The sequence below is a fragment of the Cololabis saira genome, chromosome 18, assembly GCF_033807715.1.
Source record: "Cololabis saira isolate AMF1-May2022 chromosome 18, fColSai1.1, whole genome shotgun sequence".
Taxonomy (NCBI): domain Eukaryota; kingdom Metazoa; phylum Chordata; class Actinopteri; order Beloniformes; family Belonidae; genus Cololabis; species Cololabis saira.
In genome coordinates, this window is record NC_084604.1 from 28861876 (window position 1) to 28995438 (window position 133563).

The 133563-nt window shown below is 40.1% G+C and overlaps 7 protein-coding genes across 16 annotated transcripts; 3 read left to right on the forward strand and 4 right to left on the reverse strand.

Moving 5' to 3' along the window:
• The first annotated feature begins 16256 nt into the window (after positions 1-16256).
• LOC133464512 (elongation of very long chain fatty acids protein 4-like) lies at positions 16257-24540 on the forward strand. Its single transcript, XM_061746537.1, has 7 exons — positions 16257-16541; positions 18439-18541; positions 19405-19592; positions 20156-20236; positions 21134-21305; positions 21433-21560; positions 23185-24540. The coding sequence occupies exons 2-7, from the start codon at positions 18475-18477 to the stop codon at positions 23461-23463; spliced, it is 915 nt and encodes a 304-aa protein (XP_061602521.1). The 5' UTR covers positions 16257-16541; positions 18439-18474; the 3' UTR covers positions 23464-24540.
• A 3863-nt stretch (positions 24541-28403) lies between these two features.
• Positions 28404-44964, forward strand: LOC133464749 (protein SOGA3-like). Of its 5 annotated transcripts, none has more exons than XM_061746909.1 (9): positions 28404-29065; positions 29692-29916; positions 30871-31029; positions 31205-31273; positions 31651-31920; positions 32008-32388; positions 32825-33487; positions 33825-33939; positions 40613-40740. In XM_061746909.1, exons 1-8 carry the CDS (start codon positions 28925-28927, stop codon positions 33933-33935), a joined length of 2019 nt encoding a protein of 672 aa, XP_061602893.1. In that variant the 5' UTR covers positions 28404-28924; the 3' UTR covers positions 33936-33939; positions 40613-40740. The 5 variants fall into 5 exon arrangements, with proteins under 5 accessions (XP_061602893.1, XP_061602892.1, XP_061602891.1 ...); XM_061746908.1 differs by having other exon boundaries at positions 40604-40733; XM_061746907.1 differs by having other exon boundaries at positions 33621-33939; positions 40604-40723.
• A 12142-nt stretch (positions 44965-57106) lies between these two features.
• Positions 57107-63777, reverse strand: LOC133418458 (E3 ubiquitin-protein ligase rnf146-like). Its single transcript, XM_061707149.1, has 2 exons — positions 63596-63777; positions 57107-59993 (listed from the first exon to the last, which is right to left on the reverse strand). The coding sequence occupies exon 2, from the start codon at positions 59990-59992 to the stop codon at positions 58940-58942; it is 1053 nt and encodes a 350-aa protein (XP_061563133.1). The 5' UTR covers position 59993; positions 63596-63777; the 3' UTR covers positions 57107-58939.
• Positions 63778-65467: 1690 nt separating this feature from the next.
• LOC133418499 (R-spondin-3-like) lies at positions 65468-70345 on the reverse strand. The gene is made up of 5 exons (XM_061707218.1): positions 70129-70345; positions 69548-69739; positions 66586-66726; positions 66359-66499; positions 65468-66280 (listed from the first exon to the last, which is right to left on the reverse strand). The coding sequence occupies exons 1-5, from the start codon at positions 70211-70213 to the stop codon at positions 66087-66089; spliced, it is 753 nt and encodes a 250-aa protein (XP_061563202.1). The 5' UTR covers positions 70214-70345; the 3' UTR covers positions 65468-66086.
• Positions 70346-74270: 3925 nt separating this feature from the next.
• Positions 74271-79141, reverse strand: cenpw (centromere protein W). The gene is made up of 3 exons (XM_061746822.1): positions 78985-79141; positions 78755-78868; positions 74271-74828 (listed from the first exon to the last, which is right to left on the reverse strand). Exons 1-3 carry the CDS (start codon positions 79069-79071, stop codon positions 74802-74804), a joined length of 228 nt encoding a protein of 75 aa, XP_061602806.1. The 5' UTR covers positions 79072-79141; the 3' UTR covers positions 74271-74801.
• Positions 79142-79388: 247 nt separating this feature from the next.
• Positions 79389-82958, forward strand: hddc2 (HD domain containing 2). The gene is made up of 6 exons (XM_061707306.1): positions 79389-79497; positions 80175-80296; positions 80394-80496; positions 81004-81072; positions 81178-81316; positions 81455-82958. The coding sequence occupies exons 1-6, from the start codon at positions 79420-79422 to the stop codon at positions 81637-81639; spliced, it is 696 nt and encodes a 231-aa protein (XP_061563290.1). The 5' UTR covers positions 79389-79419; the 3' UTR covers positions 81640-82958.
• tpd52l1 (tpd52 like 1) lies at positions 82864-106562 on the reverse strand. 6 transcript variants are annotated; one of them, XM_061707301.1, is made up of 10 exons: positions 106429-106561; positions 101372-101581; positions 97316-97336; positions 95472-95590; positions 94536-94684; positions 93278-93379; positions 87920-87934; positions 87319-87357; positions 86821-86881; positions 82864-84988 (listed from the first exon to the last, which is right to left on the reverse strand). In XM_061707301.1, exons 1-10 carry the CDS (start codon positions 106445-106447, stop codon positions 84866-84868), a joined length of 858 nt encoding a protein of 285 aa, XP_061563285.1. In that variant the 5' UTR covers positions 106448-106561; the 3' UTR covers positions 82864-84865. The 6 variants fall into 6 exon arrangements, with proteins under 6 accessions (XP_061563285.1, XP_061563283.1, XP_061563287.1 ...); XM_061707299.1 differs by lacking the exon at positions 106429-106561 and adding an exon at positions 104260-104388; XM_061707303.1 differs by lacking the exon at positions 101372-101581 and having other exon boundaries at positions 106429-106543.
• Between the last annotated feature and the right edge of the window lie 27001 nt (positions 106563-133563).

Here is a 133563-nt window from a genome sequence, read left to right on the forward strand (position 1 = left end):
CTGTCATGGTCTGAGGGGTCTGTATCGCCTTCACTGGCACTATGTAACTTTGAGGAGCATGGTAGGAACCCTGCCACACTAAAAAACTACAAATTTTTACGGCTTTGACTGCTTTGCGGCATACGGCACTTCCCCCTCCTTCCCGATTCGTAGTCGAAACAAAAATGGGCGGGGCGTGGAGCGCAGAGCTCAGGAGAAGCTGGTAACCCGTTGCTGTGTTGTGGCTGCAGCAGCTCCACACACAACAGACGTGGGGGAAAAAAGATTGCTAATGGTTTAACTTTTCACCGCTTTCCTGCTCGGAGGAAGAATCACGGAGACCGAGTATCTGAGATAACAGAGTAAAAGAGTAAAAGAGTCGTCGGTTCGGTTGGATCGCGGCTGTAACGACCAAACATAACCTTCCACACAGTATCACAAACAAACACGCACACAGACCGGGGTCGGATCAAAACACGGGTTTATTAAACCACAAACAAACAAACACACAGACCGGGGTCGGATCAGCTAAATGCAGTTGCTGGCCAGCTCTCTGCGGTGCGATTAACCCCAATCTTCAGATAAAACTAGTTTGTTGAGGAAAAGATATTAACTCTATTTGTAGCTGCAGAGGAAAAAAATAATCTCACGAGGAAAACAAAAATATTGCTCACGCCTGGGAGCCTCTTCAGCATAATATAGCAGTCAAAAAAAAAAAGAAAAGAGAAGTAAGAGTGATGGCTCTCGGCTGGCCTGGGAACGCCTCGGACTCCCCCCGGAAGAGCTGGAGGAAGTGTCTGGGGTGAGGGAAGTCTGGGCATCCCTGCTGAGGCTGCTGCCCCCGCGACCCGGTAACGGATAAAGCGGGAGAAGATGAGTGAGTGAGTGAATGAAGTAAGAGTGATACAAAACATGTACTGTATGTTGTACTATTATACAAATTTATTGAAACACATGGCGAGTCAAACATTTACCAAAGCAGCTGCCAAACACTCCTAAACAAGGTAGCCTAAGACGTGGGTTGTGCAGAACTGCGGCAGTAAATCCTCATCGGAGCTCCACTCTTTGATAGGGATTTCATATGAACCCAAACCGTTAATAATCATTATTTTCTCCATATACCGCTCCCTGGCTCCCTTGTTTAAGGTATCCCGGTAAATTCCAGTTCCTTTCCAGCAGTTTAACATCTTTTTTTTGCGTTCCGTCTGTTCACTTGGTGAAACAGAAAAGTAGTTTTGAAAGTCTGTCCCGTCTTCATTCGCTATCAAAACAAATGCACGCGACGGGCACAGTAGTACGCGCTGGTGCTCCTGGGAAACGTAGTGTTCTTTCTGGTAAAGCACTACCGCTTTTGTCCAAAGGAGCCGCCAAACTCAACAGCTGAAAGTTACATTGTGCTGCTTTAACATTTGAGTTACCTGCTGAAATATGGTTTAGCCTTCTCCGTGTTCAACTGTTTCAAGTTTTTTTTTATTTTTGCCCTTGAGAACAATATACCACATTCCTACAAAACAGTTATTAAATATTGTAATTTGCCTGCACATTCACTCGCTCTGCTTTGATTGCACTAAAATATTCCGTTCTACTAAACTAAAATAGGAAGATCTCTTCCGCTTACCATGCGTTGCCATGGTTAGTCACAGTATCAGGGCTTCACTAATTATGGCCTTTTCTAGTCGCAGTAACTCCGAGTTGGCAGAACCAACTCTGAATCCCTTTCCTGAGACCGAAAACTCTTTCGTTTGGTGAACCTCCTTTGTGAAACAGGCCCCCGCTTTATTCGTTGATAAATAAATAATTGAGCCCTTGCAACAGTGCCATGCATGTGTTTAGAAATAAATCACCCCCCTTTTTTCCTTTTTTTTTTTAAAGCACTATTCAAATAAATTGCAATACTCTCACAATGGCCATCATTCTACTGTGACGGCTGAAAAGAACTATTTGAGCCAAATGCATCTTCACTGTCCAGCTACTATAATTAAACAACTCACAACAGCAGTTCTTTGTCCAATAGTAGGTCCCTCTCAACATCACAGAAACTAAAAGTTTTGCTGCACGCAGTGAACATGTTACAAGGGTGTGATGGATGAGGATCCAGAGAAGAGGACACAGCGAGGTACAATCCAGCAGGGAGCATTCATTTAAAAGCAGATGTCAAGCAGAGGCAAACAATGGCATAAACAAACAGCAGACAGAAAATTCATTACCAGTCCAAAAACACTAGAAACAAAACAACATTGGAAGGAATAATTCAAGTGTGCAAGCCAAGAAGAGGCATGAAGTTGAAGAGGGGGAAAACACAAGCAGGATTATGTGGGAGCCAAAAGCTTGAGACAACAATCCAACGGCAATTTGGTAAACGAGAACTGAAAAGTGGGACATAAATATCAGATGATTAATGACAATCAGGTGTGTGCACTAAGAACCGAGCAGGGGGTAATCAATTCAACCCAAAACAGGTGGAAAGCAGGCGTGGGAACCAAGAATTACAAAAATGCAAGGACAAGGATTCACTAAATAAATAATTACACTAATTAACTTTAATTATGGCCTTTTCTTAATCCAAACTGAGAGTTTTTGCTTCTTGACTGAAAACGACAGCAGGTCTAGAGAATAGTAAGGAATTACATCTATCCATCCGTGCATCCATCCACCAGGGTCAGGGTCTGCTAGAGTGTATCCCAGCTCTCTTCAGGGAAAAGGCACCGCGGTCAGGTCGCCAGTCCAATACGAGGCCACGAATTAAATTAATAAATAAAATGAAATCAAAATATGAAAGCCAGCTGGGACTGAAAATTCATTTAAGTTCTCTGGCTCTCTTAATGCACACTATCAGCAAAGAGAGAGCACGCTGAATGTTATACAATAATAGAAAGCAGGCCAGAAAACAATGTAGTCATGTCACAATTCATTGATACAAGTAACTTTTGCGCTCTGTACGTAGCCATAACACATTTTGCTTTGAGAGTGGGTTGCCATTAATTCTGTCTCCACTGTGGTCTTATTGGCAGAGCTGGTCCTGGACCAGCTGTAAATACAATTAGTGATCACACTGTGCTGGAAGCGCCTCGCTTTTACTCCCGCTTTCCAGAGCAGATTTTCAGACCAACTTTCCACCAACTGTACTTCTTGTAACACTGTGCCTGCTTTAATGACTCTGGCTTGGTGTGGCAAAACTTGTTTTTATGGATTTACATCACACCATCCCCCGTGCCGTCTGCCACACTTCTGCTCCATGCAGTCAAAACACGGCTGCTCGCGGTGCCAGCGAGGAAAGGTCTTGGGAATCAGATTTCCTGTCCTCCTGCCAAGTCAATGAACGAAGTGTAAGTGCTTCCACCTAGTCTTAGGAAAAAATATTTTCTCTCAAAATATTGTCATACTCTCTCAGATGAGAGAACCGCTCATATCATGAGAGCTCATTCATGAAGTGTTATTAATATAAAGGCACATAAACTGAGTAACACAAACCTTTGTGAACATTTACGCATCAACTGTATCAGACGTTTTTACAGCAACAGACAGAACTGATCAAACCATTAACTTCTACTTCAGTTATTTTGGCCAAAGATTTTAAGAGCCCGGTTTTCATTGCGTGCATGAAGGAAAAGCTTTTTAGGATCACTGCATAAGTTAAAGTGTCATGTCATTCCCTATTAGCAGCGGCTGTGGCTTAGAGCCAAGACTCATATTTCAACAGAGGAGAACAAATAAAAGAGCTTAATGCAGCCCAGCCCAGGAGCCCCGTCCGCCCTGAGACCTCCTGTTGTATTAAGTATGTGGTTTCTCAATCAACACTGACTGACAGGTTGTTCTAGAGATAAAGAAAATATTATAGCAGACCATAGTGTGTTTTTACGGTCCTGTCTACAGTAGTTATGTTGCGACATGTCGGAGCTCATTTTGGTTACCGAGTATTCGTTCAGTTTAGAGGGTTTTGACTCCCAAATGTGCTGTATTTTTATATAGACAACATACATGCACATCGTTTTATTCAGAACTACAGTAATCCCTTTAGATCTCCACTTGGACAAGATCTGCAAATTTTTCTACGCAGCTTATTTAACCTCAGGATGATCCTTGTTTTCATGCAGCTGAGTGTTTTTTGCTGCCTTTTCCAAGAGCTGAAACATTTTTTCAATTTCTCCCAGCAACATTTCTATGGAGCCAAATCAGGGCCAAAAGTTTTGCTAATTTGAAAATAAAATTTGAACCTGATTTTTTTTTTTTACAGTTTCAGTTTTATTTTTTTCAGTATCAGATCTTTTTTCAGTTTCAAATCTTTTTATTTCAGTTTCAAATCTTTTTTTCAGTTTCAAATCTTTTTTTTTCAGTTTCACGTCTTTTTTTTTCAGTTTCACATCTTTTTTTTTCAGTTTCACTTCTTTTTTTTCTTTTTTTTTTTTTTTTTTTTTTTTTTTTTTTTTTTTTTTTTTTTTTTTTTTACCTTGTCTGCACACATATTATTGATTGATACCATGACGGTAGAAACCAAAAGTGTATATATGTGCATTATTACTATATGTAATATATACATATATATACGCACACATATGCGTACACATACATAAACATACACATACAAACCCAGTGTTTTTTTTTTTTGTTTTTTTTTTTTTTTTTGTTTTTTTTTTTTTTTTTTTTTTTTGGGGGGGGGAGGGGGTGGGGGGGGGTGGTGACGACATCCACTGCCAATCCAGGAAGCAGGAACACACGGAGACACACGTCAAGCACTGGAAATCTGCAACAAAAAAAACACAAACAAAGCACGAAACCGGCACGGAGCCATCCAAAACACGAACAGCAATCGACCTAAATCTTGAGATCTGATCGCAGTCTGAGCTAAGCTATCGCTACCGCTACCTAAACCCAAAAACTAGAGAGCCAGCATGCAGGTGAACAAGCCAGTGTGTATGTCTATGCGTGTGTGTGTGTATGTATATGATCATGCATGTGTGTGTGTGTGTGTGTGTGTGTGTATGCGTGTGACTAAATTACTATGTGTGTGTGTGTGTGTGTGTGTGTGTGTGTGTGTGTGTGTGTGTGTGTGTGTGTGTGTGTGTGTGTGTGTGTGTGTGTGTGTGTGTGTGTGTGTGTGTGTGTGTGTGTGTGTATGTGTGTATGTGTGTAATAAACCAAACAAAGCTCCACCTGAAGTGTATCTATAGTGGGGGAGGGGGGGGAGCAACCCCGCCACCCGTGAGACCAGAGGCCGACAAGGAAGAGCCCGGAACCCAGGCCACCGGCAACCCCACAGAGGGGAGAAGTAGGAGGGAGGCAACCCACCGCCTGCGAGGCCCCCCCCCCCACCCGGCGGCGGCCGAGGGGGCCCGCGGGCGGGGCCCCCACGGCGCGGAAAGAAGCAGCCAGGGATCCCGCGGCGGCGGACCGCGACCCAGGCAATCCCCGGCCACCCGGTCCGGGCCGGACACGCGGCCAGGAGGCCCTCACCCTTCAGGCCAGCGACCCCCACCCGGCAGGGGGCCAGCCCGCCCGGAGAGACAGAGCCGCCCCGGCCGCCGACGCGGGCAGGCGCACCCGTCCCCCACGAAAGTGGCCCTCCAAGACCAGAGGGGCGCCCCGCCGTAGAGGCAGCGGGGGGGACCGGAGACGGGCCCGGAGAGAGGGAACCCCCCAACAAGGCGACACACGCGCAGGCCCGACAACGGAGGGCCCCAGACCCAGGCATCCCATTCATTCATCCATTCACCTATCCGATACCTATACTAATAATAATATAATATACTATACATAATAATAATAATACTAATAATAATACTAATAATAATACTAATAATAATACTAATAATAATAACCATCTTTGTATCACTTCTTTTTTTTCAGTTACAAATTTTTTTTTCAGGTTCAGACTTTTGGCCCGGATCTGGCGTGGGGGGCGTGGCATCAACTGAGAGGGGCGTGGCATCATGAGTGACAGCAGAACAGAGAAGGCGGGGGACGTTCCTCACTCATGTTGCCTTCAGGAAACGTAGGTTTCAAAAAGATTTGAAACTGAAAAAAAGATTTGAAACTGAAATAAAAAGATTTGAAACTGAAAAAAAGATCTGATACTGAAAAAAATAAAACTGAAACTGTAAAAAAAAAATTTCAGGTTCAAATTTTATTTTCAAATTAGCAAAACTTTTGGCCCTGATTTGGCTCCATACATTTCAGTGTTTAGTATAAAACCCTGTGTTTGGTTCACCAAAATTCAAATGTGTAATGTAATGTAACAATGGGAATTTCTGGAGTAAACCATCCTTCCATAAAAATGTCACTGCCATAGGTAATTAAAGTCCTCACCCTTTTAAATGATATGGTTAGTTGGCCCCAAGGGGCCACACCAGGCTTGCTGGTCCAATTCACATCAGGAAGTGACAATAATGGCAATTCTTCTTTTGACCACTGGGGGCTAATTCCAAACTGGAGTCCATCTCCACTGGCTGCTTGTTAAATTGCCCAACTTTGCAGCAGAAATAAACAGTTTACTATATACTTCAAGAAGTAAAAGAAATGATATAACGCCACAAATGTCATGGTAACTCTCAAAGGCATGAAGCAAGCCAACTGGGCTTTCTTTTATTTTCTTCTTCAACACATTTCACCTTCCATCCAGAAAGAGTTTATAAGCTGTTAAACTCATTTTCAAATCATCGACCCTCCTTCCACTTCTGAGCATGGGCTTCTGCTCACTGTTGATGTTTTTGTTGACAATGGTTGTGAAACCTACAACGGAGTATTAGGGCCAAACTAAGACAAAAAAAAAAATGGAAATTACGAAAATAAAGTCATAATATAATGAGAATAAAGTCGTAAAATTACCAGAATAAAGTCATAATGTTGTGAGAATAAAGTCGTAATATTACGAGAATAAAGTCGTAATATTTTGAGAATAAAGTCGTATATTACGAGAATAAAGTCGTAATATTAAATATATTATAAATATATAAATATAACTTCACAAGATGCTCAATATTCCTCATTTTAACACAGGGAGAAGAAGCTCTTCCTGTCAGAGTTCTCATAAATTAACACTTTATTCTCGTAATGTTACGACTTTATTCTCGTAATGTTACAACTTTATTCTCGTAATGTTACGACTTTATTCTCGTAATGTTACGACTTTTTTCTCGTAATATTACGACTTTATTCTATTACGACTTTATTCTCGCACCATTATGACTTTATTCTCGTAATTTTACGACTTTATTCTCATTATATTATGACTTTATTCTCGTAATTTCCAATTTTCTTCTGTCTTAGTTTGGCCCTAATACTCCGTTGTAGAAACCACCTGGGGAGGAGATCCAAGGCAACGTTGCAGGTGTTTGATAAGTGAAATCTGAGTCCTCTTCCTGTGTTTAATGTTGTTTTTTTGACTCTTATGTAAATAATCAAACACCTCCAGCGTCTGATGTTGGGTTTTTTCTTTCGACACAGAAGTCAAACTGTAAAAACCAACATAAACACAGGCGGAGGACTCAGATTTCACTTCTGATAATGTCCCTTGAGGTTTGTCTAGTCCTTTTACGCAGTCTGTGGGCTGAATTAGACCTGCAGCAATTACAAGTATTTTATGTTATTATTTATTTTTAAGGCTCTTCTTCTGAAAGAATATGGATTATATGAGACTAACAAAAAAGAGAATCATTGGGTAATTTTTACTTCTCTGGAATTATTACCACGTAGTACCCTGGTAAACCTCTCTGTAACTCCTTTCTCTTGTATTTTTGTATGAGATAGTTGTATACATACTGTACGGACTAAAAATCAAGTAAACGGCTTGTGAACTATTCAAAAAATATGATGATTAGAAAAAACTATTGAGAGTTAAGAAAAAGGAATGTTACCATGGCAGCGTGTACGAGTGACCGAAGAAAAGAGAACTATAACAGGAAAACTAGTCCATCATTATTAGTGTTTATGTACTTTCTGTCTGTCGGCTCTGGGCATTTGTGGCCACACAGCAACAGGGGAAGGGTTCCTTTTTAGTCAGAGGCCAATCAAGGGCAAGTCGCTGTGTGTGTGTGTGTGTGTGTGTGCGTTTGTGTGCATGCGTGCACATCAAAAGTGCGTCAGTGTGTGCAGCCCAGTTCCTGTTTTTATGGGAAGCAGTAAAAAAGACCAGTTATCCAGAAAATGGCACAAGCTGTGACCTAATGCCACATCTAGTGAGCAACCATTAGACAGAGCGCTACTGAATGATGCATGAGCAGTTTAAATTAAAACCATACGAAAGGACGGCGCAGGAGCAGACGCTGTCCAAACTACACAGAAACTGCGAAAGAAACCAACTCAGGGCAATTAAATGCAACTTGAGAAACTGTAATAAAAATAAAAGAGCTTATTAAAGGGGCATGAAATTAGTTGTTAATAAGTTCTTGTTGGGGTTTTTTTTCAGCACTACTTCATGCTGCAGAATAATATTATCAACTTTTCCAACGTGAAATGTTAATATTGACCTCTCTTAAAAGGCAATCCTGTGTTTACTTAAAGATGTGCGTGCATTGTTTAATACAGAAATATGACATAATGTGCAGTTACATAAGCATTATTTAAGTTTTGTGGTTTTTTTCTCCATGTGCAAATGCATGTAAATACCCCCTTCATGTTACAATATTTTGAGCTCCTGTTTCATTACAGAAGTACCAGGTTAAAGAAATAATCCTCTTATATTGAGAATGTTTTGGGAAAGTGGTATTTCCTAAAAGCTTTCTCTTTTTTTCTCTTCCCTCAAAGCTATATGCTCCTCCGGAGGTATGTGGAAAAGGGTTTTATCCCAGGTTGCTGGCTGTGAATTTACCCTGCAGTAGGAAATTTCCTTTACAGATTGTTTTGGTGGTTTGTGCTCTGTGTGTCCCAGCATATCTGGACTAATAAATCTCTGATGAATGACTTGGGGGCTATTTTTTTTTTTTTTTTTTTTGTAAAGGAGAGACAGAGATGGCTGTGCTCTGGCATTTGCTGGTTGGAAATTTTGAAATGTTTGTCTTTTTTGAAAATGGCACTGCCAGATGTTGTATGAAATATGACATTCCATTAAGAGTGATAAAGTGTATGAGATTAACAGATGTGAACTTTATCAGCTCTGGAATTACAGCTGGCTCGGGGTGAAAAGAAAACATGACAAGAATGAAAAATAAGACCTTGGAAACAACAACTTCAGTCATCTCATCATATCTAAATCACACTATATGGAGTGATTCTAATGTACATGTAAGAGGATACATTGTAACTTAAGCGGTAAAAGACACATTAGATTTCCTGAACTAAACATGCTGTGTGCAAAATTGCCAGTTTGAATCTAATTGATTTCAATAAAATGTACAAAGTCAGGACCTTAGAGAGGGCTCAGCTCGTCTCCCTCTTTCTAGTAATTTTATGTTGCCGCCAACTGGCTGCATATACAGTCTGTCGAATTGCAGAACAAAAAGACTTCAAGATTCACTTGTACGAACTGCCATTGGTTTTTGAAGTGACTCTGTGTGATAAGTGTGATATTAACTTGGTATAATAGTTCTATAAATTCTATGTTTCTGTTGGCTGCTCAAAAGCAACAAATTGCCCATCACAGATAAGAGAAAGACCATTTAACCTTGTTTTCACTTAAATCTGAAAATATATTTAATTGTTGCCAGTCTGCATCCATCTATCCATCCATCCATTCATTCATCCATGCATGTATCCATTCCTGCATCTATCCATGCATCCATGCATGCATGCATCCATGCATGCATGCGTCCATGCATTAACCATCCATTCATCAATCAATCCATCCATCCATCCATCCATCCATCCATCCATCCATCCATCCATCCATCCATCCATCCATCCATCCATCCATCCATCCATCCATCCATCCATCCATCCATCCATCCATCCATCCCAGCTGTCTTTGGAATAAAGGCAGGGACATACACAACATCACCTGTATATTCATTCAGTGATAGATAGATATGATTTATACATTACACATATTGGGCCCGATTTACTAAGATCCTAAATAAAGAGTACTAAATTGCGTGTGCACTGAAAAAGTTTGCGCGTGCTGTTGTTGTGTGTTTTGCGGGTGATCAACTAAGATTGCGTGCGCAATTGATAACAGGTGCAAACAGCAGTATTTAAATGAGGTGTTGCGCGTCTTACGGTTTGCGGCGCAAACTTTGCGTCATGGAGAGTGGATGGAAAGCAGGATATAGTCGCAAGCGCAAAATGAAATTTGACGAGTTGGAGTTAGAGATATTAGTGGAAGAGGCAAATTGTTGTGCCGTATTCAGCACCCCTGCCGTGAAAAGCACCCCCTCGTATATTCAATGATAAGTAGACCAAGAAAAAAAACAACACACTGACACTTCAATATATTTATATATACACACTCACACAAACACATACTTAGGAGTTTATATTATATATATTTACAAATATTATGGAAGACAACACAGTAAGCAGGCTATTAATTAATGACATCAATAACCATTTACCCGATTTTTTTTTTTTTTACCCGAATCCATGAGCGCATTTAAACATGAATCATTAACACAAAACTGGACGCTAAACAGAACATGGACAACAGAACATGAACAGAACACGGAATGAGAATATCATTTTTGTCAGACGAGGGGGTGCTTTTCACGGCAGGGGTGCTGAATACGGCACAACACCGGGGTATGACTGCAGAACAAGTATAGGCGCACAATGAGAAACACTTTTTTTCTCCATGAAAACACGTGATTTATTTATTATCACAAATAAAAAAATGAATGTGCCTCCTGTGGCAACCTTTTGCTGAATAATACTCGATTTAACATTCAAATAAAATATTTCTCCTTTTGCATGTGGAGATTAGCACCTTCCTTTCGAACGTATTAAATACAGACGCAATCACAATCCACGCAAAAACTTTCAGGCTTGGTAAATCTCATTGCGCGTGGTAAATGGACCAATTTGCATCTTTCCCTCCCAGTATTTAGGATTTCTAGCGGGTACGCCCCATATTGATTATTCATCAGGGCAAAAGTACTAAATGGATTGCGTGTGCTATTTTGTTCATTTGAGAGACGCAGTCCTCTTTGCACGCTGTTAGTAGATCAGCTGGCACTTTGGTTTGCGGGTGCTGTCAAGTTTGCACACGTTTTTACACACGCAAACCTTTAGTAAATCAGGCCCAAAGTGTATAATGTGGAAAGTCTATAATTTCACTGTGAAGGTCAAGGTTTTAATCAAAATAGGATTAAATGAATGATTCCAGCATACGTATGGAGCTTTGGTTTTATATTTTTACTTTCTGTTGACTTTCAATATGAGTAGTACTTTAATTTTGGCAATATTAAAGTACAGTAAATCCAAGATTTAATTCAAATTTTCAAATACCACCAAGCTAAACAACTACAGTACATCTTAACACACTACCACAAGTTATTTTGCTTTCCACAGATGCTGCCTTCCATATGCCAGCCAAAAGTTGCTGAGAGGTTCTGAGCTGTTCTAATATTAAATGTTTTTCATGCAGCCCACAGTCTGCGGCCGACTCAGCCTCCCAGGCTGCCCTGATGTGGCTGATGACTCTAAGGACCTGCAGTCATGACATTGCTGATTACAGACAGCCGATGTTCCTCTTTCACATTCAGCCTCTGCCACTTCATGAATGACACATGCAGACTACAGTGGTACCTGAACATGTCTGCAAGCATGACTGCGTGTGCTCAGAAGAGAGATCAATCCACAGTTAGGAGTCATACAGATGATTCTGACCAAAACGCTTCACGTGGATCTTCTTTTTCACTTCCCATGAATATTATTTCTCACAAACTCACTTTCTTAAAGCAAGCTTCCTCTTGTCTTCACAGGCGATCCGTTCAACTGCTAAAAGGACGTGTAGCAACAGATGTGTAGTGTAATAACGGCCAGTAGCGTGATACCTGCCAGTAACATCCTGATTTTGGGCACGTAAATAATGTGCATCAGTATTTACACTGGTGTAGTCTAAGCAACAAGGCCATATTCTGCAATCACCATCAGGAACACAAATAATCAAATATAATCTGAGTCTCATGTGAAGAGAGTAACATTTCCAGACATCTCCAGTCCAACAAATGCTGCTTATTTACAAATCCTGGTTATGGTAAGCAAATAGTTAACAAACTTTTCAATAAAGTGGGTCTGTTTTGCTTTATAATCAAGAAATGCGTGCGTGCGTGCGTGCGTGCGTGCGTGCGTGCGTGCGTGCGTGCGTGCGTGCGTGCGTGCGTGCGTGCGTGTGTGCGTACAGCACACATGAGGCAATACTGAAGGAAAGAAATGTCTCACTTATCTGATGGTGAGTATGCTTAGAGGACATTCAAAAATATATAAATGACATGCTTTGTGTTGGCTGAGCTAATAACTGAAAGTACCATAATTACATAATTACAGGCATGAAATAACCCATCAAGGCAAATGAGGAATGAAATGTTCCTGAAGAAACCACTCGTTTTGTGCATATATATATACACACAGAGAGCAAACAGAACTTTCCTTTGTATTTATGTGTTGTATGCTGTCATTGACTTTAAGCGGAGAATACATGTTAAATTATTATACTGTGTATAGTGAGTATAGATTTCCTCCAGCCCTATTTTGCTTAGATTCTATTGAAAATTTGAATTCATAGGCCAAGAGGGGGTCTTTATTTTACAACATATATGAAAGCATAACCCCACTACGACAAGTGGGATACCTCATATCTACACTGCCTTGATTGTTTGTTCCCATGAAACTTGCTCCATCCGCTCCAAAAAATACACACGTGCACATTTCACATGGAAGTGAGCAAGCCCAGCTCGCCCATTTCCTTCACTGGTGTGAAGTTAGAACAGTCCAACTGGATCCGTCCTTGTTCTTTCTGGAAAAGCATAGTAATGGAGCAAATCCATAAATGACAGAACCACACAGCCTTTTCTAAATGAAGCTGGCTTTTAAAACACCGCAGACTGACACATTTAGATTTGTTAGTTCCCTCACGGGTCACGGTCCGGATAGCACTTATGGCAAAGATAATCAAATGTGACACTGAAATTATGAATTGAGAGTATTGTGCTTTATTCTTGTGTTTTTAGTAGAATGAAGCTCAAAGGAAACTTTACTGATGACTGACTGTGAAAGAACAGGGCAGATCAACTTCTTGTGCACAATTTAAGCTTGACAGCACCATCTAGTGGTATTCTTGTTATTTTTATCCAAATATCCATCTTGCAGAGTCAATCCATATGGATGTAGACAGTTGGGCTTAGTGTGTGGCAGCACATGTGTAACCTCTCCTGAGTTATTGAATTTGCCCATCCAGCACAGGCCCAGGGGCCCGAGAACCCATCAGACTTCTGATCTTACCCCAAGAATAATGAATATAAACAAAACTGAGACACAAAACAACCACAGCAAAACTTAAAATATGACAGCAAATGAACAAGGATGCAAAACATCCAAAGCTGGACCACATAAAGACAAACAGATACCAAATGAACCATTTTACAACCAAATTAGACAGTAAATGACCAGGAAGACATGCAAATTTACGGAAAAAGTAACCATACTGCAACCAAAAACACCAAAAAAAAAACAAACAAATTTGTTGGAAAATGATCAATGTGAGACAAAAATGAGCAAGAAGATGGAACCGCAGTAGGCTTCAAACGGGACTTGAAGGGGTTAGCTATGCAAAAATTACACTAAGCCCCGCTGACTTAGAACCAAATGAAACACAGAAACTGTGAACATTTAAGAATAAACTTATAAAATAAGTATAAATCACTTGTAGTACTTTGCCACATTTTGTTTATTGACCAAGTAAGTAATAATGCAGTAATTTACAAGTTTAATCGAAACAAGCACAGTTTGTTGCCTCTTGCAGCTGAGTTATATGTCTATATGTAAAAATGTATAACAGGGGAAGATTATGATCCGTTATGATGAACAAGGAATTATTTGACCACACTGCACCGGTAATGATGCTGAAGCCTGTTCAGGCTGTCTCTGTGTCACAGCTATAAGTTCATGTCACGGTTTTGAGTTTTTCACAGTTTTGGTTAGTTATGTTTTATTTGGAAATCCCATGTCCTTGTGTTTAAGTTATGTCTTGGCTTCCTTTCCCATCTGCCCTGATCGTATCAAGCCTTTTGTGTATATCCTTGCTCCTTGCTGGTCCATACTGTTCCTATCTGCCATGTGTCATGTCATGTTTTTTTCTTTTTTTTTCATGATCAAGCTGTTGTTTTTTGTAGATCCTGTTCAGCAGTGCTTTTGCTGTTTTTTTAAGTTAATAAATCATTGCAACTCAACAATTTTTTGCAACTCCTGCCTCCTCGTCTCCCCTGCATCTCAGTCACTCTGAGCAAAAGTCAGCGTGTGCCCTGTACAGATTAATTTCTTCTTTTTCAACTTTCATGTAGCTTTTAAGGGTTATGCTGAACAAGTATCTGCCACTTCTTAGTGTTGCGAAATAAAATGGTACTTGATAACAGTAAAGAAGGTGTTGCGCAAATGCACAAATGATACTCGGTAATACCTGCTTTATTTTCATTACCAACAGTAAAACTTATTAAGTTCAATGATTAATGACTGATGATTTGCATTTGCTGACAAAAACATGTGTTGGATTCACAGTTTGCAGACAGAAATGTGTGGCTCTTTCTGTATTTTGTGCTATTAAAGCAGCACTATATCTTTTCAATTAGAGTGGATATCGGATAACTAATTGTGTTCGAGTTTTACAGATGAATATTATTGACGAAAAAACATTTTTAAGCCCTGGTCTAATATGCACCTATATATGCCAAGTGGAGTTCAACCTTTCCCTGCAGCTAACTGGGTCCCCCCAGTTTGATCACGCGTGTAATTCTCCTCAGTGTGGATTCTGGCTCTGGTGAAAAACAACACTCATTTACACAACTGAGCAAGAGTAAAATCCAAATATGATTGACTTGGATTTGAGGGATTTTACCCAGGAGGGAGTTAGGTTACACATTTGTCTTTTTCACCTATCCCTGGTCAATGTTGGGATGGGACATGTGACTTGCATGACTCAGTTTTGCACAAGATTTTTCAAAAGTGTTCTGTCCTAACTCTATTAACTCTTTTTTGCAAGAACCTGCATCCTGCTCTTGAGAAGACCCTCAATCAAATAGCTTGATTGAGGGCGCAATGCAGAAAGCTGTTTGAAGGATGGGGTCAGGAAGATTAAGTGATTGAAAATGTGTATGATCTTCTGAGATTGTCCATAACTAAGAGAAGTCTTTGCAGAAAAAAAAACATAGCAAGATGCATTTTCCTGAGTTTCAAATATTTGTATTAATAGTTGCTTAACAAAAGAAGGGAGGATGCTATAAATTTGTATTCCTTTTTATGTATGTGTTTTTTTTAATGTATTTCTATTGCTTTACTGGGACCCTACTAACTCTTTAATCTGCATTACCTGTTTAAACGTTATGACCTGACCTTTTCAATGCTGAAAGATGTTTTGCTGTTCCAGCAAAAGCTGCGACTGAGAAGACGACCTCGAACCGTCCTTTATCTCTTACTTTTCTCTCAAAAGCATTCTTTGTTCTCATGTTGTCATATTCATCCAGATGGCCCATACTGTCTATAATGCTTGAACTTTTACCCAAAATATATATATTTTTTTTTAAAGATACACATTTACATCCACTGTCGACACTTTGCATTGACACTTTATACTTTATATTTTTACTTACACCACTACAGTCACTCTGCTGTAGATTTTTTTTTGACATTCGTATATTTATATATTTTTTTGTACATAAGGAGACATGCCCTGTTCATTTTTATTCTATTTTATTTCTTGTTCTATTTGAGATTTTCAACATCTTGCTGCTCAGTTGTCCTGCAATTGCCCCTCGGGGATGAATAAAGTTTTCTGAATCTGAATCTGAATCTGAAAGTTCTTATATGGCTTTTATTTCACTCTCACTTTTTAATATATTTGGTAGAATTTCCACAATGACTCACCTAAAAATGTATTACTCCAATATTTCCTGTGATACATCTTAATCCATCCACATATTCATTTGGAAATAAATAAATGTATAGTGATTTTATTATGTCAGTTGGACAGCTATGGTATTGGGTTCATGTGTTTTAAATCTTCTGTATAAATAATCAAAGCTGCAAATAGATGTTAACAGGTGAAAGTAGATTAATGATCAGCAGCAGCACGCGCTCTAGCGCCTCCTCGGCCAACCCGGTGACGCGGGCGCTCAAACCACACTGTCAGTCCACGCATGCGCACAGCCACCTGGCTCCTCAGTGTGCAGGAGGAGATTGTGGGAAGATGAAGCGACTGAGCGGCAGGCGTGGACCTCATGAATAACTGGCCAATCTTAGCCATTTAATTTTCACTTGCCTTGTTTGTTTAATTTTTTTTTTAAATTTGTTTTGCCAAAATTGCTGTTCAATGTAGAACTGAAGAAACAAGAGCACTGTAGAAAAAGAAGAAGAGGGGCAGTAACTGTACGAGGCTGTGGGCATCACATTACACCGGATGTCATTATACGCTCTTAAATATCGAGGACGTAAGTAACCGCTTTTTATTGTTACTCTTTCAAAGGCTTTTTGTAAATTGGTTTAGCCTCTAAATAATATGTATTTCGTTTTTATTCCACAACAGATGGTCAGTTTAAGGGTTATTATGGGAGTTAATTGAGTCACTCCCCGTGCTATGAAACGGAGTCGCTCTTTGCCCACGAGGATTCCCGTTTTTTTTTCTAGGTGGGTTTTATAATTCATATTATTGTTATTATTATATCTTTCCGTATTATTTAATTTCCTCCCATCACCTTTCAAGTCTGAGCAAAAAAACCCACATGTCTGTCAACCAGACTAAAAACTCCGACATGAAACAGGTGTAAATTATTTTATCTACTGTTATACCGTGACGCACATTTTCCCTTTTTGTTACCACTGCAAAATCATTATAAGTATAGTATATATAAGTATATATAATATAATAGCAACTGACAGGTTTTATTCCCATATGTACTCTTTCTTTTTTTCCCCCAAGTGTGCACTAGGACACGCAAGCAGACAGCCATCAAACAGGCTTGCGGCTCGTTGGGCATTTGTACTTAGGCCTACATGTAAGCTCGTTGATCAATTGAATTTAAGCCTCTTGAGCGGTCCAAGCGAAACCTGCTGACACATGCGCCCCAGTCTTTTTGTTAGCGCACAAACCTGGTTAACCCTTTCTCATCTGGTCTCCCCCAGTAACGAACCGAAAATCCTGCACAGATATGTGTTATCATATGAAATCCTGCCGGTTGTCCAGTCTGCAGATCATTTAATCCTCGCACCCACGAGCAACACTGGGCTAAGTGTTCAGCTATTTTTCTCCATCACTGCCAATGCTTGACAGTTGTTAGTGTGCACTAGTCGTTTAATTATTTAAAGGACAGCTGATCTGACGCATGGGATTAATAATAGATTACTATAAAGACATCTCTGCCGTGGATAAGAGTTGTGTGTTATGTAATGCTGCCTAATTAGTGTCAGTGAGGTCTTTAACTTGGTGACAGAGAAGCTGTTCTCGCTCTCCATATATCTGAGGGCCAAAGAACTAAGGGCACCTTTTGGATGAAGAGTGCAACACTTTATCAATTCCTCTCCTTTGAACTAATAGTTTTGGTAAAAATGTGCTAAATAAGTTCCAGGAAACAAATAAATCTTTGAATATATGCAAACATCTGCTGCAGTTTCAATTACATTTCAGTAGACACAACAATGAAAAGACTAGATGTCTCACTTGCGTATGTGTTTGCACGTCACTACGTACCTGCCCTCTTGTCAGTCTGGTGAACTTCCACCACTAAAAGTTACGTCAAAGTTGAGAAATTCCTACCTCTAATATGCTCATATGACCTTTCATAAGGGCACACTGTTATTGTTTCAGCCATCTGGTAGACAAAACCTTTCATTTTGTCAGGAACTGTGCAAGGACACTTTTTTCTTTTGTCTTTCTCTTTCACAAATAAACCTTTGGAGTTATATTTCTTCTTGGTTATCTGCAGCTTGCTGTACGGCTCGACTGTCAGACCTCTTTGCATGTATGCGTGCCAAACATGCAAAGTTAGCATCGGTCAGTTTTGCTTAGATATATAAAACGGTATGTACAGATATTTAGATCTGTTATAATATCTTTTATTAGAAGGACTTTTTTATTGGACCAAAAACAGCTTCTGTCTTTGTACATTAGGCTTTTGACTGAGAATGTTAACAATGATAGATAATTCTATGTTATTAAATGCAGTGGCAATATAAAAGTTTACTTTCGTGCAATCCCTTCATGCAACATTTGCAAGCTGGAAGGGTATGGCACCATCCAGTTAGTCTGACGGGGTTTGCATGGCCAGTAATTCCACCTGGGGGTCTCTAACTGACTTTGGCTTCTTGTTTCTCTGCCACTCCTCTCTACAGTATAATCAAGACCAAAGGCGTGGAGGTATTACAACCATGGAGGTTGTAACACATTTTGTAAATGACACTGTAGACTTTTACAAATGGAGCCTTACTATAGCAGGTAAGCTGTGTTCACTTGTTTCTAAGCCACTTCATGATCACACTTGCTAGGAAGAGATATTTCTCTGTAGACAGTTCCGGTTTCCTGATTGTCAGGGAATGACTAAGACAGATACATATCAATGTTTCTCATTGCTTTAGAAAGTATAGTATGTTTACATATAGATTGAAGTCACCGTCTGAGAGATAATGATGTGCCTTGTTTTACAATATCTTTTTCTGCCAATAACTAATCTCTGGTAGATGTAATAATTTTAGCTTCAAGTATGTTTTCACCTCCACATACAAGCTTGGAGATTTGGCTTAAAAAAAAAAAAAGGTGTGTCCTCGTAGTTAACTTGGGGTGGTTCATCTTATTGAATGTTGTGTTGAAAGCAGATTAACTTATTGATTAGCCATTTATTATGATACCACCGTATGATTTTTATGGTTTAGTTAAAATAGAAAAGTATCTGAGAAAAGGCTGTGACTTTAAAGTAGTGAACCAACAGTGGAAACTAAGCTGATCAATAGATATTTTAGATATTTCTTCTGTTCTATCATTTTTAAAATTTGTTTTGACAATGTCAAGTCTGTTGTATGAAATAATACACAGAAATTCTAGTGATTTTGAATTTTTGAAGTATTTCTTGGATCATTAAACAAAACCCAAATGTATTTTTTTGCTAACCATTTCTTATTTATTTTATTTTAGTTTTGTGTGTGTGTGTGTGTGTGTGTGTGTGTGTGTGTGTGTGTGTGTGCGTGCATGCGTGCGTGCGTGCGTGCGTGCATGCGTGTGGTTCAGTAGGTCTGAGAAATTCATGAATCATATAATATACATTTTTGTTTTAAGGATTTAACATGAACACTTTTTACCCCCAGACAAGAGGGTGGAGAACTGGCCGATGATGTCCTCTCCCCTCTCCACCCTGGCCATCAGCTGCCTGTACTTGATCTTCCTGTGGGCGGGGCCCAGATACATGCAGGACCGCCAGCCCTGCACACTCAGGAAGACCCTCATAGTCTACAACTTCAGCATGGTAGTCCTCAACTTCTACATCGCCAAAGAGGTCAGTGCAGGCATGGACTCATGCAGGGGAGGACGTGTACCTCATAACATACAGACGCATATCAGTGCAACATTGAGAGGTAGCCACTTAATTAGATTTGGTCAGATTGACTTAATACCTGTCTTGGCTGCTTTTGAAATCACAGTCCGACACAGGTATAAAAGGCCGAGGTGCTATCAGCAAACTGGGCTTCAAACTAAAGTTTTAAAAACACTTTGAAAAAATTACAAGACTGACACATTTATGTTTTATTGCAAATTAGAGTCAGAAGGTGTTTTTTTTTTTTGTCTCTTGTCATGCTCTCAGGTTACACATTTGTCACATTCACTTTTCACAAGCCTGCCACTTATGATAAACACAGCTTAAACTTTATTTGGGTTTTTTGTAACCAAACATCAAGTCAATTCAAAATCAAAATAAAGAATAAATCAATTTAAACATGGAAAAACGTGTTCAGTGGTGGTTTCATGTTGCGAACATGCGTAAATGTGTTTTTCCTGGCTCATTTGGGGTGGGACCGTTCCTCTTTCAGCCTTGATCTAACTTCATTGTTTTGTCACCAGCTCCTGTTAGCGTCGAGAGCAGCCGGGTACAGCTACCTCTGTCAGCCTGTTAACTACTCCACTGATGTCAATGAAGTCAGGGTAAGTTCCCTCCCACACTCATGACCAAGCTGATCCATGCACTTCCAGTCTTCCATTGAACAAATTAAAACACGTTTCTTTATCTCTTACACCTTGAAACAGTTGTATTGACTTAAGAATAGATGACTAAACCTTCTCCGATAGCATGTTCGGCTGCAGGGCTTTCCATTGTCTACCAGGTGGAGCGATGCTGTAATCTTGTTGCTGCTAAGACGATAACTAATTCGGTTTTGTAACAGAGTAGAGAAGGAAAAGAACGACAGTGACAGCTCATCCCACTGATTTAAGATGCTTTGAACCTGATTTTTGCTCTGTCTCAGTTGTCTTATTCAGAGATGAAGGATGCCACAGTATGATGTAGAGAGGAACTTTGTGGACTAATTAGATCTATCAGACAGGCAGGAATATACAACATTTAAATGGGAGAAGATATAGGCATTTATATCAGCGTAGTGGAACTATTTCTAGTGAAGACTAGAAGTAGTACCACAAGTAGTAGACTTCAATATTTGAGAACATAATATCAGCTAATCAATTCCCTTAATGGGTCTTATTATATAGAAGGATACAGGATAGATCTAGATTATTGTACATTCATCAAACTAACTTGTCTTCTCTGGTGGGTCAATGAACTATAATCTTTTCTTCATGCTGTCACCAAAATTGTTTTCTCTATTAGATAAGCTTATTAGCTATATTTCTGAAAGAAAAAGAAAAACTGTCTGGAAATAGTTAAACAACATTTAAATATGATGTCAACTAACATGCAATAGTATCTTCTCCATTTTTTTGAACATCACGTTGAAAAATGTATCCACAGATTTCAAATAAGTAGTATTCATCTAAGAGTCACTTCCATGACATGCTGTAATTCTTTGTGTCCATTAATGTTTTCAGATAGCTTCTGCTCTCTGGTGGTACTACATTTCCAAAGGAGTGGAGTTCTTGGACACAGTCTTTTTCATACTGAGGAAGAAATTCAATCAAGTCAGCTTCCTCCACGTCTACCATCACTGCACCATGTTCATCCTCTGGTGGATCGGCATCAAATGGGTCCCCGGAGGACAGTGTGAGTTACAGGATCTTTATTGGTTGTATCATGCTGCAGCTGAAATCTAACTGAGTTTTCTTGTTTACTTATTAGTCGGTCACAGATTAAACAACCACATCTAATAGAGGTTTGACTTTCTTCACAGCATTTTTTGGTGCGACCATCAACTCTTCCATCCACGTCCTCATGTACGGTTACTATGGCCTGGCAGCCTTGGGTCCACACATGCAGAAGTACCTCTGGTGGAAGAAATACCTCACTATCATTCAAATGGTGGGTATTATATTTAGCGAATAATATATAGAAAGCCTAATGAATGCGCTTTCATTCATTAATTCCTTTTACAGGCGATGGCCTTTTCTTAAACGTGGTTGTACTTGGGTATTTTTGCCTTTAAGTCATTTTCTCTTCTGTTCCTGTTATACACACAGAGTAAACGGAGCTCAGCCGCACTTTTGGTACTTAAGATACAGACAGAGAAATGCAGAGCTTAATATATTGATACAACTTGTAAAATTACTGCAAACGTGCCAAACACTATACATGAAACAGTTGAGTCTAAATATAAAAATGTATCAGATAATCAATCAGTTTTTTTTTATATATTTTTATCCTGATTTTTTTTCCCATTTTATCACCCAGTGCTCCTACCTAAGTCAGTCCTGGGCATTGCTCCCCTCTACCAACCCCGGGAGGAACCTGCACTGAGCTCAGGTCTCCTCCTTACTTGAGGAGTGAGCAGGCCGCTTCTTTTCACCAGACAGGGTGGGGTTTCTCTGGCCGGACGTAGCGCGTGGAAGGATCACGTTATTCCGGCCAGATCCTCCCCACCCCATCTGGCGCCCCGGCGGGCCAGGGGGGGCATGTATAGCCCAGGACTGTTGCATGTATTTGTGAGGGTAGCTCACATTAGCTACCCAAGGAACACGGGGAGAACATGCAAACTCCACACAGAAACCCCACCCTGAAGTCATGGGGGAACGTCACACGCACTTCAGCGCCCAAAGCGTCCCCGGCAGGAATTTAACCCAGAACCTTCTTGCTGTGAGACGGCTGCACTACCAGCTGCACCACCGTGCCCCTCTTCTCCACTTTTTTACCTTCTATAAGTCTATTTAGATCAGAGGAACAGAGGAGGAAGGGGAGAAGACGACGATTACACAAAACTAGTTTAGTTTCTCAAATGTGTCTCAAAAAGCATGTTCCTAAATCAGTACTAAAATTTGAAACTTTACCCAAGTAATACCTTCCAGAGTAGATCGATAAGTTTGAATGGCTCTTGCAGGCTTTTTATGGTTAACAATGGGTGGGTGGGTATCTGGGTAGGTAGGAAGGTAAATTACTATAACATTGATAACGCTTCATAAATATTGGTGATGTATAATATAAAATAAGAGCCATATTTTCTCCTTGACATCGTCACAACAAACGTTTCTGAAATTCCCCATTTCTTAATGCACAGATGTGTGTATCAGTGATGGTCTAAGAGCAGACAGGAAATCTTGCTAAAAAGAAAGAAAAACTTGAGAATAGCTAAGAAAGTTGACATAATATGGTCCTTTAGAAGAAAGCAGGAATGCAGTTACATCTCTGAAACAGCAGGAAGTACTCAGAAGGCAAATGAGATCATGTTGCAGTCTGTCATTAAACAGCTGTATGTATGTGAGAATTATCCATTTAATACTGATTTCTGTTCATTTCCATCATCATTTATGTATGAAAAGTAGTTTTTTTTACAGACAGTACATCACAAGGAATGCAACAGCTTTTTTAGTGAAGGAAACTTATTTAATACATTTATGTACATATTTAAAAGGTAACTTTGTGCTTGTCTTGGGCGTCAGCGTATTATTTTTTCTTAATTATTTTAATATTTGTGTGCATTTTGAACAAACAGATCCAGTTCCATGTAACCATCGGTCACGCCGGCTACTCTCTCTACACTGGCTGTCCGTTCCCCTGCTGGATGCAGTGGGCTCTGATTGGCTACGCTGTCACCTTCATCATCCTCTTCGCCAACTTCTACTACCACGCTTACAGACGCAAACCTTCCTCGCAGAAAGGAGGCAAGCCTGTTGAAAACGGCACTTCCGCTTTGACCAACGGTCACAGCAAAGTGGAGGAAGTGGAGGAAAATGGCAAGAGGCTAAAGAAGGGCAGAGTGAAGAAGGAGTGAGGAGATAAAAGGGATTTACTTGGTGAAAATACAGAGAAGAAGGGAAGGGAGGGGGGAGGGGAAAAACAGTTCAAACCAGATCAACATCACTGCAAACAATGTAGATGGATGTGATTTGGGACCAACTTGAGAAAGCGAATGGGTAGCAGTTTGTATTTGTGGGTGTGTATGTAAAAGGTTGTGCTTTTGTGGGAAAGAGAAGGATGTTAATCTTGCAGCAGTTTTAATTTTTAAATAAAAAAAAAAAGAAAAGTAAAACGCTGATCACGTAGTCTCAGTGCTCCTCTGTCCAGACTTGTGTTGGACTCCAGTAGGACTGAATTATTTAAGAACCTGCATCCTGCTCAGCATCTACAACCAAAACACACCTCCATCTTTTTTATTCTGGGTTCCAAAAATATTTTATCTGACAGCTTAAATAGTATTTAATATGCTTATTTACATACTAGTGTGCTTAAAGAATTTTAATTTGACTGCTATGGAAAACCAGAGAAAACATTTAAACGGGTTTTCTTGCTTTGTTTTTGTTTTTTTTTTTCGTTTTGTTTTAGGGGTTGGGGTTGTTTTTACAAAAATCTAGTTCTGTTGCACACCATATAAAATGCTCACATTTGCCATCTGCTGTATTTAACCTGTTTGCAGACATCTGCAGCATCTACGAATCCAACTCAGCATTGCTGCGTTTACAGTCACATGCAATCTTCATTTTTGTTCATTGTGAACTTTACAATCTTGATTTAAAACACTTTGGACAAAACTGTAGAGTTGTTTTGGTTTGTTTCTTTTTCTTTTTTTTTTTTTAATATACCGGTATGCAAATTTGTGATTATCTTTGTGAAAATACATATTTTTGTGGGTCTTCACAATTGATTCCTTTTTGCTGTGATGTAGCCGAAGTGCAAGAATAAGACATTGAAGTTCAGGTCAATATTGTCTCACTGCCATGTAGGACTGAAGGCGAAGGCATCCTGAAGAAAGAGCTTTTTTTTTAAACGAAAATTTATGGTCATTTCATTGTCTTATTGAAACAATGTGACACAGCTTTCCAGCTGCACATATAACTGAAATAAAGACTGTCAGTACTTCATAAATATACTTGTGTGTCTTTCTTAAGATTTCTGAAGATTTAAAAAAAATAATCTTACTTTTGCATCCTCATTCCTCCGTTTCTGTCTCTATCTCTTGCTTCTAAGATCTCTTCTATGTCCACTTGTAGGATATTTTACAGAGACGGAAACATTTCTTACAGGAGTGTGTGAGAGAGGCAGAGGAAGACTGTCTTCGGGGCCTCTTCAGACAGATCTGCCCTAATCTTTGAAGACAAATTGGCTTTAGCTCCAAAAGAGCTTATTTCCTCTTCAATCCAGGAAAGCAGGTCACTGCAAGAGGAGCCTCCAGTAATCTGTTTGCAGTTGTGACTAAAAGTTCATGGATTCTAACAATAGAGGCAAAAGTGACATTGGGACCGTGGATTTAACGTCATGTTTCTTTTCCAGGCTGATTTATCCGGATTTTTCAAACACCAGAGCCCTCTGGCACTTCATAAATGTTGATTGGTTTATACATTTTTTTTTCCCAAACTCTCTGCTTGTATTCACACTGTTGGAACCTTATTGTTCGAAGTTACAGAATCAAGAACATTTTCACATTTCTGCACCCTGTACAGTTGCCCAAGTACTACACTTTTCTCCCCCAACTTGAACCATTATATCTCCTACAAGTATTTCTTTCCACTGATTCTTATCCCAGTGCACCACTGCCTACATCTCTCACATAATCAGAATGGAGGTATACGGAGGCCTACAGGTATAGATGTGAATGAAGGGCTGGATAAGATGAGTGATAGAGGGTGCATTTGTCCTCCTCAGGGACACAGAGAGATCTAAGCTGTGGACTAAGAGGATTTTAGAAGGGCCAAGGCTTTGAGCACAGGTCACAATAACCTGCATCCCCCCACTGCTGCAGGAATGAGCAAAAGCACACAGATTTGTGAAGCAGTTTTAAAAACAGCACAGTGATTTGTATAAATACTCCACATCGACTACTTTTTCCTAAAAATCTGAATATTCCACATGTCATTATTTCTTTGTCTTTAACAATGTGACAGAGGTTTATCGAGGTCTTCGGTTCTATTTTTTCTCTGACAGTCCCCAATATGAACAGGGTGAAGGGTCAGTTTGAAAGGGTTAAATCCATCCAAACTCGACCTGGGCCTCACTCAGCTCATTAGCAATTAAATGACTAAGAGAGACTAACAGAGTGGAAACGGTCAGCGTTTTAATGGCTCTCTGTCTGTGGAACAGATTACCCTGAGAGCCTGTGCTGGGGTATTTCTGTGCATGAAGGCTGCCCTCTGCTGGACCGGAATGGATGGATGGATGGATGGATGGATGGATGGATGGATGGATGGATGGATGGATGGATGGATGGATGGATGGATGGATGGATGGATGGATGGATGGATGGATGGATGAAAAAGCATGATCCTTCCACTGTTTGTAGCTTGACCTTAAAAGTTCTCAGACATGTTGGCTGGATTACCACGTTGGCCTGTTATATCAGGCTTTAATATCACCCAGATAAAGAACAGGGATCAAAGACAAGTTGACAACAAGAATTTCAATCTCAAAAACAAATTCTAACTGTAACTGGAATCAAATGACTGAAGAATAGGAGTGTTGTGTTCATGCGTGAAGGCAGCAGCATTTTGTACAAACTGAATGCTCTTAATGGACTAGTATCTTACAATAATCCAACCTTGAACTAGTAAAGGTGTGAAATACAATCTCCTGATCACACCTGTTAAGGAAGGGCATGACTTTAGCTAGACAACAAAGGTGTAAAAAGCTTTTCTTTTCAACGCTGCTCATCTGCTTACTAAACTTTCAGGCTACTGTCAAAGATTAACTCCAGGTTTCTGATTAAAATCTATCCTTGAGATCATATTTTTCTTAATTTTATTCTTGGAAAACAACTGAGTCAGTTTTCCCCTATAGGAAGACTTCTGTACACTTTTTAGTGCAGCATAAATTAATGCAACTTAAAGATTTTTGCAGTGCATCGGTAGCTTCTCTGAAGTCGAACATTGTGATGGCGGTATCGTTCTATGGAGATGCTTTCCACATTGCTCAGATTCTCAGACTTAAAATGTGACCTCAAACATAGTTTGAAGCGGAGTTTGGACCTAAACTCAGTATAATATCCCTGGAGAGACAAGAATGTTACTGGATGATTCTCAAAGGGCTTCAGGCTGCCATTTCTGATCATTCAGATCAATAGTTAAAATAAGCTCTAGTTATAATCTCTTTTTGAATGTAAATTCTACCTAGAGCCACTCTACATAAAGATTAATTAATTTGCTGATAATATTTCTATTGTTTTACTCTGAGAACAGAATTTTCAATTGTAATTAAGCAAACTTATCTCCTCATGAGTATTGCTACTTTCACACAAGTGAAGAGCAAATGAATACATGACTTCCATGCATAAAGGCCTATCCTCCAATGAATTCCCTGAGAGGAATTAGGTAGTCAAAAGATCAGAGGTCAGTTTTGATACAGGATCCACTTGAAGGCATTACATCCTTTGTCAAGTAAATAGTTGAGAAAAATAGGACCAACCAAAGACAATCATTTTAGTCTTGCTTCCACAAAATTGTTTTTTTGAATAACCTACTTTTAAATTGCTGTGAATGTTTAGCCTAAATTGTGTCAGAGAAATTAGATTAGAGACGGTCGGGCAGCTGTGGTACCTTGTGTCCGCATCTCCTAATTGGACTGCAGTAGGACTATGTTGAAGTCCAAATTAAAACAAAAGCCATCTGTTTCAACTTATTTTAAATAATTTTGTTGGACAGCTTTTCTTTGTCTGTGTTGTCTGTGGGCCGTAGATAATGCTCATAATAATAACTGTACATACATATATATATATATGTATGTATATATATATATATATATATATATATATATATATATATATATATATATATATATATATATATATATATATATATATATATATATATACAGTACTCGAGTTGAGGGGGGATGAGGGGGATAGCATCCCCCCTGAAATAAAAATGGTCAAAATCATCCCCCCGTAAAACTGCCATCCCCCCTTTCCATCCCTTATGTCATTTCATGAATGAATGTGGTTTTACTGCTATTTCAACATTTAGAGTCATCACCAGAAAAATAACTTATTTGACAATTTTCAGTCAGTCAGATTTTTCTACTTATTTTAAGTGAAAATCTACTTGAAACAGGTGAAAATTATAATTTTTTCCAGTGATGAGTCTTGTTTTAAGTGTAATGAGATTTTTTTTTACTAAAATGAGACATTTTAACTAGAAATAAAACAAATATTCTTGTTAAGAATTTGAGTTTTTGCAGTGATCCATTTTACTTATCCTGTGAAGGACAGAGTCATATTGATAAGTTCAGAAAACTGTTTTTTATTGTTGTGTTTTGATGTATTTGATGTAAGCCCAGTGGATATTTAAAGCTTACAGAAGGCTGCATTTAACTGCTGCTATGTCATTCTTGCAGTATTTCTGCAGGTGTTTTGGTCAGTGCTATTATTTGTAATATATTATATTATTTGTAATCAGCACAAATTATCTGTCCCCATATGATAAAACCCACCATCCCCCCTGATTTTTTTTTAGCGCAGCGCGAAATAGCGACCCCTAGTGACTCTCTGACAGAAGCGTCTTCCTATATACTTAAAGCTCTTACTTTGAATATTTTAACCTAACAATCTGCTTTTAAATGTAGTTCAACGTTTAAACACGGGAATTAATTCTGGACTTTTTCTGCCATTTAATTTGTGCTAAAGATAAACAAATCTAAAGTAGCGAAATGATGTGAGTTTACTTGGAAATGAAGGGAATGAACCAGCCGCGAGTGGCGCTGCAGATCCACCGTCGTCGTCAACATAAACAACAGACAGGAGTTCAGGGAGGGGGAAGAGCTCCAGAGTGTTAGAAGAAGCAGCCGCCTGAAGCCTGAAGCAGGCCGACACAACCCTGCTGCTGCTGCAAAAAGACGCCGAAGCGTCCGCAGCCGAGCACCGGCGGAGGGGAGAGGAGCACCGGCCGGGCCGGCAGAGCCGCCACCCCGCAGCAGCAGCTGTTCTCCAGCTGGTGCTGAAGCTGCGCTCGGCGGAGCAGACAGGGCGGATCTGTCTCGGGGGAAACCCACCAATCCATCACTTTCGTCGCTCCACTTTACGCATACCCTGCTTTAAAGGACTCTCCAGCCGGCGTTTGCTTTCGGCAGAGCTTGGTTTCTGAGGGAGACAGAGGAGGGAGAAGGAGAAGGAGGAGAAGGAGGAGGAGGGTGGGACCGCGTCCTTGGGCTGCGGAGCGGGCCTCGGCCTGGGCTCGTGGAGAGGAGGATGCTGACAGGCTGAGCTCATCCACTTCCATCTGCACACGAGAGCGAAGACGAGCGGAGAGAAGATGCAAACCAAATCTGAGGACATGGCCATGGAGGTGGCCGAGCCCGCTGGAGAGGCCACTGAGGCGGGGTCGGTGACACAGCAGGACCAGGCCCTGGAAGATGAGATGGAGAGGCTGCTAGAGGAAAACGAGGACCTCAAGGTGTGTTCCTCCGGGGGAAATAAATAATAATAATAATAATAATAATAATAATAAAGCAATCTCTACTTTTCTGTTATCAGCTAGGACTTATGCAGAAGACATTGAATGGATTAGGCCTATACTTCCCCCTGAAAAGGAGTCAAAATCTCCCATATTACCATATTAAGATGGCAGAAAATGATTATTTTTGTTTAAAACCTGTTGTCCTATTTACTCTTCGCTGTTTTTGTACATTTGCTGTGTCATTATTGAGAAATAGGGAAGTAAACATCAGTCGATTTGTCTGTTGAACATCCTGCTTGCTTCCAGAGCTAAGGCCTATAAACTGAAACTGGCTACAGATGAGTAGTTGATTATTGATCATGCTGGCATTGAGCCCCAAGGATCAATTATATTGCGTGTTTCAAAAGGACAATAAGCAGAGTCTGGCCTTTTTTTTTTTAAAGTAATCATTATTAGTTAATGTCTGCAGAACAGGCCTATGTGTGGGAGCTAAAATTGTGTATTGTAATTTGCATTTATTCTTCATCTGGAGTGACCGGTCAAATTCTGAACAACAGTACTGGCGTTCATCTTGTAAAGCAGACACTTGCCTATGTGCATCTTTGCTTTGTACACTCCAATAGTGTGAAATTGAAGAGATGAGGACCGAGATGGAGGAGATGCGTGACACTTTCTACGAAGAAGACACTTGTCAGCTGCAGGAGATGAGGCGTGAGTTGGAGAGAGCCAATAAAAACTGCCGGATCCTGCAGTACAGACTGCGCAAGGCTGAGAGGAAGAGGCTGCGCTACGCCCAGACGGGAGAGATCGATGAAGAGCTGCTCAGGAGTCTGGAGCAGGACCTGAAGGTAGGGAGGAAGGGTGAGGAGAGGCTGCTGGAGGGGGTCTGTGATCATATTTACCTTTTTTTTGAACTCCTATATATATATATATATATATATATATATATATATATATATATATGAATATGATATTTTACCGTTCACGATAAACTGCCAAAAAAATTCCTCACGATAAGAATTTGTCATCTCACGCTAGAAACGATAAATTCGCGTTGATGACGTTTTTGTGTAAAGCTTATTTATGGTTCTGTGTTAAATCCACGCACAACGTACGTGAAGGAAGGAAGGAAGGAAGGAAGGAAGGAAGGAAGGAAGGAAGGAAGGAAGGAAGGAAGGAAGGAAGGAAGGAAGGAAGGAAGGAAGGAAGGAAGGAAGGAGGGAGGGAGGGAGGGAGGGAGGGAGGGAGGGAGGAAGGAAGGAAGAAGGGAAGGAAGGAAGGAAGGAAGGAAGGAACGAAGGAAGGAACGAAGGAACGAAGTGAGAAGAAATGCATCTGAAAGAAAGAAAGAAATGAGCCAGAAAGAAAGAAAGAAAGAAAGAAACGCATCAGAAAGAAAGAAAGAAAGAAAGAAAGAAAGAAAGAAAGAAAGAAAGAAAGAAAGAAAGAAAGAAAGAAAGAAAGAAAGAAAGAAAGAAAGAAAGAAAGAAATGAGCCAGAAAGAAAGAAAGAAGATAGATTTATAGTTAAAAAGGTGTAGTTGAATTGGTATTTTTTTATCGGGGTAAATGCCAGAAATTATCGTGATACATTTTTTAGTCCATACCGCCCATCCCTAACATATATATATATGTATATATATATATATATATATATATATATATATATGAATAAAGCCATAGATGAAAATCATGCAAACATTTTACAAATTAAAACAAACTCTGATAGTAAACTGACTAAAATGAGATGGAATGACACAACTGGTTGCAAGTTGCATCCTCACATAGCGTGTAACATTACAGGTGGCGAAGGATGTGTCAGTCAGGCTACACCACGAGCTGGAAAAAGTGGAGGAGAAACGTACCAAGACAGAAGAGGAGAATGAAAAACTTAGACAAAGACTCATAGAGGTGGAAGTGACTAAACAAGCTCTGCAGAATGAACTAGATAAAACCAAAGAGGTAAGTACATTTTCTTCTCCAAACACATCCATCTGCATCGCATCACTACCATGACAAGAAGGTAATAGATTTGATGTTCAGTTTAGGTTTCATGCCTGATAAGGTCAACATGAAAATATTAAAATGTAGCTCAGATTTAGCATTTCGAATAAAAAAAGTGTCCATCTTCTGTCAGTCTCAAAAGAGGAGGGGAAGCAAGGACATCCTGAAGACTGACAAGAAACCAGCACAGACTCCTACTGAGGTGAGGAGTCACAAATAAAAGCAACACTTCATGTAATTGTATTGTATTGTATTCTTTAAAGCGGTTTTGTTACCTACAATGATGTTAAAGATCCTGCACAGAGTAGTATGTTCTTTTCTGTTATATTTTCAGTAGTGTGACACTGTTTCACATTAAAGCATATCGGAAAAAAATATCTTAGTCTTTTGCTGACATCCTTTTGCTGAGATTTGATATTGAGTAAGACTTAGCAAATGGCAGATATCCTACTGGTCCAGTGAAAGACAGACCGTTGTACATAATCTTTACTTTAATCCCAAGTCGTTCTGGCTCTATAGCCAGAAATTGGCTTTTATAATGACCGGAATACACTTTAAGAGTCACTTTTTGTGTTCCAGGAGGACAACGATGACCTGAGATGCCAGCTAGCTTTTATTAAAGAGGAAGCCGTGCTCATGAGGAAGAAGACGGCCAAGATTGACAAGGAGAAGGATCGTCTGGAACAAGAGCTGCAGAAGTATCGCTCCTTCTATGGAGAATTGGACAGGACTCATCCCAAAGGTGAGGCAGGGGGGCCGCCCACCACCCGCGAGTCAGAGCTGAAGCTGCGGCTTCGTCTGGTGGAAGAGGAGGCCAACATCCTGGGGAGGAAGATTGTCGAGTTGGAGGTGAGAGCAGAAAACGACATCATTCGACACATTTCCATTGGAAAGTTAATGAGATGTTTGAGTCTACTTCCATTTTTTTCCAAACAGGTGGAGAATCGCGGCCTGAGGGCCGAGCTTGACGACCTCCGCGGCGAGGGACAGGGTGGTGGGAGCTCCGGCTGTGGAGCCATGGGTGGCCAGAGCGGTGGAAGAGGCTTGGGGGAGGATCTGACGGAGCTACGACAGCAGCTGCAGTTGGTGGAGGATGAGGCCGAGCTTCTGAGGAGAAATCTGGCTGATGCTGAGGACCAGAACAAGAGGGTGACTACTGAGTTGAACAAAATGCGCTTCAAGGCGGGAACCCACGAGGGCGGTGGCAGGCACGGAGGAGGAGGTGCGGGAGGTGCAGGACTCGATGGAGTGAAAGTAGAAGCTCTGCAGGAGGAGCTGAAGGCTGCAAGGCTGCAGATTAATGATCTAAGTGGCAAGGTATTTAAGAATAAATCATGAATAGCAGTGATTATCAGCTTCCTACAGGACTGTCTCAGAAAATTAGAATATTGTGATAAAGTCCTTTATATTCTGTAATGCAAAAATGTCATACATTCTGGATTCATTACAAATCAACTGAAATATTGCAAGCCTTTTATTATTTTAATATTGCTGATTATGGCTTACAGCTTATCTAAAAAAATTAGAATATTCTGGGAATCTTAATCTTAAACTTTAAGCCATAATCAGCAATATTAAAATAATAAAAGGCTTGCAATATTTCAGTTGATTTGTAATGAATCCAGAATGTATGACATTTTTGTTTTTTTAATTGCATTAAACAAAATAAAGGACTTTATCACAATATTCTAATTTTCTGAGACAGTCCTGTATATGGCACCCCTTTGCTCTTACTGCGTCTCTTTCCAATCAGGTGATGCAGCTGCAGTACGAGAACCGCGTGCTCCTTTCCAACATGCAGCGCTACGATTTGGCCTCCCATCTCTCCCTGCGAGCCAGCCCTCGGGACAGCGACGCGGACAGCGATGCTGGAGGTGGCGCGAGTGGCCGCCGTGAGAGCGACGAGGACTCCACCTCCTCCCGCATGCTCCCGCCTCACCGCAAACGTGAGGGTCCCGTAGGCGGGGAGAGTGACTCAGACGAGGTCAGAAACAATAACGGCAGCGGCCAATGCATGACGCCCACGCGGGGCCTGTACACCCCCAGCGGGCCGGAGGGCGCCGCCTCCGCCGCCTTGGCCCGCCTCCTGCCCGGCGGCCGCTGCAGCCTCCGCGAGAGGCAGCAGATGATCGACATCCGCGTGGAAGCCGAGAGGCTCGTCCGCACGATCGACAGGCTCATCACCGACACGGCCACCATCATCTCCGAGGCGAGGGTCTACGTTTCCAACGGTGACTTAATGCTCGGGAGGGTGGGCGAGGAAGGTGGAGAGGAGGAAGGGGGCCGAATTAGGGAACATGAACTACTTTATCGCATCAACGCTCAGATGAAGGCCTTCCGAAAGGAACTGCAAGCTTTCATTGACAGGCTGGAGGTGCCACGGCTGGATGACAGGGACACGGAGGAGCCGTTATCGGTGAGAGTACGACTAAAGCACTCATGGTGGCATTCAGAAAGTCCCAAAAGAATCCGTCTTTATTCTGATTTCTCCGTCTCTAACTTATTTCTCATCTGTGATGTTTTTTTCACTCCTGCCTTCCTTCGCCCAGATGTTCCAGCCCATCATTTTGCTCATCCTCATACTCGTGTTATTCTCATCCCTCTCTTATGCCACCATCTTTAAACTAGTTTTCCTTTTCACTCTCTTTTTTGTTATGTGATTAAGCCTCCCTTAGTTCACGTCATCCCTCGTTTTGTCTTTGCTCTGTTGATTTTTTATTTTTTCTTCCATCCTTGCATTATTTGTTGCCAAGGTAATCCCATGCACAGAAAAAGCTCAGCACTTCTCAAGGCCGCACTCAAATTGGCATCAACACTGGAGTCCACATTATCGCCAAACATCATCATCTGCAGCCCCTGCCTGAGAAGGTGAGTCAGCGTGACGTTTTCGTGCACAACAGAATATAATTTTAATTTAAAATGAATGAATGAAATGAATTGAAATGCACATTCTTTCAACTGGTAAGACAACTGTATGGTAAAAATTAGTGATGCACCGAAATTAAAATTTGTGGCCGAAACCGAAACCGAAAATAATAATAAACACTTGGCCGAATACCGAACATGGTTCTTCAGCAGTTTTTCATTTATTTTGCCAATTTTTTCACCATTGCATAAATCAAATAAATTTGATTTAGGCATGCTTTTCAAAGAAAAAAATCTTTTACAAAATTACAAGGTAGAAAATATTTATTGAACATAAAAAAATGAAATCTTTTTAATTTCCCAGCATTATGTTGTTTTGGTTCCACCTCCTGGTGAATGTTAGGTAAAATTCTTATGGGGTTAGTTTTTGGTTGGCCAACGATTTATGTAGTGCGCAACGTTACGGGACGGAGCGGCCAGTCTATTTCCTTATTTTACAACGCCATTATTAATTGTTCGGTTTTTTCCCCCACTTATTCCACCGAACACCGAAAGTGTTTTTTGCCATTTTCGGCCGAACAATTTCGGTTACCGAACAATCAGTGCATCACTAGTAAAAATGAAGGTTGAACCAGTATGTGATTAAATAAACGGGATGAAGTAAGGCAGTTAGCTTTACACTGGTCAGTCTTTTAGCGCTCTATATATCAAAATGTGCTTCTAGCCAACCTAAAGGCAAAAATCTTGTGCATCTTTAGTGATGTGTGTCTTGTGTGTTTGTGTGTAATTATTAGTGTGATATTAGTTGGTCTTAGGCAAATACTACCTCACACGTACAACAACATGTAGATGTACTGGTGTTATCCATCTTTTTAAGTAAGATAGATAAATGATTGATTATGCAGTTTTATACTCTGCCGAGACAAGACCAAATGGAGCAAGTTACCCCTAGGAAGAGCACTGCTCCTAAACCGCCTTAAAGGCCTTGTTGGCAGTGCGGGCTCTTTTTCCCTGACTTGATAAAAGTCCCCATCAAAAGTATTTGCATAATGCCTACCCTGTAGCTACTTTGGCACCCACTCAAATGAATATTGAACATCGATTGGCCAATCGGAGTAGACTGGGCTCTTAGTGTTGGGCATTGAGGAAGCAGGAGCTGAAACAGCATTTTAGGCAGAAGAAGTAGGCTACTTCTCCGTGGCCAGTAATACAGAAGAAATGTGCAGTTTTAGTAAAACAAAACGTCTTTCTGTTGCAAGTTCTTCAACATCATTTCATGTTAATTTAAACACCCGTAATAGGAACTTTTAAAATGTGTAAATAAACAAAAAATACCCAACCACACATTAGAAAGATAGAAGATAAAGTTTACTATTGTCATGGAAACCTTGGTAATGTCCCCTGCTTTCTTTGTGTCTCAGTTTAAGTCTCTTTGATAGGTTATGTCAAAAAGGTTTTTTGCTGTACTGTACTAAAAGATTATCTATCTTAGTAGTAAGTAGTAGAACAATGGTTTCCGTTCATTCAAGTATTAAGCTCTGTGATCCACAAAAAAGTTATTTAAAGGTATAGTCCTTGATTTTGGAGAGCTAGCAAGATTTGAAAGTTGCACCTCCTCTAAGCCCCGCCCCTCCTCCCCCTCCCGTCAGCGCTGCGTCCAAAACCACGCCCCCACAAACTTTGGGGAATACGCATTTGCAGGAGTCGAGTTTTCCAGGACATTTTGGACAGCACATTTTCAACAAAACTACCCCATGTCTCATTCACCTGTAAGCGAGGCCGGTTTTAGGGGGAGGCAGGGGTGGGCTGTGCCCACCCAAACGTGCGTCCTGCCCACCCAATCAAAGTTATGGGGATCCTTTATTTTTTTTATAATTTTATTTTTTTATAAATATAAAAGAATATCACAGAATATGTGTACCATTTCTGATTGGGTGGGCACTACGCATCATTGACAACAATGAACGCATACCGCAAAAGTTGTGTCTCGGCAGAGGGACCTGACGTCCCAGCAAAATGAGCACAACACAGAAGTGTTCAGAACAGCACACAGAGCACACACTGAAGGCTCATTTATGGTTCTGCGTTACACCAACGCAGAATGGTGCGCGTCGCCGCGTACCCTACGCCGTAGGCTACGGCGTAGCGTAGCCGTGGAAACAGAGCCTGCACGGCAGCGCAGCGCCAGCCGCACCGGCGCTCTCCGCCCTCACCGGGATGGAGACGCCTCCATCCCCCCAGTATGGGGGTCTGTGGCAGACCAATCCGTGCCATTCAGACCACAAAAAACAGATTGGTCAGAGTTTTTACAGGATTAAAGCTGTCAGAGAGGTCGGATTTTTTTCTTTCCTTTTTCTGAACACATTATTCACTGGCTACTCTCAGGATGGAAGGACCATTTCACCCTGTATAACAATAAATGTTTTTGAATACGATCACAGACTATACCTTTAAAACACATTTTCTGTATAATTATACCACCTAACCTCCTAGCTAATGTCAGAATCAGATTGAGAGTGTTATAAAAACTAAGACGGCATGAAAAACAGTATATGATCGGAAGATTAAAAAAAAGTAGAAGAAGAATATATTTTCTCAGTTAATTTATATTAATTAAAACCAGAAGGACTGCAGTTTTATAACAAATAAACAATCTAACAATGAACACAACTGAACCTCATTTACAGTTTATTGTCCATCCTCATGAAGCATTCGGTTACTGCGCCGTATGTTTTAGATGTTTCCCTACATCAAGACACCTGGTTTGGCTGAATGAGTCATTAACAGATCTGAGCAGACCAAACATCTCACTTCCACGTTGAGCCCCATGCAGATCTAAGGTTAGCTGCAGTTCCTCGACTGGCTGTTAGCGGCTGGCTGCAAAAGCGAGTCCGTCTCCTTTGACCTGGTTGTTAAAAATCCAACTTTACAGCAGAAATTAACATATTAATGTCTGGTTCAAAAAAACGTTTTGGTCAAAATAATTTGATGTCACATCTATGACAACTCTGAGGGAGAAGTTTTTGTACCTCGCCAGGAGAATTTAGATAGAGCATTACATTTATTTCTAATATGATTGATTGACAGTTGACTCAGCCAATGGCTAGCCATTATCACTTTCATATACTCCTCATGCTACCAGGCTTAGCAGAGTAATCATCTGTTTGTATCAACCCAGCATCGGCTAAATGCCATTGTCACTTTTGATTTCAGCCTCGAGTCAACGAGTAAACAGTGTTTTCCGCTGTAAACGCCTGTCGGTAGCTTTATAAGTATTTCAGCGGGGATCTACTGAAGGACCTGGGAGCCAAAGCTAACTTTGAATTAGGAGGACCTAGATTGAGGACCCTTGTCTTAAAGCTACCTTCAAACTAACTACAACAATATGTGTATTTAAAAAAAAAAATGCATAAAAGGGACTGTTTGTAACGAGCCTCTCCATCCAGTCGCTGCCACCTTGACACAAAACCGAACAACTCGCTTCGAAATTACACTTCTGTTAGTAGACTCAAGCAGAGGAGAGTTCGTGGGCTCCAACACTTGTCTATTTTGTCCTAACTATGTACTCAAAGTACCAATCCACTTCTATAGAAGCAGAGCCCATCAACTCTCATTCTTTTGAGTCTGTTGAGTGACTTGTAAAGACTTCTTGTACATGATAAGATGGCAGAGACCAGACAGAAGTTTGCCTGTCCAAACAGTCCTTTTTATAAATGTTTTGGACACACAAAGACTTATCATTACCACGGCTTGTCTGGAGGAACCCTACCCACACCATCACAGAAGTGGAATGACATTTTTGAGTCTTGTCAGACGCTTAAAATAGCAGTTTAATTTTATATAGTTCTGTCATTTATTGCCATTTTGCAATCACATATTTCATTCTCACTCAAAACACCTTCAATTTGTGTTATTTTGGTTCTCAACAAAGGTTTACACTGCTTACCATTTGAGTAGTTTGAGTCAAATTCAATAAAGCTATAAAATTGTAGACAATGCACAGCAGTAAATGATATCATAATTATACTAAGTGACTTTATTTCACTTTTTCCATCTCAAGCCACAAAATAAAAATCTATTTGCACTCAGCACTTTTGCACAAAACATTGTGTGACAACACTGTCACAGAAAGTCATATTAATTACTATATCGTCCTAGAAAGCAGAGCTAATACTTACTGTGCAAAAGTTAATACACTCTATTTAAAGCGTGTGCATATTTGTGTGTCTTAAAAGTAACACAGTTCCTACACCAGTGAAAACAAAAATCAGCCACCAGCGTAAATCCGCAACATACTGCCCTAAAAACCAAGAATGCATCCAGTACAGTGGGCTACAGTTCCAGTTGTGGAGCTGGTCTTTGCTGCAGCCTATCATCCCGCTGTTGTTACCCCGAGGTAAAGGCAGTTTGTTTGTACACTCCCCCTAAACTCCTGACCCATTCATCAGGGAGCTCAACAGGTGAAGCGATGATGATCTCCAGAATGTCAAAGTGATGATGTCAACTAGGATATGTAAGATCTTGTTGTCTTTGGGGCTCTGAAATTACCAGCAGAGTCCCGTATTAGATGAACACTGGCAACTGGATTCAGACGTCAATGCAGTTGGAGGGAAGACTTCAAGTTCGAGCTGCTTCGGGACAATTTACTCAATTTGAAGCATAACGTTTGTGATGCTCGTCTTCCTTGACGTAATACTGGTATTTATCACTCTATTATTTTAAATATTCAAGCCTGAGATCATGACAATATTAATCATAAATCATAATGACGGAGAAAAAATGTAAATAAAAACACTTAAAATGTTGCCAGACATACTGGGCACCTGCCTAACAAGTCTCCTTGGCGTGACTGCCTTTAATAAAAATATATTATTGACTGTGACACATTATTACTCACTGTGTCACCCACACCCATTTGGCATCCCTTGGAATGAGTGATTTGCAACTTGACATGGTCACAAGATCAAATCTGCCCGAGCATCCCAAAGCAGAGTGGCAACAGAGAAGCCCATTGGCTGGGAGACGTGGCCAGCTGAAATAGCTCTGTAAACACTTTCCCTCTCTTCGTGTGCCCCGGTAATTATAGCCAGGATGCTGGTGACGACAGGCGACGAGACTTCAAATGCTGGAATAAATTTGACATTGTGCTATTTGACCCCGGCCGTGACGGCGGGACCACGCAAACAGTCGGGGGTTGGGTATAAAGAGCTGAGAGGGAGGGGTGGGGGGGAGACCCCGGCTGGAACAGAAGATGTTTACCCTTTAACTCAACGTTTCGGACCTCAGCCCGTCTCTGTCAGAAGGAGGAGGAGGAGGAGAGCCTTTAAATCCAGTCGGCAGCGCTTTATGTAACACAGAGGAGGAAGCAACGTGCGGAGAGGACGCTTGGCAGTTTGGGAACGTGGGGAGTGAATTTACAGTTTATCACGGAGAGAGAAGAGCAGGCAGAGGATTTATACACGAGGGCTGGGAGCGCTTCTGCATACAGCCAGGTAAAACTATACTGCCTTGTATGGGGGTCACGTCATTTCAACTTAAAACTATGAGGTCTCAAAATGTATAAAATGAAAGATTTCTTAAAAATTGGGCGTTTTGACTCATTTTAGTCCTTTTTCTTTGGCTCTGACATGTCGTCAGTGCGTGCGCCCCTCTGCCCTACCGCTCACTTTATGACGCATAGTTACAAGATTATTAATATCTCTAGTCTTGCATCACAGGTGGGAGGGAAGTGGCTGGTACATTCGGGCACTTTCCACAAGGATACTTGTAATTCTGAATGTTGGCAACAACAACAACAACACTGCCTCTCTTCATATACTTGAGTTTATCTGCATTTGTGCCATTCTAGCAATTAGTACTCAGACTGGCACGCGTTAGTGGATTTGATTGACAGACAGACTTCAGTGCAAAGGAGATGTAATGCAGGAGAATGTTTTAAAAGGAACATTTTGATGTTGGAATGAAAATATTCATTTAATTGAAGGACAATTTATATATTTTTTTTTCTCCTTGTGTAATTAAAAAAGTAAAATATTTAGCATTTATATATATATATATATATATATATAAATGTGTATATATATATATATATATATATATATATATATATATATATATATATATATATATATATAACCTCCACATTTATGAGGAATTTATTGGTAAATTGTGTTCGAAATGGTGACGATGCTGTGCGTTCAGCCATATGCAACTGACTCCCGGTGTTCACATCTGATCAGCTTCCAAGCACATGGCCAGCTCACTGCATGCTGGAGATGTATGTTTACCTTCTTATCCAAGAGTATGATTGTGTAACAGAGGCAGTAAAGAGCCTCAAAGTAACCAAGAGTCCAAATGTTTGCTGAGGGGCTGTCATACAATACCCATGCTCGTGTTTTGTACCAGAACTTGAGACTGACGAGCCTGGGAATGTTGGAGAAGAATGCCGAAGCAAAGGGCTGTAAATATCTGACCTCTGTGAGAATGGAAAGCATAAAAACATATAAAGGGATTTAAAAAGGTTAACCGCCATCAGGTCAAAAATGTAGACATCAAAACTGCATTTAAGGGTAAAGAAAGATGACAGAATATATCGTTTTTTTATTTGTCCTTTTGATGTGTGCCTTTAACAAGTGTGTTTTTTTTTTCATGTGTTTGACCTTTTTAGTGTTTCCAGGCGATCAATCCATCTGTCAATCCCTGCTGGCAGCCCAACAGTAACCCCTGACTGGAAAGTGAAACGGGATAAAGGGGAAACTTCCATTTCAAAAAGGCCTCCGGGTATTGAGCGGCTTGCGTCATGGCAGCCATCGATCTGGAGCACGGTGGCCGGCGGTGGGGGCAGGAGAGGCCAGATCTGATGGACAACTTTGACTCAGAGATGCAGGAGTGGGAGGATCAGCTGCAGGACATCCAGAAGAAAATCGAAGAGGTGAGATTTTCTGTTCGAATACAGGGATGTATTTGACTGCAGCACCGTCGATATACAATCTCAGTGAGTCTTTGTTCCATGAAGTCATTGCACACGTTGGAATTTGGCTCATAAGATTTTTTTCTGTCCAAAAAGGGAAGGAATTCAGTCAGAAAACTGTATTTGGTTTAAAAATGCCCTTCAAACCTAAGTCACATATGTGGCACATGCTATCTGTCTCTAGGTAAGAGTTTCTGTGCCCCCGAGTGAATGTTAATCGGTGTAAAGTGTGTGTCCTCCGTTATAAACTGCTGCCAGCATGCAGACTGACTCTTAGCCTCTTGGCCTTGTTGGAGCAACGGTACAGACGAATGTTAACAAGCTTATTAAACTGGGATGTGCTGACAGTTGTGCTGGGGACACAAGTTTCTCTACCACACACATAGTGTGAAAGTGGATACTGATGGAATTATGAAAGGTCACAAAGGGACAACAGATGGTGGTGCAAAGTGGGCTAAAGTGCTGATCAAAAATAATAATATATGATATTTTTATGCATAAGTGTCATACTTATTCTTTTTTTTTTTTAAACATGTTTCTTTATTGGGTAATCCATGTAAATGATATTACACAATACACATTTCTTTTAAAGGGTTCGACAGAATACCCCGTTTTATATTTTACCATACATACACAAAAAAAATAAAAAATTAAATTAAATTAAAAATAAATAAATAAATAAAATAAATAAGGGCACAAAACTTAACATAACAAACACCCCAAAACACACACACTGCAAAATACGTAATTATAAACAGGTCCCAAAGTAAGTACCGATTACCAATCAAATCTGACTGAAGACAATAATAATAGGAAAAATAACGTAATAAACTAAAATACAGGACACGCAAAACAGCAGCAACAAAAAAATTAAAAAATTAAAATGAATTAAAAAAACAAAATAAGATAAATAAATAAAAATTAAAATAAACTGACATAAGAGGAACCCTAAAAAAAATGAGACATGGTTAGCAATATCATACTTCCCTGTAATTAAGTTAAATCAGATTAAATTAATCTTCCAAGGATGCCAAAGAATTAACAAAAGAAAGAATAGGTTCCCAAATGTAAGAAAACTTATCAGAGCAACCCCATATACCGTATTTAATTTTCTCTAAATATAAAAATGACATCAGGTCTTTCAACCAAGAATTGGGAGATGGAGGTTTTTGGTCCTTCCATTGAAGTAGTATACGTCTATGAGCTACAAGAGAGGAAAAAGCAATTATATTAATCTCCTTCATAGTAAAACTATTAAAATCTTCAGGTACACCAAAAATAGAAATTAAAGGGCTAGAATCCACCGGTTTATTAAGGGCTTTTGAGAGAGTATTATAGAAAGGTTATAGAAAGATGACCAAAACTTATAAGCAAACTTATACTTATTCTTTTGTTTTTGTTTGTTTGCTTTGTTTTCCAGCTGTACAATGAAGTTCAGACCAGAAGAGGAGCAAGTGACATCCCTGCTGACAACCAGAAAAATTGCGGCCCGTTGGAATATGGGCTCGGGCAACGTGGCAACAGACTTATTCCGGCTGGCCAACATAGTGAAAGTCACCCTGGAGATGCAACCATGTCGCATCACCAGTATGGCAACAGCTGTAACTACGGCACCAGTGGGTACAGTCATCCCGGCAGTCATCAGAATGGCTACAGCTACTGCCACTCCAATGTGGCCCCAGAGATCGGAGACTTACTGCAGGATTATTTGGGGAAAGGACAACAAATGGGTCGGAAGAACAACGGAGCGCGCCGCGTGGTAAGTAGAGATTTTGCCCCTTCCTTGTGCCTGAGTCACATGGCATTTGCTCATCCGAAGAAACAGGATAGCTGGACTCGAGTCAAAGCTGTGGTTCTGGCAGGAACATATTGATTACAGTTCCTCTCCAGTGTACTTGAGCAGGTTACCAGATAGGAGTTAGTTTCACACCGAAGCCCAACTCTTGCACTTTCGTAACATGGAACACTTGAGAAGGAAGCCAGGATATTAAAGTCAGTCCTGATCCAGTTGTGCTGTATTAAGTGTTGATCAGGCAGTTTGGTGTTGATACCGCCAATCCAGAGACACCAATGATCCTGAAGAGATTTAAAAATATATATTTCAATCTTTCAGCACTTCAGTGATACAATCAAGGTGAGCCCGGACATGGCTGCACAGCAGGATGACAGCAGGAAGCGATATGGGAGCCATAGGTAAGAGGTGGCATACATCAGTTGTAAAATAAAGAGAATCAAGCTTTGGTGTTTTACTTTTCCTGAATGGTTCTGATTTACTTTCTCTGTCAAACCAGGCTTGAGCAGGAGCAGCTTCCGAACATATTTGAGGAAACTGAAAACAGGAAGAACCGAGGTTCCCACATGAAGAGCTCCCTGCACAGAGATAGTTCACCCATCAAGGAGAACACAGGCACCAAGCCCCCTCTCGGGCAACGAGATGCTCCCGGTTTTCAAGCACGGTCGCAGCTCCCAGTTACAGCAACCGAGTCTCCCTCTCTAGACAGGAGGTCCCTGGCTCCAGGGATCCTGGGAGACAGGAAGGGCGGCAGCCCCTCTGTTCTCAGGAAGTTCGGAGCCATGCTTCAGGAGAACGAGGGGAAAATGCTCACAGAATCAGGAGTCGTGACCAATCAGGGACCGGCTGCGGAGGGAAAGTGTCCCACTCCCGTCTGTCAGCGCAGAGCTTTGGGAGCAACTGCAGTCGGCGGCAGGGTGCCCGTGCGTGTGCCTAACCAGAAATGCCAAGCAGATTCCAACATGCTGACAGCGGAGGTAGAGCCCGGCCAAGAATGGGATTTAGTACTAAACTCTTGTTGCCAGAACTCCAAGGATCAGAGAGGAAGCTACAGCAGTTGTAAAGCGTCACAGCCGTGTCCCCAACAGGCCCAGAGTCGATCGCTGGTTCCAGGGAGCCCAAAGATCAGACCCCGGGCTAACAGTGGTGCGGAACGAGATAGAGGGTTTGCTCAAATTGAGAAAGCGAGGAAGCCTGCCCTCCATCACGTTGAGCCCAAAGTGGACTACAAAAGCCCAGGCGGATCCCCTGGGCCTCAGAGGATCCAGAGGGGACAAGAGTTGCCAGATGGTTGCCACTTGAGAGACGAAGGATTTATTGAGCTGCTGGACATGCTGGAGATCCAGCACGAGTACAGCTCCAGTCCCAGAACAGGATATACATCTTACAGACAAGAACCCCAGCAGGTACGATGGTTCTTGCTCTTTCATTTAAAGTCTGTGACTTTGGAATCTGTCACACACTAACATATGACTTTCTATCCAGGTAAATCCCGCTGAGTTGTCCCCAGCCAGACCCAAGAAGAACTTCTCTCGCCCCGCACGGCCAGCCAACCAACGACCTCCTTCCAGATGGGCCAGTCGCACTCCCACTGCCAGAATCACTGCCCCATCAGGCCCAATGTACAGCACTCCAAGCCCCATGACTCGTCCCCCGAGTCCAATGGTTAAAACCCCGAGCCCCGCGCTGAAGCACCGGCCTCTCGTTTTCAATTCTCGTCGGACTGAGACCGTCATTATGTGATAGCTTCCATCTGAATGAAGCATTTCCGTCCTCTCAGAAAAACCCTGTCTTTGTAAATAGTGCAGATCTTTACGTTGAGCAAATTACTTTTAAGAGTGCTGCAAAATGTTTTCTTGTTGCCATAATTAAATAGCAATTTAAAGCAAATCCACAACATTCTCCAGTGTTGCTGTGGCTTTAAAGTTCCTCTGTGCCTGACCTTTGTCAAAACTTAAGCATTATGTTTTGTTATATAATCCATATTCCTCTTTTTTTTGTATTGAATGAAGATGTTTTGTCTTTTTTTTTCCTTTAAAGTGATTTAGCATACAGCCTTTTTTTGAGGATGCATGCTCCAAAGTCCAGTCATTGTAGTCTCCTCCTTAAATAGTATTCATCCTGGTCACCAACAGTTGACAAGCATCGTTGACTGGATCCTTATGTCAAAATGTATCCAAGGTGTTCAGATAACCGTTGTGATAAATGATTCTATTATGCCTTTAATGTACTTTTTTTCTTGGTAATAAATATGACAATGCTTTGATGTGTTTTGCAGCATCCCATTGTCTTGTCACTCTGATGACACCTCTTATTTCACAATCTTGAAGATTTTTTTTTTTACATTTTAAAGCAGCACAATGTAACTTTCAGCTTTTGTTGAGTTTAGCGGTTCCTTTGGACAAAAGCGGTAGTGCTTTACCAGTAGTGTGGCAGGGTTCCTACCATCCACCTCAAAGTTACATAGTGCCAGTGAAGGCGATACAGACCCCTCAGACCATGACAGAGGTTCATTAAACCTGTTGTAAGTTGATGTACCATCACAATGACTCTGGAAATATTATATTACGGTGGAAAAGTTACATAGTGCTGCTTTAAATCTTTGATTATCTGATATCATCAGATCCATACATGCCGATGCAGTGGAAGATCAATTATTGTAGTGTTAGTTGTCTCTCCTATGTTCTCCTATGTTGTGTTCTTTGATGCTCGTGTGACAGAGCTCTGATTAGTATGATTTAATCAAATTTATAAAAGAATTTGTCACAATGGTTATACTTTTAACACTGTAGAGCGTTCATTCACGAGCTGTTACGTTGCGGTCGTTATCAGGATATCCAGTGTACCGTACAGACCGGGATCACTTTCCAAGTGCTGTATTTTTTTCACCCAGTCTGGCTGCATCAACAGCCTCTGGCTCCACTGAACCCTCCCACTCTGTGCAGGGTGCGTGAACACATTTTCACACGCTCTCAATTTCACAGATCCGTGCACAGAGAGAACCGAATGTTCATTATTCACTAATATACACATCGAGTTGCCACTTTTGCACATGCGTACACATGTGCCTGGCATGTCACACTATCAATAACCTGGCAGAGGTAGTCAGAGTGTAAAATGTCATGTAAAGGCTGGTTTGGTGGATGTTTCGGAAGTCCCTTTGGCCTTGTGATCGCTGAGGCCTGTCACCCAACCTCTTGGTGCTATGTGGCACCTCAGACAGAAATAGGAAGCGTGACGTGTGTTTTGGTGCCAGAAATCTTAGCCTGCTGTCTATGGGGGTATAAATAAAGGGGGGGTATCAGCTCCTCTGTGTCTTCTTAGCTGTCGTTCTTTTCTCACTTTTTTCCACTTTCATTTATAATAATCAATATTTAATTCCAAACAAATATTTTAAACTTGAGGATTTCTTCCTGATTTTTCAAGATATAGCTTTTTTATCATTTCTTTTTATAAACGCCTTGCACCTTTGTTTTAGACACAGACTTTCTTCTCTGAATGATATCCAGATTTTTTCTTCTTCTATAGTTCAGCTTTTGCTCATCTATTTATTTTCCCCGTCATCTACTTCCAGGTTCAGCATAAATGATGGCCTATAGGTTGGCACCTCCATGGCCTGTGGTATTTTGATGAGATATCAGTAAACACTCACTACACTCATCTGACTCCCCGCCAAGTCGACCCCCTGCCGTCACAGACTAACTGTGAAACAGAGGATCCTCTTCTTAATGTCTTGAAAAGGGCGTATGCTTTTGCTCGCCCTTCTCGAGCCTCGCTTCAGCCTAGTGCACCCTCCCCCCACCGCTTCCCCCGATACGCCGATCTGACTGACACAGCATGGCAGAGCTTGGCACAGCATGTCCTCCACTCTGACACCAGAGACAGCCAGATGAGAGAGAAAGAGTACAACAATAGCAGACAGCTGAACTGTAGTCATGGATACCTTGACGTCAGTAGGCCCTGTAACACATCCAGTCTGACCCCTAGAGGAGCCGTGACACCCGTAAAAAGAACAGTTTGCATCGCAGCAATGAAGACTTCTGAACTTCTGAACTTCATTGCACAACTTGTTAAATATCTCCATGTGTACTTGTGGTACAAATGTATATGCCTCATTAACAATTACACCACCTTGCCCCGTGTGAATGTGTTTGAATGTGTATGAATGTTTGGTGGTGGTCGGAGGGGCCGTTTGGCGCGATATGGAAGCCACGCTTCCGTCAGTCTGCCCCAGGGCAGCTGTGGCTACAAACGTAGCTACCCCCCCCTTTCATCTGATTGGTCCATATTTGATAGTTTCCCAAAAGTCACCAAATTTTGCACTCAAGCCAGGCCTGGCGATAAATTTGATATTTCATGGTTTGCATTAATGGGCGTGGCCTAACGGCTCAACAGCGCCCCCTAGAAAACTTTTCTCTGCCATAACTTTTGAACGGGTTGTGATAAAGACGGACGTGGTGTCATCGGACTCGGTATTGAGTACTTGACCTTCATTGGCCTGAATTAGACCCGCCCCTTCTTCTGATTGGTCCATATTGATAGTTCCTACTTTCTGCCATAAATTTTGAATGCTTTGACATAGAGAGTCGTGGGTGGTGTCATCTGACATGGTTTTGAGTCCTTGACCATAATTGGTGCAAATTAGCCCCGTCCCGTCTTCTGATTGGTCGATATTTTATAGTTCCTATTTTCTGCCATAACTTTTGAATTATTTGACATAGGAAGTCGTGGATGGTGTCATTTCTGATATGCTTATGGGGGGCGGTGGCCATGAGTGCGAGGGCCCGTTCATCGCTGCTTGCAGCTTTAATTATTATTATTATTATTAATTGATATCAGCACATGTGCATATCCTTTGGGACATCTCACTGGTGAAATGCTAATAAAACAAAATGCTCTTTCATTTTCTTTTTTGGTGGCATTGACTGTATTTATAAACACATGGATAAAATTGTTGGTACTGTTCGATTAAACAAAGAAGAACCAACAATAGTCATTGAAATAACTTGAAAATGATTAAATAAATTATGAATGATAATTTACTAAACATTAACTAATGAAAATCAGGCATTGTTTTTTATTGATGGTTCAATAAAAATGGCCTTGACAAATGTGATGGCACTCTTTTGTTGCACAGCCTTTCGAGGCAATCGCTAAAATCAAGCAATTTCTCTAATTCTCAGTGAGACTTCTGCTGGGGACTCCCTTGTTCTGCTTGGGGACTTCAGTGCTAACGTTGCCATGACAGCGAGACCTGGAAGGGAGTGATTGGGAGGAACAGTCCCTCCGTGTGGTGGTAGTGGTGGTGTTATGTTATAGGACTTTAGCCTTCATCACGGATTTTCCAATACACACCATTCAACCATAAAGGTGTCCACATTGGCACTTGGCACCAGGACGCCCTCAGTCGCAGATCAATGATCGACTTAGTATTTGTGACATTGGACTTGCAGTCACATGTCTTAGACACTCGGGTAAAGAGAGGATTTTTGAACGCATCATTAAACGTTTTGAACAGTGTATTTTGGATAGATGAATTTCAAATGGATTTAGACACAGTAATAACTTGGCTTGAACTGAAGATGACATTTCAACAAGAGAACCTAATATCAGCTTTGAAGCATCTGGTTTGTAAATGTCGCTACTACTAACGCCACACCAAGTATCACAGAATTGACTCAAATCTTCATTCTATCTGATTGTGTTTGATGTGTGACTATTTGAATCTAAGGCCAAAGTGGACTACAGAACATGAAATTGACCCTAAAAAATTCCAGTAAATCCACCTCAAAGCAAAAATGGGGGGTTGCAGAAGGTCCCAGTCAAAGGCTGGATCTTCATCCTATCGATATGCTGGGTGGGGTGTTGGGAGTAGCTAAAAATAAAGATTGCTTGTAAAACATCACTGACAGGATCATTTAGGGTACGTGGAGATTTGTCCTGAGTGCATATCTGTCTAGCTGACGATGTTTTCTTAGATGTCCCTTACACGTGGGAAACTCATATTCACCTGCCCCGTGTCCTCCATTTCTGTCAAGACAGGAATGGGTTAGGAGGGCTGTCTACAACAAAATCCTCAGCATGTGTCAGTTGCCCAAAATAGATAGTGTCTCTAGTATGCATGTGCGTGTGTGCGTGTGTGTGTGTGTGTGTGTGTGTGTGTGTGTGTGTGTGTGTGTGTGTGTGTGTGTGTGTGTGTGTGTGTGTGTGTGTGTGTGTGTGTGTGTGTGTGTGTGTGTGTGTGTGTGTGTGTGTGTGTGTGTGCAAAATGCAAAGAGAGACGTGACAGGACCACCCTGCTCTGGAGGTTAAAGATGAACGGAATCGGATCACATGGAGCTCAACTACTTTACTGGTCCTTTTACACGTCTCTCTTGGCATTATATTACATGTTTTCTCTTGTTCAAACTTTGCAGTCAAGAGATCTTTGCTTGAGAACAACATGCATTGAAATGTCTTTGATGCTGCTCTCTTTGCACATCTGTGTTCCCATATTGGCATCCACCTGCACCACGTGTGAGCGTATGGTTTAATTAAGCAAGTTGAGAAGATGGACATCTGTCTTTTATAGCCTTGTCATGATTATTGGTAATGGCTGCTCCTTTACAGGTGTTTGAAAGGGCCTTGATGGCCTTTTCTTTACTCAATATACAACAAGCACTACTTATTAACTATATCCTTTAAATTTCTGAAAGAATTAACTTATGAGGTGAATCAGGATTGTTCTCTCTCTGTCTCCTTGTCGATGTGTGTGGAGAAAAGTATCAAAAGACTGCTCACTTTTAAACTAAAAGTTTTATTACAATAAAAGAAGCATGGAAGCACATTGTTGGCTATAAGTTGGACTCGTTTCCCATGGGGGTAGGACGCTGCCAGGGCTTCCCGTTGTCCCCGATTCTGTTCATTATTTTTATGGACAGAATTGATTAAGGCAGTCAAGGAGTGGAGGGATCCGGTTTGGTGACCTCAGAATTGTGTTTCTGCTTTTTGCAGATGATGTGGTTCTGCTGGTTCCATCAGGCCAAGACCTCCAACTCTTGCTGGAGGAATTTGCAGCTGAGTGTGAAGTGGCTGGGATGAGAATCAGAAGACAGACTGCAGAATCTGGGATCTTTCTGAGCCAATTGTCAAAAGAAATCAACGAGTATGCTCTCAACTCAAGTTTTTAAAGAGGACAGATGAAAGAAAACCTGCATGTTATCGATCAAACATCCCAACAGTTTTATATTCAGTGAAACTCATGACTGAGAGAAGCACAGATCAAAGGTCAAGGAACATCTTCCTCAACAAGGAGAGACCAGAACGGCCCAAATTCCTTATAAAAAAGTGTTATCAGATGAGATCACAAAACCAGATGCTTCATATGACCCCCTCCGAGACTTTATAGAGTCTCAAAAAAATCAAAGAAATAAGACATGCATGGTTATAAAATGTGACAAAAATACATATCCTCCCAAAACACACATTTTGTGGAGTGTGGGAGCAAAATCCTGATAGTAGAACCACCTTTTAATATAACCATCAAGACAGGAAAGACTCCCACAGTGTCCTCTGGCAGAGATCATCACTGTACAGCACTCCAAGACCAAAGGAAATCAGGAAAATACATACATATAAAGATGCATGGTGAGAAAATACAAAGTGGGACCTCAGGAAATTATAAAGGTGCCCAAAGCAGACTAGCTATCCCATCATTTCAGGATATGAAAACCTATCAAAGAAAAATTACTTTCACTTACTATCATACAAAATATTTACTGAGTCAACATTCTTGAAACTACTTTATAAATATGCACACGGATCTCTAAACTGTTGCTGATTTCCCAGTGGCATTGACAGCTTAAATCAGGAATTTAAAGGTGAAGCCTGTAAGAACAAAGGTCTCAATCCCACCACTCTTCACTCCTCTCTTTCGCCCACTTTTCAATATGGAACAAAATCTCTCATCAGATTGACTGAATTAGTGTCACAATCTGGTTCACTTCATCTTCGTCCACCTGTCCAAACTGTCAGTATGTGCCTGCATCCGTCCATCTCAAATGCTGCATGATGAGTGTAGCGGTGCAGGAGGTGGAGCCATTTAGGACAGCTAGGAGGAGGCAGAAAGCACTGAAAATACCACACCCCCTTATTAAAATAGAATGGGGCCGAAATATCTCGGCTTTGAGATGTGATCCACGAGGGTCGCCTTTCAAAACAAGAGCGTTGCGCTCTCGTGGGATGAGCTGGTGTTGCTCGGCAGAGGTGACTCTAGGGGTCTATTTATTGTGTGACAATTGACAAATTTTCATTTGGTTTTAGTTGAGTGGTCTAGTGGGAACGACTGTATATACACACACACTCACACGCACATCCGTTCAAAGCCATTCACAAGATCCCAATGCGGCCATCAAGTACAAGATCTGCTCACACTCCAAATGTGTTAAAAACTTTCAGGATTTGAAAATGTAAATGAGCCTGAAGCTGCTATTTTCACTTCCGTTTGAAGGCCGCTGGCAAGCTGCTACCTGTTGCTGCCTTCAAGTTGGCTAACCAGATCACTAGCCAGCAATATCATATGACATATAAAAAACCATGTCAATATTCATTTAACAATAACTAGCAAAAATACAGAAGCAGCGTGTATGAAAAGAAAAATATACCCCATTAGTCAATAGTGTGTCACCTGTATTGAGAATAACTTAAATACTCCTGTTTGACTTTATCATTTTTTCAGATTGATGTGGAGATATGTTGTCCTACCGCTGTTCACATTATGGTTAATGTTTGTGAAGCTCTGTTAAACATCAGAAAAATCATCATCAAGCAGAAAACAGAGTACTTGGCTCAGAATAGAGGAAATGTTTTGCAGACAAGGGTCACATATTCCGAGAGAGGATCCTCACAATACCCTCGTTCTACCCTAACTAAACAATAATGTAGTCAGAAGGCATAAAAGCTGAGATGTGTCACACTTTTAGGGATTCTGTCTGTGCTAAAATAGACTTGACGCATAACTTCAGTGGAGCAGAGTAGCTCCACTAGCAGAGCTCAGCAGTTTCACAGCACTTCTGCCCCTGCGTCCCAGGGGTTATTTCTTGAGCATTTTTTCATTTTTTCGCTGTGCATTGCATGATCTAACTCTGGAGTGAACTTGCTAGGACATCCACTCCTTGGATGACTGGCGCCCACCCAGTTTGTTTGGAGATGGCCTCATAACTCTTTGCAGATTGGGCAGCAATCACTCATCTAAGATCATTGCTGATGTCTTTCTTCCTTGGCATTTTATTAACACACAACTGTGTGCCCCACACAAGCAAACTGCCAAAATGTCTGCTCTTATAAAAGGTCTCAAGACCTGTTGATAACTCAATCTGGTGCGTTTAACCGGCAGCGCCTGGCTGTTACATAGCCTCTTAAATCCAGTGTAACTATATTAGCAAGACTTAGGCTGCGTGTCCACTATACCACATGCAAGTTTGCATGCAGATGCATCACTTTCCCTTTCCCATTGTCACGTAGAGGCATACACTGAAGGCGTGTGCTTCAAAATTTTGGGTTACAGCCACAGCTGGGATTTATTTAAACTTTTCTATTTTGTTGTCATGCACAAATATAAACAACAAATTTAACATGATAAACCTAACAAACAAAAGTACCTCTGCTCTCAACCTCTGCCACCTTCCTCCAAATCTTGGTACATATTTTTATAACAGGCAGACTGCGAGGAAAAAAACTGCCATGCTGATTTTTTTCTCCATGGGTTTTAAAGGGGAACAAAGTTTTTTGCATAACCTGATCTGATATTACCACTAAAAAAAACACATACGGAGTACGTTCCTGTTGAACGCACTCAGGTAAAGAATGTATAGTGGACACCAACCACTACATTATTACACACTAAACTTGTATTTTGACTGAGTTTTCATACATTGAGTAATGAAAAAATGTAATATGCCATTTATTGTTGGTCATCTTAGGTTGTATTTACCCAATTTTAGGACCTAATGAAAATAAAAAAAAACATTTTGTCCAATGATATATAAAACTGAAAGAGGTTATAATTTCTTTATCCATGACTCTTAAAGGAGCATGAGGCAGGATTTATGAAAAAAAATACGTATACGTTTTAAGTTTTCTAGTAATAATGTCAGATGAAGCGTTCCAAACCAAAAAGAATGAGCCCTCTAGTGTATCTCTCCGTTGCCTTGAACAGGCTGTGTGCTGCAAAATGCGCTGCAATTCTGGGCCCGAATTTCCCGCGATGTCCTACGGATGTGACGTCACATGACGCTGCATGCGTGTTCTCGACGGCGCTCGGCTTGGATACAGGAAGAAGACGAGCGCGGTGGATCCAAACTTCTGTTTTGGGTAGACATGGATTCTTCCACAGCCGGCAAACGACCCAAGTGCTACCAAGAAGAAAACGAAGCCTTTATAAACAACTCAGTCACATCACCTGCAGTGCTGTGAGGAGTCCGTGCGCGCTCCCGTGCCGGCTTCGCTGTTGGCTGCAGTAACCCCGCCGGTCGTTGTGGCGCTAATGAGTCTCATTTCTTATTCTTGCCTCATGGTCCTTTAAGTGCATTGCACATCAGTTACAGAAGTCAAGTTCGCTAATATAGCAATAGAAGGAATATTAGGATATTGGGCTGTCTCCATAGTAACAGCAAGCTCATAGATGCCAAAATTCTCAGGTAGCACGAGTCATGTGAGAAATCTCATTCCTGAGCACTAAACTAATCCCACATCAGTATTTTATGACAACACAGAATGACAAGTTATAACAGTCATTGAGATGGCATTTGTCTTGTTGTGCTAGATGTGTTAAGGTATTTACAAGCCTCATCCATTCATGGCCACTATTTTAATTTAAATATGAGCAACCTTATTAAACACGACCTTATAGTAAGGAGTTTAATATTTCAAAGCTGACATATGGCACTAAATTTGGTAGAGGATGATATACGCTGCATGAATCTGACACTCAGAAATGTCAAACTTGCAGGTGATTAGATTACTGCTGAATGGTTCTGCTCATGCAAAGAACAAAAAAAATTTAATTTATGTTGTTTTCCTTTCCCACATTTTGCCTTTCAAGGTCTTCATTCAACAGTACATAGAAAGCAAAACAAAATTAAACTGTATACTGTATTTAGTAACTGAGCACACCCTGTACTTTATGATTTTAGGTGTCATCATAGTAATAACATCATCCATTGGTGATATAAATGGTTCAGTAGCACCAGGCTTAGGGAGGCATGTCATTTGATAGGGTCTAATGGTGTTAGGTCGATGAGAGTTACAGTAGGAGTGAGGTCATCCCTGGCACCTTCGGCAGTGATGCACCCTGTCTGTGAATCTCTAACAGATGACCTACTGCGTGTAAATGCATAGACTCTGCAAGACAGAGTTAGAGTTGCAGTTACTGCTTGCTGAATGTGTGAACAATAAATCATGCATATCATTTATATAAAAGCATTTACAAGACCATGTGCCCTTAATTGTCACTCTTCTGCGCTCAGCAAAAATTGGGGTCGTAAATAGTCCGCACATCAACAATGCTCGACTGTGGGTTTCAAGGTGGCGATGGATGCAAGTGTGACAGGGGTATTTGTGGAAGTATTGGAGACAGGCTTGTGTTACCTGTGGTGTAAAGAAGTAGGCTACAGGAAGCATTAAGAAGGATATGGTGCAAATATTTCAAGGGCAGCTATGTGTCTGAAAACACACAGTGGCGTTGTCTCCCGTCTGACTGACTCTCAGGCTGAGAAACTATGTTTGGCCGTGCCATATACAGCAACGTCCAGACCAGAGGTAGTCTGGCCTCTTTTAATGCACGCAGGGAGACGCGCGGCGAGGATCTCTGCTCACTTCAACAGTTTCTTTGTCGCCATCCTTGGCCTTCATGTTGTCACATGTCTCGAGTCTCTATGTGTCACCCCCCCAACTGCTCCTCCGTGCATGTTCTATATAAATAAAGTCTCTGTTTCCACGCCATGTTAATCCGTCGGTTTGTCGCAGCACGCAGGCTGGAAGATGCAGAACAACAGACAATATAAAAGCTTATAAATGCACCCTTACAAAGCACAAATCAATGATGAGTGTAACAGCAGAAAAAAAAGCGTGTGCACGATGTTTGCTGCACAAAAAGAACTATTTTCTTACGATTACACAGCAATGGAAAACAAATCACTTTAGATCACTTTGGATAGCTTTGAGGTATCTCAGGTTATATGCCCCCAGTCTGCCTGTCAATAAAGTAAAGAAGGCGCCAAGTGGACTGGTTCGTGACTTTCGTCGACTGAGGTTCTTTTAAATGTGCTACAGAAATAAACTCGACTTAACTGACCATGCGGCTGCATTTAGCTTTAAAGAGCAATCCGGAGCGTTTCCAGAGCTACGTAGTCATTTTTGGTCAAAACTGCCAGCAAATAATAAAATCCAGCTGCTTATTCACTTGCTCCAAGTTAAATATTTAAATATTTGTCACATGTTCTTTACATCTTAAGTCTGGACTTTACTCGGCCATGTTGGAAGGTCACCAAACTCTGAGGTCATTTCTCCAAGAACCTGTCTGAGTGGATTCATCTTTCCCTTCGCTTTCATCAGTCTTGCTGACGCTGCTGCTGAGACGAACCCCCTGTCATGATGCTGCCACCACTGTGCTTTTATTGTAGAAAATATTTTGCCAGATTTTGGGCTGTACCTCCTCTTCAGGCAATACCTACAACTAGACCCATAGTTGTTTTGGGGTTTTTTCACATTTAATGCATTTTTGTTTAATGCAAAGCGGCTGTCATTTGACCCTGCAGAGGGCCTCTTGAGCTTTACTCAACTTTTGTTTTCCCTGGCTTCATTATAACTCTTTTTATGTAGCCCCCCGGACAAGTTCAGCTGGTCCTCAGCCTCTTTTTCAAAATTGCTGAAGTCACTGTGCTCCTGGGGACTGTCAAACCTTTAGATAAGGTGTGATATGCTTTCTGTCATAGATGGCTCCCAACATTTTATAAGATATCTCCATGGCTTTGTTTTTGTCCTGAAATGCAGTGTGTGAACCATGTGAACCATGTAAATACATGCTTTACCAAACTATGCTCCATTATTTTGTCTGCCTGCAGAAAAATGGATGCCGTATACTTAAAGGAGCTTGAGGCCAGATTGAGGCAGGATTTATGAAAAAAATTCGTATACGTTTTAAGTTTTCTAGTAATAATGTCAGATGAAGCGTTCCAAACCCAAAAGAATGAGCCCTCTAGTGTATCTCTCCGTTGCCTTGAACAGGCTGTGTGCTGCAAAATGTGCTGCAATTCGGGGCCCGAATTTCCCGCGCTGGGCTGCGGATGTGACGTCGCATGCACGTTCTCCCCGTTCTCCCGTGCCGGCTTCACTGTTGGCTGCAGTACCCCCAACGGGCGTCGTGGCGAAGGGTGGCGCTAGAGAGTCTCATTTCTTAAAAGGAGCCTCATGCTCCTTTAAAAATGAAATTAAAGTATCACATTATAAATTTGGTCTCCACAGCCATGACGTAATGCAGAATTTAATTTGTGATTTAGATTGTGACACTTATGGAATATCATTTTTACAGCCAGCAGATTTACAGTAAATGACTAATATGATCCAAAAGCAGAAAAAGCACAGTATCTGGCAATCATTATCACTGAATATGCACCATACAATATGTAGCTCTTTCGGCAACTCTCAGGAGACGCTAACCAAAGTGCTGTCCATTAAGCCATAATTCTAATTCAAGTCACAGTCGAGCTGCACTCCCAGAGCCTGCAGTCACTTTGCCAAATGCTGGAGTTCAGGAGCTTTAGGAGTGACTCATTTAAATGCATAACTTCAATTACCATGATTAAAAAGATGTTTTTTATTTTTGTTTTACTTTTGATGATTGCTCAGCATTTCAACTATTTCCTCTGCAAAGAAAATCACATTTTCACTGATCATATTTCTTTTCTCACACTTTAAGAGCAAAGAAAAGGAAACTGTTGCACAGTGCAGGGATTATTAAAAAAAAAATTAAAAAGAAAGAAAAAGGCCTGAAACACGCATGTTTGATGGATCTTGACACTCAAGTTTAGTCAGATCTGTTACTTGGAGTGACAGCCAGAAATAAAGCAAAACTTACACCTCAGGTTGAAACATGACCTAAAGATTTAGATTCTCTGTGTGCATTAAGCTTCTTCTCCTCCTGGCAGTGGCAGCTTTTCCACCAACTAGGTCGTGAGGACTTTTTCAAAAGGTTCTCAGACTCGACTGACTAAACTTATGAAACAGCTACACCATGTGGACCAGTGAGGCACACTACACTTTGACTAAAATCACAACTACCTCCTTTTCCTCTCGTAATAGTAAAAGTATTTTAATCATCTTTCCCTTTAATTAAAAACAATGAAAAGAAGATATGTGATTTTAAATCTTGTATAAACACTTTTATTGTCGTAACATATTACAACAAAGAGAAACACCACACAGACAGAAATGTGTTTCAGGTTATTACATTGTAGGAGACAAGACAGCAAAAAGATGAGAGTAAAGCAACAGGAGCCGGAGCAGAAGGAGAAGGGAAAGTGCGAGAACAGTCTGAGGACAGTCTAAGGACAGCCTGAGCTCATCCAAGTGTGTGTCCATGCCAGCGCTCTGATAATGGCCCTGCTGAGAATACCGTGACAAGAAATAGAAATCCAAATGTGTCTCTCTACATATATAAACTAATACTTTCCAGTGGATCTGCCAGTAGCTTTTCAGCACTTTGTCCTGTTCACAATGACACAAACGTATGTCATTACTAAAATAACACTTTAACGCTAAAACAGAGGGAGTGCAGTCTCCCTATGCCATCTCACATAAATGCACATTAAGTCCAGTTTAAATAGTTAGAGATATTGCATAATGATTTAAGTCAACAGCAAAAAAGGAAAGAAAAAGGAAAGAACATTTTTTACCATCTGCATGTGGTACATAAATAAAGCTCAACTTTTACTTCATCATTTCGGAGAGAGAGGAATGATTACTAAAGCATCACCCAAATAAAATAACTCAAAGGGGAAAACAAAGCATACATTTAATTTCAAAGATGTTGTATTGCACTGATGCAGATGATGTGAATGACAGATGATGGGTTGTGGGCATATAATGCTTCATAATGATGCATTCTCACATTGTTCCATGACTACAGCCACAGACCGGTGCATCTTGGGTCATACTTCTGCAGACATGGCTGTGATCACTGGCTCAGGGGGTTTTGTGATCAAGTATTATTCTCCACCAGTGAATGAGGTTAATAAAAGGTCAGCAGACCCAAAAAGCGCACAAGCAGGGAGGATGATCAACGGGGACGCCAAGCTTCGTACAGTTTCAGTGGGATCAGCACCAAGACATATTTGAGCTACCTTTCATGTGAATAAAAAGTTTAAGGTGTATTGACAATGTTTCTACTTTGCATTATTCGCATAAGTTGAATAAAGATCTGCTGGCTAACCCACTCAGTATGCAATCAGACACTTCTGCTTTTGTCTGAAAACAAGCCTGTTGTTTTTGCTGCACAACTGCCATTATCACATACAGTACAGACCAAAAGTTTGGACACACTTCCCCATTTGTTTGAATGAGAAGGTGTCCAAACTTTTGGTCTGTACCGCATATTTCCATTTCAAACTTTGACAAAAAAAACATATTTAAAGTGGCTTCAAACTTAGCCTCTATTGTTTAATCTAGTTCTGATTGCAACACAGGTAAAGGACTGCAAAAGATGAATGAGTTTACCTCAGATATTCTAGGATGTATAGTATAGCCGTCTGAAAAAGAAAAACACTCTTTATAATTCAGATTTTACACATCACGACACGCAAGTCTGAGGTTCATCTACCAAATTTGAAGACCAGATAATGTTTCATCGTGTGCTCACAGGTAAAGCTGTAAAACTGATAGAGGGGGTTTTTCTTTTTTTTTTTTTTTATATGATTGCAATTATGTCAACAGGATAAACTCAAAAACATCTGTGACCTGATTCCTTTTAATTGTCTCTGAAGTTGTGTAGCCTTGATTGGCAGGCATTTATTGAGCTGCCCACAAAACGACAACTACATTAAGATGGACCAAGATCTTTGACTGCCCCACAATGACTGGGATGTAAAAACAAGTAGAAACCAGATTAAGACGAACATCATTTTCGGCATGTAAACATTTTAAGATGCCTATTAGTTTTCAAACTTTTTTGCTGAACTGATAAGAGCTTAGGTTTCATCTGTAGGCAGTCACACTTCTGTTACACTGCATTGTCCATCCGGACTGCGAGAGCGGACATTGATGGCAGAGCTGGAGCCTCTAGGAGGAATTCTGGTTGGCTGACTCTCCCTCAGTGGTCTTTGCGCCTGTCTTCCCTGGGGTGTGGATTCTGCTCCGTTGGGCTCCTTCTCCTCCTCTTCACTCTCACTACTTCCAGATGCAAACTCATATGCCTGGAGCCCGTCGTCTCCATCCACCTCTTCATCCTCTGGCTGACTGATTAGGAGCCGAGAGAAAGTTTGTTCCAGGGGTGACAGTGACGGAGACAGGGGACTGGTAAGATGGCGTCCCAGGAGAGTTTGGGGTCTAACAGGAGGAACGGACAGCATGATTCCAGATGATGAAGACTGCGATTGGTTTTCGGAGTCTGATCCATCAGCTGAGCTGACACGTTCTGATGTTGCTGAGGCAACAGCTGGAAGAGTAGGGGCAGGGACAGGTTCAGGCTCCAACCTCAGTCCTGCCACCCCCTTCTTGGGGATATCTACAACGTCCCTCTTTATTTTGCGTCTTCGGCCATGCTCATTCCTGCGATATTGCACCATATTTTCCAGATCAGCTACATAAAGAAACCCTGCAATAAGCATCTCCGTGCTCTTGGTGCCCTTCGTGAAAGCCTCCTCCAACTCTGCGCTCGTCCTCTCGTCATACTGCCACCATCCGTTGCGTCCCTCGTAGTACCATGCATAGTCGCCTCGGGACCCACTGCCACTTTGGCTCAGCCCTGAAGCTGCTGCCTTCAGCTCTTCAGGAGAGAGGAGAACCGGCCGCTCCAGGAAGTCCTCGGGGATTTCATGTCGACAAAGAGCACAGCGCTTGCTGTGCCAGGACGCACCTTTCACACACAGGAAACAGAAGACATGGCAGCATGGGAGACGTACAGGATGGATGCACCTCTGCAGACAGATGGCACACTCCTGGGTGGTGGTGGTTGTGGAAGAAGTGTCCTTTCCTGTGTTCTCTATCAGCTTGGGGGGAACCTGGGGATTGACAGAAATGTCCACTTCTTTGCGGTCTGCCATGCTGCAAAGAGAAAGCAAGCGTTTACATCAGTTCTGGTGAAATGTGCACGCCACAACATAGTCATGCACTTGTGTACTAAATGAGTTGGATGACTCAGTGACAACACAGGAATGCAATTTGGTGCATTAATCTAGTATATATATATATATATATATATATATATATATATATATATATAGGGTATAGCTGAACCCTTCTTCCCTGTACACCAGGCAGTTACAGCGGATAGCCACGACCATTTTAAATGATAGTTTACACCCTTTGCACAGTGAATTTCAGTTTCTCCCCTCTGGACGGAGGTTGTCAGTCCCATTTTGTAAAACAAAACGTTATAAAAACAGCTTTGTTCCAGCTGCAGTAACACTGGTGAACAAGCTGTAGTTTGCACAAAAGTTGCACAAGTCACTTTTCGGAGCACAATGTATTTTACAATGTTTTTATCTTATTGCTCTTATCCATTCCTAACTTGGAGGAAATTTTGCTCTTGGTGTTTTAATTCTTTTTTAGCCTCATGTCTTTTATTTCTTATATTTATTTCATGAACTGCAGCACTTATATACATATATATACATTATATACATATATATAAAATTGCACTGGACTTTTTTACCAAATACCTCCTCGCACTACTGTAAATACTTCCACACTGGGAATGCTGCAATCACCCATGTACATACTCTAACTTGTAAATCATGTAATCACATCTCATCTGTTTATAATCTGTTTATAATATATATTATCACTCATTCATGTCTGACCTGCACCTCATAACAACAGTATTTATTAATCTGCACTGTGTACATACATACTTTATTTGCTTATAGAGGAAAAGTAGGCAAAGTAAAAATCAAACAATGCTGAGTGGGAGAAAGCGAGTGGGTTAAGAGACCTCAGGTTGAAAATATGCAGTCAATGTGCAGATTTTGTAAGTGAAATTCGTGTTCATCATGCAGATATTCTTGAACAAATATTATTAGAGAGACTTTTCATGCTCTCTTTTTTTTGAAATTTCACAGTTTCCCTAGGTCTTAATTAAAGATTCATTATCTCCTTTAGTAAAAAGGTAGGCTACAAAAACACCTTATTTAACCATGTCTTTCCAGGTCTGTTTACAGCAGCTAGTCTATGGGAATAGACTATGGTTGTGCGTTTTTGAAATCATTGTTCTACAGTAATTATAGACCACACAGTCCTGAGCCAGTGCTAATGCAACATGACCTAAACTGGGGCTTAAATAAAAATAAGGAAGTTGTGTAATTCTACTCTGATCTGGGTCTGTGATGTCATAGTAACCTGAAATTTTCAATGGCTCACTGATGCAGCCAGAAACAGTGACAGGGTTATTCAATGTTAGAGTTGTTGATACATTCAAATATATACGCTAAAAAAAGACATCCTCTTTAACTGATATGTTTTTTGTTTATCCTAAATAAACATAATTACTTAGCACATTTTTATGTTACCACTTTACTTACATTTTCAATGATTTATTTATTATAACTCATGATCTGATTGCCAGCATGGTTTGCTTTTTCAACATAAATATAAAACTAATCATTGAAGTGATTTTTAAAATGGTTGCCTTTAAAATGTAAAATACATTCATACCGCCAGTATTTACAAATGTTCTTAAGGAGAACTGCATAAATCCCACTTCTTTATTATTATAGTATTAGGTTTCATTTAAAGCATATATTTTAATGTAAAATGATGGTTTTGTCCTGTTCACAATGACACAAACGTATGTCATTACTAAAACAACCCTTTAACGCTAAAACAGAGGGAGTACAGTCTCCCTATGCCATCTCACATAAATGCACATTAAGTCCAGTTTACATAGTTAGAGATATTGCATAATGATTTAAAGCAACAACAAAAAATTACATATTGTAAATTTCTGTCTATATTGTTCATTTCTGTTTATACATTTTATCTGTCATCTTACGTCACTTTTTGTAAAGATTCACATCCGGCACTTTTTAATCCTCATAATGTACATTTCTGTTTATTTCTGTTTATACATTTTACTATATTCTATCTCTTATTTTATCTCCATATACTTGTTTGCTTTTATATTTTTATTTTTACTGTATTGCACCAATCACCACAACAAATTCCTTGTGTGTGTTAACAAACTTGGCAATAAATCCCCTTTCTGATTTCTGATTTCTGAAAAAGAAAAGAAAAAGGAAAGAACGTTTTTTTACCATCTGCATGTGGTACATAAAATTCAAGCTTTATGCTTGACTTTTACTTCATCATTTCGGAGAGGGAGGGATAAAATAATCCAAATAAAATAACTCAAAAGGGAAAACAAAGCATACATTTAATTTCAAAGAGGTTGTATCCAGTACTCGAGTTGTAAAAGGAAATCAGGGGGGTGGTGGATTTTATCATATGGGGACAGATAATTTGTGCTGATTACAAATAATATAATATATTACAAATAATAGCACTGACCAAAACACCTGCATAAATACTGCAGGAATGACATAGCAGCAGTTAAATGCAGCCTTCTGTAAGCTTTAAATATCCACTGGGCTTACATCAAATACATCAAAACACAACAATAAAAAACAGTTTTCTGAACTTATCAATATGCCTCTGTCCTTCACAGGATAAGTAAAATGGATCACTACAAAAACTCAAAATCTTAACAAGAATATTTGTCTTATTTCTAGTTAAAATGTCCTATTTTAGTAAAAAAAACTGTCATTACACTTAAAACAAGACTCATCACTGGAAAAAACAACAATTTTCACTTGTTTCAAGTAGATTTTCACTGAAATAAGTAGAACAATCTGCCAGTGGAACAAGATTTTTTTGCTTGTAATAAGAAGATAAATCTTGTCCCACTGGCAGATTTTTCTACTTATTTCAAGTGAAAATTTACTTGAAACAGGTGAAAATTGTCAAATAAGTTATTTTTCTAGTGTTATTTTTCTGGTGAAGACTCTAAATGTTGAAATAGCAGTAAAACCACATTCATTGATGAAATGACATAAGGGATGGAAAGGGGGGATGTCAGTTTTACAGGGGGGATGATTTGGACCGTTTTTATTTCAGGGGGGGATGCCATCCCCCCTCATCCCCCCTCAACTCCAGTACTGGTTGTATCGCACTGATGTATCGCAGATGATGCAGATAAAATGATCACCAAGTGCCTAATTGCTTGTCTTTGTAACGAGATCTGGCAACCCGGCCATGGGTTGCCAGACACTTCAGGAAACGCCCTCGTACAAACAATGCATTTACTTTCCCATTATGGTCTGTCGACTTATATGGATATTATTTGTCATCTGCCACCTAGTATATCCTATTGTCTTTCTCATTGCTCTTTGATAAATTGAACAGTAGAGGCTCGTTTATGTCAGACAGTTGTAGCACCAGAACCTGCGTAGCTTATTGCTAAGCTAAAACTGGCCAAAATGCACGTTTCTAAATTGAATTAAATCTGGTATATCTTGCAATGAGCCTTTATATTTGTCTTTGTGTTAAGAAGTATTCCCCTAACCTGATGAATGGTTAGCTGAGGTCGAACAGCTCCAATTGCATATTGTTAACCTGCTATCTATCTTTAGTCAATCTTTGAAAATACTCACATGAACACTACGGCGTCTCTGGACAACCTCCTCAGCTGAAGCACGGATGGATATATTTATACAGCTGCATTCATATATGGTTGTTAAGTAATATATAGCGAGCGGTAACTTGGTTGCTGCGTTATTTGAGCCAGTCTGTGAACTGGTTTCACTTCGCCTGGTTTGACCTGACACACATACCACAACACTTCTGACGCGCATGCGCACTGCAACGAAACACGCCAGGACACCGGTGTTCTGCCAATCCTTGCTCCCTGCCGAGAAATGCTACTTTGTGGTTCCGCGCATGCGCACAGTCGATTTTCAAAGTTTGATTGCCACGGCCCACGTCCATCATTTCTTGCACGATGTAAAATTGATAATATGGGATGTTGAGTATTTGATCCTTCAAAATACACTACCCATGATATGAATTGCATTACACTTTGTCAGAGGTGGACAGAGTACTCGACCCCAGTACTTGAGTAAGAGTACAAATACTACTGGTCAAAATTTACTCCGTTACAAGTAAAAGTAGCTCAGTCAAAATATTACTCGAGTAAGAGTAGAAAAGTACTTGCTTTTAAAGGTACTTAAGTATCCAAAAGTAAATGCTTTTAAATTTACTTTAAGTAAAAGTAAGAGTAAGAGTAAGAGTAAATTTCTTATTTTCCACATCAGTAAATTACTATATTTTTTCTAAATTAATTGTTGCGGCTCTGTCTTGACAAACGCAGGCTACTTTGGCGGTATCGTTTTGAGGAGGTTTGACGTATTTCCGCTTTACGTACATCCCAGTGGAGAGCGTGCACTGTGATAGGTCTCCTCCTTTGACAAAAACAGCTTGTGTCCAATAGGATTTTAGGGAAGAAGAAAAAAGAGCAGACCTGAAAGTAACGAGTACTTTTCAGCCTTCCTAGAAATTTACTTGAGTAAAAGTAAAAATATTTGTCTTGGAAATGTATTCAAGTAAGAGTAATAAGTACCAAAGAAATCTAATACTCAAATAAAGAACAAATCCTCTGGATATGTACTTAAGTACAGTTAGGGTTGCCACCTTTCAGAAATAGAAATAAGGGACGCTCCGATTTCAGCAACGCAGACCCCAAAAAAAGGGACATCCCCAAAACTTCTAAACTGCATAGAAATGTATTTATTTTATATGAAAAAACTAAATGCTTTGATTTAAAGTTTAAAGTGCTTTAATAGCATTTAACTTGCATGACTGTACAGACATCCAACCATACTAGCAACTGAAATATCCTCCCATGACGTCCATCAGCCCAGATGTAGACTATAACCTACAGGTGAAGGTCGGAAGATTAGAATATGGTGTAAAAATTCATTTATTTCAATAATTCAACTTAAAAGGTGAAACTAATATATTACATAGTGTCATTACATGCAAAGCAAGATATGTTAAACCTTTATTTGTTATTATTTTGATGATTGAATTGTTTATTGATTTCATAATATAGATTTTTTCATTAGGGGTTTTCATAAACTGAGCCATAATCACCAAAATTATAACAAATAAAGGCTTGAAATATCTCACTTTGAATGTAGTGGGAAATACTATATTTATTTCACCTTTAGTTGAATTTACTAAGAATTAAGTTTTGCAATATATTCACATTTTCCGAGCTTCACCTGTATATTATTACATCAATAAATAAGAGCATAATATGTGTCCGTATTGGTTCAATACGGAATGCAACTTTTAATTCCCAATTACGGAACAATTCCGTATTTTAAGGGACGGGTGGCAAGCCTAAGTACAGTACTCAAGTAAATTTACTCCGTTACTGTCCACCACTGCACTTTGTGAACATTATATGATAAAGAGAAGAAAACAACCACAATTCTATGGCTTTTATTTGATATTCATTCAGTCATTGGCCTTTATTTAACCAGGCAGGTCATTAAGAACACATTCTTATTTACAATGACGGCCTGGCAAGAGACAAGAACCACTTGGGGGGAAAGGACGTGGTTTAGGGAGTAAAACAGTAAAATTGTAGCTCTGCAAAGGTAGAAAACAATTAGGTAGCATTTTTTGGCAAAGCAGCAGAAATTGGCAGAACACCGGTCAAAAACAAAGATATTTCTTCTTGCATTTATACGTTTGACATTTTTATTCTCATTGTAGTATTAAAAAAAAAAAATCTGAATATTGACTCAATGAGCTTCATAATATTTACATAATTTAATATTGCACGTAGACCTTCACTTTGAACCTGCAAATACTAAATAGTACTAGAGAAAGGTTCACTTCCAGGACAAAGTAATGTAAAATGTAGGTGTGCACACAAAAGCGTTTACATTCGGAACGATTACGATTACATCTTTAAACAATCTTTTGAGTATCAGAATAAACTCTAGCCGTGTGTTTTGTTTGCAATTATACATAAACGTATTTTGAAAATTAATGAATGGACAGCTGCTGGAGTCTAGCGGAACCTTTGATTCAGGATGAAGAACACAGGTTCCATCCTGGGCCCTTTTCAACACATTACAACCGACTCCTGTCTTTCTTTTTGATGACACATCTCCTGATGTCTGACACATGTGGGCAGGGGTCACCATAGTTACTCGGCGGGCGCAGGACTTGTCGGCTTCGTGTCTCTTCTCCCCTCCTGTAGACTCTGTTGCCCCGTTTCAGGGAACACTGTCCCCAACTTGTCCATTCTCCAACCTCACAGTGAACTTCAAGAGAGCAAATGATCAGAAAAATGCTCACTGGGGTAAAGGGATAAAGAATCAGAGACAGGGAGTATCTCTCACTTTGGGGGATGCACAGCTGCATGTCAGGCTCAAATCCTCTGGGACAGGTGTGGTGGCACTGGCCTTGGAGATGGTGCATATCTGCTCTGCACCTCGTGCATATGTTTCTCTTCACACACAGCTCACAACCAGGAGGGCACTCTAACACAGATAGACACAAATTACATTGTTGTGCATACATTTCTATGATACATGCACTTGCCAGATGCTACTGAGTATTGTATTACCTGTGCATTCATGTAGTACTGTGTTTGCAGTCAGCCCCTTTGGACAACTTTTTTCACATTTGCCTCGGAACAGGAAGTGGCCTGGATGGCAACGTGTGCAGAAATTTTCACTGAAGCAGGACGCACAATCTGCCTTGCACTCTGCAGGCCAATGGGAATGAACCTTGGTCAGTGCAGAGTGATCACAGTGTCAGGACTGCAAAGATAGTTTCTGTTTGGTTTTTCAGAAATACATTTCAATTCGTTTTTTAAATCACCATTTAAATCACCATTTTTCCCCATTCAATTTGGGGAATTTTCTAAAATCAAGAGGTCACATACCCTCTCTAACATTTTGAGCCATCGAGGCATGGACCTGCTATTAACTGGAAGCTGCTGAAACTAAAGTGTCACTGTCCACAGACAAAAATACTTTAACATCGGCACGGACTGAAAGGAAAGAAGGGCCAGGTTCAAAAATGATTTCCAGACCAAAGTAACGGGAACTGAAACAGTTTTGAGTAAGATTGGAATACATGCTTGCAGCAAAATGGCTAATAATGTCAACACTTGGGGTCATACATTTAAGTCAAAAATAAATTGCTTGCTTTGCAATTAGCTAATATTTGGACAATATTTAGCAATTCAAGACAATGCTCCAAAACACACATGAAAGCTGATTGTGGGGTGAATAAATTAGTCTGTAATAGGAAACATGTACCGGTACATTTAATTGAATACTACCATTCTGTCAAAATTAAGAAAAAAAACAAGAATAAAGGGTCTGAATATCCAACTGGACTCCTGCCAAAGCTTAGTGATGGGCTATCTGGTCAGTGTGCTTCCTTCAAAGGAACATTCAACCAAATACACTCACCAGCCACTTTATTAGGTACACCTGTCCAACTCCTCGTTAACGCAAATTTCTAATCTGCCAATCACATCGCAGAAACTCAATGCATTTAGGTATGTAGACATGGTGAAGACGATCTGCTGCAGTTCAAACTGAGCATCAGAATGGGGAAGAAAGGTGGTTTATTTGACTTTGAATGTGGCATGGTTGTTGGTGCCAGAAGGCCTGGTCTGAGTATTTCAGAAAACTGCTGATCTACTGGGATTTTCACACACAACCATCTCTAGGGTTTACAGAATGTGGTCCAAAAGAGAGAAAATATCCAGTGATCAACAGTTCTGTGGGCGCAGATGCCTTGTTGATGCCAGAGGTCAGAGGAGAATGGCCACTGGTTCGAGCTGATAGAAAGGCAACAGTAACTCAAATAACCACCTCCATCAATCTCTGAATGCACAAGACCACACTGGGTGCCACTCCTGTCAGCTAAAAACAGGAAACTGAGGCTACAATTAGCACAGGCTCACCAAAATTGGATAATAGAAGAAGGAAAAATGTTGCCTGGTCTGATGAGTCTTGCTTTCTGCTGCGACATTCAGATGGTAGGGTCAGAATTTGGCTTCAACAACATGAAAGCATGGATCTATCCTGCCTTGTATCAACAGTTTAGGCTGGTGGTGGTGGTGAAATGGTGTGGGGGATATTTTGCTGGCACACTTTGGGCCCATTAGCACCAATTGAGCATCGTGTCAACACCACAGCCTACCTGAGTTTTGTTGCTGACCATGTCCATCCCTTTATGACCACAGTACCATCTTCTGATGGCTACTTCCAGCAAGATAACACGCCATGTCATAAAGCGCGAATCATCTCAGACTGGTTTCTTGAACATGACAATGAGTTCACTACTCAAATGGCATCCACAGTCAACACATCTCAGTCCAATAGAGAACCTTTGGGATGTGGTGAAACGAGAGATTTGCATCATGGATGTGCAGCCAACAAATCTGCAGCAACTGCGTGATGCTATCATGTCAATATGGACCGAACTCTCTGAGGAATGTTTCCAGTATCTTGTTGAATCTATGCCACGGAGGATTAAGGCAGTTCTGAAGGCAGAACGGGGGTCCACCCGGAACTAGCAAGGTGTACCTAATAAAGTGGCCGATGAGTGTATAGGCATATTCCATGTATAATTTGACTATTTTTTTTTTTTTTTTTACCTTTTTTTACTATGAGGAAACCCTCAATAAATAGATTCCTTCTCAGATCTTTTGAAATTTCACTTTGGGGATTAATACATTTTTATTGAACTGAATTTAACCTATGGTGAACTAGTGACCTGTCCAGGGTGTACTCCCGCTTTTTGCCCAAAGACAGCTGGGATAAGCTTCAGCAGATCCCTGTGACCCTTGACAGGAATATGCAGGAATAGATATGCAGGATAGATAATGGATATGAATGCAAGGATTAAAATTGAATTAAACATGCACCAAATTCATATGAATTTTCTATTAAATGAAATTATTGTTTGGATATTCATGTTCATCATATTTGTATATGCACTTATGATTATTACTTATGATCTCTTTTTCCATTTTTATTTATTATAAGTATCTCATAGCCATCATTTTTGTCCATCGTACCTGTAGTTTCTTGTACTGGCCCCCTTTTTTCTCTTTTGTGCATGTTTACAGGCCAGAGCTTCAGGAGCTGCGTGCTGGCCTGCGGTCCCCCGCCCCCGGGTATCCCGCTGGTGCTTCCACATGCCTGTGTGGATGTCTGCTGTGTGCTCCCTGACCACCCCAGTCTGCTCTCCGGTAGGAGGGTCCCCCCTTATGAGCCTGGTCCTGCTCAAGGTTTCTTCCCTCCTAAAGGGGAGTTTTTCCTTGCCACTGTTTGGCTTAAGGCTTTTCTCCCACTAGGGGAGTTTTTACCTGCCATTGTTTATGTAATAATTGCTCGGGGGTCATGTTCTGGGTCTCTGGCGCCTAGAGACAACTTTTGTTGTATTAGACGCTATATAAATAAAACTGAATTGAATTGAATTGATTTAATTTGGTACCAAAACATATATTCAGTTCTCAAAATAGATTGTCATTCCACCGCTTATGTGAGTTCACTGATACCTACTGTTGCAGGTGCTGATATGCGGAGAGCGCATTCCATAGTGACCTCTGGGACAGGAGAACAGACATGTCCCAATCTGCCGAAACCCATCCAGCTCCAGGTGAAAGAAGAGCCGCGGTTTACAGGACAGACAGCCGTTCAGAGTTGAGCAGGTCGCACATCCTGCTGGACAAACGTTGCCCTCTGAAGAAATACCTGCAAACAGTTTCGAAGCAAATTAAGGTATGAATCTTATACATGTGTGCATGTGATAGAAAGAGGCTTGGGAAGTTCTGGCTTCTTGAGTATAACTGTGAAACCAACTTGTCTTTTGTCCAAATAAAATATTCAGCTCATTACCCTAAGCCCCATGTACAGTATGCAAATGTTGCAGACAACATATTTTTGTAAGCTCTGATCCCAGTTTTGAAATTCATAGTGTCTTAGTGGGCAAAAATACCGGAAATCTATGACTACATTGTTCCTTGAAAACTCACAGAACACTATTATTGTCTCCATATGTGTCAGTCTGCTCTTTGCAAGAAAAACAAGACAGACAATCACAAGAGTTAAGATTGACTGTTGCATTCAAAATACATACTTACGTTTGGATTGCTGAGTAGTCTTGCTGCTTCGGCCATGTGAAAGATTCATCAAGTGCAAAAAACAAATTAACGACGATATCTGCATTTTCCCTTTACCTTCAGTTCAGCATTTAGCCAGTCAGCAGGGCAGCCTCACTTCACACCCCTAATCCCATGGTATACAAGTCAGAAAAGGTGCAGTTTTCCACAAGGGTCGTTCAAATGACCACACGTAGAGGCTCCAGCCCGGTGAACACAGCAGCTGAGAACAATGATGCCACGCAGAATGCAAACAGAAAAAAAAACATTGTATGATAGTCACAGCCTCGATGAAAATAAGTTTGGGTAAGTTGCTGGGAGCTTCTTTTTTTTCCTGCACCCTCCTCTTCCTTCTTCTCAACCCTCCTCCTGATCCATTATCACATCTACTTGTGCCTTACTCAAAGCCACCACACAGAATGTGACTAACAACTCTGCTTTTTTGCCAAATGGTGAATCAGTTCATTGGGAATATTCATCTTCCCTGTCACAAACCCTGTATTTTATTAATTATCTAACATTTCCCTCTTCTCACATTAAAATCCTGATATCTGTTAAACAAATGCTGATGTTTCACACATTCATCCAGGGAAAGGACCTCTGTGATCGGCTTACTTTTGGTGTCTAAGATGAGCAGACACGAGCGGGATTTTGTCACATCAGCGGATTTCATTTTCGGTCACTTGCAAAGCATGAAGCCCGACACCTGCGGTGCACATGAAGTGCTTTCACACATTCACTAGAGCCTGGAAATGTTCTAGGCATCAGCCAGGAGAGCTTTGTATTTGTTTACGACCAGCATGGGACTCTTTGTCAGCAGCCTTTGGCCTCAGGCTGAAATACATTTGGAAACCCTTTATTTGTTCTTGTTGTGTGCTTTTTTTTTTTTCCAACATGCAAAACTTACAATAAAAACAAACTGTATTTTCACTAAAATCAAGCATTTCAGGTGCCTAAAACTTGCCAAAGAAAGTAAAAAAAGTAAGCAGAAGCTTGTGAAAGATTCAGATGTCCTTTGCAGGGAAAACGAATAACAGACAGAACTTATTGGAATTCTTGAAAAACATTTTTTGTGTGATATTTAAACTTGTCTGTACTTATTAACCACACAAGCATGTTGGTTTTCAAATCCCTGCCAGATACCAGAAAGTTGAGACCGTGAAAACAAAATATCTCCTCAGTTGGTTTCATTTAAATTGCAAATGAATGACTCTTACATTTGTGCAGCATCAAACACATCAATGCTTCATAAGATTTTCTTGCATCAACCCAGTGAAGTTTCGCAAAGAAGCAACAAATCCAAACTTAATGTGTTCATGTTTGACATAAACCATGAGTTGGAACGATGCATTTTCCATTAAGACACGATTCCAGGAGATGAGAACCAAAACTACAGGATGATTTGACTATTTCCCAACAAGAAAACAAAATGAGAGAACTGGAGGTGTCAGAGAAGACCTTCGGCTCCCACAAAAAAATGCTGGAAGGCATTGAAACTCTCAGTCCTCTGGGAGTTCTGTTTGGGAATTCAGTCTGTACTATCAGCTGTTTTGGAAACTCTGTTTCTCCAAAACATGACCTCTCTTTTCATACGCAACACGCCTGGGAATTACTTTTCTGATTTTATTCACTTTTGCACTTTGGTTCTTAGTCTTTTCAATACTTATTGCTTCATCTTTGTGCAAACTGGGCAAATGCAGTAATAAGTCATTGTAAGATTGTCTTTTTTAATTTAATATCTTCACAAAACTTTGCGGGACAGACACCAAAAGACACAGGAGCTCACATGAAGCCCTTGAAAGCATGTGTTCCTCATTAAGAATCTGAGAGAAAGTTTGAACTCCTTAGCTTCCCTGAAAAAAAAAAAAAAACCTCACTGAGGAAACATCAGTGGGAATTTACACTTGAGCTGATTTATCTGGAAAGAGATTTAGGAAGATGCAGCCAGATAGATGAGCTTGACAGGGGCTCATGGGTCAGCTTCAGTTATAAACTAGAAAAAAGAAACACAATCGCAGAACTGGGAGACTCGATAGAACAGCAGGTGTGTCTCAAACTTGCTCAATGACTCCAAACCTTGAACAGATAAAAGCGAAGCGTCATCTCAGAGGAATGTTTGGATGTGCTGTAGAGCAATGAATGTCATTTCATCAATTTCTGGAAAAAAAAAAGACATATTTTTTCTGTAAAGCACATATCTTGAACAGGAATGTGTGGAAAACGTTAATGCCATCAATGCTGACTGATTATTGAACAGCAAGTCCCGGGAGACAAAGACGACGATGATTTCATCCGCGTTATCAGATCTAAGGAGGCTCTATTGCAAAACTGTGAACTTGACCATGTGGGCTCCATCTGAATTAAAATTGGGCTGTCTGGGGACATATGGACTTGGGCTTGAAAACGAAACAGCGTGAATTATTTTAAATATCATAACTCCAGCCAATTTTAAAAAGAAAACTCCCGCTCACCTTCTTCTCACCGTACTCGTGTTTATTGGGCCAACGTTTCGCGTCATAGACCTTTTTCAAGGCATCCTATGACCGAAACGTTGGCCCAATAAACTCGAGTACGGTGAGAAGAAGGTGTGTGGGAGTTTTCTTTTTAAAATTGGCTGCAGCTTTCCTCCTCCGACGCACCTTTCTGCATATGCGGTGTGCTAAAAGTTTTCTACTTCAAATATAACTCCCAAATAGGAGGCCAAATACATGAAGCTGATGAGGGATACGAGTGGGATAAATGGGCATAGGATTATAAGGGGAGGAGTTGTATGGGTAACTTGTAGTTAGTTGTCAGTAAACTCTGATCCAAGCTAAAAAAAACAAACAGGAGGAGATCCCACTCGGTCCACGTGGGAATACGGAAGTATGGCCACCAAGGAACCTCCAGACAAACCCACTTCTAACAGGAATGAAGTAGAATTGTAGGTCTTAAGACCGGTCTTGGTCTTGTTATGGCCTCGACAGTATTTGGTCTCGTTCTTGTCTCGGGTCTCGCCATGTCTCGGACTCGGATAATTGAAACAGAATCTTGTGATCAGCAGTTCTTCCTCTGGTTAATGTACAGTTTTGTAAACTATTTGTATTTTGCATTTGATTTAATGTTTTGGTTTATCTGCATATGTGTCTCTATTAAATTACAGTATTGTGTTTATAATGGCCTTGTTTGAATAAATATATGGCTGCTATACAGAGTAATTGGCTACTATAATGATAAATGATGCAAGTTCATCTCGATAATTGTGTGTATCTTTAATATTTAAAATTCACGTTTCATCTACAAATTGGTCTTGACTTGGTCTGTCTTGTTCTTGGTTTCTTGACTACAAGTCTAGAGTGAAGTTTCAAAGGCTCTATATGAACCCACTGACACCTGTTCAAACGAGAGGGAACACGCCCGTCAAGGCCGTGCTCGCCGGGGTGCCAGATCAGATTCTTGAAGATGACCACGAGAGGCCGAGGGATGTCTTAACTGCCAAACTGAGTCAAATATTGAGTGCAAGCTGGGGACCAATATAAAACATGTGGATACATATTTTATTATCTTTTACATGAGGCCATCGCCTTTCAGATAGAAACACTTAGATGTACGTTTGTGTTCTCGTCTTCTTTTGCTACATTTACACACATCCCTCATCACTTTCTTCATCTTGGAAAGATATTAAATAGATCAATAAAAATGTGTTTCAAACTAGAAATGTAGTAAGGATTACAATCTGCCACTTTTGATCCGCCTGCACACATAGTTAAAATACATCAAACAAATTTAACAACATAAATGAATGCGTTTTCAAAGATGTCAGGCTGTGAAGAACCCCGTGGAGATAAGACGTGAGCAGATCATCTCGAGTGAAGATGATCCACGTGGCGTGGAGAGGATGTGAAGATGGCAGCTGAGGAGAGTTGGTGAGAGGCTGAGGGGATGCCAAAGCAATCATGGATTGTGAATCTTACATCAGATTTTGCAAAACATTTTTTTTCCCCACCCTAATTTTGAAATGAGGTTTCAATGACTGACCCTTCATGTTTTTATTAGGTATAAAAGAAAAATGATTTGTCCGTGCGTGTTGAAAATCTTGATGTAATGTGTGTTTAGGGTTTGTGAACTAAAAAGAACAAGTCACATGAGGTCACACTGGGCTTTTACTAAATCAATGACAACTTAAATTTGCAGACCCCAGGGATGGGGCAAGACATTCCAAGAAAAAGGCATAAAAAGTCAAAAACGCGTGAGGAAAAAGATCGTATATCCTCAGAGATTAAAGTTATAGATGAAGGAAAAACAAAGTCGTAACAAAATCATATAAAGAAAACTGGACACTATTAAGTCATAAATTTTGAGGGAAACATTTTTTTTCTTCATTAAGGACTGAATGTAAGGTTGAACCAACCACCATGGATAACAAAAATATCACTTCAGTTCAAAATCTATTTATTATTGAAAGCATTTGTGGGTTTCAGCAGTTTAAAATAAAAACCAGAACGAGAGTCACGAGAATTTATTGAACTTAACAAAACCCCATTGTTGTGACAGAACAATACACAGAAAGTGTTTTCTTGGGAAAACAGCATAAAAACAACAAAAACATTAAACATTTAAAATAGTGCGATAATCTCTCACAATGTTCGTAAAAATGCTCATGGTGGTCTTCATCTTCATCCTCTTGCCTTTTTCAGCATTTTCTATAAAAGAAAAAAAAGAAGCCTGTATGCCCGTCTCATGTGCAAACAAAAATAGTAATTATAAAATTTAAGCAAATTGCATATTTCAGTCCTGTAATTCCATGGTTGCATCTAAATTCATTTAAGCCCATGTATTTATGGAACAATTCTTCATAATTGAAAGAGACATATTGTCGGCAGTTTTCTAAATTTGACAATTTTCTGAGGTCTGACGGAAATGTCTGTTATGCATTTTGGTCAAAATGCCACAACAACGCTTTTCAACTACATCTTCACAGCTCTGTTCATAGCAGCTGGATTTGAAATCTAAATTAAAAAGTAAACTTTTAAAAGAAGTTCTGGTTTAAATAAAGAAACCCTGAATGAAAACAAATTTGTGCCAATGTTTGAAGGAGCGGAGCTCTGAGCGTTTGTTTTATGATGCGGTAAAAAGGATCTAAATTAATACTATTTATAAAGTGGCTGAAGATGTAGCCCCAAGGAATTTGGCTACGGATCTGGCCGATGATAAGGAGGTGCTGGTGACTGATCAACCAGTGGCTGGTTTGTCCAAAAAGATGCTGCAGTCCCATCCAGCGGACCGACTAATGACCAGTTCAGGTAGTGGTCGATGCATTGCGGTTAAAGGAAATACACAAATCAACAGTCACCAGCACTGCCGGTCACTTGCCAGATTAGTCGTCTTCCATTTTTCCCATTTTACCGCAGCATAATCTTTGTGTATTGCTGTAGCTCACTTAGAAACCTTGATCAACAGAACTAAAAAAAATCCCCAACCAAATAACAAAAAAAGAAACGTCGTAATTCGTTTCCATTTCCCATCTTACAGTTTGACAGAGGGCTAAAGCGCTGTTACACTGCATTTTAGAGAACTGAGGCCCCCTTAAAAGGTCCAGTTTAAAAACAATACTTAGTCATTTGTGAACCTTAAATTGTTTTTTTAGATGGTAAAGAATACATAAAACACAGTTTTAGATTTGAGACACCTTAATTCCATTTGTGAAATGCAAAAAGGTGCCAATTTTCTTCTCTTTTGATAGTTATCCTACTTAAAAGCACATCAAGTCTAAAATAAAATCACACTTAGACTTCTCAAACCTCGACTGAATTATTGCTTAGATGGCAAAAAATACAGAGAATGAGAATGTGATGTCACATATCTGGGGCCGCCATCTTTAGAGGTTCCAGCTGAGCAAGGCATTCATTATTACTATTGTTGTCAGGTTGCTGTCGAGCTCAGTTAATTTTGTTTTTCACAACTTTTTGATGCCAGAATGATACTGATGTGTGAAGATCTGCCGTAGATGATCACACAACAGTTACTGGAAAAAACTTAATGACATACATTATTTTTCTTCTTCCGACATAAAAAAAAGGCATTAAGGAAATGCTGCCATGAAGTCACAAAGTTCATCTGTGGTTGTTTAGGGCTAGAAATCACATCAGCTTCTCAACTAACCTGTACAGAAGAACATGGAAGTGGACTTTAAGAAGTACATGGTTGGTAAAACTATGTACTTCTTAAAGAGAACCGGGGACACTAAGGTTGTTGTTTTATATTAGACTAACTGATGTTGTGTTTACGACATCTGCTTAAGTTTGTTAGTGAAATGTATGTTGTATGAACACACATTAACCAGAGTATGACTCAGGTGTATAATGTCCATCCAGGAGGTCAGCGTACCTGGAAAAAACCCACATACAAACTCCACATTGCCAGGAGTTGAACCAGGAACTTAGAATAACTGAAAGCATAAATGTGGAGGAATGCAACCCTAATTTAGCAAGTAACCCATGATTGAGTTCTTGCAGTTTTATGGATTTGAAAGTCTGGCCCCCACCACCAGCAAATTGTTCACAAGCTTCCAATGACTCACAATACGGCTGGGCAATTATTGAACACTAATCATGAACCGACATTAAAAGCCTATAACCGAAGTAATCTTGCCCACGTTGGTTATTTAGTTTTCTCTCTCCTGTTATTATCACGTCAACTGTGTGTGTGTGCGTGTTCACGTGCTGCTCTAAAAATACTGCCGGCCCTGACACATGCGTCACATGACTCCACCCTGTCCAGTCTGCAATTTGGAAGCAAAGTGGAATCTGCAAGCCCTCGTTTTTGGGTGCATTGTTTGTCACAGGCACAGACGTGAGAGAATAATGTTATGGTTGACGATGAGTTTGTCCTCTGGTGTGTTTTCAAAAGGACCCACTTTCACGTTTGACCTTGTACTATTTCTTTGTTTTAAATGTTTGTTTACAAGAGAATGACTCACAATAGGGCTGGGCAATTAGAAAACTGTTTAAGATTAGCAGAACTTCAATTGAGTTTGTAAAAATACAACATTTGGTTACAGACCAACTTAGACGAAACAAGCAAAACAACGAATTTCTAAAACCTAGATCTTTAGTGTCGCAGTGAAGCTACTGTAAAAGCCACATTAAACAAACAATGTGTGACTCGTGAAATCCAAACGATGTATATTTTAATGAGTATAAACAGTACTCGAGTTGTAAAAAAAAAAAAATCAGGGGGGATGGTGGATTTTATCATATGGGGACAGATAATTTCTGCTGATTACAAATAATATAATATATTACAAATAATAGCACTGACTGTTTACATCCACTGTCGTCACTTTGCATTGACACTTTATATTATACCACTACAGTCACTCTGCTGTAGATTTTTCTGACATTTGCATATTTATATATATATATATATATATTTTTTTTTTTTTTTTTGTGTACATAAGGAGACATGCCCTGTTCACTTTTATTCTACTTTATTCTTGTTCTATTTGAGATTTTCAACGTCTTGCTGCTCAGTTGTCCTGCAATTGCCCCTCGGGGATGAATAAAGTTTTCTGAATCTGAATCAAAACACCAGCAGAAATACTGCAGGAATGACATAGCAGCAGTTAAATGCAGCCTTCTGTAAGCTTTAAATATCCACTGGGCTTACATCAAATACATCAAAACACAACAGTAAAAAACTGTTTTCTGAACTTATCAATATGCCTCTGTCCTTCACAGGATAAGTAAAATGGATCACTGCAAAAACTCAAAATTTTAACAAGAATATTTGTCTTATTTCTAGTTAAAATGTCTAATTTTAGTTAAAAAAAATCTCATTACACTTAAAACCAGACTCATCACTGGAAAAAACAACAATTTTCACCTGTTTCAAGTAGATTTTCACTTAAAATTATATATATGTATGTGTGTGTATGTATGTGTATATACATATATATATATATATATATATATATATATATATATATATATGTATGAATATATATATTTATTTATTTTCTCTATTTCTATTTAGTTTCGTTTTTTTCAAATATTGCACTGTAGTGGTCATATTATGTTAAAAGGGTAGACAAAATAAGCTTTGGCTTCTGTCTACACCTTTTGGTCCTTGATCTACATGAAAAAACTTTGTATCGACAAATAAGTTTAACAACGTCACCAAATAAATATATCAATCAATCAATCAAAATTAGCAGACAAATCTGCCAGTGGAACAAGATTTTTTTGCTTGTAATAAGAAGATAAATCTTGTCCCACTGGCAGATTTTCCTACTTATTTCAAGTGAAAATTTACCTGAAACAGGTGAAAATTGTCAAATAAGTTATTTTTCTGGTGATGACTCTAAATGTTGAAATAACAGTAAAACCACATTCATTGATGAAATGACATAAGGGATGGAAAGGGGGGATGATTTGGACAGTTTTTATTTCAGGGGGGGATGCCATCCCCCCTCATCCCCCCTCAACTCCAGTACTGGTTATAGTATATATATATATATATATATATATATATATATATATATATATATATATATATATATATATATATATATATATATATACATACACACACACAGTATAATAAACGTTTGAATGAAGGTGTAACTCACCTTGGTTACAGCTCTGACATGGTGAGCTTTGATCGCCGCAGACTTTTCCTCAAACGCCTGAGCTTTTGCCTCTTCAGCCAGGCTGTTCAAGAACAGTAATGTGGCCAGTTCAATCTGAAAACACGTAAACAAACACAAAAAAAAACTGATTTAGATGTAAATTTAAGCAACAGTAACAGTTATCGGGCTAATACTAAAGACTAACGAATACGCGTCGTTTATCTGCCTACCATGGCCTCTGACGCCGGCCTGACATTTACATTACTCTTTGCGTTCGCTCGTATTGTCTTTTTTAATTTGGGAGCCTTGTTCAGCATTTTTAAAAGTATTTCATACAAGACTGAAGCTTGTTTATGTTTTCCAAACTCCCGCTTCCTCGACTTCCGGTGCGCGTTCTTCTTCGTGTGTTTTCTACACTTTCGTTCAATGTAGGATTTTTTTTTTTTTTTTTTACCAAATATGGTGCAATATAAGGAGAAAAAAATATTATAAAGTGTTTTATATGACGACTTATCCGGCAACACGTAAACGAATATAAGAAGAAAGCTCCATATTTAGAATCCCTAAACATCTTTGCACTTTTTTTGCGTTGATTATGCTGCCCCCCAGCGGCTGCTTGGAGTTATGACATGAACAACAAAAAAAAGCATCCGGGTCAGAGAGGGATGATGGCAGCCACCATGGAGAAAGCAGCCGGCATGAGTAGTATGCTGGAATTTATGAAACTAATCGGACAGCTCAAAGTAAGAGCTTTGTTTTTAGTAGATTTAACTTTGCAATGATTTGACTGAAAGAACTGAGGGGAGTCTGCAGATGGTGCTCTTTAAAAGTGTAATTTTGAACTAAAGTGGAGAACAAATGTCAACCAGCACATTGTCTGCTGTGAAACCTGAGGAAAATACAGTCTGATGTGCTTGTCATGGGAGAAACTTTAGGAATAAACAAGGACTTAAAATGATCATCAAAGGATCATTTCTTACACGGTCAAAGAAATCTTGTCTGGCAAAAGGATTTACATAGTTTGTATTGTATCTACATTTGGATTGTAGATGGAAGAACAATCACATCAGTGTGGTATGTATAACTGACAACCACAAGTTCCTTAAGACTACTGTTTAATATGTAAATGTATTGCTTTGTACAATCAAGAGATTGAAACAAAATTAATTCATATTATTATGACGAAAGACAAATACAATCAGGAAAACATTCAAATTTCAATTTCTGGACACCTTGATTAAGTTGCTTGAAACTGTCTTGAAAATGTAATTAATTGTCATGTTTAAGAAAAACATTATGAAGTCGATTTAGACTGTATTCAATGAAGTACAAATTTTAAGAGCATTGTTTATGTACAGTATATGGCACAGGGAGGTCAACATGCTGGTGGGACATATGGTGTATTTTATGTTACCTGCAGAGGGTGCCTCGGACCGGCTGGGTGTACAGAAAGGTGAAGAAACCTGAGAGCGTGTCGGACCACATGTACCGCATGGCCATGATGTCTCTGACCATCACGGACCCTGCTATAGACAGAGACAGGTGGGTCAGAATGAAACGCAGCACAGTTCCAGCTTGCAAAGGAGGCGTGCGCAAAAAAATGACCTTTCTGTCCGACTGTTTTTCCAACTGTCTCCAGGTGCATAAAGATGGCTCTTGTCCACGACATGGCAGAGTGCATTGTGGGAGATATCGCTCCATCTGACAATGTCAGTAAAGCGGAGAAATACAGGAGAGAGGAGGTGAGTGACCAGCAGCATGATGCTTTCTAAGCGAACAAGTAACAGTTCGTCTCAAACATTACTTCAGTGTAGATATGCTCCTGTAGGCCTACGCTGCACCAACATGATCCAGTAAGCGGTGCCCATCACCCCTCCTTCTTTTTCTTTTCTCAGTTATTAATTACAAGTATCTAATAACCATCATTGCTCTCCATTGCGCTTGTAGTTTGTTGTGCTGGTCTGCCCCTCCGTTTCTCTTCTGTGCATGTTTGCGGGCCAGAGCTTCAGGAGCTGCTTAAGGTTTTTCTTCCACTAGGGGACTTTTTACCTGCCATTGTTTATTTTTATATTTATGTAATAATTTCTTCGGGGTCATGTTTGGGTCTCTGGAAAGCTGGAGAGCTCTGGAGAGACAACTTCTGTTGTAATAGATGCTATATAAATAAAATTGAATTGAAAGTAAGCAGGAAAAAACAATCATGGAGGTGGTTTTAACAAATAAAAACGGACTTTTGTGACCTCTCTCAGGAAGCAATGAAACATCTGACAAGCCTTCTGCAGGAGGGACTTAAACAGGAGCTTTTTGCACTGTGGGAGGTGTGTATCAGTAGTGTACTTATGTCGTAACAAACCTGTAAAGTTCTTGGATGCTGGTCAGGTTTGAAAAATTAAATAGAAATGAATGTGTAACTTTTCTTGCAGGAATATGAATCTCAGAGCAGTCCAGAGGCTCGGCTGGTGAAACAGTTTGACCTCCTGGAGATGATCCTGCAGGCTCATGAGTACGAGGAACTGGAGGGAGAACCTGGGAGACTGCAGGAGTTCTTTGACTCCACCAAAGGTTCGTCTCAGGCCATTTTCTAACACAGTTCAAGCTTTTCCAGTCAATAAATGTGTTGTTTTTTTGCTCTACAAATGTGTCAGATCTCTATAGTTAACTGATGCTCTAATAGCATTTTGTTTTTATTACCTTTTCTAGGTCGGTTCCACCATCCAGATGTGCTCCAGCTGCTCAACTCTTTGAATATAGAAAGAGGTAGTCGCATGACTAATACTGAGCCCACAAAGACATCTGAGGAAACAAGGACTGATGTTCACACACATCCTGACAGCGTGCAAAAAAACCCTCCAGTGGATGGACAGAGATCAAAGGATGAAACATAAAATGATTGTGGAACCACACACTGAGATACCATATGACACTGAGAGGCCACATGTTTTAAACGGCAGGATACAACGACCAAATCCTCTGCTCGTTCCAAGTTATTAAGATCTGTAGACGGCAAAATACACTCTGTTTTGAATTTTGCGGTTGTGATGCTTTGTTCAGTTTCGCAACTTTGCATATTCAACACATTGCAGAGTTAATTTAGGAAACTCTTCCATAAAACAGCAGCAGACTTTAATCATTTCAAAAACAGCAGAGACTGTAATAATAGAAGTTGTCAAATCAAATATTTGATTAAAATGACCCAGATAGTGCTTGTATAGTATTATAATGAACAGAAATAATTCCCTGTTACACTCAAAGTAATAACCAGGAAACATCTGAATCCTATTTCCTGTAGTTTATTACTGTTACTTATAAGGTATTATATTATACTGTATGAAGTGGCTGTTTATCGGTTATGATGTCAAGCATGTCAGTTAAATTAAATGTTGTTCATATCAACAGCTTTATTGTCCAGTTAGGTTTAGAGGTATTTTTATGAGTATGTGTCAATACAGCACCATAATGGCTTTGAAATAAAGCAGTCAAGGTCAAAGTGTGAACTTCACACTTAAATCTGAGTGTCTTTATTCATCCGTCCAACCGGTTCTGCAGCATCTGTCTGAAGGTGAGCGGAGTACGGTCCTGCACAGCTCAGGATCCAACCTCCCAGTAAACACCAGTGAGGTTGTTATATTGGCAGACGTACATGAACACATAATACTCATTTCCCCCATAGCTGTAGTTTTCAGTTTTTATAAAAAACAGTCTTTCCAAATTTGGTTGAACAATCTTTAATATTCACACATAAGCCATAAAAATGTTTGTTTAAATAAACGAATATGGGTGAACGTGTTCAGCGTTGCATTGGTTCGGGTTAACATTGCAGTTGTGTCTTTGCGTGTAGAGAAATAGATGAAATGGAACATTTTCGGCCATCTGCATTTGTGAAATAATAAACCTGTGTATCGTTTCCCAGAGACAGAGCACCTGTAACCTCAGTTATTATTTTATAAACCTAAATGTTGACATGGCTTTTTAATAAACACATTTTAGACAGCGGTGTATTTCTCCCTGATAAGAAACATGGAAACTTATACAAGAGTTGGTTTGATGGTCATGTGAGGAAAAGGCCACACAGAGCAGACTTTAAAAGTTGAAAAGGAAAACACAAACTGTATAATGGAGATTTTAATCTTTTCATCGTTGAACAAAAGTTATTCCGTGCAGTTTATGTAGCATTAAAGAAAATGAAACAAAAAAAGAGTCAGTAATTGTTTTCTAGATGATAAATGTTAATATAAGATGTTTTCACGTTTCCTGTAGCGCAGCTCGTCGTACGTTGGGGCAAACTATGAGCGCGACTCAGCAGCAGGAAACGTCAAGTAAAATAAACTGATTTCAAAATACTAGTTTGACATTTACAAACAGAAGATCTGTACATGCTTCACCCATGTGTGTGGGTAAACCGCATCTGCTCTCTACAACTTTAAGAGTTAAAAACTAAACTGAAAATTGAATTTTTCAATCAGACACGTCTCATATTGAAGTTTATTACAGTTTTGGTATAAAAAGTAACGGTGTCGATACCTTCAGACTGATCCGATGTTGAACGTCAACCGAGTTCAATGTTTCCACCTGAACTTGAATTTTCTAAAAGTTAGGACACTGTGAAATGTAAATTAATTCAGAATGTAATGATTTGCATCTCTCATAAACCAGTATTTTATTCAGAGCAGAGCACAGAAAAACATATTTTCAAAATGATTGGCAGAAGAACATCTCAGAAAAGTTGTGGTGATGAGAAACAAAAGGCTGGAAAAGTTAGGAGAAAAACCCGGAAGAGGATCTTTCAAAAAAAGCATCTCAGAATCAAAGATGAGCTGAGCTTCACCGATTTATGGAGAACTGTGTTTAAAAATTCTTAAACAGTTAGAATAATGTAATTTCTGCATTGCAAAGACCAAATATCTTAAAATCATCAAAAGATTCAGAGAATCTGGAGAAATCTCTTGTGTGCAGGGATGAGACCATAAATCAGTATTGATGGTGATCTTTGACTTAGATGGCCATCGTAAATCTGTAACACTTCTGGAAAACATCTTCTTTTAGCCTATTAGCTCATTTAAAATGGGCCGTAAGAAAGTGGTCGAATTGAAATTTGTTCTGGAAACGATGGATGCAGCTTCCTCTGGACTAACGAGGAGAGGAACCATCTGGCTGTTAATCAGCGTTCAGTTTTGGTACGAGGAAGCGTGGCTTCGATGCCGAGGAGTTTGTTGCATCAAGGAACAAACAATGCAGAAGAACCAGCCTTTTGGAGCAACTTGATCCATATATCAGACAAAGATGGGACTAAGTTCCTCTCCTCAGTTCCCAGATGTACAGTATATACACTAATGGTGAAAGAAAGAAAAAAGTAAACACTTATCTGAGCTCGATTTCTACCATCAAATTCAATATGACTTTTTCTGAAGCTGGTACATTTCCTCAGTTTAAATATTTGTGAATGTTTCCTACGTTCTATGGGTTTTTGAGATGATTCACATTCTGTTTTATCCATATTACAAAGTGACCCAACTTTTTTGTTACTGGTTCTACATAGCAAAAACGGGTTTCTTTTTTTTTTTTCCACTTTTTTTGAGGAATCCAGCTGTGATGGAGGTTTTTCTCTCCTGATGACACAAGCCCAAACACACAAAAATACAGCCCACATATGCAGGGTTTAAGTTGTCTGTCTGCCTGCTCAATATCCTTCTTTTGGGTCAATAAAGACTTAGCTGCTGGCTGCACCTCTTCAATTGGTTTTATAATGTAGTTTAGAAACCTCTGGAACAGAGATGGCATTTGTGTTTGTGGGTGAAGAATCTACTAAGAGCCTCAAAACACTTGATATAGAAAAACATGAGATGTTCTCTGCATTTATTAGTCGTCTTTGGAGATCCCAGGAAGCCCTGTGTGCTTTTGACATCAGCGGTCTTGAGCTTTCAAAATAAAAGCGGAACAAACAAATTGTTTTGCTCTAATTTTGTGATATTGGAGAGAATTTCACCAGTCATGTAACTTAAGATATTTACCGTCTAGACCTGTCAAATGAAAGTGTTGTGTGCCATTTGAGTCAGAGCTTTTGAGGAGATGCAAAGAAAAGTGCTCCGATCTGGCAGATATAGAGTTTCTGCTTCAACACGGCCTCTCAGAGTTGTCCATCATGTTGTTGGGGAGTGTATCCTCAGAGCTGGCGTTTGCTGTAGATGAGAGGACTTCCTCAAAGCTGCCTCCGCTACCCGGACCACCAACCTTGGTCTGGCGTTGGGAACAAATGCAGAAAAAAAATAAATGTGAGACACGCAGTCCTCTGTGCTGCAACACCGCTGTTGTTCTGCAGAGCAGCCTCAAGGTGGCACACTTCCACAAACAGTACCGCCCTCAAGCACGTGGGTGTGGATCAGAGCACAAGAACAACCCTGTCCTCTGATCCACCCCCTTTAGAGCTGGACCTAACTATTTGTTTCAGACAAACAGTAGGCCCATTATTTTAGATTTACTCATCACATTTGAGAGGGTTTTAGAAACTCATGCTGTTTCGTCAGTCGGGTGAAATCCTGTGGATGATGGTAAAAATAACACTCATGGGTGGGAATAGTAAAAAGTAAGCAGCTGTGGTGTTTTTTCACCACAGAGTATATCCGTGTAGAAGCATTTTTGACCAAAGCTGGCCAGAGTTCAGGCACAAAACTAAACTTTGTTTCGCTTTGACCATAAATAACCAGTGTCATGAGTGTATGATAGCAATTACACACAGATCATAGGTTCCTGCTTCTCTTTGGCTGTCACTTTAGAACATTCGGAGGCAACAACCAGAGCAATTCTTCAATTTGCAACCATGTTTCTCTATTTAAAAAAAAAAAATGTTTTGCCTTTATTACAGTCGAAAGTATCGGTAGTATCAGGAAATGCAGCAAACGAATTGCTGATGTAGGATCATTCAAATGTGCCGTGTGTCCCAACTACTGCTTAGTTCTGTTTCATTTAGTCAAAGAAATAGACCTAGCACAGTCAAGAGCGCACACATGTTACTCTGGATATGCAGCCTCCACCCCCTCGGACAAGGATAGACAGATGGAAGTGCTTCATCCATCCATCCATCCATCTATCCATCCACTTTCTATACCCATTTAATCCTATGCAGGGTCACGGGGCTCTGCCGGAGCCTAGCAAGTGCTTCATTTGCTGCATAAACATGAAATCAGTCAAAGCTTCAAGTCTTTGGTTACAGTTTGCAAAAAGCAAAACCATTAGCAACATTTAACGTGCCTCCTGTGTTTTCCCCCAACAGTCATGTGATTATATCCAATAACCTGTTTTCAAGTTGACTTTTCAGATAATTGCTACAATCTTTATAATGTCTCTCTATCTTAAAGCTGTGCATCAGTGACACATCTGTGCCCTTAAATGAGCACCGACTCAAAACGCGATCAAATGAAGATTTTCCATTCAAAACCTTTTACCACAAATTCAAAAAAGGTTGGTGGTCATGTTTAGTTATTTAACATTTAAAAAAAAAAAAAGAAGCATTAAATCCAGCAATATTATGAGCTTGCAGTAATTGGATGTCTCATTGATATGGTCACACATTTTAATAATGATGTAGCTCATTGATATTTTTTCAAACAAATAATACTTAACTCTGAACAAGTAAGAGACTCACTGAACTATGTGTGCTCTCTTGACCAGGACTCCCTGGAAGAAGATATCTTGTATCTCAATGGGACATTTCCTGGATAAATAAAGGCTAAATAAAATAAACAAATAAAATAAAAATAGTTCCCAGCGCTGATTCAGGCTGTAAACTATCCCTAAATAAACGGGCATATGCATTTTGACAGGAATGCTGTTTGTCTGGAAAAACCCACGATTGGCTCCTATCACAAGGTCGACTTTCTTAGGCCTGAAACTGGAGGCAACAGGAAGAGCAGCAGTCCTGCTTCCTAGAACATTAATCCAATTACAACAAGATAAAATGTTGGGATGGAATTTTTGCTTGTTGATGCCAAAATAACATAATGGCTTAACCTTGTTATAATTACGCAAGCTTATGCTTATTCTGTAACACGCATGCACACAACTCATTTTACCTTGATAGTAGAAACTGTAGTCTCAACTTTCTCCTCAAAAGATTTGAAGCTGGGAGAGTTTCTGTGAAAGAAAAACACATTTAGATTACAAACACAAAGTTATCTGATACTTCTGAAACAATATGATCAATGTGACTAATGTATGGGAGCAACTCTGTAAGATAAACTATCTACTAACAGAATTGGAAGCTTTAATCGTAGTGAAGCAAAGACAGTAACTGATAACACAAGGTGGGGGGGGGGGGCAGGTGAAAACATTCCAGGTATTCTAGTTTTTCCAGGTTTACCAGAATGACCTTATCAGTCTTTTTTTTTTTTTTTTTTTTTAATCACAAGCTGAAATAACACTCCACAAAGCGCTCAGCAGCTTGTTTACTGGAATCTAATTTCGTTAGACGTGAATGAGAATGACAGATTGATGAAATGAAAACCATGAGAATAAAACAAGTCACTCAGACACAGAAGCAAACATGCAAACAGACGTTACAGGGGCGTTACCTCATGGTGGGCATGCTCATAGAGTGTCTGACAGAGTAACTGTTCCCGGAGAGCGTGGTGAGAGAAGAGTCAATGATTAGCACAAGGTACACACAAGTTAAGAGACAAGCTTTTCTTCTGGCGTTAGTCTCAGGGTTTCTGCTGAAGAGGAGGCTGCATTTCAAAGACACCGTTTGTACCAGCAGGGGCCAGATGTTTTCACAGGGAAGCGGTTTGTTTGAGAAATGACACGGCTCCATCCTCCACACGGATAAAAGGCTGTGAAATCTACAGTTTCACGGATCAATTGAGGAATTTCAACTCTTAACATATACATCCATCAGGTTCAAACAGTTTGCTGCTGGGCTAAATGAACCCTGAAGAAGAAGTACATGACATCTCTTTCACATGACTCGATGAGGGAATTTATTTTTCTCTTTATGGGACCAAAATCAGTTTGGGCTGACTCTGAGCTCCGGCGAGCACCTGACCGAGTCCTTCTATCCAACATGTCAGCGGCAGTCTGTAACTAGTTTGTGTTGCCAGCTGATCCGACTCAGCTCTACTCCGTTAAGTCAGTAAACAACATCTGATGAGATCTAATGAGCGGTGCGAGCCTTACCCTATGGAGTTGGATCTTGGGAAGCATGCAGGGAGACGGAGAACATTTTAGATACTTTTACACTTTTTTAAAGTCATCTTTGCTCAAACATTTACTTTACTAGTAATACAAAAGTATTTAAGAAAGGCTATTTCTATTTAGAAAGGAAACTGAAAGAAAGGGAACAATGTTAAGTTGAGCAGTTTAAGGATTTTTCCTTTGAATCACATTTTGCATCCAAATACAGTGGAAATAATGTATTAAAAGAAGCAATTTGAACACACAAAAACACAAGTACACACACTCCACACACACTGGATATTTAGCAAAAAACTGAATATTTTTCACTCAGTAATTTTCAAATCCTCTGGCATTTTTACAACAAATGCAGATTAGGGTAAAGGTAGTAAATCTTAGGACAGTAAGACTAATATACCGTACATGCAGTATAACAAGCAAATGGTAGATGTTTTCTTGGCAGAAAAACATTAAAGAATGTGTGTCCCAAAGGTGTAAAATGTGTGAGAGCATTTGAGGAGTCGCATGCAAACGAAGCATCCAGAACTAAAATGTTCAAACATGCTTATTAAAACCACACTGAACCAAACTGTGTGAACATACCTCCGAGGAAACAGTAACTCTAGACCAGCCATACTGGAATATAGCAGCGTTGAAATAAATAGTGGTTTTTTTTATGTCTGAGTGCACTATTCCACAACCTTTTACTGTTTCCTATAACATATGCATTAGTCTCCACTAGGGATGGGCGGTATGGACAAAAAAATGTATCACGATAATTTCTGGCATTTATCCCAATAACGATAAAAAAAATACCAATACAAAAAGTGTCATGAACGGGAATATTTCTTTCTTTCTTTCTTTCTTTCTTTCTTTCTTTCTTTCTTTCTTCTTCAGGCTCATTTCTTTTTTTCTTTCTTTCTTTCAGGCTCATTTCTTTCTTTCTTTTTTTCTTTCTTTCAGGCTCATTTCTTTCTTTCTTTCTTTCTTTCTTTCTTTCTTTCTTTCTTTCTTTCTTTCTTTCAGGCTCATTTCTTTCTTTCTTTCTTTCTTTCTTTCTTTCTTTCTTTCTTTCTTTCTTTCTTTCTTTCAGGCTCATTTCTTTCTTTCTTTCTTTCTTTCTTTCAGGCTCATTTCTTTCTTTCTTTCTTTCTTTCTTTCTTTCAGGCTCATTTCTTTCTTTCTTTCTTTCTTTCTTTCAGACTCATTTCTTTCTTTCTTTCTTTCTTTCAGGCTCATTTCTTTCTTTCTTTCTTTCTTTCTTTCTTTCTTTCTTTCTTTCTTTCTTTCTTTCTTTCTTTCTTTCTTTCAGGCTCATTTCTTTCTTTCTTTCTTTCTTTCAGGCTCATTTCTTTCTTTCTTTCTTTCTTTCTTTCTTTCAGGCTCATTTCTTTCTTTCTTTCTTTCTTTCTTTCTTTCTTTCTTTCTTTCTTTCAGGCTCATTTCTTTCTTTCTTTCTTTCTTTCAGGCTCATTTCTTTCTTTCTTTCTTTCTTTCTTTCTTTCAGGCTCATTTCTTTCTTTCTTTTTTTCTTTCTTTCTTTCAGGCTCATTTCTTTCTTTCTTTCTTTCTTTCTTTCTTTCTTTCTTTCTTTCTTTCTTTCTTTCTTTCTTTCTTTCTTTCTTTCTTTCTTTCTTTCTTTCTTTCCTTCAGGCTCATTTCTTTCTTTCTTTCTTTCTTTCTTTCTTTCTTTCAGGCTCATTTCTTTCTTTGTTTCTTTTTTTCTTTCTTTCTTTCAGGCTCATTTCCTCAATGTATCGTTTTTACCATGAGATGACAAATTCTTACCGTGGGGAATTTTTTTGACGGTTTATCTTTTTACGGTATATAAAAAGGTATTCTGTACTCATAATTTAAAAACTTTAATTCCATAAATTCCGTTGTTTTTTTTATATATATTAACTTTTGCCATCTATATAAAGCAACAAACATCAGACAATTGTGTCTTCAGCCAGCATCTTTAAAAACTTTTCTTTCTTTCTGCAACAAGCATGTCCTGTCACGAGGTCACGCAGACCCACACTCCAACTACTTGTTGTCATTTTACACACAAAATACTCCATTTATTTCCCACAGAACAATGCCGGCACCCACGTGTCCTCTCGCCGTCTCCGAGTCCTGTTATTTTCAGCGCCTCAAACAGAACAGCACAGTCAGTCAGAGGTCGACAAACAAGTGAAAGGCTGACCGAGGAAGACAGGCTTTGCTCCGAGCCTTTCAGCTCCCTCAGAAAGCAGCTTAATGTTGGCTTACATAATCTCAAGCTCCCCTGAACTGGTCTGAGCAGGAGTCATAACTCTGTGACGCAGAGAGATGGTAGTAGAGATGTTAAAACGGCCTTCAACTCGTGCACGGCTCTTTCTTACGACACCTTGATAACCTGACAGGACAACAAAGGCACTCGAGGGGAAGCTGATTCTGACTGACTGTCCTACTTCCCTGAGCTGGAACGGGCAATAAAAAAACTGTGACATGAAGAGGGAAGCCACGGAGTGGTAGAAAACTCCAACAATTTGCGATTAACAGCAGCTGAAGGGATTTTGTTTTTTCTACTTTTACAGTAAAGTGTTCTGCAGCGATCGGCCGCCCTGAACCTGCACCTCAAACTAGGTAATATTTGCTAACCACATCCTGGAGAGCTTAGCAACGGACGCCCAGGACGGATGTGCTTTCCCGTGTGTGCCCTTCTCTCCTGCGCTGCACCCAACCCCCACACCCCGCCCACCTCAGTCAGGGAGCACAGTGCATACCGCATCCAAGCTGAAAGAGCTTTTTGTCTTTTAAAAAGAAACTATCAGACAGGGGAAGTCCTCTGTGCGTCGACGGAGCAACCAAATTCAGTGGTCACGTCAGTTTACCTTGTTTGCATGATATCGTAATAGGCAGACTGCTGTTACTGGTCTGACGCAGGTCAACAGGTGAGCCAATCGGGATTAACCCTCTTCAGACTTATTCAAAAATTTAAAAAAAAAGAAAAGAGGTGGCTTTTAAACACTAAAGATTTTCTGGAAAACATCTGCTTTTTTTGGCCTCTAAAGAAGCTAGAGGCATAAAATAAAAAATACCCGAGAGATGAATCCCACAGCTTTTATTGTAAATCAAAGCCTATGTAGAAGCTGATATACAGAATGTATACATTTTAGATAAACATTATCTTTAATGTTTGCTACGAATCTGTTAAAAGCTGCTCAGCTCTGTGACCATTAATTTGGGCTCTCTTCTGGGTGTGTGTATGTGGGATAAGGGATGGGTGGGTGGGGGACGTGTCGGGGTGGGGGGATTGCACGCAGATGTGTGCAGCCATGTTGTTTTAAATTGTGTTCGAAATAATCCGTGTATTTTTCTTGGTATTGTATTACTTGTTACTGTATTTCTTTTTTATTGTGACCTTTCAAGGGACTGCAGATGCAAATTAGCTTAAAGCTATAATCTGGTACAGTGCATCAGATGGCAACATTTATGTTTTAACTGTACACTGTCCCTTTTTAAATAAAATTGAATTGAATCTTCAAAATGGTGATGTAATGTGTCTTTTGATTTACTTGTAAATGTAAGGGGTCCATTGTCTTGGAGTCCTGATGAACTAACGACACAGTCACTTGCAAAGATGTTCACCCCTACATAACATACCAACCACTGTGAAGGTGCAAGAACAGTTAAGCATCTGTCCCAGGGTTAACTCTCTGTAGGACTGAAAGAAGCTTTCCTTGAGAATAGGCATGGGCGATAAACCGACATTCACTGCGATGACCGACGTGTCGGTAAATTCAGTGTTTTGATAAGACTGTAATCACGTGACTCCACCCATCCAGTCTGAACGCGGAGGGAAACCCAAGAAAATGGCTGATGGTTCAAGCGAAGAAGCGGCTGACATAACAGGGCTGTCTAGTGTGAGACTCACGCATTTCAACAAGTTCACACACTCTCACGCCACACATGGCATTTCTCATGCTGAGAAATTAACTTCAGCGCACAGTAACTCCAACAGCCCATCTTACAAACGAGTCACGGCACGCTACGGTGCGCTGGGCTCTCAACTCAGAGCAGCTGTCTGCAGTTACCGACCAATCAGCCAATCTGAAAATACATTTTTTTTGTTGCCGACTAAGGGTTATCATACATTAATCGCTATCGAGGTAAAACTGCCTAATTTATCGTGATAATGATTTAAGGTCCTATCGCCTGGCCCTACTTGAGAACTTGCATCTATTTAGTAACAACCATCATTCCTTTAAATCCAATTTCCCAGGCCCTGCAAGAAAAAAATTAAAACCCACAGCATGATGTTGCCATCACCATGCTTCACCATGGGGGTGGTTTTCCCAATGAACTATAAATGTTGCTTTGCTGTTTTCTTCTGGACGCAATGTGACTCCAAAGAAGACACGCTCACTGAAGTCTGTGAACATTCAAGATTCAAGACAACTTTATTTATCCCTTGAAGGGCAATTTGATGTGCATACACTCCCATCGCTGCTCTAAGGTAATTAAAGTCCTTTTGGTTTGGTTTGTGAAATTTGGCCATCTGCCTTTTTTAATATTATTTTATAACCCAATAATAATCTGTACTTCTGGAAAACTTCTCCCTGACGTGCCGAGAGAGCTCCTTGGTCTTCATTGTGCTTTTTTTTCTTGATCTTGGTATTTGAAGTCTCGGAGCTTTTCAATGCAGCCGAATGCTCCATATACTGAGATATAACACTCATGTAACACTCGAATTGCATAAAAGTTAACTAAACTATTGATGTGACCTCTGATGGTTATTGGGTGCATTAGGATTTCAAATAAAAGGACTGAATACAGACGTAGCGTAACAGCCCAAAAAAAAGGGAAACAAAACCCCAAATGGGCTGAATAACTTGTTGCTGTCTTGTTTGCATCCTCCATCAAAAGTAGCTTTTGGTTTTCTTTCTACTTAATGTGGAGATGAGAAACAGGTGATTCTTGGCTAAACTCACGAGTTGCCCTCATTGCTTAAATCAATTGAAAAAAATTTCCTCTGCTCATAAACTGCAGCCGTAATACATGACAAACAACAGCATTTGTGTTGACGTTAGTCCAACCTCAAAGTGGAACCGTGTGGTTCCTTGAGAACACAAACATGTTGTCTCTTTTTTCTTTGTTTCTCTTTCCTCAATCTATGACATTTGCAGCATATTCTCTTGGAACCTGGCAACTTCAAATTTTCTTTCTAGAGCAGGGCTGAGACTCGTGCAAATCTGATGAGGACACATTCATTTGGATCAGGTGTGTTAAAACCCAGTTCAACATCTTAAAACACACAGTAACCCTCAAGGACCAAAACTTTCCAACCCTCTTCTAGGGGGATCATTTAAAAAAAAATCTGGCATCTTTGTTCACCTCATGTCTCCAAACTTCCTGGTGATGGCGGTGCCGAAGTTACTGAAGGCTGCAGTGGTCTTCTGTCCTGCTGTGGACAGTGTCTCCGATGTCTTCTTGTAGCTGACAAACACAGAAATGTCAAAATGAGGCCATGTGGAACCCACCTCAACGATGATAGCTGTTCACACACACATGCAGTAAGCTACACGCTTAAGAAGACAAGACTTCAAGTCTTACATCACACATATTTATACCTCAAAATCAAATTGCCATGCTTACTACAGTTCTTTTGAATGTGTGTTTTTGTTCTAATCTGACTCAAAGATGGCAGCTGTTAAGCATTCACATGTCTGCGTTACCCAGTTTCACTAGGACGTCTCACTCCTGCGGTCACACTGCTTCATTATGGATGAGGACGCAGGCTGTGTGTGTAAACCGATCTTCAGCATAACGTGTAACTGAATAAGAAAAGCAGCCTTTCGAGACTATCCACTTGCTCTCCTCTGTCTCTCGGTGTCCGTCTGAAAGCTAAGCGCTGGCCGTGGAGTACGGAAATTTAATTATATGCAGACTGAATGACTAAAAAATGTTAAAGGAGCAGTTGAGCATTTTAGGAAATGTGCTTATTCACTTTGTTGCAGAGACGCTTAATGGAAGGGGATCCGTTTAGTTCCCAAACCCTGCCTCGATGCGCAACTTAAAACTGGCAGAGCTGCAAACCCACAAGCTGCTTTAGACAGTAACATTTGATTATAGTTTGTGAATTCTGGTTGACTGCAAGGCATTTTATTCAGGATCAAAATATATGTTTTTCAAGGGAGTCGTTCCTGAGGATGAGATGACAAAAAACAGACGTTGCATATGCAGATAACATGACATTTACCAGAACGTGTTTATCATTTCCAGAGTCGTGTCCAGGGGACATGCACAGATAATAAAGTTTGAGGGTCAACAACAGCCTGAAGGGATGTTTTTAAATCAGGTTTAGGATGAGTTTTACAAAGCAAAATAAAGATAACACACGTACTGTGTAGCTACAGGCAGCTCTTTTTAATGACCTTTTTTAAAAAAAATAAATGAACCAATTGTTTTGGACTGTAAGTTTATCCCGACTGTTAAGAAGAGCACTTATTGTTTTTTTGAGACTGTATTTCCTCTAAAAGGCATCTTTGTTGACTTCAAACATAAAAATATCTGTAACACACCCTCAAAACCTTCAAAATCTCCTTCACCCTGTCCCTGCCATTTCCACATGCACGCACACGTGTTAACTCACGCAGTAGAGGTCTGCATGTCATGCCAGCCTCTGCTGAAGTTGTTTTTGAACTCGCTCAGAGGAGTGATGCCCAGCTTCTGCTTGAGGTCTGCGTGCTGCTTCTCTTTGGACAACAAGACCTGCCTCAGCGTGCTGATCTCCTCTTCCAGCTGGAAACAGACAGGAAGAAATACGACACATTAGGGCTCTTCGATTTTGCCCAAAAATAAAATCTCGATTTTTTTCTCTCAAAATCCGATTTTCGATTACGATTACAATTATTTTGTAAATTGACAAAAGGCAAAGAAATTATTTCAAATATGCTGTTTTTTTATTGAACATTTGCCCCATTGGGCTTTAAGTGCAAACTTTGCTCTTATTAAAACAAAAATGAATGAATAAAGTGCAAAACTCTGTAAAATAAATTGAAAAAAAGTTTAAAAAAATATAATAAAATATAAAGTTTTATCTCTGAAAAAAAAAATCAGCAAATCAGCACAATTAAATAAAACAAGACATTTTCTAATTAAACTAAACTGGGTCTTTGCATGCTAAATAATAATGCAACCCATGAAGGAGGTAGAGGTGTGTAATGTCAGTCATTACATTTGCTATTCACATTTGCAAGTTTTTTGCAAGGAACACGAGCCGGTCTACGGCATCTTGAGGGATGCCCGGTGGCATGTTACAACGCCCTCTCCTACACTAAAGAGCCTCTCCGATGGGGCACTTGTTGCAGGTATTGAGAGGTATTTCCATCAATCATTAATATGTGTGCAGACAAGGTAAAAAAAAAAAAAAAAAAAAGTGAAAAATCGATTTTACGATTTTCACGTTTTAACATCGTTCTAATTACATAATCGCGATTACGATTTAAAATCGATTAATCGAACAGCCCTACGACACATTAAAACTGCTCCTCCTGTTATGCTTGTGCGTGCGTGTTTTTGTGCGTACTTTAGCCAGCTCCTGCTGAATCTCCTCTCGCTCCTCCTCCGTCAGGAGGGTGTTGTTCAGGTTGACCTCTGACACCAAGTCTTCATCAGCCTCTCTCAGAGGCTGAGAGTCTAGGAAGCCTGTTTGAGGTAAACACACACACATACAGGTTGTGCAGTCAGGTTACAGTAGAAGACTAATGAAAATGTTGTGCTGCATTTTTAGGGGAACAACAGTTGCTTCCTTTGCTTGTTTATCTTTGTAAACTTCCACCTCTCACTCTGACTCACTTCTGTGTAACTTCCAATCGATACATGTAAACTGATCCATTTCATCTGCCAGCCATCCCACAGAGGAAATACTTCACTTCCCGTATTTGTATCTTATATTCTTCACTATGCTGTTGCTGTGTCAGTGGCCGCGGATCTGTCTTAGCGTCTGCCCCCATGTCTGACTGGGTTTTTGGGAGTTATGTAATCGGCGGCTGCAGCCTGCAGGGTTCTAATCTGGCTTTGCTAATGTGGATTATTTTGCTTCAGCTCCGCTGACCAACACTACAGTCTGACACACACACAAACACACACACACTACTACAAAAACACAGACACAAGGCTTTTAGATTTAAAAGAGAAGAATCAATTCCAAGTTGTAAGTCATGTTCTCCAGGGGTTTACTTGACAAATAAGAATTTAAAGGAATACGAATCCCTGAACATATTAAACCTAGATTAATATATTTATCTGATCCAAAGGTGCTATACAAACTTAAATCAAAAAGGTGTCACACAGTTTCATGGAGTACAAACATAGCCAAAGCTTTAAAAAAAAAAAAAAAGACAATGGAAGGGGTGGTGTAGTATTTATCTGTGCCATAAACTGAGTATGAAGAGTCATTTTCTCTATTTTTTTTCTTTTCAAACTGAACTCAAATTGTGGTTGAGAAGCTGCACCTTAACTTCCAGTCCCAATCAAAGCATGTGGGACTGCTGCTCTACTGTGATAAAATCCTGATTTCATAAGCGAAGCATCGGCTGACAAAAAAATCACCATCCAAAATTAAGAAGTGACAGACTACAAAGATTTTTTATTCTGGCCGGCCATAACCATCCACTTCTAGTCTGGTACACCTCCCATTTGCAGCTATTTTGACTGGTACACAACGTACCGAACCAATCACAGTGGGTGGCAGGGCAGACTTTAGGTGATGAGGCATACACAGAGCTATCATGAGGGCAGCGGGAGGACTAACAACACACAGGATTAACAAATCTTCGGCCGTGCTGCTACATCACATGCTTTGCATCTCTCTGTTTTACGCCTATCCGATGACATCCAGAGCCAGCTCCTTCAGCCTCTGTTAGTACCCGCCTCAGGAAATCAAGGTCAAATCCAGAAGAACAAGACCAATTCTTTGTATCGAACATGAAAAGAATTAGGATGACTCGGCAGAGTATACCGAGACTGCTATCGCACACACTTCACAGAATCCTGATGCACCACAAGAACAAGACCCTGTCTGTGCAAGAGGCCCCGCTGCCTTTAAAAGGACCAGCTGAGTCAAACCTGAAGTGGAAGCAGTCACTCTTTTAGCAGCACTGGGAATGTTTATTAGATTTGTCACTAGTTGCTAAATTTGGGATTTAAATTTGCCAAGTCGGTGAAGCAATTGTTTTTCACTGAATGAACGAGAAAAAAAAATGGGAGAGGGGAAAATAAAAAAATAAAGAAAAAAGGGGCAGGAAAACGTCTTAAATGACAAGAAAGGAAAATATTATACTGTAGGTCATTGTTTCAGTCTACCTGTAACAGACCTGTGAATATTTGTAATTCCTTTTGAAAAGATGGAAATAGACAGAATTACTGTACCTGCAGTGAAGTGTCCACTCTCTTGAGGAGGCAGCATTATAAAGCATGGAGACAACGGGGGTCAGTAAAGACTGTTAATACAGGTAACCTGTTCACAGTAGGGATGGGCGGTATGGACTAAAAAATGTATCACGATAATTTCCGGCATTTATCCCGATAACAATAAAAATGACGATAAAAAAAATACCAATTCAACTCCACCTTTTCAACTATAAATCTATCTCGCTCTCAGATCCGCCATGTTTGTTACACAAAAACGTATCAACAGGAATTTATCTATCTATCTATCTTTCTTTCTTTCTTTCTTTCTGGCTCAATTCCTTCCTTCCTTTTTTCCCTTCCTTCGTTCTTCCCTTCCTCTTTTCTCCCTTTCTTCGTCCTTTCCTTGTTTCCTTCCTTCCTTCTCCCCTTTCCTTCCTTCCTTCCTTTTTTTCCCTTCCTTCCTTCCTTCCTCCTGCTCTCTCCTTCCTTCCTTCCTTCCTTCCTTCCTTCCTTCCTTCCTTCCTTCCTTCCTTCCTTCCTTCCTTCCTTCCTTCCTTCCTTCCTTCCTTCCTTCCTTCCTTCCTCCTGCTCTCTCCTTCCTTCTTCCCTTCCTCTTTTCTCCCTTCCTTCTTCCTTTCCTTGTTTCCTTCCTTCCTTCTCCCCTTTCCTTCCTTCCTTCATTCCTTCCTTCCTTCTTTCCCTTCCTTCCTTCCTTCCTTCCTTCCTTCCGCTCTCTCCTTCCTTCCTTCCTTCCTTCCTTCCTTCCTTCCTTCCTTCCTTCCTTTCTTCCTCCTGCTCTCTCCTTCCTTCTTCCCTTCCTCTTTTCTCCCTTCCTTCTTCCTTTCCTTGTTTCCTTCCTTCCTTCTCCCCTTTCCTTCCTTCCTTCATTCCTTCCTTCCTTCCTTCCTTCCTTCCTTCCTTCCTTCCTTTCTTCCTCCTGCTCTCTCCTTCCTTCTTCCCTTCCTCTTTTCTCCCTTCCTTCTTCCTTTCCTTGTTTCCTTCCTTCCTTCTCCCCTTTCCTTCCTTCCTTCATTCCTTCCTTGCTTCTTTCCTTCCGCTCTCTCCTTCCTTCCTTCCTTCCTTCCTTCCTTCCTTCCTTCCTTCCTTCCTTCCTTCCTTCCTTCCTTCCTTCCTTCCTTCCTTCCTTCCTTCCTTCCTTCCTTCCTTCCTTCCTTCCTTCCTTCCTTCCTCCTGCTCTCTCCTTCCTTCTTCCCTTCCTCTTTTCTCCCTTCCTTCTTCCTTTCCTTGTTTCCTTCCTTCCTTCTCCCCTTTCCTTCCTTCCTTCCTTCATTCCTTCCTTCCTTCCTTCCTTCCTTCCTTCCTTCCTTCCTTCCTTCCTTCCTTCCTTCCTTCCTTCCTTCCTTCCTTCCTTCCTTCCTTCCTTCCTTCCTTCCTTCCTTCCTTCTGCTCTCTCCTTCCTTCCTCCTGCTCTCTCCTTCCTTCTTCCCTTCCTCTTTTCTCCCTTCCTTCTTCCTTTCCTTGTTTCCTTCCTTCCTTCTCCCCTTTCCTTGCTTCCTTCATTCCTTCCTTCCTTCTTTCCCTTCCTTCCTTCCTTCCTTCCGCTCTCTCCTTCCTTCCTTCCTTCCTTCCGCTCTCTCCTTCTTTCCTTCTTTCCTTCCTTCCTTCCTTCCTTCCTTCCTTCCTTCCTTCCTTCCTTCCTTCCTTCCTTCCTTCCTTCCTTCCTTCCTTCCTTCCTTCCTTCCTTCCTTCCTTCCTTCCTTCCTTCCATCGTTTTTACCGGGAGATGACAAATTCTTATCGTGAGGAATTTTTTTGACGGTATATCGTGAACGGTAAAATATCGCCCATTCCTAGTTCACAGTTTACTTCTTTGAAAATTCAGTTTACATGGGCCATCAAGCACCTCAAGCAGTTAACACACACACTTATACACACATATAATTATACAGCTCAACCACTCGACTCAAACAAAGCATGCAGCAGACCACTTCAAGTCCGACTTTTTCTACAGCGATAAACTATTTCTGCCAACATGACACAGCTACTACACAGCAGGGAGACAGCAACACTTTTACACTCATTTGACTCCAGTGACAGCTTTTCACATCTAAGTATTCAGTTCCAGTCTACACAACATTGAGATGTTCTTTTGTAAATACTGTGGGTTACAAATCAAACACAAGATTTGGGTACATTAGTGCAAGAACTGACACAGTAACAACACATTTTCAAAGAATTTCTTCTTCAAAGAAAATATGCAGACTGTTTGACTTTCTGAGAGCTGCTAATGTGTCAGACTCATGTTTCCTCTGGAGTTACAAAAAAAAAACCTCTTTTAAGATAAGGGAAGTTTTGTTTCAAACTCTAACATTTCATTGTTAAACGGGACATACTTGTGAGAGACATAAAAGACAGGTTTTAGAAGATAGAAGATATTGTAAATTAGATTTCTTGGGGGATGTGTTGAAGAGTGAACTAACACTCCTTCTTACCCCTTTCTAACACCAATTAGTGCTTGTGAATGCAAGCTCTTAGATTACCTTGTATATTATTAACAAACTGAATTAGACCTAATATGATAATGTGTTTTTAAAGGTCGCTACTGTTATTTACTGAGTCATACTTTTGTAACTTTCTCAGTTTGATGGTATGTGAAAAATGCAGAAACTGAAAAATGAATGGTCCAGTTTGTGGTTTGTAAAATGAGAACGTGGACGCAAAGTAAACTCAGGTCCAAAGGAAACCAGCCTTACTGGCGGATTCATACTGTGTCTCTGTTATCTGAACTAAACTGGAGGACGGGTGAATGGAAATATTTAGGCCACCACAGGTCAACTGTGATTTTTAAATCAAGGTTTGCAATGGTTAGCCTAGTCAACCATACGGACTCTCATCGTGGAAATTATCTCTGTTGTCGTGGAAATTCTCTCAGTACAGATAACTGCAGAATTGTTAAAAACATATTTTTTTCAACATTTTATTTTTACTCATATCGCAGAAAAAAAAACTAGCGATGCCCAGGTTATCCAATGGCTGATTTTTGACAGCAATTTCTTTTACCCAACATGTCGCCTGACATGCCTTTTCCCTCATCCACTCACCAGAATAAGATAATATAATAAAAAAAAAATCCACAAATTAGTTTAACTTAAATTAATATCTATTAAATAGATTTTGAAATTATATTTATAACATAAATCAGATGTGCCTGCCTCTTCTCAGGTACTGTCCAATGCCAGTTATTAACAAAATGACGAATAATCGGCAAACAGATTGATTAGATAGATAGATAGATAGATAGATAGATAGATAGATAGATAGATAGATAGATAGATAGATAGATAGATAGATAGATAGATAGATAGATAGATAGATAGATAGATAGATAGATAGATAGATAGATAGATAGATAGATAGATAGATAGATAGATAGATAGATAGATAGATAGATAGATAGATAGAAATGTTTATGAAGCTTTTGTGCTTTTTTAAAGAAATATATTAATAAGACTTAGCTACATTTAAAAACTCACTTATGTTATAATCTTATCATCTAAAAATATTCTACAGCAGCAAGACGTATAACTTTAGTTGAACACTGAACATTACGTATTAATGGAAATATGCATGTTAATTAAATAAAAAGTCCTCTAAAATAAGAACAAGGTTTGAATTGATTATATTTAATTTAATTGGTTAACTCTTGAATTGTATATTGTTTTTCCTTTTCTTCAGCATTTAGGCCTAAGATGGTCTGAAAGAAAAATCTGCAATAACATAATGAATGGGGAGTGTATTATAGCCTGTTTTTCTTTACATCCTGTAATTCTTGAAATTTTTATTTTTTACTGATTGTCCAAGTTTAAAGAAGTTTACTTAATGTTTGATGCTTTATTATATCAGAAAACGGTTCAAGTTATCATATAATTGATAACATTACATAAATGATCAAATTTAACCTCGTTACATTCTAGAAAAATCTCTAATTACTAGATTAAATAATGACATCATTTGCTTACTGGCAGCTCTAGCTCATGGGGACTGCATGTTCAGCTGTTCAACCAAACTGAAAGGTAATCTACTCTCTAGGCTCTACTCTACAGCCCTTGTCACCTGAGCTGTCCTGCTGCATATCCCAAGTAGTGGACATGACCCAGCTGTCGTAGGGGGACCCTGCTGTGCGACCCCACTGATCTGACCCAGGTGGAGACATTTCACCCCACTCTGTCAGGTTTTCCCCATTTTGGACCAATGGAGCGGAGTCGTCCCCATATGAGCTCCTATGGATCGACTCCTCAGCAGAGGGGTAAAACTGATTCAAACCTGAGCAAAGTCACAGTTTAGTTCACGTTTAGTACTTTGGATTAAAAAAAACACAACAACATTGCATTCACTTTATCTTTCTTTAACAGGCAAAGATAGAAGCGTTATCACAGCTACAGGGGAATTTATTAGAGATACTGCTGTACTGTAGTTTTCTTGACAGTATCCGTTTTTTTGTTCATAATGAAATGTTAAGGTAAAAGGTTCCAGGACGTTCTCCCACTCTCAGCCAAACATATATCTTATGATATGCTCTTTAATGCTGGGCAGAGTTTGTTGGGGGGGGGGGGGTTTAACAAACAGAATCCATATGAAAACTGATTAGAGTGTTTCACACTTGATGTAGTTGTAAGACATCAGGTGCAACTGTTTTCCGTGGTGCAGAATCACTTCACTGTCGGACAAACATAAAGACTAAAGGCACCGGTCTGTCTCAGGGGATACTCAAGGTAGGGCTGTGCGATTAATCGATTTTAAATCTAAATCGGATTTATTAATCAAGAGACGATGTTAAAAAAAGGAAAATCGGAAAATCGATTTTCCTTTTTTGCAGCTGGCTGCATTACAGACAGAGCTCGTCTAGTCATCTTTGTTTGGTCAAGAAAATTGTAAATGTTGTCACTTTACTAAACTCAAGGAGGATTTACAGTATCTTTCAATTGCACTTCATTCCCAATAGGGAAATTTGTTTGCTATTTTTCTTTAAAAATAAAGATAAAATATTTGAAACAATTTATTCCATTGTCTTTTGTAGTTTTACCAAAAAAATCGAAATCGAAATCGAAAATCGGGTTTTCAGAGAAAAAAAATCAGGATTTTATTTTTGTCCAAAATCGCCCAGCCCTAACTCAAGGAATACAGTTGTAAAAAATATTTTGTTTATGTGGATGTAGCTAGAATATCTTAAACCTGGTGGAGAGCACCTCATTCCTCCAAGGACACAGGCCGGCCACTTGTAGCTGCTTTCCTTGAACTTTTCTGATATGTCAGGAAACCAAAACCCCAAAAGACAATTTGGACAATTTAGTGCTGTTTCTCAATGTGTATTTTAATTAGGAAAAATCCTCAGTTGATGTACTGTCCTGATTCAAAGTCTGAATCTAACCAAATACAGCCAAAATCCCCATGTGTTCTTGTACCGCCCATTTTACTGAGGAAATATCCAGTAGAGACTCATGCAGATGAGGGGATGTAATAGCTGAGGACAACGCTCACTATTGTAAGTTACAACTTTATAATTATAACTGTAATTGTGCACCAGATTGCTGTTTTGAGATACTGTAATGGAAGAATGTAGTTCTTCTGACCCTAGATACTTACTGTATTTGGTATTGAAGAAAAAGCCTGCATCTGCTGCAGCACTGACTTGCCAGAGGGCTTGAATGTGATAATGCTCTCTGTGATGCTGATCATACGACACAAAGCATGATCATTTTGTGTTTAAATTTGACCTGGACACAAACCATGTTGCTAGTCACCTGGAGTGATCAGCCAAATGGAAAATCATCCAAACAGCGTGAAAAACCGCTGCAAGTTTGCATAATAATTATCTAATAATTAATGTAGAAGTAAAAATCTTATCGTATCTTTAAATCTGGCTCTGTTAACAATGTGTTTCTGTACAATATGCAGCAGTGAAATCTGACCACATTCATTTATACCTCATACTAAATGAAAACTATATTTAATAAAAAAAATGTAGCAGGTATCAAATACCGGTTTGGGGCAGCAGTTCAGCTAACAGCATAAAAGGTGAAACAGCAACATCATTAAAACACTTTACTTTTTATAGGCTGAACCCTCATGTCTTTTGTTAAGAAAACCAAAAGAGCAGAAATATATATTCTTACTTATTAACCTGATACATTTCCATTATGGACGCGTGGATTTTTAAAGCATTCATAGGCTTATAATATAACAGTGGCATAAACATGATATAGATGTTTAAATAGGCATTTATATTGTTAACTGGAATTATGTCTGTGTTACAAATTGTTACGTTACGTGTCATTTTAAGCAAAGTACCTCTTATTTCAGAGCCTCCAAGGTATTTAGACAAAGTGACATAATCGTAAATAGAACCATAATTTTTTATCATAATTTTAATTCATTCATTGCAACTTCTGTGAACAATCACATCATCAATACTTCACCAGATTGTTCCACTGGCAGCCAAACATGGCCACACCATGACCCTTCCTCCCCCATGTTAACACATGATGTGTTATGGTTTGAATCTTGAGCTGTTTTATTTTATCTTCATACTTTTCTTTTCCATCATTCTGATACAAGTTAATTTTGCATGGGATGACAGTGTCAAGTTACTCTGAATTGGGTAAATTTGTCTAAATACAGCAACGTTGGCTTTCCAAATTTAAGCTTTCCTTAATGACAAAATTAACATGGCTACTCTGTGAGTAATGAGGTAAAGATGCAATCCGGTTTTACTCACTCAGATCATGCTCATTTACTGTCCTGACATTGTCACATCAACAACGGATCTCACAAGTCATCCCTGAAATCTGTGAATGACTTTAAAAACATGCAATTTTTCTACCAAAACCCCAGCGAGTGAAGCACTTCTGTTGCGCCACTTCCATCACAGAAGTGGTTTGTATCTCTCCTTCTGTGATTCAGAATGGCTTTTCTTTCATTTCTATGGAGGAATCACATCTTACCCTGCTCTCCCTCATTTGCAGCAGAGTTAACCCATTCCTCTCCAGAGCCCATGCTGCCCCAGTCCAGCACTGCTTCACTGAGAACGCTAGAGTACAACTCTGCAGCATGGCGAGGCAGCAGGGTGAGAGGAGACAAGAAAGCTTGTTACACACACACAAACACAGGGATTAAGTGTTTCTCCTGTGTCCACGCTGACTCTGCCGGTCACAGTGAAGTCTGTTTCACTTCAGTTTGACTGACTCTGCATTTACAGAGAGACAGGAAATCTGTTTTTTTTTTCTTTTCCCTTTTCCACTCTTTGTGACACATATTTGAAGTTCTTGAACAGGATATGTGGGAACTTTAAGAAAAGAAACAAAAAGTTGCCACATAAGGTTCTCCCAAAAAAAAGTTATTTTCTTTTTTTTGCCCTTTTTAAACAAACCAAACAATATCTGTGGTTATTAAACAATGAAAGCTCTCCCGTTGCAGATGAAATCTCATTACACCATGCTCCAGTGCTACAGGAGGAAATGGGGCAGCATAAAGACAGTTTCACTCTCAATCCTGAGATTCCAGTGTAAAACAAAAAGTTTACGTTGCATACATTTTCATCATAAACCCGTAATACATCAGATGAGTAACTTTCTGTTTTGCAATCTCAATCTTACATTTAATCATGGCAGAATATCTCCTTTTTTAAACCCCCATTCTCTTAGTCCCTCCCTCATGCATTTTGCGGGTGGGAAATACCTTTGGTCACAAGATTACCATTTGGCCCAGTGGTCATGAGGCTAAATCAGAGGCCTGGGGATGGTCATATGGCTGGAAAAAATCAATTAAAGCTAAAGTGGATGTCAAGTCCGTGCACAGTAACTGGAACATGCATACTGTACTTTGAATTCAAATCTTTTAAATCCAAGTTTAAATGTATGCACATAAACAGGAAGGTTCAAAACAGCTCGGCTCACAGGCTTTAATTATTTCTTTACAACACATAAGCAGATTATACTACTTTGGAAAGTTTTTGGGAACTTCAAGTTGCCATAATGAATGAATAACATCATGAACAATACAGGTCTTTTTTCCTTTCCCCTATTCTGGACTCTGAGGCTCCCATTTAGTCCTGGAATGCAATTAACTACCTGGATAAACACACCTTTATCCCACTGACTGCACACAAGTAGAGGTATAACCCTAGTTGAGTGGTTCAGCACAGACTTATTCTAATTTTAAAAAGATCTCAGCCAGACACCAGCATGTTTACAAAAGATTTGTTTTTCTTTTTACTAGTAAAAGTAATTAGGTAAATTACGACGGAGTATTAGGGCCAAACAAAAAAAAAAACAAAAAAAGGAAATTACGAGAATAAAGTCATAATATTACGAGAATAGAGTTGTAATATATTATAAATATATAAATATAACTTCACAAGATGCTCAATATTCTTCATTTTAACACAGGGAGAAGACTGCTCTTTCTGTTAGAGTTCTCATAAATTACCACTTTATTTTCATAATATTATGACTTTATTCTCATAAATTACCACTTTATTCATTACGACTTTATTCTCGTAATGTCACAACTTTATTCTCGGAATTTTACGACTTTATTCTCGTAATTTTACGACTTTATTCTCGTAATATTACGACTTTATTCTCATAATATTACGACTTTATTCTCACAACATTACGACTTTATTCTCGTAATTTTACGACTTTATTCTCATTATATTATGACTTTATTCTCGTAATTTCCAATTTTTTTCTGTCTTAGTTTGGCCCTAATACTCCGTCGTAGTAAATAGCCGTTAAAGCAGCATCAAAAACATAAAAGAAGAGGCAATAATAAGGTTATAGTAAAAGGATGTCAAATCTTACTTAGACATTTAAGAGCCAGGTGGTAGAAATATACATAAAGTCTCACTTCATCTCTGTGGATGTCAGAAACTACCAGAGATTCAGTGACAACAAATGACAAATTCCAGGTTAAACACTGAATGTTTTAAGGAGACACACAACTAGTGTTATCACATAAACAATGCAAGCATACGTCCCTCAGTATTTGCCCATGTTTACCACATACAGTACTCTAATCCTCCCCGGACCAGCGTGATTTAGTGGTGGCTGAAGTCACCGAGGCAAACGTCTGCGTCCAGCTCCAAACAAGCTCGGCGGAGACGGACTCACCTTGCTGTCTGGTCTCCATCGGCCCCGCAGGTGAACTTCCACAGTAACCCGAGAGACAGAGCTGGATCAGGAGCAGCCGCACCGCTCACATCAAACACTGCCGACGGAACTCGGATGTCACGCGCTGGACGAGCTCGTGGGCGGAGCTCGTAGCGCTCCGCCCAATAAACCTGATTTATGGTTCCGCGTACGCCACGCCGTAGGCTCTGCGTTGGTGTAACGCAGAACCATAAATCAGCCTTTACGCGGTTGTCATTTTTGTCGATTTAATTTCTGTATGAATGTTGGATGTTAATTCATTTTGAAATGTACCGAACAGAGAAGTGGAATCTAATTTAAAAAGATTCAGAAGAAAATAAGTAAATTTTCAGTTGTGGCTAACTGAAATAGTACATCTATTTATTTGCTTTTTTTCTGTAGAGTCATATGGAGGATTTTTTGTGCCAAAATTAAATAAATAAATACATCATTAATTAATTAAAATGGGAATGAAATATATCATTAATTAATTAAATGTGTCATTAATTAATTAAAATTAGAATGAAATATGTCATTGATTAATTAAAATACAATTCATTTTAAGTAAAAATATATATTTATTATTTCAGCATTTAATTAATTAATGACACATTTAATTAATGATTTCGTGTTGCTGAATCATGAAATGTAAATGTAAAACTGTCAGTTTCACTCGTCAAACTCAGTGGGCGGAGCTCCTGTCATGTTTAGAAAGGCTTCTACCCAGTGGCGAAACAACTCAGCACCGGGCCCGATGCAAGATCATTAAACCGGGCCCTGCCCAATGCCCATCACAATGCAAAACAGACACGCTGTGATTGACGCAATCTCACAGCAGATGCATCACCATTCAAATGACAACGGGCACTACTGACAGCTTTAACCCTTAACAAAACCACAGCGCAGATAGATATGTTTAAAAAAAAAATCCACATCAATAACACAAGCACATTGCAATTTGGTGACACGGCAGAACACCACATAAAAACAATCATAGCGCATAAACACAACAAAAAGCATATATAACCAACAGCATAACGCACACAGTGCGCCGGTGTGCGACAGAACACCAGCAGTGCCAACAGCTGAGAATAAACTCACACAGCGCACAGATTGAAATTTGGTGGCACGGCGGCACACCACAAATAAAAACATCATAAACACGCATAAACACAAACAAACTAGTGATAGACTATCACTATAACAAATATTAAAGGTCATTACTTACCATTACAGTTTGACTTTCCGGGCCTTCCGCTGGGCAAAGTCATTAATTAATTCCTTAAGATCCAGCTGACTTGCCCTGACATTCTCAATTGAGAGCATTGCCAGTCCTGATAAGCGGGCCTGTCCCATGGTGCTGCGCAGGTATGTTTTTATTAACTTTAATTTGGAGAAGCAGGGGCGCAGCTTGTGAACAGGCAAGGCAGGCAACTGCTTGGGGCCCCGAGTTGTTGGGGGGCCCATGAGGCCCAAATTTTTATTTTTTTTTTTTTTTTTTATAATTACTTTTATTACAAAAGTGTTTCCTATCAGGGGTTTAGAGGACTAAACAAGTATTGAAGGCTGTTTTTACTGTACAGATCTCAAAATGTGGTAACCGTAATGACCACATCCTCCTCCTTAAACAAACATAAGGCAGTTATCAATGACATCTCAGTAGCCAGTAAGAAACCTCCCTTAAGGGGCCCCATGTCGTCATTCCCATGATCACGGCCATCCACCTGTATGCAGTGTCAGAATAAAAAAAAAAACTACACACAGTGTCGTGTGCACAGAATTTAACGTTCATTTTGGAAGTTTTAAATGGAGCCGATTCGGCTCAGCCGAAGGTGAAGAAAAATGAAGAGAAGTAGTTATCTGTCCGACAGTGAAAAGAGGAAAAAAAAAAGGAGGACAAAGACAGAAGAAAGCAAGACAGTGGTAAGTGGAGCAGATAACTGCCGTTAAACAGCAAAACTAGCTTCAGACCAGTGTTAAGTTTATTGACGTTTTTGGTTAGTAGAGCAGAGTAGAGTAGAGCTGTTCTGTAGTGGAAACGTGCCTTTAATGTTAAGCTATGAAAGCTATGACGACAGCGTTTACATGCAGTCAATAACTCTTTTAAAACCCGAATATTCGGTCATGTAAACGCCAAACGGAATATCCCCATCAAACGGAACATTCAATTGTTTTCTATTTTACAGGATATAGTGAGTATATAGCGGTCTTGTTTGGTTTATTTGTTTTATTTGTTTGTTTTCGAGTTTTTCTCTTTTCATTAGTATTATTATATTAGATGATTTAATGTAAAGCTATAGACAACTAGATCCTGTCCTACATACTCCGGTTCAGTAGGTGGCGGTATGCAATCTGCCAAAAAACGCAAAGAAGAAGACTTTGTTTTCTGCGCATGGTCTGTTCGCAAGGAATCCTGGTCAAAATTTCATAAAGTTTTCGTTGGTGTCAGTTTATTATAACATAACGGCGATGAACGCTGTTTGGGGGGCCCTCTAGAAGTTTTTGCCTAGGGCCCCAACAGACCCTAGAATCGCCTCTGTGGAGAAGGACCGCTCGGCAGTTGCCACAGTCACTGGTATAGTTAAAAACAGAAGTAAAGCGGTGCAGACTTCCCCAAAGCTTGCAGCAATGCAGTTGTTCTCAACTACCAACAAGTTGGTGAGCTCTTTGATGTTTTAAATCTGTGAGATCCTGTCCTCTAAGCAAGCAACTCTCGCCAACTCTTCCTCTACGCAAATATGGGTTACACATGCGCACTACACCGGCATCATCCGAGATCATCTATAAATTTAAATTTTTATTTAAACTAGATATATCTTTATAACCAGCCCATAACATTGATGTAAACACACACACCTCAAAAAAAAAAAAAAAAGTCCAGGGCCCGCACGTCCCCAGGTCCTGCGCGTGCGGGCCCTGAACACGTGCAGGCCCCTATGCAGTTGCATTGTCTGCATATATGGTAGTTTCGCCACTGCTTCTACCTCCAGTTTCAGACCAAAGCAGTGGATTCCACTAGATTTGCATTAGCTCCGCCCACTGAGTTTGACGAGTGAAACTGACAGTTTTACATTTACATTTCATGAATGAACGTGTCATTAATTAATTAAATGCAGTTTTACATTTCATGATTCACACGCAACACGAAATCATTAATTAAATGTGTCATTAATTAATTAAATGCTGAAATAATAAATATATATTTTTACTTAAAATGAATTGTATTTTAAATATTTAATGACATATTTCATTCTAATTTTAATTAATGACACATTTAATTAATTATATATTTCATTCCCATTTTAATTAATTAATGATGTATTTATTTATTTAATTTTGGCACAAAAAATCCTCCATAGAGTCACGGGGTCTCTAGGCTATTTCAGCTGATATAGACCCCTTTCCAGCCTACGTCATCACAGGATGCGCGCGCATTGTTGCGGCGGAAGAGCGGAAGAAGTTGTATGAGTTTGACTAGAGCGGGGGAAGATTTGTTTCTTAAATTGCGTTTTTGGAGTTGCAGTAACGTTATAGAAGAACCACATGCCCACCAGCTGTTGTGTGTACGGGTGTACAAATCGAAATCCTGAGGAACATACATTTTTTGCAATTCCCAGAGGAAACAGGCCATTTCAAAAGCACGGTAGGAGCCTGTGGCTGCAAGCCAAAAGAACCGACTGGACCGAGGACTTCATCAAGGATGCCCGCGTTTGCAGGGCTCATTTAATATCTGGTGAGTTATCGTGGCTATCCGGTTTAGCTTTCCTTGAATGCCTTTAATTGAGTAACTGTAAGTGTAGAGTAAGTGTATTGTAAGTGTTTGCTACCATAGACTGTAAGTTTACTACTGGTGCTGGTACTAACTCATACAGCTGAGAGCTTCAGTGTGGTGTACAGCAGAGTACTAGAGAGTAGTATATACTCTATAGTACTCTAGTGTACAGCAGCTCCACTAACTTAACAGCTTTAACGCTCTAGCATTATTGTTGTTTAGGATGTGTGCCCTGGTTGTCTTTTCTCTGATTTGAGCATCTCAGAACACTTAAGAAACTTGAAAAGTGGTTATCTGGTGTTATTTGGCTAATGTGTATCTTTCTTTTTACAGGTGAGATGTCACTGGACCACGAGAGTCCTGATTTTGTGCCCTCTATTTTTTCATACACTAAACAAAACCAAAACCCCGATGCAAAGATCAAAAGGTAAAATACAATAAATAAGACCTAGCTGTTTGTGTTTTTAGCTTAACCTAATGAAATGATTAACTCATGAATATTAAGGGTTTACTTATTTTGGTATTAAGCAAACCATAACTGATAATTAAGATGGGGATGTATTGTATTACAGCTTGAGATCAGTATTTTTGTTCATTTGAGTTTTTTTATGTGAAGGTACCAAAGAAAAAAGAAATGGAGTGAAAGACTTCTGGTTGCTCCACCAAATCAACCTGCTCCTGCTCCTGGAACTCCAGAGGAAGTCACCAGCATGGATCACAGTCCTAGTAAGTGTAGCCACTGTTGTCATTTCATGTCTCATTGCATTGTATAATGGTTCAACCATGCTGAGTATTCTCCCCCTATGCTGATCTCCACATCCATTCTTTTCTTTACAACCCATATTTATGCACAGTGTAGACTAACACAGTTGCAATTAATCTTAGGTCTATGTATGTGACAAATAAAATCTCTGCAGGAAAGTATCAACAGCTGCAGGATGAAAATGAGAGACTTAAAGAGGAGCTGAAGAAGTCTACATTTTCATACTCAAATATTAAGTGCAACATGGTACAACTGTTTATCACTGGAATAACATCTGTGCTCGTTGACTGGTTGTACACCAAAATTGCAGGAAGTGTAAAAATATTCAGCAAGAAGCTCTCTCTACAGGATCATCTTTTGATAGTGTTAATGAAATTAAGGTTGGGCCTAACTAACACTGATTTAGCCTATAGGTTTAAGATCTCGACAGCTACCTTGTCTAAAATTTGTCGGAGCTGGATACCAGCTCTGGCCATAATACTCAAGCCATTTATTAAATGGCCAAGCAAGGAAGCTACACTAAGAAATATGCCTAAAATGTTCAAGCGAAAATTTAAGAGATGCCACTGTATAATAGATTGCACCGAGATTTTCATTAATAGACCCAGTCATATGACCTCCAGGTCCCAGTCGTGGTCAAACTATAAACACAATAACACCTTGAAATATTTGATTGGCATCACTCCAGCTGGGGCTATTTCATTTCTCGCAAAGGGTTGGGGTGGGCGGGTTTCTGACAAGAGGATAACAAAAGAATGAGGGTTTTATGATCTTTTGGAATTTAATGATGAGATTTTGGCAGAGAGGGGATTTCTTATAGCCGAAGAACTTGCAGCTCATGATGCCACCCTTCGCATTCCAGCTTTCACCAAAGGCAAACGTCAACTTTCTGCACAGGAGGTCGACACATCAAGACAACTGTCACGTGTCAGGATACATGGCGAACGTGTTATAGGGAGATGGAAGAACCAATAACCAACCAACCATAACATTTTCAAATTGATACAGACATCGGCATAACAGTTTAGTTTAGCTTATTTGCACATAAAACAGAACCTGTATAAACAGTAAAAACAATGGTCAAATTAAGCATTGTGCTGGAGAGGTAGAAGCCAAAAAGGCTTACGAAAATGCCTCCCCTTTAAAAAAGAAAAACAACACTGAATACTGAAACAGCAAACTATGTACATTATAATACTGAAACAACAAACTATGTACATTATAAACACAAGATCTTTTGTAACAAGACATGGCAGAGTCCGTTAACAGGCAGGGTCGGCAACCGGAAGTCAAGACAGAGGCCGCTGGAAGGTCTTGCATGGGGACGGCCATGAGACGATCTGGCAGTGAGTTTGCTGGAGAGTGGAGCTTCTATACTGTCTTGATTGCTGAGGAGCTGCAGCTGGGAGAGCAGGTGAAGGCAGTGACTGACGAGGTGGGTGTGGCTGCAGATGAGGTGAGCAGGAGAGGTGAGTGGAAAAGTACTGAAGGCTGGAGGAGCAACCATGACATCTTTAGTCAGTGGCCGTGGTTGGAGGTGCTGCTTCAGTTCCCTCCTCAGAAGGAGATGGCGTGTGTGTGTGCGCCTGTGAGAGAGAAATTAGAGGTTGTTCTATAAATATCAGTATTTACGTCAAAAAGTTGAAACAAAACCTCTTACTGGTAGCATCCCTATCATTCATCTATGAACACCTTTCTTCTGAAGTGAATAATTTAAAGGATTATACTATGTTCTTGATGAGACATCATTTAATTTTTGCTCTGAAACTGTCCAAAAGAAGAATCTCGAAGTAAGAATGCTTTGATTTGTTAAATTCAGCACTAATTATAAAAAACATCTGAATTTACTTGTATTCATAAGAAGATAATGATTTTCAAAGACAAACACAAGGTGTAACATGTTCTCACATTAGTTACAGCTTTACCTGAATACTGTCCTGCAGTGCCTGACCGATGAATGCCTGGACGAGGTTTCCCAGCAAGAACGTTGCAAAGAAAACGAACGAGCAGAGATAAATAGGTCCCAGCCAGACGAGGTGACGAGAGCAGTTGACTGCACCAGGTGGACAGCCCGTCATGGTGTCCTGTAAGCCACAGAGAGATGTTGTGCATTCGGTAGCTGGCAGGTGTGACGTTACTTAGAACAACAGGCACAATCCAGCTGTTTGGTCATCAGATGCATGTGTAAAAAGCAAGTGCTCTCCCACCTTTAAGATCCCACTCCAATTATCTCCAGTAAAGACTTTGTAGAGGGTGACCATCGCCAGGCCAAAGTTCTTAAAGTTGCCATGACGGTGGAGCCCCAGGCACGAGTTATCCAAAGGGCAATCTGATCAACACAGAGGTAATGTAGATGGTGAGTTAACCTTTTTTTTTGCTGTTGACATGCCAAAATAAATCAGCAAAAAGTACGAACTAGATTCAACTACACTGCATGATATATTCCGGTAACTATGAAACTATTTTGATACAATGAAATTGTTTACAGAAATCTCTAAGTCCATGAGTTTGTGATGTTAGCGGTGCGACTCACCCAGCTTTCCAAAGAGCTCCACCCCCACCACACCATAGACGAAAAACAAGAGCAGAAAGAGCGGGGCCATGTTTGCAATCTGGAAGCAAAAGCACAGGTTAAATGCCTATATTTCTGTCCATGCCGAACAGAGTTCACTGGTGTTTCCTGCCGATGCTGCAGGTCACATCAGCTCAGTTGCTGCGCCGCAAAAAACATTCATAGTCATTTCTGGAGATTTCAAATATGACTTTTTACTGCTACAGTTCAATTAATATGTGTTTTTACTTCTTTTACTCATGTGTGTTTACTGCAACGGCATCTTTTCTCTTTGGGAAACTACTTCACAGTTCTCCTGCAACCAGAAACATTTCTAAGATGCCATTCATCCTAAGTGTTAGCAACATCATGAACACCAAGTTAGTGACATTTACTCAGGCATTTAAATTGACTCTTTTTTAAACTCTTCAGTTCAGTTGAGTTCTCTTTTATGCATTTAGTCATTGACAATAACCTTGGACGAAATACTGAGCCCAGATTACCCTCAATGTTCTGAAGTGGAGAAACCAGGGGATCAACCTGTTCACATTCAGTGGATTGATTTTGTGCAGAGCTAACATCCCAAAATACTCTCAGATTCCTGGGAAAAACAGAACCTTTTAAAGCACCTTCCTCGTTGCAGGTGTGGGTGTGGTTACCTGTTGAAGTGCCCTTCTGAGTGTCCCCAGCACAACACGAATGTTTATCTTGTGCTGAACTGAAAAGAAACACAGGAGTGTGAATGTACAATACAATACAGGCCCTTTAGACGTATAATTTCCATTTGAAAACATGCACAAACACCACTGCACAACAAAATATGCAAATGAAGAAAACCAGAGCGCTCAAGCATCCATCCTGGATCCAGCTACACAGACATACACATCCGGGGCCTCATTTATAAAAGAGTGTGTAGGATTCATACTAAAAGTGCATGTAGACTTCCGGTTATGGCGGCATAGTGGAATGCAGCAGTAGACAGGAGCTCCACGCCAGTCGGTTGCAAAACTAAATAATACTCGAGATATTAACACTTCAGAGGCTGTGTTTCGTCACCATGAAAGGAGCGAAGACAAGCAGAGGACAAAAAAGTGCGCAGAAAACACGGAATATAACGCAAACGGCGTTACAACCCTTGCCTGACTCCGAGGATTCCGAGGAGGAAGAAAATGGCGACAGGATGAAGCAAACTGAGAAAACTCAAGCTGGCGACATACTGCAAGAATTAACTTCTGTTACTCGAAACCTGCAGGAATTCAAGCGCGAGATGCAAAATACTCTTAAAGATTTCCAGGCCGACCTCAGACGGGACGTAAGAGAAGAGCTAACTACATTCAAACAGGATATTAGCCAGAAGCTAACCGAAACTGCCACTACTCTACAAGCACAAGGCGAGGCTATCAGCGCGGCTGAGACACGCATATCAGACCTGGAAGCAAGCGGCCCGGTGGTTAAAGACGCGCTCCTGTTGCTTCTTAAACAGCACAGTAAGATGCAAGAAAAACTGACTGACTTAGAGAATAGATCCAGAAGAAACAACATACGGCTCTACGGGTTACCAGAAAATACAGAAGGCACTTCAATGGTGGATTTTGTCAACAACCTGCTCTCTACCGAACTCGCCCTGCCTGATGGAGTTAAATTAGAGATCCAGAGAGCGCACAGAGCACTGGTCGCTAAACCCGACTCAAACTCACCACCCAGGTCTGTTATTGTGAACTTTCTACGTTTCGACATCAAAGAGATGGTGCTAAAATCAGCATGGGGAAAAAAAAGTCTGCGTGGGTGAAAAACAGATTTTTTTTGACCACGACTACTCAAACGACGTAATGATTAAGCGACGAGCCTATAAAGAAATTAAGAAGGCTTTAAAGGAAAAAGGAATACGTTTCCAGACTCCTCTCTCAAGAATCCGAATCCACTGGAGCAGCGGGACCCGGACCTACGAGAGTGCCCGGGAGGCGGCTCTCGCCCTGAGGGCGCAAGGAATAGACGTGGAGACTCCGAAAGTCACATCGGACATGAACATGGAGGAATGTATCCGGAAAGCGTTTCCATGGCAACGCGTAGCTTCCAGAGGTGACGGGGACCAGATGACAACACGCACGAGGGAGAGGCTGCAGGAGTTCAGGAGAGAAACACAGCGCTGACGAGACAGATAAGTGACCATGCAGCACTGAATCTAAAAGAGCTATGGGTTGAGGTGGAGGAAGCTTTGGGGGTGAAAGACACACAAGGACATCACTCAGGAAAGAGACATTCTCAGTTTTGATTTACATATGGGCGAAATAATATTTAATTTAATTTTATTGTATTTATTATTTATTTTTAAAAACCATATTGCATAGTTTTAAGATGCAAGGTTTGCAGTTATTCCTTATTTATCTTCTGCCTTCTTCATACAAACACCCCTGAAATATAGCTTCCTCTAACCTTAAAAAAACTGCTTGGTCACTACTACATGCACGGGAAAAAGCATCCGACTGGCTGGATTACTATTGTTGGACATGTCTAGGAGGAATGGAAGAAATCACTCCACCCCTGGGGGGGGCCCCGACCGTTGGGGAAGGAATATCCCCCTACCCACCAACAGGGACGCAAAGGGAATAAAGTTTTCCCTACTCACGGAAGGGACTGTTCTTGTTCGTATTTTTGTTGGGACATTGTTCTGTCCCTTTTGTTTCAGTTCTGAAGACCTACATTCATCTGTAATGACGATTGAAGGAAGTGCAATACAAGGGGAGGTTTTAAGTTACTCCACTCCATCGGATAAATGGTGAAAATAATTACTCTGAATGTTAACGGGATTTTAAAACCGGCTAAGAGGACCAAAATTTTAACTAAATTACAGAGAGAAAAAATAGATATAGCTTTCCTGCAAGAGACGCATCTCACAGAAATAGAACACAAGGAACTTAAAAGGAAAGGTTTTAAGCATGTGTTCTCATCCTCGAATAGATCAAAACACAATAGGGGTGTGGCCATTTTGATTTCAGGAAATATTGTTTATGAACATCTAACACAAATAACTAACAAGGAGGGTACATTTATTCTGATTAAGGGCAAGATTGATGGTGTTTTAATGACTCTGTATAATGTATATGTACCACCGGGATCAGGGTGGGAATTCTATCAACAAATCTTTGACAAAATAATAATGGAATCAGAGGGAATAACAATTTGTGGAGGTGACTTCAATCTGACTTTAAACCCAAACATGGACTCCTCTGGTACGAGAATGCGCAAACCCAATAACACTGCTAAAAAAACACGCACTTTAATGGCAGAATTAGATATAGTTGATGTATGGCGAGAAAGTAACTTGACAACTAAGGATTATACTTATTTCTCTTCCCCACATTCGGTATATTCAAGAATAGACTATTTCTTCATGTTTAAGAAGGACAAGCAGTGGGTTGAAGAATGTCACATAGGATGCATAGATATATCTGACCACTGCCCCGTTTATATGTCAGTGAACATAGGAACTAGATGTAAAGAAACACTCTGGAAACTGAACTCCAGTATCTTAAATAAAGACACGGCAGAACATTTAACAAACGACATAGAGGAATATTTAAAATTTAACGATAATGGAGAGGTGTCACCGACTGTGCTTTGGGACGCATGCAAGGTAGTAATGAGAGGCAAATTAATTGCTATGACATCCTTGCTTAAGAAACGTAGGAAGGAAAAACTGAATAAACTCTATAACGAACTAGAAATACTAGAACAACGGCATAAAAAAACTTTAAATTCAAATCTAAAATTAGAGATGAAAATGAAGAAAAATGAAATTGACGAAATATATGCACAGGAAATTCAAAAAAGATTAATGTACACCAAACAAAAATACTATGAAGGAGGCAGTAAGCATGCTCGACTCCTTGCCTTTAAACTGCGAAAACAACAAGCAGACAATACAGTATATTCCATAAAGGACCCGGTGACTAAACAAGCATATAATGACATCGATAATATTAAAAGTTGTTTTAAAAATTTTTATGAAAAATTATACGCCCAACCACAAGTAGATAACGACAGCAAAATGGAGGATTTTTTGAAGTCTGTGAATTTGCCAGTCCTTTCTGAAACTCAAAAAAATACATTAAAGTCAGCGATAACAACGGAAGAAGTCAAAAATGCCATAACAAGATTGAAAACAAATAAATCCCCAGGTCCTGATGGATATACAGCACAATGGTACAAAACTCTAAGAGATGTATTGACACCTATTTTAGTGAAAACATTTAATTGGGTTTTGCAGACGAAAGAGACTCCAATTTCCTGGAAGTAAGCAACAATATCAGTTATTCCAAAACCAGGAAAGGATAAATCAGAATGCACCAACTACAGGCCAATTAGTGTACTAAACTTAGACTATAAATTATTCACTTCTATCCTTGCTAAAAGATTTGACAAGATTCTGCCACAGATTATACATTTGGATCAAACAGGGTTTATTCAAAGTCGACAAACCCAAGATAATATAAGACGTACACTACAAATTATTAGACATACTACCAAAAACAATCTTCAGGCAATGATCGTTAGCCTGGACGCTCAGAAAGCTTTTGATTGTGTAAGATGGAGCTTCTTATTTAAAGTAATGGAAAAATTTGGCTTTAATGAGACAATAATACAAACAATAGAAACGTTATACAAAAACCCATCAGCTCGGCTGAAGATTAATGGAGAACTCTCAAAATCTTTTATACTTGAACGATCAACGAGACAAGGATGCCCATTGAGCCCTCTTCTTTTTGCTATTTTTATCGAGCCTTTAGCTCAAGGAATAAGACAAAATAAAGCAGTCGAGGGGATAAAAATAGTAGATGACCAGAAACTGGCGTTATTTGCTGACGATGTATTAATATATCTAAGTAATCCAACAAGATCCTTGCCAGCATTAATGACATGCTTAAATGAATATGGCTCTTTCTCAGGTTATAAGTTAAATGTTCAAAAAACACAGATCCTTAGTTTTGATTACAATCCTCCTCCTGATCTCCGTCAGAAATTTCAGTTAAACTGGGATGAAAAATCTATAAAATATCTAGGAATTCATATCCCTAAGGACTTGTCAAAAATAGCAGAAATCAATTATAAACCTCTTATTAAGGAAATCAAGGAAGATATTCATAGATGGAGTCTGGTACCATACCTAAGCCTCAGCTCACGTATTGAATCCATCAAGATGAACATCCTGCCGAGGGTTTTATACCTTTTTCAGTCATTACCCTTAGAAGCACCAGAAAAACAATTTCAAGAATGGGACAGATTAATCTCTAGGTACATATGGGCTGGGAAAAAACCCAGGATACGATATAAGATACTCCAGCTTTCAAAAGAAAAAGGAGGACTTGCTCTTCCTATTCTAAAAGACTACTACAAGGCAGCTCAACTTAGACCTTTGATCGCTTGGTGTACTCCTAGTTACAAGGCTGGATGGAAAAATATTGAACAAACAATGGGGAAAGGATTTCCAGTCACTACTCTGATTGGGGATCCGTCATTACACAAACACCTTACTGACCAAGATAATCCTTGGATCACTAATTCACTAAAGCTTTTGAGTGATGTATTAAAACAGCCCGACTTAAAAAAGTCATTTGAAATCTTGAAATGGTTTGCTTATGACCCACAATTTACACCTAGTCAACACGACCATAGATTCAAGGATTGGACCTCCTTAGGACTTACAACGTACTATTCTTTAATAAGTAAAGGTACGGTTAGAAGTTTCCAAGATCTAAAGCATAAATTTGGCCTGCAGAACCAGGACCTCTTCAGGTACTTGCAAATAAGAGATTATGTTGAGAAAAAAATTATAAAAAATTATGAACCTAGAAATGATATTCTACAGGTGTTTATTAATGCTTATAAAGATGAACCTTATAAGAAGTCTCCAATCATCTAACAAAGAAAATACAGCTAAGGTTAAATCAAGATGGGAATCTGAAAGCAATATCACAATTTCTCAGGAGAAATGGAAGGAAATTTTTAAACAACAATGGAAAACAACAAATTCTCCACTATGGAGAGAATATGCATGGAAAAATGTGATCCGCTACTTTTGCACTCCATATCAGAAGAAATCATATTCTACTCAGACAGATTGTTGGAGATGTTGTGGAAGCAAAGAGGCGAATCACTACCACATATTCTGGTGTTGCCCTGTTGTAACCCCATTTTGGTTGCAAGTACATCAAATTCTTGAGACTGTGTTTTCAACAGAAATAATTTTCGGCTTTAGTTTGTTTTACTTGATGGATATAGAGGAACTGGAATGGAGGAATAAAGATAAATATTTATTGAGAATATTACTGGTGGCTTGTAAGAAATCAATAACAAAGAAATGGCTGAAGAGGGAGACACCTAGTGTCGATGAATGGATTGATATTGTGTACAGCAGATCGAGATGTTGTGGATGAGGTGGAGGCCAGGAAAACAACATTATTTGGTGGTCACAGTAATGGCATCACTAACAAAAATAAAGCGAGTGAGTTGCCTGCCAGAATCTGATTTCTGGCCGCGGGAGCGCGCACAGCAGCCCGTTGAGCGATAGCGCTGAAATGTCAGATTTTCAGATTATGAAGCTCAAGAATGAGATCAAATCATATTTAGGGAGAAACAACCTTTCATTAACTGTATTTGGCCTTCAATCAATTTTTGGCAGGTGAAAAGACCCATTTTCAGGGGAGAAATCAGATTCTGGCAGGCAATTTTGGCACGACACCGGCACGTTGTGTCCTGTACCGCGGACACGCTGTGCAGGTAGGATGATTTGACAGATGAAAATACCCCGTCAGATCACGCTTCCACATAGACATCAACATTTATCTATGTGGAAGCGTGATCTGACAGGGTATTTTCATCTGTCAAATCATCCTACCTGCCAATATCTATGTGGAAGCGTGATCTGACGGGTTTTTTTCTTCCGCCGAAGCGTCGTACACATAGATCTATGTGGAAGCACATTCTGACTTCCTGCTGTTAAATTGTCTATTTGCATGAAAAAGCCTTTGGAAAAAAAGAAACTGAGATAAAAGAAACGGGGATCGTACAGTAGTATTTTCTGCCAAGGTAGGACACCTCTGCAGAACACCTGCTTGGGTGTACATGGATCTATAAGTCTGATATGTGATGACATTAAAAGTATAACATGAATCTCACCACCTCACCGCCTTTGTCGTCAGTTCCCCATATCTTCAAAATGTTTGTGCGCGAGGGTCAGGGTTGGCGTAGAGATACACACATTTTTGCAGCGGATGTCAACCCTCAACCCCCCACCAACCCCCCCCACCACCCCTTCACATAAAAAAATAAATAAAAAAAATGTAATTACAAAAAAATGTATATATATATATATATATATATATATATATATATATATATTATAATAATAAAATAAATATATATGATATATTAACAAATATATGACATGGTAAGCCATCGGAAAAGAAAAACATAACAGACTCTTCAGGGGGTCCAGGACCCCAAAAATGTTGAGATCCACTGCTCCAGGGTACTTACCATCCTGACTGGTGACTGACTCGTCTCCAGAATCTTCTGTTGGCATTTCAGCCTCTTGGATCGTGTTTTGCCGACTTTCTTGGAAAGCTTGTAGTACCGTGGCAATAAACATATCGAAGAGTAAGATGCTCATCATTATGAAGGTGATGAAATACCCGCACGTCCATGGTCTGTTGTCTTTCCTGGGCTGAAAAGAGAGCACGCGGATGAATACATTTTATGCACTCATTGCATCTCAGCAAGCAATTTCAACCTTAGCACTGGTTTAAGTAAATCTTTTTATTTTCCTTCAGCAATAACAGGAAATTGAGAGAGGGGGTCACTTTTGAGCTAAAGCACGTGAAAGAGGGGAGTCTACAACCTGAAATATGTACACTATTACATTTTATATTCCACTTGCTTCTACAGATCACAAAATTCTGCTTAAAATGAGCAAACCTCAAGAAAACGACTTAATTTCTGCAATGCCCATTATGTCAGTTTGTGATTCAGCTTGTTCAGGGTTCTTGAGCAGTGATGTAATTATAAATCAGGCTTATTTCATGTAAATATACCTGCTGGTCCACCCCAACAGAATTCATGCCATCATGCATAATTCTGGTCCAGCCATCCCCGCTGTACATCACAAACAAGGTTAGCATTGCCTGAATGAAACAGAAAAATATAACTGTTGAGTCAACATCATTTTTCTTAAACTTTTCCTTCTGGAATTATTCTGTGTTCTGATTTCAAAGATGAGGTCCCAATATAAGGAAGCGTATTGCACTCACTTCGCTCTAATTTTTTCTGTTTTTTTGTGGTTATTTAATATTTTTTTGCCCTGTTTTTCGGGATAATTTTTTCTGCCCTGCTTTTAGGAATAATTTTTCTTTTTTTCAAGGTCATTTTTTTGCCCATACACGCCAAAGGCGATTCTGTCTCCTCAGCTGCACACGGTGCAGATCCAATATTTTCAGCAGTCTCCTGATCATCTCTTGGCCACCACAAAGCCAGCCTGAATGCATTTCATATGCATCAGCTTGAATCCATGGAGATGCCATATCTGTTCAACTGCTCCTGGAGAAACATTGCTATGTAGAGGAGATCTGAATGGGCTTTACATACTCCTCAGGTGTCTGCATAAAGTCGCCAAACTAATGGTAATACCCTCTATATGGCTTAAAGACAGGACTATCTCCCAGTGTCTTAAACCCAGATAAAAGTAAAACTTTATTAAACTAAACAAGTGGTACATGTTTGCTTCCATTAAATCAAGCTCTCAATAAACTCAAAACTGGGGCGGGGTTACACCAAAAACAGGATGGAAAAAATGACCACAAAAAATAGAAATCTAAATTAAAGCGAAAAACAGAGCTTTTTTATTTTTTCCTAGTGAATGTAATACGCCTCCGTACTAATATGACCATGTCTAGCAAAGATATGGATCCGACTTAGTTTTTTTCTTTCTCCTCCTCACACATCTTGAGTAGTGTAGTAATGTAGTTTGAGTGTTTCGGTTTCTACCTGTAGGATGTTGTCAAAGTTGAGCACCTTATTCTCCCAGCGACAGTTTGCTGATAGGCAGTCTGACTTGTTGACAATGTTTGTCAAGTCCTTCCCAACACAATGATAGAACGTCCCTTTGAACAACTAATGTTAAAGAAAAACAGAGTATTAGTGGCTTTATTTTACCACAGTCCTTATTTTTTCTCTACTGCATTAAAACTAGCATGTCTACTGTTTTAATGAAAGCCCCAAAAAGGTACACTGCTGAGGATTACTGCCTTATTGACTGCGGGTCAATGAAGGTAAAAGACAATTCGTGAAACTTACCTGCATTCCGAACAAGGCATAGAGGTAGAAGCAGATACAGTTCATGAGGAACATGCTGCTGGCGGGTTTGATTGAAGCGATCAGAGCGTCCATAGCCACTTTCATCTTTGAGGACCTGTTTACTATCCTGGAACACAAACAAGCATACAGGTGATTTATAGGGTCAGTGTGTGTATCAACACACAAAACACAAAGATGCATATGGAGGCTGAATTGTGGTTGGATGCCACGCAAATAGAAAACGAACATCTATGTACAGAAACAGATGATGCACCTGAATGCACAGAAAACCCTCAGGAGCCGCAGAACTTTGAAGATGCCCAAGATCGTCACATCAGTGGACAAGATGAAGATTCTCACACCAAACACGATCAACGCCATTCCATCAATGACGTTCCAGTAAGAACGTAAGTAGCTGTTCTTACCAAACATCAAACCAGCATCGGTGATCTGGTGTTTCAGGAATAGCACATATTTAACATACAGCAGATTCTTCCACAGTTCATGAATTCAGCTGGATTCAGATTTTAAAGTAAAACACAGATGACAGAAAAAAAACGTTACCTTCAAGAGCATTTCCAGAAGAAAGAAGATGTTGAACACAGTGTGGGCGAAAAGAAGATCCCTTCGAACCTAAAGTGGAAAATGATTCATTCTTTTAGTTTTTTGCAATGCACTGTGGCATCACGTGTAGCATACTGGTGCTGTGTGGAGTCCATTCTGGAGGTTGTCCGCACATCACACTTACAGTGGGGCAAAAAAGTATTTAGTCAGCCACCAATTGTACAAGTTCTCCCACTTAAAAAGATGAGAGAGGCCTGTAATTTTCATCATTGGTTCACTTCAAATATGAGACAGAATGGGGGGAAAGAATCCAGGAAATCACATTGTAGGATTTTGACTGAATTAATTGGTAAATTCCTCGATAAAATAAGTATTTGGTCACGTACAAACAAGAAAGATTTCTGGCTTTCACAGATCTGTAACTTATTTTTTCGTTACCTGTATTAATGGCACCTGTTTTAACTGGTTATCAGTATAAAAGACACCTGTCCACAACCTCAAACTGTCACACTCCAAACTCCACTATGGCCAAGACCAAAGAGCTGTCAAAGGACGTGAGAAACTAAATTGTAGATCTGCACCAGGCTGGGAAGACTGAATCTGCAATAGGTAAGCAGCTTGGAAGAAATCAACTGTGGGCAATTATTAGAAAATGTAAGACATACAAGACCACTGATAATCTCCCTCCATCTGGGGCTCCACCAAGATCTCACCCGTGGGGTAAAAATGATCACAAGAACTGTGAGTGAAAATCCCAGAACCACACGGGGGGACCTAGTGAATGACCTGCAGAGAGCTGGGACCAAAGTAATAAAGGTACCATCAGTAACACACTACGCCACCAGGGACTCAGATCCTGCAGGGCCAGACGTTTCACCCTGCTCAAGCCAGTACATGTCCAGGCCCGTCTGAAGTTTGCTAGAGAGCATTTGGATGATGCAGAAGAGGATTGGGAGAATGTTATATGGTCAGATGAAACCAAAATAGAACTTTTTGGTAGAAACACAACTTGTCGTGTTTGGAGGAGAAAGAAAGCTGAGTTGCATCCAAACAACACCGTACCTACTGTAAAGCATGGGGGTGGAAACATCATGCTTTGGGGATGTTTTTCTGCAAAGGAACCAGGACGACTGATCCGTGTAGGGAAAGAATGAATGGGGCCATGTATCGTGAGATTTTGAGTGAAAACCTCTTTCCATCAGCAAGGGCATTGAAGATGAAACGTGGCTGGGTCTTTCAGCAGGACAATGATCCAAACACACCGCCCAGGCAACGAAGGAGTGGCTTTTTAAGAAACATTTCAAGGTCCTGGAGTGACCTAGCCAGTCTCCAACCCCATAGAAAATCTTTGGACGGAGTTGAAAGTCCGTATTGCCCAGTGAGAGCCCTAAAACATCACTGCTCTAGAGGAGATCTGCATGGAGGAACGGACCAAAATACCAGCAACAGTGTTACACTAACAGAAAACGTCTGATCTCTGTCATTCCTAACAAAGGGTATACAATATAACAAAAGTATTGAGATGAACTTTTGTTATTGACCAAATACTTATTTTCCACTATAATTTGCAAATACATTTTTTTTTTAAATCAGACAAAATTACTTTTTTTTTTCATTTTGTCTCTCATAGTTGAGATATACCAGCAATGAAAATGACAGGCCTCTTATCTTTTTAAGTGGGAGAACTTGCACAACTGGTGTCTGACTAAATACTTTTTTGCCCCTTTTTGTGTGTGTGTGTGTGTGTGTGTGTGTGTGTGTGTGTGTGTGTGTGTGTGTGTGTGTGTGTGTGTGTGTGTGTGTAAAGGTACATTGGTCTCACCGTTGGCTCTGTATAAGGACTCTCGAATGTCATGGTGACACAACTCGCCACGAGTACCGTTTTCATCATGCATTGAAATGCAATAGAGGAAACGATCGTTCTACATTTCTGACGCCATCTGGAACACAAAACAAACACATGCTTTAAACACACTTTAACATATTAAAATAAGAGCTGTAAAATGCCCTGCATTTTTAGATATTTGACTGTTCATCTAATGGGGATTTGTTCATTTGAATCCGGTATGTAGGAGCAGAGAAACATCTAGAACATGTAAGCAGTAGGGTCCTACAAAAAGGTCGGCAGGGCAAACAAGTTATGCGCTAGATCAGCTAATGGACAGAGCCAAACATATGGATACCAACAAGAGCAGCACTCCTGCATTTTCTTTTTGATTTTTTGACTTCCTCAGTTCTCCATGGGGGTGTAGAATAGAATTATGGATAAGATGATAAGAAAAGATGTAAAATAATAAAAAGCACAAGCTGTTAAAAATAAGGGCAGTAGAGTACAGCAGGTAAGTATTTAATTTAAGAGTACGCTTCAGTAAACAGTAATGTTTTAAGGCCTGATTTGAAGGAGCTGACAGTTGGAGCAGACCTCAGGTCTACAGGAAGTTTGTTCCACCGGTGAGGAGCAGAATAACTGAACACTGCCTCACCTTGCTTGGTTCTTGTTCTTGGGACACACAACAAACCAGATCCAGATGAACCTCAGGGGTCTGGGAGCTTCATAGGAACTAACAGATCAACCATGTATTTTGGTCCAAGACCATTCAGTGCTTTGTAGACCAGCAGTAAGATTTTAAACTCTATCCTGTGACTCACTGGAAGCCAGTGTAGTGATTTCATGACCGGTGTAATGTGGTCCAGTTTCCTGGTGTTTGTAAGGACTCTGGCGGCAGCGTTCTGGATCAGCTGCAGCTGCCTGATTGATTTCTTGTTAAGGCCTGTAAAGATGCCATTGCAATAATCCAACCTACTGAAAATGAATGCATGAATAAGTTTTTCCATGTCTTGTTTAGACAGAATACCCTTAATTCTAGCAATGTTTTTTAGGTGGTAATAGGCAGATTTAGTGATAAACTTTAGATGGCTGTTGAAGTTCAGGTCTGCCTCAATAATTACACCAAGATTTCTGGCTTGATTTGTAGCTGTCAATGACATGGAGCCAAACTGAGCGCTGATCTTTCCCTTTCATTTTTAGGGCCAAAAATTATCACCTCTGTCTTTTCTGCATTTAGCTGGAGAAATTCTGGCACATCCACTCATTGATTTGGCGAATACAGTTACTCAATGAGAGTAAGGGACTGTAGTCATGTGGTGACACTGAAATATAGAGCTGTGTGTCATCAGCATAAGTATGGTAGGAAATGTTGTGATGTTCCATAATCTGAGCTAGGGGTAACATATAGATGTTGAATAGAAGCGGTCCAAGAATGGACCCTTGAGGAACCCCCCCTACATTTTTTTTTGCTCTTTTTAAAAATGTTCTTGTGTTTTGCACCCCCTCACTGCTGCTAACAGTCTTTATACCACCCCCCTTGGCTGAAGGAATTTGATTCAGCATCATGTAAATTTGTGTCTCTTTTATGTATGTCAGTCATGTTGTATTAGCATCATCAACTTGCCTGTTCTGGGGGGGCAACACAAAGAGGGACCAGTCTTCACGCTCCTTGCACCACCGTTGTGCCTTCCGGATCCAGCTTGAAGAGCTCTGCCGGTCCAACTGTTACATATCAGTTTCATATGGAAAACATGATCAAAATCATCCCAATAAATAAATAAATGCATTAAAAAAAAAAACACCACACAAACACAAGCTCATCTTGGAATTCAAGTGAGTTGTGGTAAGATATATTTATGGGAGTTTATTTGAACATCTACTTCTTGTACTATTCAAGACCTCAAGCTTGTAAGGGTGTGTAAATGTTGAAAAATCAATACTTTAACTTACATCATCCTGAATACCCCCGGTATTCTCCTCGTCTTGTCGTCTTGCCTCGATTGCATTCCTGCCTGGCTCGGGCTGGCTCTCCACAGACTCCAAAGCCATTTGTAACCGACACTGAAAAAGCATAAACAAAGGCATATGTGTGGAAAAGCAGGAGTGTTTCATCAAGTAGCATTTTGAGTCTCTGAAGTTAATCGTTGATAACTAGACAACTGGGAAATGACAAAGCACATTTTCTCAGGTGAAGCGCAAGACCCATCTGACATGTTTCAAAAGGAATTTGGAGGGGTTTAGGAGTCTTCAGCAGACCTCACTGTGGTTTTTAGAGGGAATGTTTTTATAGTTGTGTATGCAGGTGCTTCTGAATCCCATATTTAAAAGCCACGTTGACTCAGGGTTTCATTAAAACATGAAGGAAACATATGACTGGTCCATACCTGCCTGCGGAAACTGTGAATCACAATGGCCAACAGAATGTTGAGGAGAAAGATTTTTCCCAGAACAATGACAGCCACAAAGTAAAGAACCGCCCAGGTGGAGGTCGAGTACATTGTGATCGACATGACAGTCCTCCAATCATCCAAAGTCACAATCTGGGTTGATAGATGGGAAAACGACAATAGATAAAGATGTATGTGTGCAATGATAACATCTAATGATGATTGCATAGTATCGAAGGTCAAACACTTACCTGGAAGACACTTGTCACGGAATTGGGCAGTGAGTCAAAGTATTCATCAGGATCAATCAGGGTTTGGTCTTCAGGGCCACGCCTACAGCCAAACAGGTGCATCCCAAAGATACTGCAGAGACAGCAGATCACACTGACAGTCACATTTACAAATACTGTGCACTGTGGGACTCTGAATGCCACGATAAACAAGAACATGTCAAGAACGTACTTGTTAATGTGTGTGTGTGCATACCCGAAGCAAATGACGAAGGTCGAAAACACGTTCAAAAAGAGAAAGACGTTCTTCAAGGCTTCCTTCAGACACAGCAGCTGTTTCTTCATGTGATGAAAGTGGTTCAACAGACGGCCGAGACGCAGCACACGCAAGACTATGAAGGTAGGTTCCACAAGACTGAGGGCCAAACCAACAACAACAACAACCAAATTTCAATATGATGTGAATTGCAGAAATCATATAGAATCTCAGCAAAATCATCAATAGATTTCAAGGGTTGTAGGGTTGTATTGGTAGAAATCAATAAGCAAATCAAAAGTCATTACCATGAGATTATGTATTAACGATTTGAATTATACCTCACAGTGACGGTGACGAGGTCAAAGAGGTTGCCTTTGACGATGAAATAAGCCCATTTCAAAGTCATGATCTTTAAAACGATCTCCACCGCAAACAAAGCGGTGAAGATGCGTTTGCAGATAGACAGAACATTCGTCATCATCTGAGGCTGCAGGACGAGAAGTTGCGTATTTCAAAACAGAGCAAGAAAATACAGAGAGCATGAGCAGATGTGGTAAAGGAGATATGTGAGCCAGAAACATTTAACTTTTCCACACACACCAACATCTTACCTGGTTGTGGTGCTGCATAGACATGGTGATGAGATCTGCGATAAGAATTCCTGTGGCCACATATGAGAAGAGCTCTCCTTTGACCATGATGTCAAGTCTTTCCTTGAATTGATACTGGACCCACAACAAGAAGCCAATGAGTCAGTTGTGGGACCTCAGTACAACATCATCTGATGTAAAGCCATTTGCTTACCACTCTCTCCAAAAAGGAACCCACATCAGGCTGGCTGCTACCAATGTCCATGTACAATGTTACCCTGTGGGGTTAGATAAAAGAATAGTCTAATTTACCCAAAGCAACACATATGTTTCCAACCATTCCATTCACTAACTCGTAATCTGATCACACAACATTAAACATTTCAGGTTATATAATCAGCCAGTCCACCTGTTGCAGAAGCCCTGCCGCCAGTGTATCCTGTTCCTGGTTGTCATGTCATCCTCCTCCACAGCAAACTCCTCTACCGGGGTTTCTTCCTCGATGAGGGACGTGACCACCTTCAAAAAGACAATGCTGGCCAGCTGGGGAACATAAAGGGTGGTATGTTTATTGCACCTCTCACGGTCAACAGTCATTAGGACAACAAGACTTTAGTCAGCACTTACGAAATTGACGGCAATGAATAACAGCAAATTCCACCAGGAATGAGCGTCCATCACGAGATACATTATATCTGTCCACCCTTGTTGTGTGACAACCTGGAGGGAAATAAACGCATCGAGCAATAAAGGTAACGTACTGGAAGCAATGATGGCGTACTTAGCTTTACACACAATCGGCTGACAGAGAAACATATAGATTTCCTACCTGAAACATGGTGAGCATTGCAGGCAGATAGCTGTCAAAGTTCACATGTCCCAGGAAAGGGTTGGGGCCATCGGGGCGACACACGCTGTAGTAGGCATTGATGTTAAAACAGCCGCTGCCGTTGGCTCCACCTGCTGCAGTGCCTGCCCAATCTGCAGGTGATACTTGCAGGTGATGGGGAGGAGCGAGAGAACAGACTTTGCCATCATCATAGTACGGTGGCACGTCACTGCAGCGGCGCATCCCTCCGTGGTTGTCAGGAGAACAAATGAATGGGTATTTGGGTCCAATGGAGTAGTAGGCTGGGCTCAGAGACACGTCGTAGTTTCTGGATTTGAAACGAAGATGACAGCACACACAATAAATTCTATAAATAATTTCACAGATGAAGTCACAAGAGTGTGCTGGAAGTGCTTTCTGTTGTTTAGGCTTAAGTATATTCAAATTAGTGACAAATCAAAACCTCTAGTAAATTGTAGAATAATCTTATACTACAAGGCTCGTTAGATGAGCACTTATCTTCAAAATAACTTTGCGGTCCCCCCAAAGTTGGTGAGCTGCGTGATTAACTGGTGCAATGTAGAAGCTAAAAACACTGATTTGAAAATTACAGAAGAGAAATTATACAAAAATGGCATAGCCTACACCTGCCAGAAAAGTTAATAATGACTTGGTTTTATATAGCGCCCTTCAAGGCACCCAGAGCGCTTTTTTACAGAGATCATTATTCATTCATACACATCCTCACTGGTGGTGGTAAGCTACATTTTGTAGCCACAGCTGACAGACTGACCGAAGCGTGGCTGCCATATCGCGCCAAACGGCCTTTCCGACCACCACCAACATTCATACAGATTCACACGGGGCAAGGTGGGTAAGGTGATTCCAATCAAGGCAAAAATGTTAAGGATGAGGAAGAGCATGGTGATGCTGCACATTAATGTGGGGCAGACTCTCAGGAGTTTGGAAACCATATTTTTGGTTGCTATACAGAGGGACATAAGAAAACACACTCTTCACACATAATGGACATGAAACTCCCCCATCTCTGGGATTTGAACACTTCCAAGCATTTAATATCAATTAACAGTTAAATTTGACCTCCTTTTAAAATTGACATTCCGGTTTACAGTAGTTGCTGACAAGCTGTTGCAGAACACACTTTAAACTTTATTTATTTATATAGCACCATATCATACATTTAATAATTGCAACACATGGTGCTTTACATGCAGAATAAAATGACAATCAGAAAACACAATTTAAAACATCCCATATACGACCCCACCCTCCACGCATACACACACTCACTCACGCTCATACACATGTGCACACACACACACACACACACACACACACACACACACACACACACACACACACACACACACAGTAAGTGGACTGGTGACATGGCTTAGCACTAACGATCCAGGTGATGAAAACACTACCTATGGGTGGCCGTCCACACCGAGAGGCCACGACCACAAGGAGCATCGCCACAGAGACCCCCCCAACCCGGACAGACCGGGGCAGACCCCACACAGAAGGTGGAGTCCCACCCCCAGCAACCCAGGCGTGAGGGACCCCCATGACGACTCCCCCATGGGCAGAGCAGGCACACCTCCCAGTGTGGACGACCCCCCTGAGGAAACACTCAAGCTAAAAACTAAAAGAGTAAAAGAAAGTAAAAATGCCTAAAAGTATAAAATGTTTAGAGAAATCTATACAAAACTTAAGATGAATAATAAATAACATAAAATAAAATGAAAGTCATTAAAAATGGATTAAGGGACTTCCGGTTGAGCAGCCATGTGATAAGCAGCAAGGCAGCGGAGCTCCCCATCCTGAAAAACCTTTTAGATACAGAACGCCAGAAATTGAGTATTTTTTATACATTTATTAGAGAAATGATAAAGAGGCGTTTATAATATGCCCAAACAAAAGAGGAAAACTGCCCCACAGACGACAGAAGAGACTCCATCAGTCGAGGAAGAACCGGTCGACGACGACGCAGCTAGCGCTAGCCATTCAAACTCGGGGGAGCTAATGCTACAAGAAGACGAGAGAATGGCCGACCTGTTGACCATATTGCAAGATGCAAGCGTTTTTAAAACAGGTGTAATGTGCTCCCGCCCTCTGGTCCTCGTCAGCACGCGAATTCTGTAGTAATTGTAGGTTCTTAATACTCTTTTTAGGAAGACCAGAGAGCAGGGCATTACAATTATCTAAACGACATGAGATAAAAGCATGCATCAGCACCTCCGTGCTGGCCTGAGAGAGAAACGAGCGGACTCTGGCTATATTCTTAAGATGGTGAAAACCGATCTTCGTAATATTCTTTATGTGTGGAATAAAAGTGAGCTCAGAGTCAAAAATAACACCCAGGTTCTTTACACATTGCGAAGGTTTAAAATCTTGTAGTTTTGGTAAAAGTTTCTCTCTCTGGCCTTCAGGATCAATAACTAAAACCTCTGTTTAGTCCTGGTTGAGCTGTAGGAAATGATCTGCCATCCATGACTTAATATCTAAAATACAGTTAAAAAGGGCGTCAAGTGGCCCTGTGTCATCAGGAGACACGGCGATGTACAGATGTGTGTCATCAGCGTAGCTGTGGAAGCTGATGCCGTGTCTCCTGATGACGTCCCCCAAGGGAAGCATGTAAAGGTTGAAAAGAAGCAGACCTAAAATTGACCCTTGGGGGACCCCACACTTAATTTCATGCATTCTGGAGGAACATGTATCCAAACTTGAAATTTCTCTAAAATATTGTTTCTTATTAAAAAATAATTTACTTGGTTGAAAACCAGCTTTTCGCTTCCGGCTCCACCCCCTCTTGAGATGGCAGCATAATCCACCTTCTCCTCCGACAAAATTTATAAACACCCTGCTTTTTAGATGAAAAGAACATATAAAGTGCAACAAAAGGTTTAGATAGCGGGGAAAGATGGAAACGAGAGACAAGAGCAAGAATAAAAAAAATGCGACCGACTCAAACAAGAACGATCCACGAGGCGCAGAGGCTGAAGCTAACGGAAAAGACAACGAGCAGGTGGAGTTGAATGAAAAAACTGAAGTGAACATGGAGAAGATTTTGCAGGAGATTCGAGACTTCCGACAGGAAAACAACCGGCAGCTGGGAGATATTAAAGAAGAGATTAATAAAACCAACCGAAGAATATGCGAGGCGGAGGACAGCATTGATGAGGCGGAGAGCAGGCTGCTGACTATGGATTATACACTGAGAAACGTGCTGAAAGTTCAAGCTCAACACGCGGAGAAACTCGTCGACCAGGAGGGAAGAGCGCGGAGAGAGAATATTAGGCTCTACAACATACCAGAGGGCGAGGAAGGAAGCTCAATGGTGACTTATGTGGAAAAACTCCTCAGAGAAAAATTGAACATTCCCCGGTCCACGGAGCTGCATATAGAAAGAGCGCACAGGGCGCTTGGCCCGAAGCCGTCAGCCACCGACAAACCCAGATCCATAGTGATTAAATTCCTCTGGTACAAAACGAAGGAAGAAGTTCTGCGCAAAGCCTGGGAAATGAAAGTGATTCATCTGAATGACCAGAGACTCTTTTTCGATCACGACTACCCGGCCGCAATACTAAACAAGCGAAAGGAATATAACGACGTGAAACGTGTACTGAAGGAGAAGAAGATTCGCTTTCAAACTCCGTATCCAGCCAGACTCCGGGTCTTTTATGAAGACGGCACCCGAATCTACAACACGATCAGCGACGCGACGAAGGATATGAAGGAGAGGGGCCTCCCAGTCACCGTTATACCGCCGCCAGAAGATCCACTCCACCACCTCCATGCCTGGCGCGCGTCAGGAGAGGGACGACCAGCGAGGGTTTTCCCCAGGAGAGCTGACGCATTGGAAAGGCTTCAGGTATTCAGGAGGGATTCCCCCTCCTAAAAATTGACAAAACTGTCCCGGATAAAAGCCTACACATGAGGTAACACTGATAACGAAGGGCAAACTGTAATTAA

Excerpts from the sequence above, each read along its gene's own strand:
- LOC133464512 (XM_061746537.1), top strand. The coding sequence starts at position 18,475 with ATGGAGGTTGTAACACATTTTGTAAATGACACTGTAGACTTTTACAAA. Across the intron at positions 18,542-19,404 it reads ATGGAGCCTTACTATAGCAG|ACAAGAGGGTGGAGAACTGG; the intron begins GTAAGCTGTGTT and ends TTTTACCCCCAG. Across the intron at positions 19,593-20,155 it reads ACTTCTACATCGCCAAAGAG|CTCCTGTTAGCGTCGAGAGC; the intron begins GTCAGTGCAGGC and ends TTTTGTCACCAG.
- LOC133464749 (XM_061746909.1), top strand. The coding sequence starts at position 28,925 with ATGCAAACCAAATCTGAGGACATGGCCATGGAGGTGGCCGAGCCCGCT. Across the intron at positions 29,917-30,870 it reads GTCTGGAGCAGGACCTGAAG|GTGGCGAAGGATGTGTCAGT; the intron begins GTAGGGAGGAAG and ends GTAACATTACAG. Across the intron at positions 33,488-33,824 it reads ACACGGAGGAGCCGTTATCG|GTAATCCCATGCACAGAAAA; the intron begins GTGAGAGTACGA and ends TTTGTTGCCAAG.
- LOC133418458 (XM_061707149.1), bottom strand. The coding sequence starts at position 59,992 with ATGGCAGACCGCAAAGAAGTGGACATTTCTGTCAATCCCCAGGTTCCC.
- LOC133418499 (XM_061707218.1), bottom strand. The coding sequence starts at position 70,213 with ATGCAGATATCGTCGTTAATTTGTTTTTTGCACTTGATGAATCTTTCA. Across the intron at positions 69,740-70,128 it reads GACTACTCAGCAATCCAAAC|GTATTTCTTCAGAGGGCAAC; the intron begins GTAAGTATGTAT and ends AACTGTTTGCAG. Across the intron at positions 66,727-69,547 it reads GCATATCAGCACCTGCAACA|AGTGCAAGGCAGATTGTGCG; the intron begins GTAGGTATCAGT and ends ATTGGCCTGCAG.
- cenpw (XM_061746822.1), bottom strand. The coding sequence starts at position 79,071 with ATGCTGAACAAGGCTCCCAAATTAAAAAAGACAATACGAGCGAACGCA. Across the intron at positions 78,869-78,984 it reads GGCCGGCGTCAGAGGCCATG|ATTGAACTGGCCACATTACT; the intron begins GTAGGCAGATAA and ends ACGTGTTTTCAG. Across the intron at positions 74,829-78,754 it reads ATGTCAGAGCTGTAACCAAG|AAAATGCTGAAAAAGGCAAG; the intron begins GTGAGTTACACC and ends TTTCTTTTATAG.
- hddc2 (XM_061707306.1), top strand. The coding sequence starts at position 79,420 with ATGATGGCAGCCACCATGGAGAAAGCAGCCGGCATGAGTAGTATGCTG. Across the intron at positions 80,497-81,003 it reads AGAAATACAGGAGAGAGGAG|GAAGCAATGAAACATCTGAC; the intron begins GTGAGTGACCAG and ends GACCTCTCTCAG. Across the intron at positions 81,317-81,454 it reads GTTCTTTGACTCCACCAAAG|GTCGGTTCCACCATCCAGAT; the intron begins GTTCGTCTCAGG and ends TACCTTTTCTAG.
- tpd52l1 (XM_061707299.1), bottom strand. The coding sequence starts at position 104,311 with ATGGGCTCTGGAGAGGAATGGGTTAACTCTGCTGCAAATGAGGGAGAG. Across the intron at positions 101,582-104,259 it reads TGCAAATGAGGGAGAGCAGG|GTTTGAATCAGTTTTACCCC; the intron begins GTAAGATGTGAT and ends GACTTTGCTCAG. Across the intron at positions 97,337-101,371 it reads TATGCAGCAGGACAGCTCAG|AGAGTGGACACTTCACTGCA; the intron begins GTGACAAGGGCT and ends TGCCTCCTCAAG.